This window comes from Paramisgurnus dabryanus, chromosome 24, assembly GCF_030506205.2.
Source record: "Paramisgurnus dabryanus chromosome 24, PD_genome_1.1, whole genome shotgun sequence".
NCBI lineage: Eukaryota > Metazoa > Chordata > Actinopteri > Cypriniformes > Cobitidae > Paramisgurnus > Paramisgurnus dabryanus.
This window is the reverse complement of record NC_133360.1, coordinates 27,142,534-27,274,308: the sequence shown is the minus strand read 5'-3', so window position 1 is coordinate 27,274,308 and position 131,775 is coordinate 27,142,534. Positions and strand designations below refer to the sequence as shown.

General features: G+C 38.3%; 2 protein-coding genes and 3 long non-coding RNA genes across 9 annotated transcripts; 3 read left to right on the top strand and 2 right to left on the bottom strand.

The window, feature by feature from the left end:
- Positions 1-30,282: 30,282 nt before the first annotated feature.
- On the bottom strand, positions 30,283-129,130 carry LOC135741088 (uncharacterized). 5 transcript variants are annotated; one of them, XM_073813495.1, is made up of 7 exons: positions 128,904-129,125; positions 127,907-127,984; positions 126,334-126,681; positions 126,045-126,260; positions 125,585-125,908; positions 125,191-125,400; positions 30,283-30,633 (listed from the first exon to the last, which is right to left on the bottom strand). In XM_073813495.1, exons 2-7 carry the CDS (start codon positions 127,950-127,952, stop codon positions 30,608-30,610), a joined length of 1,170 nt encoding a protein of 389 aa, XP_073669596.1. In that variant the 5' UTR covers positions 127,953-127,984; positions 128,904-129,125; the 3' UTR covers positions 30,283-30,607. The 5 variants fall into 5 exon arrangements, with proteins under 5 accessions (XP_073669596.1, XP_073669594.1, XP_065115817.1 ...); XM_073813493.1 differs by lacking the exon at positions 30,283-30,633 and adding an exon at positions 120,472-120,593 and having other exon boundaries at positions 128,904-129,130; XM_065259745.2 differs by lacking the exons at positions 30,283-30,633; positions 128,904-129,125 and adding exons at positions 120,472-120,593; positions 128,278-128,412.
- LOC141281623 (uncharacterized) lies at positions 44,894-45,213 on the top strand. Its single transcript, XR_012335991.1, has 2 exons — positions 44,894-44,937; positions 45,136-45,213. It is a non-coding gene; the product is annotated as an uncharacterized lncRNA (long non-coding RNA).
- LOC135741277 (uncharacterized) lies at positions 74,183-84,580 on the top strand. The gene is made up of 4 exons (XR_010529410.2): positions 74,183-74,239; positions 76,882-76,923; positions 77,005-77,048; positions 84,086-84,580. It is a non-coding gene; the product is annotated as an uncharacterized lncRNA (long non-coding RNA).
- On the top strand, positions 88,595-94,734 carry LOC135741266 (uncharacterized). Its single transcript, XM_065259914.2, has 13 exons — positions 88,595-88,818; positions 89,439-89,543; positions 89,863-89,937; positions 90,110-90,202; positions 91,810-92,014; positions 92,135-92,420; positions 92,615-92,848; positions 92,940-93,031; positions 93,147-93,251; positions 93,482-93,675; positions 93,825-93,989; positions 94,121-94,365; positions 94,613-94,734. The coding sequence occupies exons 1-13, from the start codon at positions 88,595-88,597 to the stop codon at positions 94,657-94,659; spliced, it is 2,070 nt and encodes a 689-aa protein (XP_065115986.2). The 3' UTR covers positions 94,660-94,734.
- LOC141281597 (uncharacterized) lies at positions 114,068-117,934 on the bottom strand. Its single transcript, XR_012335939.1, has 2 exons — positions 117,385-117,934; positions 114,068-114,309 (listed from the first exon to the last, which is right to left on the bottom strand). It is a non-coding gene; the product is annotated as an uncharacterized lncRNA (long non-coding RNA).
- Positions 129,131-131,775: the final 2,645 nt, after the last annotated feature.

Sequence of the window (131,775 nt, the reverse complement as noted above, 5' to 3'; positions counted from 1 at the left end):
ACTAAGCATCTGAGTGAATTTCCCTAAAAGAGTGATACAAGAGAGCTTTGTGCCTTGTTAAAGGCAGCCACTCTCTCGTATATCCGGACATCAGCGTCCTTTTCAGGATGGCTTTTCGTCCGTGCGATCTTGGGTGCGGCAAATACATGGGTCCGAAGGACGGTCACGAGCGTTGTCTTTCGTGTTTGGGCATCGAGCACGCAGAGGCAGCGTTCGCTGGGGGTAAGTGTTCTCACTGCGAGAACATGTCCCTTGTGGATTTGCGGAGACGGTTGTCTTTCCTCCGGGAAAAGCGCAACCCTCGTCATGCGAGTGCTGAACGCCGCCACGGTGCGGCTGTAAAGCTCTCAAAGGACGACCTCCGCATCACTGTGCTGAGCCGGTCGGGGGACTCGTCCTCATGCTCTCAGCCTCCTCATCCACAGCCGGTTGATGTGCCTATGGAGACTTCAGCGTCGTGTTCTACGATGTCTCTAGAATCCATTGTGCCTCCCTCCGGGTCCACCGACGCCGCAGCATCCGAGGGTGGGCCTCCTCCCCCTGACGTGGACCCCGACGCCCTTCCTCCCTCTGGTCCGGTTGGGACGCCGGAGTTCGATCCAGAGATGGTGGCCGTGCTCGCTCGAGCTGCGGAGACCGTAGGGTTAGAGTGGGTGCCCCCCCTCAGCCCGAGCCGTCCCGCCTGGATGATTGGTTCTTTGGAGCTGACCGGGTTTCACAACCCTCTCCACCGGTGTCTTTCTTCCCCGAGGTGCACGAGGAGCTGACTAGAACCTGGAAGTCGCCGTTTTCTACGAGATTACGGCCGTTTCAGCCCTCCCCCCTCACCTCCCTCACCAGCGGAGCCGCTAAGGGTTATACGGGGATCCCTCCTGTGGAGCGCGCGGTCGCGATGCAACTGTGTCTGGCTAACGCTCCCTCTTGGAAGGACCGCCCAACCCTCCCCTCTCGTGCCTGCAGACAGTCCTCCGGTTTAACGGGCGCTGCCCACCAGGCATGTGGAGAGGCGGCTTCAGCCCTGCATGCAATGACGTTGCTGCAGGTTCACCAAGCGAAGGCCTTGTGGGATCTGCACGAGGGAGGACACGACTCGCCCGTCCTTTCGGAGCTCCGGGCTGCCACTGATCTGGCTCTTCGCACTACGAAGGTGACAGGGCAGGCGATTGGTCGTGCCATGTCCACGATGGTGGTCCAGGAACGCCACTTATGGCTATGTCTGGCGGACATGTCGGACGCGGAGAAGAACAAGTTCTTAGACGCTCCCGTGTCCCAGGCTGGCCTCTTCGGTGAGTCGGTGGAGTCTTTTGCCCAGCAGTTCTCCGCCGCCCAGAAGCAGACGGAGGCGATCGCTCAGATCATGCCCCGGCGCAAGCGACCTGCATCTCGCCCTCCAGCGCCGGCGGCCCCGTCTGCTCCTCGCCGAGGGCGCCCTGCGGCGGCTGCCTCCACTTCCCCCACTAGAACATCTTCCAGGCTACGGAGGGGGAACAGGCGTCGGCAGCCCGCCCCGCCCGCACCGCCAGCCCCACCCGCTTCCCGTGGTAAACGGAAATCGAAGCGGCCCTGAGACGGGCGACCTGGATTTGGATGGGATCACTCTACGGGAGACGGTGATGGCATCGCTCCCTCCACCGGTAGAGGGCCGGGTGGAGAATCTTTGGTTTCGTTTTGTTTCTGTTCCGCCAGCACCCACAAAACCACAAAAAGAGTGCATTCCTATTCCTTCTCCAGGTCTCCAGAGGATCGAGAGAGATGTGAGCGGGCATTTACATGCTCTTCCTCCCTCTCCTCTATCGCCAGCGGGTGTCCTGAGGAGTCCCAGCTCTCCGCTGAGGAGACGGGACCACCAGCACCCTCCTCGGAGTCTGTGCTCTCCGCTGAGGAGACCAGACGACCGTCACCCTCAGCGGGCTCAGGTCAGTGTCACACACACACATACTGTAGATACTTATGCTGTCTCAACAGACGTACCGGCAGTACCACCTGTCCCGCTCAGCCGCCCCACCGCGGGTACCCCGGTAGTGCCGTTAATTCCCCTCGTACGGTCCCTGGGGGCTTGGCTTCAGCTTCCCAGCCCGTCTCGTTGGGTTTTACGCACTGTCCGCCTCGGTTACGAAATTCAATTCATCCGGCACACACCCAAATTCTCTGGCATTCGTTTCACCACGGTGAAAGCACACGTACTGCGTGCAGAGGTCGAAGTCCTGCTGGCGAAGGACGCGATCGAGCCGGTCCCTCCAACCGAGATGAGGTCGGGTTTCTACAGCCCGTATTTTATAGTACCCAAAAGGGGCGGTGGGTTGCGACCGATCTTGGATTTGCGCGTTCTGAACAAATCTCTGCAGAGGAGGTCTTTCAGGATGATAACACCGAAGCAAATATTCAATTCAATTCGCCCCCAAGATTGGTTTGCGGCAATAGACCTGAAAGACGCGTACTTTCATGTGTCCATTCTCCCTCGTCACAGACCGTTTCTCCGGTTTGCATTCGAGGGACGGGCATACCAGTACAAAGTTTTACCTTTCGGGCTGTCTCTCTCTCCCCGTGTGTTCACGAAAGTAGTGGAGGCGGCGTTAAAACCGAGAGCGGTGTTCGCATTTTGGCTTACCTCGACGATTGGCTTATAATAGCGCATTCTCGGCGGACGCTTTGCGAGCACAGAGATTTAACGCTTCGGCATCTCGCCCGTTTGGGTCTTCGGGTCAACTGGGAGAAGAGCAAACTCTGTCCCACGCAGAGGATCTCTTTTCTCGGGATGGAACTGGACTCGATCGATTTATCGGCGCGTTTGACAGAAGAGCGCGTCCAGTCAATTCTGACTTGCCTCGGTTCATTTCGAGGGAACAATGCGGTCCCGCTGAAACAATTTCAGAAGCTCCTGGGGCATATGGCAGCAGCAGCGGCTGTGACACCGCTCGGGCTGCTCCATATGAGACCGCTTCAGCATTGGCTTCACGATCGAGTCCCGAGGAGAGCGTGGCGCGCCGGCATCCATCGTGTAGCTATTACACCTGCGTGTCGCCTAACATTCCCCCCGTGGTCGGACCCCGCGTTTCTCAGGTCCGGTGTGTCCATGAGACAAATCGCTCAGCATGCTGTTGTACACACAGATGCGTCCGACACGGGCTGGGGTGCCACGTACGACGAGCTTACAGCTTCAGGGGTGTGGACAGCACCCCAGTTGCACTGGCACATCAATTGCCGAGAGTTGTGGGCAGTATATCTGGGACTTGTACGCTTCGAGCTGCGAGGGAAGGATGTACTAGTACGCACCGACAACACTGCGACCGTTGCGTATATCAACCGTCAAGGCGGTTTGCGCTCCCGTCACCTGTCGCATCTCGCTCGTCATCTCCTCCTTTGGAGTCAGAAGCATCTGAGGTCCCTTCGTGCCATTCACATTCCGGGCTCGCTCAATACAGCAGCGGACGCGCTTTCTCGAGCTGCGCGCCCCGGCGAATGGCGACTCCACCCCAGACGGTCCAGCTAATTTGGAAGAAGTTCGGTCGTGCGCAGATAGACCTGTTTGCGTCGCCGGACGATACCCACTGTCGCCTATTTTATTCACTAACCGAGGGCAGCCTCGGCGTGGACGCATTGGCACACAGCTGGCCTCGGGGGATGCGCAAATACGCATTTCCCCCAGTGAGCTTAATCGCACAGACTCTGTGCAAGGTCAGGCAGGACGAGGAGAGCCTTTTACTGATCGCCCCATATTGGACGACCAGGAATTGGTTTCCAGAACTAATGCTCCTCGCGACAGCCCCTCCCTGGCGGATTCCCCTGAGAAAGGACCTTCTTTCTCAAGGAGGGGGCACATTATGGCACCCGTGCCCCGACCTGTGGGATCTCCATGTGTGGTCGTTGAGCGCGCGCAAGGTTTAGGTGATTTACCACAAGCGGTATCTAACACAATCGACGCGGCACGAGCTCCGTCCACAAGACGGGCTTACGCGTTTAAATGGAACCTTTTCGTCACCTGGTGCTCTTCGCAACGCGAGGACCCCAGAGAATGCCCTATTAACATCGTGCTTTTATATCTTCAACATAGGTTAGACGGTAGGCTGTCACCCTCCACCATTAAAGTTGATATCGCTGCTATTTCTGCTCATCACTCGCTTATCAACGGCAGATCAGTTGGCCAGCATGATTTGGTTATTAGATTTTTAAGAGGCGCTCGTAGGCTAAACCCCTCGCGCCCTCCTTCTATTCCTCCTTGGGACCTGTCCATGGTGCTGAAAGCCCTTCAGGCCCCCCCGTTCGAGCCTTTGCAGTCTGCGAGTCTGAAGCTTTTATCAATGAAAGCTCTGACCCTGCTAGCTTTGGCCTCAGTGAAGAGAGTAGGGGATTTACATGCATTCTCTGTTAACGATTCGTGCCTTCAGTTTGGTCCTGCTGCCTCGAGCGTAACATTGAGGCCCAGACCAGGCTACGTGCCCAAAGTTCCCACCACTCCTTTCAGAGATCAGGTGGTGAGCTTGCAAGCGCTGCCCCCGGAGGAGGCAGACCCAACCATGGCTTTGTTGTGCCCCGTACGCGCACTGCGATTCTACGTGGACCGCACGCAAAGTCTCAGGACCTCAGACCAGCTCTTTGTTTGTTATGGTGGCCAGCAGAAAGGGAAAGCTGTCACCAAGCAGAGGATGTCTCATTGGATAGTTGATACTATCGCCCTGGCTTATAATCTTCAGGGTATTCCTTGCCCCTTTAATTTGAGAGCGCACTCCACTCGGAGTGTTGCCTCATCTTGGGCTCTCGCTCGTGGTTCCTCGCTAACAGACATCTGCAGAGCTGCTGGTTGGGCGACACCTAATACGTTCATTAGATTCTACAGTGTTCGTATCGAGCCTGTATCCTCTTGTGTTCTTTCCTCATCAGGGGGAGCACGGAGAGCAGTCTCGCAGGTCGGCTTGCAGCCTCCAACTGATGCTTCATAACTGTGTCAGTATGGAAGGCCTTCAGAACAAAAATGCGTAATGGTTTGAGTTGTTCTTCCTCCGCTGCCTTGGCAGCCTTTGTTGCGGAGCATTGGCTGTCAGCCTTTCACTAGCTGTATCCTCGCGAACCTACGTGTCTGGCTCGGGCTCCAAATTGTGTCCCACCGGGTTCCTTTGTGAGTATTTTTCCGTGGGGTTAATCCTACTAGCCCACGTTTCCCTCAGCAGAGCACTGCTTTGCTTACACAGCCACGGCTGTCTTTATTCCTCAACTACGGTTGACTTTCGCCCACCATTAGCCCTTAAGAGGGGCGGTGGCTTCCGCAGCGTTCCTATCCCGCTCAGGTAGGGTGCTTCCCAGTCGCTGGCACTTCTGTGGGGTTAAAGGAACATCTAGTGCCCGGCCTTCTGCCTTAAAACCTATCTCCTCCTCCTTAAGTGGAACCGGAGGGCTTTACGGAGACACCGGGAGAGGTCAGCCCCTAGTGGCGTTTTGGTAGGGATTCCCAATTCGTCGGTCACGTCCCGTCGCCACAGGTGCTGCCACCTGCTGTTACGGCCAGTCACACTTTCCGGCTTTCTCAGCGAAAAAGAAGCTAATTTCCATATTTGCACCTGCTGCTTATATAGGCACCTGGCGGGGCGGCGCCAGCATTATGCAAATATCTCAATGCCAAGTTCATTGGCGTTTTAGTAGTATTCGAAGCAGATTGGTCTCTCTAAGCGAGTTCCCAATTCGTCGGTCACGACGTGACGTCTCCGTTCCCTCCTTCAGGGAACGAGGGTTACATCCGTAACCGAGACGTTTTATCAGTGAAAAATGTATATTTGTGTGTTTTCTCACTGCTTGGCAAGGACAGATGTGGCCCTGTTAAAAATGTTTAAAATGTTGTTTGGTTTAAGGAACAGCACACTGATTTTGTTTTAAAATATTCCTGTTTGGTCAGTCTGTTAAAGTCATAAAGGAATACTTGATATATTTCATAAGTAAAATGTAAATGTAATATTAGTTTTTAATGTTGTGAATTTGGACTGAACAGCACACTTCTGTTTTATATCTAAACCTTTTGTAAAATAAATGATTGTTCAATAAACTCACTGTGTATTTTATCTTTTATGTTATTTTTTTTATACTAATGTTTAAAATGTACCTTTACTCTAAACGATTGGCTAAACCAACACAAATATATTGAGTCATATGCACTTATAATTTAAAGTTTAGTACAGTACTTAGATTGAGATATATGTATAAGTTTTAAAACCATAATCAATGAGTGTACCCTGTCAAAGCCAATTTTGTACCCTTTTTGAAGGGTCCATATTTGTACTGTTAAATAAAGGTACAAAATTGTCACCAGAGGTACAAAACTGGTCTCTTAAGGTACAAATCACAAGGGTACAAATTTGTACCCTCTGCCAAGGGTACAAAAACTGTACCCTTGAGGGTACAGCCCCAGTGACAAGCCATTGTACCCCTAAAGGTACAATTATGTACTTTCTTTTCTGAGAGTGTATGAACTTCAGGTAAAAATGAAAAATAAATAATAACTTATTTCTTTCAAAACATGAGCATATTTTTGAAAAAAGTGGAGTGTCCCTTTAAGTTAGCTGCTCTACTAAGAAAAAATTCCAACTCGTTGTGTGGCAATGAAAGCACTGTGACTTTGATCAACAATGCAAGCGTACATTCACAATGTATAACATTAGCACAACATTATCCTATAACCACTGAGTTTTGAGTTAATTAACATAAAAGGAAATCTCAAGTTTGACAAAACGTAGGATGCTTTTGAAGACGTGAATACAGTCCTTAACACTTTCTTTCTAACCTGCCACTGATTAAAATAGCAGTTTTTTTTTTTAATATTTCTCAATCTAACATTAGCCTACCGGAGGGAATATTCATCCGGCAGTTATGCTATAATGTTACCATAAACAGTTAAGTGTGTTTCAGTTGAGAGTTCTCTGTGAATTAAATAAAATCAGTGGTGTAACGTTAACGTTTATTAAACATGTGCGCCTTGCCATCACATTAGAAAGATAATTATCTGATATGGCTTATGATAACTCATGTTGAATCACATTGACATTGTGGCTTTACTTAATAACTATTATTTTAACGTACCTTGATGTGATTCTTCAGGTTGGACGGGGAGTTTTTAAATGACAAAATGTAAGTGATTTTCGGTAGGCATAAGAGGCACTTTTCCAATGTACAAAAACATTTCTTACAAATACAGCCACGGGTGTATAACGTTAGCTTTCTCACCCTGTTCAACGTCAAGGTGGTCGATTACGATAACGGGAGGTCCTCCAGTAGGTGCATTAATTGCAGTTACAGTTGTGCTTCCTCATCCTTTGGCAACACTACGCTAAAATAGAGTGTGCGTGAAATAGAAGCACTGATTCGCCAAAACCTCCCTTTTTGAGGTCGCACACATTTCTTCTGAGTTATTTTGTAGTAACGAGTAACGAATATGCTTAGTGGAAATGTATCGGAGTAAAAGTATACATTTTATCTAGAAAATGTAGTGGAGTAAAACTGAAAGTTGAAATAAATTTAAATAGCGAAGTAAAGTACAGATACGTGAAATTTCTACTTAAGTACAGTAACGAAGTATTTTTACTTCGTTACATTACAACACTGCTCTTGACTTGGTTTACAGTCTGGTTGCTATAACTGTGTCTTTATGATGCATGTTTGTTATGGCAAAGAAAACCAAGAGATGATAGACTCTCGTGAGGTTGGATGTCTGGTTTTTGTTCAGTAGTTTGTCTTACCAGCCTTGTTATACTGCATCATAACAATTAGTAGTATTTGGCAGGGAGCTACACTGCGACCAAAATGGTCGCATATGCGACCTTTTGAACTGCCGTTGCGACCCTAATTTTTAATGGGTCGCAAATGTGCTACCTAATGTTTTAGACAATATGCTATGATTTACTATAAGCATTTATTAAAACAGAAATGTGGATTTTAAGAATACGTTTTATAACGTGCTCTGAGCAAAATGTTGGCTTCATTTTGCGTGAAAGCACGTCGTGTCTCTCCCTATCAGTGTGCGTTTGCGTTGTCAGTTGTTTCTCAATGAATTAGGTGCGACGCGAAGCAAGCTCAGTGTCTTCCATGTTTCTGAACTTGAGCAGAGGTCTTTCTTCACTGAGGATGCGGGACCCGTATGGTTCCGGGTTTATTTTAAATGGTCAGTCGGGTCCGGTTAGGTCCTAGTTTAATTACTTTGGGTCCCAAGTCTGATTAATGTTGTGTTTATAACCCGAGTCGATCGGAAAACGGCCATGATCGCTCCGCGCTAAAGCTCGAGTGCAGTTTCAGCGTGCCTCCGGTTTCTATGGCGAGGGTTCTTGTTACGACCACGCGCAGCATTTTTCTTTCTCACATTTTTTAAATCATCTTATTATTAATAAACCATATCTTTTCTAAAACCATATCCATATTAAGTTTGGACAGAGATTGTAGCAAAAAGCAATGCTAATGTCAAGCCAATTGCACTGAACGAGCAAAGCAATGTAAAGTCTGTCACCGGGACAGCAAGTAGACTTTTAAATTTGAAATAATAAGTGGATTAAGCTTTTTAAATCGGCAAGAGAGAAATAGAAAGATAGAGCTGAAGCAGTAAAAGTGCCCATCTAATAGAAATTATTACCATTATAACATCAGTCATAACATCAGTCACATTTATAATCTATAGACCTGCACTGTCTATTAATATACTATACATAGTATTGTATTATATTGAGTTTGATAAAAGGGGTCTAATTCCTTCATATATCAGTGCAAAAACAGTAAGTGTTTTCGTGGTGCTTTGACAAACAGTGTCAGCTTTGTTAATGGCAAAGAAAGTTTGGGGTGGTTAGATTAATGAAATATAATGTGAAATTAATATTAATTTTCAATAAATCAGTATTGTATTGTGTTGTGTCACACATAATTAGTTCTTCGTCACATGTATAGTAAACCATTATTTGTCAGTGGGTAATAATTGCCATTTTCACCAGCTACCACCACCAAGTAAATTTCAGATCTGTGGGAAACACTGCAACGTTTAAGAAAACAAGAAGGCATGTGCACAAGATGGCAAGTAAAATAAAAAGCATATCTGTATGCAATACAGTTTCATTATTGTTCATTATTATCCAGAGCGCCTTAATATAACTTGAAAAAAATATGTGCGACCAAATCATATTTTGCGCCAGTAACTGAAAAAGTTGGTCGCGCAAGTGCCACCAGTGGAAAAGGTTAGTGTAGTTCCCTGTTTGGGGTGTTAATGACCAGTGGCGGCTGGTCACTAGGGGGTGCTGGGGCGCCGCCCCCTTAAAGCTGGCCAGAGAGGAAAGCTACTTTAACATGTTACCAAAAAGTTAAATATATAGTGCAAATTAATACAAAATAAAATCATTTAGTTGTACTATTTCACTGTTAGTCATGTTATAATTTATATAAAACAATTAAAAATCAAAACTGAGTTTGTTGTGTGTGTGTCATGTTTGTGTGTCTGGGGCGCACTCCTAATGAGTGTCTATGTAGGTCAGGAAAAAGGGTAAAAACATGTGACCTGAGGCTGAGCTCTAAGTGGCTGGTTTCGGATCCGCCCTGGGGCGCAGGACTGTGCGCCCCAAACACTCCCACTTATGTTGTAAGCGAATCAATATTGCTTTTAATGTTTTTTACCTCCTGTGATTGGATCGTTCGAAGATTCTCATAACCGCATTGGAGATTGCTGTGTTAACTGATAGCTGCAGTACAGATCAGTGAAAGCAAGTAAAATATCTTGAGATGAAGGAACATATGCTTTTATCCTTACAAAATCACCCTATACAAGGTATTTAATTGATGAATAAATAAAGGATTAAGAAGCTTGGACCAGATCGACCAACGGAGTCAAATGATGGCAGTCTGTGTGGTGCTCCACCACTTCTCATTGCAAACGGAGTTGGCTAGCTGGATATCATGTAAGTCTTGAGTTTTATTTTTTCCCTGTTTGCTGTTTTAAAGTCTGAATGCGTGATAGACGTGCAAGACATGAACTTTTGTGGCGTGTTTGAGCTTGTGTTGCGTGGATATAATGAGAGCGAGAGCTCAAATAATCCGGTATATTCCGTGGCTTGGTCAACTTTGTTGTTAGTTTTGTTGTTGTAGAGTTTAAAAAAGCACCCACGAGAAAACCACTGTTTTTAAGGAAACTTCACGAACCGTGCCTATTGAGCTGATGGACTGTAGCCTATGTACTTAGTCTGTTGTGAGGGAAAAATGTGCTTGTGCTATTGCTATAAAAGCAAAAAGAAACATACGAGCCCGTGATTAGGCAACTTTAGTGTCTCTTTTTGTGTGTGTTCGGTCGCGTTAAACGAAAAGTCTTTGACAGAGAAAATTTAAGCAAGATAAAGAAAAATCTGACCGCCATTTTGGCAGATTGCCCATACAACTCAACTTGAGAATGTAATTCCTAATCATGTCCAGTTGGTGGCAGTGTGTTGCTCAAATGACGCCCTGGTTTCTAAACATTCTCGTGATATTTTGATGTCATACACTGATTGGTCTGCGCATGGCTGCTGAAGTTAAACACTACAGGAGCGCTGCAACAATTTATTTAAGATTGTATACTTTAACACTGAGTTTCTGTCACATTATTAGACTACTATAAGGGGTTGCCACCCATCTAATCACTTATTAGTTTCTGTATAAAGTCAGCAAATTCCATTTAACTTATGAAACTAACACCATAATGGTTACTAGTCAGTGATTGCAACTTCTTTATACTTTTTTTTGCTATACCCAATGTCTTTAAAATCACATTGAAATAGCCAAAAAATGTAAGACCAAAGGGCCATGCCAAGGATCAAGAGTCCTACTAAAGCAACCGCTGATCACGAGAATGGCAACTATTATTTTCAACAAAAAAATCAACTGTCTGGGACGGTTTACCAGACAGGGAGAGTCCTAGACTAGAGCTGTCCAAACTCAAAACAACTTAGACTGACATATCCTAAAATACATCAGTGCCCTTTGTTTTGTTTTGTAATGTTTTTAGTTAGGCATGTTTGTTAAAACTAGTTATATTTCCTAATTAAACTAAGGCCTATTCCTGGTTTTAGATTATCCCTGTCCAGGAAAACATCCCTTAATGAATTACTTCTCAGTAAGAGCTAATGTACATATAAAATAAAATCTAACTGGTTGGTAATAAGTGAAGATGGTAATGCTGTTTGTGGAGTTGTTTGATGCTCTTCTTGTGAGATCTTAGGAAATCTGAGTAACATTTTAGTAAAATCTGAGGACATTTTAAACTGCTAGTTTATAGTTATAAGGCAGTAATATTGGGGGGACCAAATTCAGTTTACGCATTACTAAAACAGCATACTTCATACAGACAAGCAGAGGAGCCCGAAATGTGAACATTTAAGATTGAAAATATAAGAATTTATTTATCTGTTTTCCAGGAGAGAGAGAGAGAGAGAGAGAGAGAGAGAGAGAGAGAGAGAGAGAGAGAGAGAGAGAGAGAGAGAGAGAGAGAGAGAGAGAGAGAGAGAGAACCCAGATGCAGGCTTTGGATGTACACATACAAGGTTTATTGGGTACAAAAGAAAACCCAATTGGTACCTAAAAAAAAAACTAAAGGCACGAACAAAGACAGATGATAAACAGAATAAAACTACACAAAACTGTGACAGGAATGACAGCTATGTTTACATGCGCAAAATTGTGTCAATGATTTTAATATGATTGAAGGTTATGACGATACACACTGTTAAACCTTGCTGTAGATTTCTTGGTAAATAACTGTAAAATAGGCAGTATTTAGCTTTAACATCGTTGAAAGGTATTTTACTGTGATATGAGGTGCAGTTATGCTGCACTAATAATAAACTACAGTAAATTACTCTTGGCACCAATTAAGGAAAATAACTGTAATATTATCTGGTAAACTACTGTCCTCTACATTCCCCATGATGCACTAATTTATTGAAAACTGTATACATCTTCAGTCAGAAAACAATGATTAATGCATTAACACACACATACGAACACATACATGTGCATGCATACAGTACAAACAATTCATCCACAGGTGCAGGTGTCACCAATTTGCCTAGATAAACTTGTTTGTATGTTTGTTTGTTTGTTTACTCTGGAGCGTGCTGTGTTTAACAATATGATAGTGGATTTGTATGTTTAAAAGCTGAAAATGGATCACACAACTATGAGTAAGTAAACTGTTAAACTATTTGTGAGTGTCTTTAAAACACATAAAGGTAAGATTCCAAATAGCTTCCTGATTAGCAAGTTTTTAGCATGTTAACCCTTGTGCATTGTTTAAAATCACTGTCCTTTCGTGTTGTTTGTTATGGAAGGTATTTTTGTTAATCGCAAAATGAAAAAATGAAATGCTAAAATAAAAATTAAAACATTATATTAAATTATTTCATTTTCATTTTCAACGTGATGAAGCATCATTCCGGCCAAATTGAAAAATAAAATAAAATTGATGATTTAGAGTCAAGACTGACAATATTAAAATAAAAAGGCAAGCTTGAAAAGGAATCTGTAAATAAATTTTTTAAAAGGCTTTTTATTCATGCCCAAGCAATAATAGGGACAAAATTAAAATGTAAAGTTCAGTTTTAATTTTATGTTCTGTTTTCATTTTCGTTTTAATTTTCATGTTCATTTTTATTTTCAACTTGTATGCAAATTCAATGTTAATCAGTGGGTGGGGCTTGCTTAAAAATGGGGATTGGCTGAAGCCGTGTTGCCAACTCAGTGACTGTGACTGCGTTTACATGCAGCCAATAACCCGTTCAAATCCGGAATATTAGCAATAACCCGGTCGCGCACGTCCATGTAAACACCGGCAAAAACCCGAATATGCTCATATTCCTGTTTTTAAAATCCTGAATATTACCCCTGGGTTACCTCTTTTCTAACCCGAAATTTTGGTCATGTAAACGCGCATCGGGATATTCCCATCAAAAGGAACCTTGATTTGTGTACTGCGCATGTTCTATTCGCAAGGAATCTTGGTCTTTTGAGTAGAGGAACTTCAAAAACCCGCAGGGAGTAGAGGTAAGCATGGTGAGAGAGATGCGCCACACTTATAGAGCGAGGAGGAAACCAATTGCAACAACCTCGTTTTCACGTTAAATTAATATATAGCTATTCTTGTTTTTCAAATCATACATGTATAATAAAGGCCAAAATAGATTGTCAATAGTTATGAGAGTAACTTGTTTTTTGTGTGAATTTGAATTTAAAATGTAATACTATGCTATTCATATTTCGTTAAATACAGTGAATGTGTGAAAAAAGTTAAAGATGACAGAATAACTGTAGCTTCGTCTAAGATTAAAATTACTTTAATTTAACTGATCAACACAAATACAAAGCGGCATAATATAACTGATTGCTAACCAGCATTAAAACCACTTAAAATAAAAACCTAGGGTTTTTTCTTTGTATACAGCATCCGCTCCGTGGATAAGGATGTTGGAATAACGCCAGTGGCTTTATTATTAACTGACTGAATACTTATACCTGACATTTAGATATGAAAGTTTATCATCAACAGTACCTGCGTGTAACATTATAAACATTGATGATCATCTGCCGACTCGACTGTTTCTGCACGTTCTCAGTCCGCTTAATTAATGGCTTTTCGTTCTATCCGCGTGAGCAAAACATTTTTGTTCTGTACTTTTTTACTTGCATGTATTTCTACATATTTTCGGCCAAGTAACACTCAGGATATAATGTAAGTTATTATAGATAGCATATAAGCTTGTTCTGAAAGAATGACAATTATAAAAATGATCTATCCAGCTTAATTTAGCCAAAATAATGATTTATTCTTTTTCATACTTTATAGATGTTAATTTATCTACTAATATATTATTGAAAATGCCATAAATAAATATTCATTGCCTTCTGTAAGCTATTGCATGCGTTTTGTACATTTATATGTGCATAAATACTGTCTTATTTTTAATTTCTTTAAGACACGGTTGTGTTCTCTATTTACCGATGCTCTGTAAATATGCACTTAAAAAACCTTCTTGTTAGAAAATTGTTCTTCAATTAATTTTTTTTTCAAAAATATATTTAGCTGAAGGCTAATATAGCTTGTTAATCTTTTTCTCAAAAAAGGAAAGACGTGTAAGGGTGTTTTCACATATACACTGTTTAGGTCGGCCCAAATGACGTGTCGCTCCGAGTACGGTGCGTTTGGGTCAGTGTGAACACAACAGCCGCACTCGGGTGCGCACTAAACGACCGCTCCGAGACCGCTCTAAACAGGTGGTCTCGGAGCGGCTGTTGCCGAACTCTGGGGCGACCCACCTGTGGTGTGAACACTGCTGGACCTCGGGCCGAACCAAATACAGGAAGTTCTCCACATGTTTGAGCCACTGGGCTTTCGTTGTGACGTGAGCCGGGTGTTATATTTTGGGTTAACAACAAACAAGCCAATTCTGGTCCGTTGCATAGAGATTCGCTGTCTCCTTTACGTTTGAGCTGATGATTTTATAAATGCATAGCTGTCCTCCACACACAAATAGTGACATTACGGGCTTTCAGCAAACGGCTCCGTGAGAAAGGCTTTAATAGAACAGCTACGCAATTTCGCGTTAAAGCAAAGAAACTTCGCAAATACGTGCATCGTTTATCTCCACATCTTGATAGCTGCGCTCTCCCTGTCAAGCTGGTTGTCGTGGAAACGTGGGGGTGGTCATGAGACGGTAAGAGCTGTCAGAGACCAATGACAGCGCTGACCGTTGTCACATGGTGTACGGTGCGGCATTTCGAGTAAAGTAAAAAATATATATATGTGAACACGGACCGCACTAACTGAAAAATGATACAATGTATTTTGGTGCGCTCCGAGGCCGCACCACGGTGCGCACCAACATATGTGAAAACAACCTAACTTAGCCTACCCTGCTTCTACATCGGTGCAGCTTGTTCTGGATTTAAATAATACTTTTATTTTAGTAAATGAAGGCGGTGAAACCGCATAGCGCACTAGTGAGCCACGCAAAACCACCACATTTACCTTTTAATCACAGTTTACATCAGGATATTGCCAATTCCATGTATACAGGGGTAACTCTCTCTGCTCACGCATGTAAACGGGTTATTCCGAATGTTTCAGAAACCCGAAACCCGACCTTAACCTGACCATAACCCGAATATTTACAGCATGTAAACGTAGTCTGTGTTGCTTGCCAACTTAGCGACCTTATTGCTACATCTAGCGACTTTTAGACCCATTTAGCCAAACTTAGTGACTGTTTGGATGAATCTTAGCTTCACATCTGTACAGATAGGCTACTGTGTCGATTGTACTGGCCAACGAGTGCTGGGTGGCGCTGTCACGGTGAAATGTGTGTCTACCCTCTGTGCATAGTATGGGAAGCCGACCTCCTCAAAAGAAGGACGAAACTGCGCCACTCGATTATATGCGCGGCCCAATGGACAGAGCCGCGCGACTATCTGGATAGCGCAGAGATGAGTTGTTTACTTGCGCCACCCGATGGATAGCGCAGCGCTGACCAGTTTCATCAGAGCAGCGCGACCCACTGGGAAGCGCAGCGCGACTCTGATGGAATAGACTCGATTTACCCACAATTCTCTGCTAGTATACAATTTATTTCCAGTTTAAATAACCATTTTGTTTATTTTGCTACAAGACAACTTAATTTACTAATGCATAAGTTAAAACAGCATCTAAACACTTATCAGCTTGATTAGTATAATCGGGTAACCATAAATAACAATTTCTTCCTCTTTGCAGTTAATTTAATAGAGGTGACCACACGTCTGACGTAAATTATCTCTGTTTATTATTATTTTTTTATTTTGTGTTAAAGATATGCACGAATTCTACTATTCTGTTATTTGACATTAATAAAAATGATTACAATATGAAGGGCAATGATCAACGATTTTTTTATATTTATAATATCTTATATGGTGTTCTGAGTCACGTCCGTTTAAACACACTTCTGATGCTGCTTTGCTTCGTCATTTGTATACTTTATGCATTGCAGTTACATTTATTTTATTATTTAATTTTTGTAATAATTTTTAAAGATTTAATAATGACATTATAGCATTATGCAATAGTTTTGCATATATTTTTCTGGTAGTGCCAGCTGCATTTCTTGACATATCAGGAAATGTGGGTTTGCAAGTTACTTTGGTTTGTTAGTCCCGCACTGATAAAGTGACATAAGCTGTATTTGTTAATATCTCAGCTGTTCCCAATAACCAAGCACTGCTATATAGAACATTTTGCAAGTCGTAAACAATTGGTCGAAGCTCTTAGTGTTTCAGTTTTTTAACACGTTGGGATAAAATACAACAACCAACATATAGAATTGAATCAAAAAGTTAAACAAACATCTTTAAGATATATGTGAAATAAAGAAAACCGTTTTTGAAACAGGAAGTGTTTCTGGACCAGCGTTGTTTACATCTTGCAAAATGGTTTAAGTTGCTTCTATGAAAGAGGGAGTGGAATTCGCACAAGTTGCCTGCCAATAAATAAACAGTCGAATAATGATACTTTTATTTTTTTATCTTTAATATTTAATAATGTTTTGACAGCACTAACACTGTTTTGTCCCACTAGCAGAGAATTGTGGGTAAATCGAGTCTATTCCATCAGAGTCGCGCTGCGCTTCCCAGTGGGTCGCGCTGCTCTGATGAAACTGGTCAGCGCTGCGCTATCCATCGGGTGGCGCAAGTAAACAACTCATCTCTGCGCTATCCAGATAGTCGCGCGGCTCTGTCCATTGGGCCGCGCATATAATTGGTCCGCGCAGCGCGGATCACTCGAGTGGCGCAGTTTCGTCCTTCTTTTGAGGAGATCGGCTTCCCATAGCATGGAGCTGGGCAGCGAGCAACATTTATGGCGCTTTTCCATTGCATAGTACCCCTCGGTTTAGTTTAGTTTGGGTCGGGTCAGCTCACCTCACTTTGGCGTGGTTAGCTTTTCCATCGAGTTTAGTATCACTTCGGAGTGGGAGGGATTATAGGCGTGTCGTTATATTTACGCTGCCTACAGCTGGGAGATCATACACGTGAGAGTGTCGTTGTACATTCCCATACATTCATTTATTTCTCAGTCTGCCACAAAATTAAAATTGGCCACCACAAATAGATGTTTGCACATCGCGTTTATAACTACCTCTGTCTCACATGACAGTATCTGTTCAAACACCCGACCCGTGGCGTCAGTCGACGGCGCTCCGCTGAGCCTCATTCAAGTTGCATTTAAGCATATATAACGCGGACGTGCACGTCGCGAATGTGCCGCCACAAACTGCAAGTCTAGAAAAAAACTGTTATGGTGTCCCGGATTCTCAACCTGCGGATGTTTTTTACAGAACACAGATAACAACATGTTTGCTTGAGACAGCGCAAGCTAGCAGTAAGCTAAAGCTAATATTTACATTATAGCGATGACGTGACGATTCTCTCAGACCAATCAGTGATCTACAGTGTTTTCGCGTCACATTTGGTATCAGCTCGGGTCGCTTGGAACCCCAACCGAGGTGGTACGAAAAAAAGTATCGGGTACTACGTACTGCACCCAATGGAAAAGCTCCCAAAAGTAAGCTGACCCGACCCAAACTAAACTAAACCGTGGGGTACTATGCAATGGAAAAGCGCCATTAGACTGATAGACAGATACCTGGGTATCACGTAGACTACACCACTGTTTATACTTTACATTTTCTGCGTTTCTAATGTCATTTTCCTTTTGTAATTTCCGCTTCGCGCTCCCACTTAGCTTCTCCGTGTCTCGTTTTTTTCTATTGTACCAACGCCTTGCGTCACGTAATGCTCGGCGAACCTTTGACCCACCTCATGTGGACTGACCAATGAGGAGAGGGTCTTAACCTGAGGCCCTCTATTCATTGGTCAGTCCACATGAGACTCAACCGCTCTCAACTCACGTTAGGCAGCGCAGCGTCTCTCTTTGCAGCGCATTGAGCGCAAAGCCTGTGTTGACAGTTTGTTTAATATAAAGCGGCCAGCGGGAGATTACCAGATACAGTATTTTGCTGTTGCCCTTGCTGCTCTGGGCCCTTTGGAGGTCTTGGGCCCCTGGGCAATTGCCCAGTTGCCCGTATGGTTAATCCGGCCCTGCCTATTATTGCTTGGGCATTAATAAAAAGCCTTTTAAAAATTGTTTTTAAAGATTCCTTTTCAAGCTTGCCTTTTTATTTTAATATTGTCAGTCTTGACTCAAGATTATATTGAAAATGAAATGTCAAATCATCAATTTAATTAATTTTTTTTAATTTGGCCGGAATGATGCTTCATCACGTTAAAAATGAAAATGAAATAATTTAATATAATATTTTAATTTTTATTTTAGCATTTCATTTTCAAATTTGGGACATATTTTGCGATTTATTTTATAATTTAATTAATTATTTTATAATTTAATTAATTATTTTATAATTTAATTAATTAATTTTAAAAAGTCCAAAAATACCATACTCTTTACTTACAGTGTCAAAAAAATTATTTCCTAATACGAACTATTTACATAACTCAGATGTATCAATATACCTTTGAGATACTTATATGCACTGTTTATGTAGAAATAAAGTTTACTTTTGAAAGGGTATCGCCCGAGTCACAGCTTCTGTACATTTTCTTCTGCGAGTGTTAATAAGGTTTGTACTGACTCATCAGTACAATATATATTATTATATATTACAATATATAATATCACTGTTTTAATAAACCACACTGATGCTTTTTCCCAGTAAGGGTTTTAAAAATGTCTAACAACTACAAAACTGTTGTCTACTCAAAAGTGTTCATACCTTGAATGTGTAACAGCAGGATCAATGATGAGAGTCTGAAGTTCATGATGTAGTTTTGTAGAAAGTCACATAAGACCCAAAACTCTTTTCTTATTCCTGAGAGAAAACAAAACATCATTGTGACGCTCAATTCATCAGACAGTTATTACAGTAAAATAAAACACAACTAACATGCTTGTTTTTTTGTAACATTTCAAAGATTCAATACATATACATGTGTATACATACGTGCTTGTGGAGATCTCTGACTTTAACCGGTTTTTAAAGTTGTCTCAATATCTGAAGTTGTGGTAGATCATTTAATGATCTGATTATCGTACTCAAGCGGATGTTAAAGAAAGACTCTCCTTCACTTTTTGACGCAGCATAAGAAGAAGGAAAGCATTTCAGAACATGCTTGGATTTTACATAATCTGACTTTTTTTATAGAAAACTCGATTTACGATTCGATTCAAGTTTTTTCCCCGGCCCCATTTAAAACAAAATAATTGCAAACTGTAAATATTTTTAAAAAATATATATTTATTATATTTAATTAAAATGCATCAACAAAAAATTGGGGAGAAATGAAGATTTGGCGAATGCAAAATGTATGTCAGTGTTTCCCACAGATCTGAAATTTACTTGTGGTGGTAGCTGGTGAAAAGGGCAATCATTATAATCCACCGACAAAAAATGGTCTACTATACATGTGACACAGAACTAATAATGTGTGACACAACACAATACTTTGAATTATTGAACATTAATATTAATTTCACATTATAGTTCATTAATCTAACCACCCCAAACTTTCTTTGCCATGAACAAAACTGACACTGTTTGTCAAAGCACCACAAAAACACTTACTTATTTTGCACTGATATATGAAGCAATTAGACCCCTTTTATCAAACTCAATATAATACAATACTATGTACAGTATATTAATAGACAGTGCAGGTCTATAGATTATAAATGTGACTGATGTTATAATGGTAATAATTTCTAGAGATAGGCACTTTTACTGCTTCTGCTTTCTATTTCTCTTTTGCCGATTAAAAAAAGCTTAATCCACTAATTATTTCAGATTTAAAAGTCTACTTGCTGTCCCAATGACAGACTTTACATTACAGCTTAGCGTTTTTTATATCCTGAGTCAGCTTGAGCTTTGCTCGTTCAGTGCAATGGGCTTGACATTAGCACTGCTTTTTGCTACAATCTCTGTGCAAACTTTTTAGATTTTAGTAAAGACATGGTCTATTAATAGTAAGATTATTAAAAAATGGGATAAAGAAAATGCAGCGCGTGGTCGCAACAAGAGCCAGTTGTTATCACCATAGAAACCGGAAGCACGCTGAAACTTCACTCGAGCTTTAGGTAGCGCTCACGGACGTTCTCCGATCGACTCTGGTTTTACACACAATATTAATCATACTTGGGACCCAAAGTAATAAACTAGGACCGACCCGGACCAGACTGACCATTTCAAATATAAACCCGGAACCGTACTCTCAGGGAAGAAAGACCTCTAATGGTAAAACTTTGCTCAAGTTCAGAAACATGAAAGGATACATTTTGACACTGAGCTTGCTTCGCGTCGCACCCAATTCATTGAGAAACAAAGAGCACGTGAACACACACTCAACGGGAGAGACACAACGTGCTTGCACGCAAAATGAAGCCAACTTGGATGCTATAAACACATATGCACATAAGCATATGTGACTATTTTGGTCGCAGTGTAGTTCCCTGGCTGCTCAGTTATCTCAGTATGTGCTGCAGTTGATCCAGTTTGCCGCGCTGGATGATGAGTTTATGATGCGCTGGATGATGAGTTTATGACGCGTGCATCTTTACGGGCTCTCTCAACAAAACACGGGTCATCCAGTCAAGTTTAGAAAATACGGAAATTCGTAAAGTGATTTTTTTTCCTGGGCAGGTCGCAATTTACCTGGGCGGAATGCCCAGTAGAGCCTATGTTTGGGAAACACTATATGTACTGCACTATACTGCAGAGGGGGAGAAAAAAAAAAATATGAATCGATTTGACCTACCAACTCGATTTTAAAATCAAATCGATTTTTTTCCCAGCCCTAAATCTGACAACTATTCTTATCTTTATGTATAGCTGTTATTTGTTGGCGAGGCCTGTAAACAGCGGCGTGTTTACCATTTTGGGGGCCCTAAAGAAAGTCCAAGGAACTGGAGCCCCCACGCCCCTCTCAGATCTATCCTTTGCTTGCAAATTCCTTATAGGATGTATTTAAAACAATGTAATTTATACACTACTGCAACTTCAGTCTGTGATCTTACTAAAAAAAAACAACATAAGAAAAAAGGGTGAAGCATTAGATTACGATTCAGACTGAACTAACAAACTGAACTAACAAACACCAGCAATGGACGTTATAAGTTGGTTATTGCTGGATTTGTAATGGGAATCACATAGCTCTCATTTTTATATTGCAGAAACAAACTTACTGTGAGATACAACAAGCATATAGACGCTACTGCCTGTAAAAGATGTCTCTTATCTTTACTTCATCTTTTATGTTTTCAGCAGAAAAAAATCTAATCATTAATCTTCATCTTTTTACTGCTAGTGCTCTTATTCTTGAGCAACAGTCTCAACTTGATTCACAGGACAGATTATGTTTTATATTTTTATAAACCTGTTCCTTTCATTACTAATACACTGAGACAGAAATAATCTGCAAATTTGTATATTTACATTACACTTTTGGGGAAACTGTTTAAAAATGAATATAATTGTTTCTTTGAAATTGCAAAAACCTGTAAAAACTGTTAAATGTAGCTGATAGAAAATAAAATATGTAATGCACGTAGGAGTGAAGTATGCGCGGAACTTCCTTTCAGACTTTTCAGTGCAACTCATGTGGGTCTAAAAATAAGCAGAGTGCAAAGGAGCTTAAAGCACCTAACAACTAAAATCTCCAAAAAGGTTATTATGTCCATTTAAAGATTTAACTAAGAAATGTATTTAAAGGGAAAGTTCACAACATCTCTCGGGTCCTTAGAGAGTTTAAAATGAACAACATACAACTCCATCCTCTATATTGAACAACATACAACTCCATCTTCTATATTAACTTCTTGCTGTTGGATGTGTGTTTATTTGTAAATGATGTCAGAATCACATTTAGTCTAAAGTACTGCAGGTTAACATGTACAAGGAAATTGTCTTGTGCTGCATGCAAAACCGCCTACTTACATACTATTTAGTAGGTAAAACGCAGTAGGCAAGGCAAGTAGTATGTCTGAATACATAGGCCCTGTCCCAAATGGCGCACTGTATATGGAATTTCCCTATCGTGGCCTTAAATTGTGCGTGCTCGCTTAGTCAACGAGTCCGTAGGGTGTCCCATCTGTCATTTTTACGCTTCAAAGTGTCCTCATCAGCGCCCCCTTGATGCGGTCTTTGGCAAAGCCCACACTGCAGCAGGCTTCATGCACTTTACCAACCCAGAAGTCCTTGCGAAAGAGCAATCATGTCACGGAGTGACTTCAACGGAGCGGAACTAAAGTGAGTAGGAAGAGGTTCCGCCCGGACCCGGTTGCACAAACACCGGCACTTCCGGGTTTCCCGGGGATCCCTGCAATCACCTAAAACGAGACACAGCTGTACCATTGACGTGGCAAATAACGATTGGGTGAGTCACGCTGGCAGAGGTGTATATAAAGGAGAGTTAGAAGGAAACATGAAGTGTTCAGTTGCGCCAAAAATACCGCTGGGAATATCCGTGGGCTGAGTTGTTTGCATCAGGAGGCGGCATTGGGCGAGTGTTGGAGATCTGTAAATGAGAAACCACTGTTAAAGTCAACCAAAGGGTGAGCATTGGAGCAATACGAGTCGTTTGAACATTTGGATTACGGCTGTGTTTGTATAACAGCGAGTTGTACTTACCGAGTTGGGGGCATTGAAGGATGCCACGAAGAGGAGGGAAGATCGATTGGAGATAACACAGTCGTGAGTAACCCTAAATACTGCTGTACGAAAATTGCACATAGTTAAAGGAGTGTGTGTTTTGTTTATTAGCAGCCCCACCAGGTGCGAAGCGGGTGGGCGAGCCGGAAGTCGAGTGTTCTGCTGGCATTGGATAGCGAAGCCTCTAAGTCCGGTTGGGACATCGTTGGGTGGCAGACGAGATCTCTCTCCCTTAACCCAGAGCTGATTGTGCCAAGAGAAGAGGGCGAACCCTAAATATTCACTGGAGTGTGTGCTGTGCAGTGTGAGAGTGATCTTTTTGACGTGAGTACACTAAGCTTGTAGTGTGGTGTCGTGTCCTTGATGTTTGTGCTTCTCTCAGGGAAAACCAGTTTCTGTGGAGGCCATCAGGAGTCGCTGCACCGACGTCGGCCCCAGCCCAAATCCACCCGCTGCTTGGCTACGTCCTGTGTGAACCAGTTAAAGGTATTGAGGGGAAAACAGGAGGTTGATTGGGCATCCAGCGGCAGAGGAGCTGCCAAGGGGGAACAGAGGGTGCGGGCGCTGTGGACGTATTGTATGTGACAAGTGTATATTCAACCCTGCTGTCTCGTCTAGATCTTCGCCTGACCTAGGAGAACGGGAAGAGGACATGTGGACCCGGTTAACTTGGATCCACCAATAGCGAGGCGCCGTTGCGCCGGTCGCAGTCTAAGTGCCAGGAGGGACCCCTGCCCCGTGCTGTGCTGCGCTAGATGGTGTGGTGACGTATGGTCTAAGATTCCATGTTTTCCCCCGTGCCTAGTTAACATCCATATTACTCGAAAACCTAGAGAAACCTGTAAAGCAAGATACTCACCGAGTTACGAGCTAAAGCTAAACTTATCCAGCCCAACTCGAAAGCCCAGAGAAACCTGTAAAGCAAGATACTCACCGTGTTACGAGCTAAAGCTAAACTTACCCAGCACAACCCGAAAGCCCAGAGAAACCTGTAAAGCAAGATACTCACCGAGTTACGAGCTAAAGCTAAACTTATCCAGCCCAACTCGAAAGCCCAGAGAAACCTGTAAAGCAAGATACTCACCGTGTTACGAGCTAAAGCTAAACTTACCCAGCACAACCCGAAAGCCCAGAGAAACCTGTAAAGCAAGATACTCACCATGTTACGAGCTAAAGCTAAACTTACCCAGCACAACCCGAAAGCCCAGAGAAACCTGTAAAGCAAGATACTCACCATGTTACGAGCTAAAGCTAAACTTACCCAGCACAACCCGAAAGCCCAGAGAAACCTGTAAAGCAAGATACTCACCGTGTTATGAGCTAAAGCTCAACTTACCCAGCACAACTCGAAAGCCCAGAGAAACCTGTAAAGCAAGATACTCACCGTGTTACGAGCTAAAGTTAAACTACTCAGCACGACTCGAAAGCCCAGAGAAACCTGTAAAGCAAGATACTCACCGTGTTACGAGCTAAAGCTCAACTTATCCAGCACAACTCGAAAGCCCAGAGAAACATGTAAAGCAAGATAGTCACCGTGTTACGAGCTAAAGTTAAACTACTCAGCACGACTCAAACGCCCAGAGAAACCTGTAAGGCAAGATACTCACCGTGTTACGAGCTAAAGTTAAACTACTCAGCACGACTCGAAAGCCCAGAGCAACCTGTAAAACAAGATACTCACGTGTTACGAGCTAAAGCTAAACTTACCCAGCACAACTCGAAAGCCCAGAGAAACCTGTAAAGCAAGATACTCACCGTGTTACGAGCTGGAGCTAAACTACCTGGCACGATTCGAAGGTTCAGGTACACTTACAAAGGAAGACACTTACCACATTACAGCCCTATCTAACTTACCTTTCACGGCTTGTTGTTTCAGCAGCGGTAGCACGGAGGGCATCTCATTGGCCGCAAGGAGGGCCACTCTCACCCAGTTGTGATTCCTTGGCTGAGTGTCTGTGGAAGAAGAAGGAAGTCAGTGAAGATATACCGAGTTGACTAAAACCGACGCAATACTTACGTGTGTTTTGCTTTGCCCTCAGGAGGAACCTAGGAGCCTCGAGAAGTCGTTCCCCGCAGGAGGTGGGCCGAGGTCGAAGGAGCTCCGCCCGGCCCTTGCCCTGCTATTTCTAGATCACCAGGAACCAGGCTTCTCCCCCTCCAACGTCCCTTGGCCCGTAGTTCCCCCTGAGGGGAGAGAGAAGAGAAGTTTTTAGATTCCTTTCCCACTTCCTCGTTCCAATTTTAATTAAAGCAAATAAAGTTTCTATTCTATTTTACTTATCTCTTGTTTGTTTGGTCATTGGGGTGCTTTTGGGACCTCCTCGAGGTGGCACTTTGGGAGGAGCGTGACACACATAGCCTGTGGTCCTCTCCGGCCTGTAACAATCAGACCAATCAGACGACGGATGTGAGGAGTTCACACTGACGGGCAACTTCTCTTCCTATTTCCGGCATGACGCTCGAGTCTGTCCCAAAATACGACTCCGGTGCACCCACGTGGACTCGCATCAAGGGTCCCTAAAGTCTGCACTACATGATGTCATCAAAGTGTGGACTCTAAGGAGGACCACAAGTCCGGAGAGTGCCACATACTGGGAATGTGACATATATGTTATGCAAGTTTTAAGTTTTAGTTGATATTTTTACCTACCACATCCATACAGCTCCTATAAACACCAACAGAGGGACAAACACTGAACTGTCCACGGTTTCTGAAGACAAAACACAAACACAGTTATACTTAGAGAAGACAGAACATTAAAACATGACTTTTGTGAATAAACCAATCAGCATCAAGGACTGAAACTATCTTTTATATAATTTCATCAGCTGTATGATGAGATGTTGTGTTACCTCTTACAGTACAGGAATACTCTTGTAGCTCCTCACTGTTGATTGAGTCCAGGTACAGCTTGTTTAATAATCTCAATCCATCTGTTACCTGTTGTCCATTCTTATACCAGATGTAAGTATGTTTGATATCCAGAGTGCATTTGGTTGAACAGCTTAATATCACTTTTTCTCCATCTATCACAGGGTTTGGGCTGCTTCTTATACCTGTGTTTCTGAGATTTAATTAAACAGAATTCACATAAACTACTTTTCAAAGTTGTCAAAGCGTAAGCAACAGTAAAACACACATAGGATGCGTTTCAATTGACAGGCTCCCTACTCCCTGAACACAGGATATCTGTTGTACTTGCACCGACTCTTTTATCATAAACCCCTTCGAAGCGTCTGCAGCAGGCATTTATTTTGACATAACACATGATGCACATAAGTTTACATGACACGCCGAAAACATATTTTGAAATGACGAACCACTCAATAGTTTCTTCTAATTGATGACAGATTAACCGTCTCTACTTTCAGTGAAGTGATGTACTGATGTTCATTTAATCTCTATGCACACATTTAGATTTTAATCTCACTTAAGATGGTGGAATATCGTGTTAAATTTACATACTGTTAATTGTATACTGTGAACACACCTTAAATTACTTTAAAGGGATAGTTCACCCCAAAAAATTAAAATTCTGTCATAATTTACTCACTATCATGTTGTTACAAACCTGTAAATGAAGGAAGATAGTTTGAGTAATGTTTGAAATCAAGCGCATAAACATGACACAAATATATTTTTTTAATTCTGAAGACCCAGATTAAAGATTAGGAGAGGAAACACAGCTGCAAAAATCTGTGTCCTGTTCTTGAATCAGCATAAAAACTTGTTCGGCTTTGCCACAAACCACCCAGGATGAGACTGTGTGATAGACATCTCTGCCCAGAAAACCAGTTTATACCAGCTTCAGTTTAATACTAGATTAGACTGGTAAGCAAAACACATCATATCAGAGACAACCTCAAAAACAAGTGTAAAATTCACAGCATAAACATTAATTATTGTTTAACAAAAGATAAAGAAAACACAAATGGTAAAGGCTCTTATGATCAATAGCATCACTTTAGTCCTTATAAATGTGTTTAGTAAACACAGCATTATTATGAGCAGTTACCTGTGACAATAAGAATGACTCCAGGAGAAGCAGTTTGCTTGCTTGTGGAGATCTCTGACTTTAAAGGGATAGTTCACCCAAAAATGAAAATTCTGTCATCATTTACTCACTCTCATGTAGTTACAAACCCACATAAATTTCTTTGTTCTGATAAACATGAAGGAAGATATTTTGAGAAATGTTTGTAACCAAACCGTCTGTGGACCCCATTTACTTTCATAGTAGGAATAAAAGGATACTATGGAAGTAAATGGGGTCCACGCAGTGTCGGCGCCAGAGAATACAGAATGAGCGGGCCTCCTGTTTTACTGTGGGGGCACCAGGTTCATCTTATTATTATTTTATTATTATTATTACTACATGGCACTGTAAAATGCTTGGTACTGATTGGCCAGTCGCAACATTCAAAGGTATTTTATTCCTTGAACAACCGCCTGAAACACAGGCTAACCCGGGTACTGCGAGCGAGTCACGTTAACAGAGACAGTTACGAATTAATACAGAATAAATATGCATAATTAATCACGTATATGAGATTGTATTTACAATGATTAAACCGAATGTTCGTCTTTTGACTTTTAACTTGTTTTAACGCGTCTGGAAACGTTTTCCCAGAAGGTTTGTATTTCTTTAAAATAAGCTAATAAAAGACATCAAATCAAAATGTTATGTCTATATATATTTAATCATATAGCAACTAGCCGTGAAATTAGCGGGATTGTTACAGCCAGCCAAGTTGTTAAATAAATCCCTCACTATAGTAAAACCATAACTTATAAAGACGTTAAAGTGCAAGACTGGATAACTCACGCAAATCATAAAGACCAGTACATAACCAAATAACAGCAAAAGAAAACAATGTTACTGACATATCTAACACCAGAATGAACTATGCGTTTTACCTTCAGAAGAGCTGCAGGCGACGAGAGGACTTTTTTCAACTTTTTAAGAAGGTCCTTTTATTTGTCGCGAAATTTCTTCGTCTTGCTCAAATGCCAAGACTTACAAGTATACATTATTTAGACAGAAAATGAGTTCTCACGCATGGGGATTGAGCCCCCGAACGTGACAGTGGCTGCGTTTATGTAACTGGCTGACTATGTTAGCATTGCATTGTGGGTTAGTATTTTAATTATTATTTTTTATTAATTATACTCCAAATTTTAATCAGTATTCATTGTATAACCAAATGTATTTGCATCACATTTTTTTAATTATTAAAGCTACACTATGTAGTTTCCATGTAAAAATGACTTACAGCTCCCCCATGTGGTTGAAAAGCCCAACAGTGCCTAGTATCAGACACTCTTCTGTAGGCAGGGGGAGGGGTGGGGCTGTGTGCTTTACCCTCCACCGCCACTTTCAGAGTGTGCTTGTAGAAGCTAGGAGGCTGCTCAGGTTGCAGCAACAGTACAATTTGTCCAGTTAAAAGTTGTTCTATCACTGAAATAATTTTAGAGACATTATTTAAAGGTAAAAAAACTACATAGTGTTGCTTTAAGTTCATTGTTATTTTGAGAAGTAAGTGGGCACAGTGACTCAAGTGGCCGGGCCATGCCCCCTAGGGCCCGCTCGTGGCGCCGACACTGGGTCCACGAATGGTTTGGTTACAAACATTTCCCAAATATCTCCCTTTGTGTTTATCAGAACAAAGACATTTATAAAGGTTTGTAACTACATGAGAGTGAGTAAATGATGACAGCATTTTCATTTTTGGGTGAACTATCCCTTTAATCGGTTTGTAAAGTTGTGTCAATATCTGAAGTTGTAGTAGATCATTTAATGATCTTATCTCATTTTCTCATACTCAAGCCGATGTTAAAGAAACTCTTTTTGACACTTTTCATAGCATAAGAAGAAGGAAAGCATTTCATAACATGCTTGGACTTTACATATTTTGACAACTATTACATACTATTATATTAAAAGTTAATTTATAGCTGTTAATTATTGCTGAGTCCTGTAAAAGATGTCTCTTATCTTTACTTCATCTTTTATGTCTCCAGCAGAAATAAATCTAATCATAAATCTTCATCTTTTTACTGCTAGTGCTCTTATTCTTGAGCAACAGTCTCAACTCCATTCACAGGACAGATTATGTTCAATATTTTTATAAACCTGTTCCTTTCATTACTAATAAACTGAGCTAATAATCTGCATATGTTTTATACTCCACACGACCAGCAAACTGATGAACCTCACGCAGATCCTTTAGTTTCCAAGCATTAATGTTTGACAGATGCCAGTATGTTTTCTCTACTGTATATCCAGTGGGATGTGAGTATGAAGAGTGAATATCTACTGTTGATCCCACTAAAGTACAAACTCTTGTAGAGGTGTAAGTCACAGCCCAACAGCTACAAGACATAAAACTTAAACATTACTCCATTAAGGTCCTGTCCCAAATAAAGCACCTTATGTGGACTTTCGGTCTCGTGGCCTTAAACGCATGCTCGCTTAGTCTACGAGTCCGTATGGTGTCCTATCTGTCATTTTTATGCTCTGAAGTTCACACTGCTGCAGGCTTCACGCACTTTACCTACCCAGAAGTCATTGCGAAAGAGCAATCAGACCAATCAGACGACAGATGGGAGGAGTGATGGGCAACTTCTCTTCTTATTTTCGACGTGAGACTCGAGTATGTCCCAAAATACGACTCTGGTGCACCGTTGTGGACAAGGGTCCCTAAACTGCTAGTAACATCTGTAATGTGGTGTTAACATGCGCTGAAACCAAAATGGGTCATGAATTGAACGAAGAGAACCCTTTGACTGTGCTTTCATTTTATCATTGTGATTTGTCAACCCCTTCTGTGAAACCACTTCTATTAAATCCAAGATAGAAAGAAGATTAAACAAGTTTCAGGGAAATCTCTCAAATATATATAGAGTTACAAAAGAAGCAGAAGAGGCTGAGAGACGTCTCTTTTATAAGCTTTTATTTTAGATACTTTTTGTCATAATAATCTTCTGTATCGAAATCAGCAAATGGTTCTTTCTTTTAGTGTATGGAGGACAGGTTTAACAATGGGACAATCTAAACTTTGGGCAGATCATCTGGTACGACTCAAAATGTGTCACAGAATTAGCAAGCATTTTTTTCTGGCCAGGTTTGACTAAAGATATAGTTGAGTTTACAAGACATCGCCAGTACACTGCTCATCGATGCTCTACAAAAGCTCCACTAAAGCCTTTGCCAGTATTATGAGTGCCATTTTAATGATTGGGTATAAATATTGACCCACTATAGAGGAGTAAGGCTGCTAACAAACATATGTTGGACATTTCTGACACGTTTTCCTTTTAAAGAACATTAAAGCCCAATCTGAAGCTTTCTGTTTGTTTCAGTTATTTGTATGTAAAGCATTGTGGATGTTGATGAGAAGACTTATGGTTTATTTACTTCTTTAGGTCAAGTGACAATTATACAACGCAAATAAAATTTAAAATACATGATAACGTGTACTTATAATACAAGATAACAATGTGGAGTTCCTTATGTGTTATAAATCATCATACTCATAAATGGTACAACCACAAATAATGTATTGTAACTGTTGTAATGATTATTTATTAGACAATACAACATACAGTATAATAATGTTTATTATAAGGGAATATAACTGCAATAATGCATTATAAACACAGACTTCATAGAAAGTGTTACAACATACTGCAGTCAAAACAGAAAACAGAGAAATATTCAAAAGATAACATTTATCTGACGATTATGAATGTCTTAATACAAATATAATATGTGGATAAATATCTCAGAAAGGCAGGTACCAAAAAGCTTTATTAAAACATTTACAGCAGCAAACCTTCAGAAAGTCAAGCCTTGTTTTAATCAGTATCCTACAGTTTTATGTATTTAAGCATTTGTTTTGTCCATTGGATCTGAAAAAAAGACACAAACTCAGTTATATTCAGAAAAGGCAGAAGATTCAGAATTTGACTTTTCTGTGATTCTCAGATTTCAGTCTCACTGCAGCCGTTAACACAGCGCTACTCAGCAAATAACCATCATGACAGCTGGGTGCATATTTTCAAAATAACACAAAAGTTCTGAGTGATGCGCTATGCTGTTCAGTGCCACTGGCAGCGCTAAAACACTTTCACTTTTGGTTGTGTTGGTACATTTAAAGTACAGCTTGCGTTAGAAAATAATAATTGTGTTTCCTTATCTTCCCCAGTAATGATGGTACACAAAACAACGCAGCACACCGGCACCTGACTTTGAAACCTGCAGAAGCTGCGCCAGTGACTTATTGGACTTATTAGGCAATAACTTATCAAGATGTGTGCTTGTACTTGTAATTTTGCTCACTTGAGCATTTCTGTAATTTTGTAGCATCTCGCTGCATCTGTGGCCAGGGCTTTTTTTTCTGTTCTCTCCTCATCCATGCGTTTATGCTCCATTTTATTTGCACAATTGTTAGATATAGCCAAAGAGGCAGTGCATGGCTGACGTTTGGAAATGTAGCATTTAGACTCTGTCTGACTAAGCTTGTGCTATTTAACGTGCACATCCGGTGTGCAATACCTGCGAGTTTTCCTTCACAGGACGCGGTGCATAAGGACATGTTAAAGGTGTAGGGGTGGATTTTCTCGAATTTTAGAAAAGAACCGCCTTCTCCACTTTTTTTTAAAATGCAATTGCGCAACACTCCTGATTGACAACTAGGAGGACCAATAGTCTTGATGATCCACACGGAAAAAGAAAATCCTCCGCAATACCTTTAAATAATCATAACACAAGCGCACCGTATCTTTATTATAACATTTATTTAACCGCAACATTATGGTATAGCTGTTTATTGATGAATAGATCGCATTTACACACGTTGCATGTTAAACACATGAAAGTAAATGTCTTTTAAAGGTTTTATTACAAAAAATAACAATTTCAATACAAATAAAAACAATGCAATTTTTTTACATCAATGTTAAACTGGTGGTCTTCTTCTTCATCTTAGTTTTTCAGTTTATAATTCCGTTATCAAAATAGGAAATCGTCATGGCGCCAGCGCAACTGGCTTTTAAAGGGGATGAGAGCTAAAAACTCTCACTGGTTTATTGCACGTTACGCCTAAAACACACCCGTTACTCATTATGAGAATAGGAACAACCCTTTTTTTACTGTGCGCTTGGCGCAAAAACAAATTTTCCCATCGTTAAATTAGAACAATTGGATTTGGACACGCCTTATAGTCTATGCGCTTTAGGCAAGATCATTAATCATTAATCAGATCATTAAAATATTTTTAGATCATTAAAATGGGGCCCTGGATATTCGTCATGACTATTGCAATATTAAGCTCAGCAGTGCTCTCTAGGGGTGTGACGAGATCTCGTGCGAGGTGAAATGCCAGCGAGATTAAATATGTATCGCGAAATTAATTATGTCACGAGATTTCTCGTGGAGGTGAAATGCCTGCCGTTTCTCAAACAAAACGTTGCGTCCTTTTGAGGGCCCATTTGTAGATGTCATAAAGACTGTCTTATTAGAGAATATTTACAATTATAAAGTTTACTATTATATTTAGTTCATCGTGCAATGCTCAGTTAACTGAACTAAAGCAGGCTTAATGACATATGCAGCCTGCCTATACGACCTCTTGAGGCTGCAGCTTTCGGTTTGAGAAACGGCCACTGTTCTGATATAAGCATAAAGTTAAGTTTCCGACTAAACCTTTTAACGTTATAGAGCATGCATTATATTCTGTCTTTTACTGCGTGTGCTTTTTTGTTTGGGTTTCCAATAATGTTCATCGGAGACGCGTTGTGTTTGTCTTTTAATCAGTGTCAGATGTGAAGTCTCAGGAGATTAACCCCTCACTCGAAATTGACATGATTTTATGTCTGCATGTTCTTGCTCAAGAATAATTGTATCATTTCTATTGTAAAGAATTAGACAAATATGAAAGATTTAAATGTATTTAAACGTTGTTTTGCTAAAAAGTAACCTTCTGAAATAAAACTAACAGAAGCGGGTCCTTTAGCGCCCCCCTGCAGGCATTTGTTATAATACATAATGCTGGTGTATTACAAAGGGTACATAGTCATACTATATTACTGTAATGTGTTTACTTGTTTTGATGGTTTATTTGAACCAGTTATAGTTGCATCGTCATTATTATGTCATTTTAAAGGTTACTTCTCACTTGGGGCTATTTTTACTACCAAAAAATATCAAATTACTTCATTATCAATTAGCAAAATAATTGTTAGGGACAGTCCCAGATTAGTTAAAACATTTCAAAATAACGTGATTTCAGTTTCCTATTCATTTTTTTTATCAATGAGGATTTCTTAAAAAATGTAAAAATCTCGTCTTGTCTCGTTCTCCTGAACCCAATCTCCTGTCTCGTCTTGTGGATTAGGTGTCCCCTAGTGCTCTCACATCAAGTTTACACACTAAAACATATTTAACTTTAAGTGACATGCTTTAATTTAATTGTCATGGTCCTGTCTTCAGGTCATACCCTGAGTCACAATCTGTTCCCTAGCTCCTGAGGTTGTGAATCAGTATATCGTGTATTCAGGTTCGGACACTGGTAAGGGCTCTAGCTCACTTGACATTGGGACACTGTTCACTTATTATCCTGTGACGTAGCTTTTTTAAGTGCTTTGTGATCATTCACAGCAGTTACTCATCAACAACAGGCAAAACCAACATCTCTCGGACCAGGGCCGGCGTCAGGGGGGGGGGGGGGCATTCGCAGGCAGTGCCCCCCCAAACAGGTTGTTGTGCCCCCCCACAAGGTTTTTTATTAATTTTATATATATCAAGAATAATTAAAATAAATTAAACATTTAATGTTTCATGACTTTTAATGTAATCAAATGAGGAAAATATAGTTGATATATGTTTTCTTTTAATTAAAATTGACCAGTTTCTCTGATTGGATATATTTTTCACCCCGGGGAGGCAGCCTTTTTTGGGCTTTACCTAGCTTCCTCTTCTATACGTTGCTTTAGTACTACGTGCACTTATAATATTGAGTCATAGCCGCAGCAAATTTAACTGCTCATGCTATCATGTATTTTGTTGTGCTATCTGTCATTTTTCTGTGCTTTTCACTGCTTCTATTTATGTAAAGCTGCTTTGAAACAATTGACTTTTGTGAAAAGCGCTATATAAATAAAATTGAATTGAATTGAATTGAATATTGCCGCATCTCACCCGTCTTACGTCTTTAGCATATTTGTGACTTGATACTAGCAACGTGTTTTTTCGCGGCATTTTGTGGATCGTGTAAAATATGGATATTAGAACATTTAGAGCGAACCAGCACCGCCTGCCTTTCTGACTTCATGCAAACACAGACTGGCTCAAACTCAGAGATTAGAGGTCGAGGTGGAATTTACAAATCTACATGACTCTGTTTTAAGGACAACACAGTCTCACACCCTATTCGTCACATACTGCCGTTTGGTCATGACCCCCTCACGTTCATAGCCGACGTTGAGGGTACCCCCTATTCGTCGCTTGAAAACGTAGAGGGTCGTCCTATAGATTTGAATGCAAACCCCTCATCTTTGAATTTTGACGAAATGGGTTTATCGGTTTGCCTGCGCAATATGGTTTTAGACGATTGATTTTATGCTGCAAATGTGCATTTTGCACAAGCGTGCGGCGCATAAACGGTTACTATTGATGCGGTGACCAAACATTTTCGTGGAGCGGAAACCCTTGTCTGAATCGGTGTATCACGACTTTTCTCTCTCTCTTTTTTATATAGATATATTTGGTATACAATAAAATGACATATTTACAGGGCTGTATTTGCTGTGTGTTTAAAACATGCCTTAATTAACGTAGGATATTTTATTATTTTCGATCACGCACAGTTGGTCATTCCCCCTCACGTCCATAAGCTGACGTTGAGGGTACCCCCCAATTCGTCGCATGACAACGTAGAAGGGTCGTCCGCGATATTTGAATCCAAATCCCTCATCTTTGGATTTTGGCGAAATGGGGGTATTCATGCCTGCGCTGCAAAGTATGTTTTAGGCGATTGATTTTATGGTTCAAATGTGTGTTTTGCAGTAGCGTGCGGCTGTTACATTCATTGGTGCGGTGACTACATTTTCGTGGGGCAGAATCCCTTGTCTAAAGCGGTATCACGACTTTCTCTCTCTTTAAGTTATATGCTCTACATTAAAATGACTGTATATTTGCTGTATGTTTAATTAAGATAGGACCCAGTCTCAAGGCAGTTCGTTTAATTTAATCTATTGATTCGTGTCCATGGACACGATTTTCCCCTTTTTTCAAGTAGAGGTAGCTGCAGGCTGGAGCAATGGGCGTGGCAAGAGGTCGGAAAGAAATGGGGCGTGCCACGAGGAATGAGGCGTGCCGTAAGGTCTTTTCAATTGGACGCGAAAACCTTCCTGATCCGCATAAAAGCGAGCCATAAACTTAATCACTATATACTATGTTGCTTGCTGATGTATGTATATAAACAATTTTATCGTAACACATAGAGCAACACTCACACGCTGTTTGCTGATTCACTCACTTCTTTTACTGCTTTATTCAGTACAGAACTCACTCTAATATAGAACACTGTTGCCCCCTAATGACAACTCTTCATATAGCACAACATTTAGCTGCATATATAACACTATACAAAATACATTTCTTTCACTGTTAAAATAACAATATTGATATTGAGAATTCATTCAAAAGTACGTTACCTTCGACACCTTCTGTATGGCGCGGGTTACATGACGTCATCACCACCGCAACTTTTTCAGGATCAATCATTAAAAACATTTATAATGTTTGTGATAAATGCACTTTTTGTAAAACATCAATTAAAGATATTAAACATTTATTTTTGTATTGCCCTTTTTCTATTTCATTTTGGACTGACTTCAAAATAGATATTCCTAAAATAGAAATTCCCAGTATTAGAATTTAGAACCTCATGACATTTTACTTTGTTTCCAAAACCCATATTTTTCTGGAAAAAATTTATATAATTAAATTATTTTGTCAACGTTTTATATGCATTAATACACAAATAAAAGAAACCCTCATATATTACCTTTTATAAGACCTAGCAGTATACTTTGAAACCCTTTCAAACATGAGATAACAAAACAAAAAGTCTTTGAAAATATCTATAACTAATTTGACTCATAAACTTTTATTTTTGTATTCATTTGTATTTTTCATTTTATACTTGTTATTCTCCGATTTACACATTTTGAGCTGTATTTACATTGCTTTGTATTCATAATTTTTTATTGCATTATACTTGAAATGTCTGTATTTGAACTAAATAATACAATTAAAAAATCATTAAAAAACAAATTATTATTTTAAAGATAAAAATGTCTCTAAAAGTAATGTTATTTTTTATAAAAATGGTACAGCAAATGTTTTGGCTGTATAAAGGCATATACGTGTTTGATCAAAGCATATAATTATTAAATGAAGTAAAAACGGTTTAATACACTTCTTTTAAGTGACATTAATCAATTAAGCAAAACAAACAACATTTTATCCAAAAAACATTTATTCAGTCATTTTTACAATAATTTTTTTGAAACGTCAATTGAAGTTGTCATCAAAGGCTTGTGTTCTTGTGTTCAAAACTTATTCCTTCGAACAGAAGCCATCAAACTCTCTATCTAAATAGAACGCACAATGGCGAACCGCGCGAAGTCTGTGGCTTTGCAAATGGCTTTGTATCTTGCGATATTCTAACAACACTGAGAGCACAGAACGGACATCGACATAAATCGCCGACTCGGATGTCTTCGATGCAAATGCAGTCATTAATTTTTCTCACTGTAACATGTATCTGTCAACAACAATTAAATAATCCCCGAAGCTGAAAAGACATCAAGCAAAGAGACCATCAAATTATATCGCACATGTATTATATCCATCTTCTTCTTTCCATCAAAAGAAAATTACGATTTCTTTTTAGCTAAAGGAAATGACGTATAACTATGGTTACGGCTGATTGGCCAACGCAGTTGCCAGGAGGAAGCTCCTTTGACCAATGAGAAACCTCTTACCACGCCCCTACCTCCTGCCACGCCCCTACCTCTTGCCACGCCCATTGCTCCAAGCTGTAGCTACCCCCATAGATATGTATATAAAGGCTAGATGGCTCAAGGCGGAGTCAGCTGTGTCGTCACTTGGCGGCCATCTTAGGTCAGTGCTGCCATAGTGCTGCTCCCTGCTGCTGTGGACGGAAGGTGAGTGACATACGCCAACTAAAATGCTCGTAACTTGCTGAATTCTTGACGGATTTACAAACGGTTTGGTTTTTTACAAACGTTATTAACGTGGCTATAATTCTGGATGCTTTAACATGTTTCATGAATTTTTTATTTATTTTTAGTATACGTATTCAGTGTCATAGGTACATCTTTGACGTTTATAACAAACCAATCCGTTTGAAAATCGGTAAAAAATTAAGCAAGTTATGGTCATTTAAAAGTACCTGCATCATTAAAACTCAATGCTACGAGTGAGCGAGCGCCCTGTCCTAAGATGGCCGCCAAAATGCGGACGTTCCACTCAATTGGCCATCAGCGCGGACGAGCCATCTAGCCTTTATATACATATCTATGATTTCAGCGCGAAAACACCCGCGTGCCTCTTCTTCTTCTTTGGATAACTCCTCGTCCGGGGCATCATGGGATAGTGAAGCGTCCATCGTATGCACACTGTAAAATCTAACCGGAAGTAGTAGGTCATCCGGGTACTTTTCGCATACTGTTTTTCGAATACTATGTATTCGGACATACTACTCGCCTCGCCTACTGCTTTTCGCGTACTATATAGTATGTAGTAGGGGGTTTCGGACGCAGCAAGGGATTCTCTCATTACGCGAAAATCACTATCAGGTGACTCACGATGCTTTCGTTTAAAGTTCACTATTTGTTTAAATGTTATAATTCACGCCGTTCTTTTGGCATTAGGCTGACATTGCCATACCCGTACGAAAATTAACCATGTTTTCGTGGTAAAAGTGTAGTAACTACGGTTTGTGTATCGATTATTTGCAAAATGGTTTTAGTAAACCAAACATGGTTTAACTTTTTTTTTCAAATTCATGGTTCTTTCTTAACTGTAGTAAAACAATGGTTAATTTTTGCAAGGGAAGTCTAATTAAAGTCCCATTAATAAGCTAACGTTAACCTAGTTTAAGTTATCAACCTTTAGGTTTAACTTAACGTGGTCATTGCTTTATTGTGTGAGCTTAATATAGTCTAAAGTTTAAATATTTGTCTTATAATATTTGTAAGAAAATAGGAATCCCCACTATTGGGGTACACTATTTAAGCCTTATATTAGAGCTAATTTACACTACATAATAAACATTTTCTGTTCTCCCTGCAGATCCTGTCATTCGAATCACCTGTTACAACTTAGATTTAACGTTGCTTATTTTATAAACCCAAAGGTACTTTTAAGAGCTATCATTTACTTACTACACAAAGCCATAGTTCACTGACAAGCTGGGCCATATCGCAGGCGATAATTAATGCGAAATTGCCCTGGTTGTCAGTGAACTTTGGCTTTGTGTAGTAAATGCTGATCCATCTGAAAGCAGGTGATGTTGGTGTACTACTAATCAAAGAACCGGCTTTACTGACGAGATGCGCATGAAAATCACATGTGATTTATCGTGCAGCCCTAGTAAGTAGAATTTCTTACATATTCTTATATATCTCTTTTAATATATTGTTTTTTTTTTAGTGGCAATTCTCTTCAGTAACCACATTTTCACTTAAACACATCACAGTCCTAAATTATCTACCACAACAAAATATAAGTGACACTCGGGAATTCTGTGAATGACAATTAACAAATAGACTGCATTCATACTACTATTGTAGATTCTGTAGTTCATCCAAAGCAACCCATTTAAAGGCTCTCTAAGCGAATTCACGCGTTTTAGACCATAAAACATTTTTTGTTACATATAGCAAACATCTCCTCACTATCTGCTTGCTGCCTGTCCGCTGATCAAACTGTAAAAAAGCGATCTCTGTAGACAGCCCCTCTACAAACTTCAATGTAAGCACAGTGGCCAAACCTGCACCACAAAACAAAAAGTGTTCCAGCCAATAAACACCAAGAAGGATTTGGGGGTTGAGTTTGGGCGCGTTCATGAAAGCACAGAAGGGAGGGGAAGGGGGAGGAGTTAACTACGCTCAGTTTGTTTGAAAACACATTTCAAAAATCAACACAGCGATTCGCTTAGAGAGCCTTTAATGATTAACGTTTGGCCTTTATTTTGAATAAATCTATACAGTAGATTGTCACTGTCCAATTGCACAATAGTTACCATAGTACCAGCCAAACCTACTAATGTTACAGAAAGTTCTATTATAACCTTATGATGTCATTTATGTTTTTGCTGTTTTCTTTTAATGTATGACTCTTTCCTGTTTTCACATACTTGGTTATGCAAAAGCTAAACTCACCATGAAGTAAAAAATATCCTGAATGACATTAACCAATATTCCATTCAGTAAATACACATGTAAATGTTGTCATTGCAGCTTGAAAAACTCCATGCTACTGGATACAAGCCAGTTCTTCTTCGTAAAAAGGAGACCAAGAAGCAAAATATTAGGTGTGAGAGATTATCGCCTATGCCCAGGACTACCTTCAGAAGATTGGTTCTTTTTATGAATACCTTTGTGAAGGTGAGATGCATGCACTGTATTTTTAAAGTCACAGTTCACAGCTTGTGTTGAGTAGGCAAAAGATTTGATCAATATTAAAATCTTAAAGGGGACATATCATGAAAATCTGACTTTTTCCATGTATAAGTGCTATAATTGGGTCCCCCGTGCTTCTATCAACCTAGAAAATGTAAAAAACTTATTTTGAGTGAAATCTAAACAGACATTTACAACAAAGTAGTTTATTGATTTCACGCATTTAAGCTAAGCTTTTATAAAATCACACTGTGCACTACATTCTCCAGGCTAGCAGCACTACCATTGCAATGACTGAACGATCATCTGGGATGTCCACATAGAGAGAGAGGTTAGAATTGTGATTGTATATCAGTATTTTTGTTGTTTCCTCAGCATCTGATGAGCTTTTGGACCCGGAAGCGGTGCTATGTGATGTCAGACAAACAAGCGGATGGGATTTGGTACCCATAGTTAACTTGGTTCAAGCATATACCTGAATTCATACTATGTTAACTTTGGAATTATTATGTTGTGAATGTTTTATTTTTTGTAGAAGCCATATTTTATTTGTTTTCTGCCCACATACAACACTATTTTTAATGTTTAGGCACACTGACTTAAACACTTTTTTGTAGGGACAGGACACACATCAATTAGACCCATGAAATTTGTAAAGTCCTTTTTTAGGTCACTCAGTTACTGAATCAAATGAAAATGAATATCATTATACTCTTGTATATGAAATGTAGAGCTTACAATGCAGATGGACCATTAGCAGAAATAACACAAAAAAGGAAACCATCAAATGTTGGCTGGAGACATCATACACTTGCGCTGCTGCTAACTTGAAAGCGTAAAGTATACATTTTTCTTTAAACAAACATCACACTTGGTGTTATTCTTAGAATTGATAATATAAGCACTCTGTTTTTTCCTGATCAAAAGATATATTGTATTTGTTATAGTCCTATGGAATCAATCAAATATAGATTTGCACATATCTAATACATCCAGTAGTCTATCATTACCTCAGCTCTAATCTAAAGTGCCAATAAATCTGGTTTGGAAAAATTAGACTATATGATTCAAACACTTAAGAGTTACAGCCCAATCCCATGGTTAAAGGATTCTTTTTTTTCTAATGAACCCAAAGAAAATATTTTGTCAAAATATCTGTTTGTGTTTAACAGAAGAAATCAAATTCATACAGGTTTAGAACAACATGAGGATCAAAAATTATAACAGAATTTTAATTTTTTGGTCAACTATCCCTTTAAAGTCTTATGTTTTAAAACATCCATATGATTTAACCTGCACAGGTTGGACCCAGGATTCCAGTGGCATTATGATCAGCTGGTTACACTGCACCTCACACCCTGTGACCCACTGGAGAATGCAAACAACTGGAAGAGATGACAAACATGGTGGAGCAGGCGACCACTACAGAGGGACAGGTGGAGGCAGCGAACACTATGGAAGGGCAGCTGGAGCACTACAAAGGGCCAAGGTAATTAAGTAATTAAGATATTAAGAGTTGCCATTTATATCTGGGTTTCAAGTATTTAACCTATGGGTTACCTTAACGCTACCTGTTGTCCAGTGTTTTTCCCATAGAGCTTTATTCAGGTTAAGGCTGATATATTTTCAGCACCAACATTGCATTGTGTGCATGTGAAATGGTCACATTGCAGGACACATGAAATCAAGTTGCAAAAATGAACTCAAACATGTCATGTTATAGGGTTTTCTGACATTAAAATAGGTGTCTTTGTCATGTGTCATCAAGACATCAAAAAACACACAATGTGGTTTGTCATTTGTAAGTGCAAAAAATCTTAAGTGCACAATTACTATTCCTATGCGTTTTACGTTAAAAATAATTGATGACGGGCAGTTGAATATTAAAAAATAATGCACATTCAAGGTGGTAATGTGGCATGATGCAAAGTGAAGTATCACACCGCAGGTGTACATTATTTTCAAATAATTCAAAGACCGGACTCAATTATTACAATTATACTTGTAGCTGTAGGTGTTAAATATGGTCATAGTCTTCTTTTTCTTGTTTCATAAAGACACAATTGAATGATTAGATGTGCTTATTACAGGCCTGTGACTAGGCTACATTTTAAGATTTCAATATATTGGGATAATTTGAATATTAAAAATACTATGAAATGTACTTTGAATGGGATAACAGAGGAAGATTGACAGCACTAATCTGTATTTACAAGATGACATGTAACGTTGTATAAATCTGTTCAGCCGCACCAGAATATTTTGCCACTCAGATCAACCATAAAGTAGATTTGATTTTGGTCATGCTTCATTTTTTGTGCATGCAAAACACTATAGACATTTTTAAAAGTAAAGCAAACTCTTGGCACCAGCTGAAACACAGTTATATTGCTTATAGATCACCCATAACAAAAGGCTATTTTTTTTTAAATCCAGTAACAGAAGATATTAAGTATCATATATACAGTAGATCCTTAATGTCCTTGTTTATAAACACTTAACTTAAAACTTTAAATCACAATAACTATACATGTACTTCACACTTATACATGTACTGCTGCACAGTGATGTTGTGATTGTCCAGTATTTGAAATAAGAAGTTAAAGGTTTATTTGGTTAATGAGTAATTTTCTTTCTTCAAACCCACAGGTGTCTACACATGGTCAGCCACAGTCACAAATCTTGCACTCTGTCGCAAAAAGAAAAAGCCAGGTATGTAAATAATGTTTGTAGAGTTATTATTGTTGGTATTTAAATTGATCTGTTTTACAGATGGATTAACACACTACAGTTGTGTTAAATCTGACTTGACTTGATCTGTTTTGTCCACTTTCGACCACTTCATCCTAATTACTGTGAGAAACTGAGCGAGTCCCTCTGCTTTCGTTTAAAAGTGAGCGGGAGAATTGGCGGGTTTAAATTGACGCAAACTAATATTATGTCAAAGTCACTGCTTTTGGTGTTAGTAAACATGCTGCACAGTGTTTTGTACATGTTTATGTAAGAGCTTTCTCTGATATTTCAGAGCCATTGATGAAATAAGTTTGCACAACTTTTACATGCTCACAAAATGAAAGCCTACCTCTGAATGTGGTCGAAAGTGGATGAGCCCAAAACGTTTTGAACACTGTTTAAACCTGTGTTTAGTGTAGTCCACTTGTAATCCGATCGACCAGAATGCATCTTAAATCTTAAACTTAGTGCATATAGCTGCATTCAGACTAGCAGTGACTAGCGCAGAGCGACGCGATCTCATTCATTTCAATGCCAGCTCGATGACACGAGCAACAGTGACCTTTGGCGACCAGATTGGGCATGTCCAGCGGACGACAAATTTAAGAAAAGTTTAAAGCCTCATACATAGTACGTGTGACTTTGTTACTATGTGCCGCTTGTCTCTTTCAAATAGGTCGTTAGGGGAGTGTCTAAATCTAGTTGTCATTAACGTCCACTCCAGTAACTGACTACAGATGGATGACAGGAACTCAACTGCTTTGCTCTCATTGGTAGTCACTCCAGAAAGTAGCTCATCATTTGTATAAAGTTAAACTTTTCTCAACTTTGTCTCAACTTTGACACACCCATTCAGAAGCCAACAGTCATTGTTGGTCGTGTCGCCAGAAGTCAGCAAGCTTCCATTGAAATCAATGAAATCGCGTCGCACTGCTACTGCTAGTCTGAATGCAGCTTAACTTTGTGCAAATGATGAGCGATTTTCTGGAGCAACTACCAGTGAGAGCAAAGCAGTGGAGTTCATGTCATCCGTCTCTTATCAGTTACTGGAGTGGATGTTACTCATTTGTTTATGACAACCAGATTTAGAAACACCCCCAAACGACCTCTTGAAGAGACGAGCGACACACAGCGACAAAATAGCTTATGTGAATGTACCTTTAGTCTTTTCACTTGTCAGAGCACCGTCGATCAAGTCTATATCACTATATCAGTGTTCTTCAACCCTGGTCCTGGAGGACCCCCTTCCAGAAAGACCCTGTCCCAAATGGCGCACTGCATGTGGACCTTCGGTCTTGTGGCCTTAAATTGCGCGTGCTCGCTTAGTCTACGAGGCCGTAGTGTGTCCCATATGTCATTTTTACGCTTTGAAGTGTGCTCATCCTTTCCCCCCTTGATGCGGTCTTCATTGAAGCCCGCACTGCAGCAGGCTTTGTGCACTTTACCAACCCAGAAGTCCTAGCGAAAGAGTAATCAGACCAATCAGACGACGGAAGGGAGTTCACACTGACAAGCAACTTCTCTACCTATTTCCGGTGTGACGCTCGAGTCTGTCCCAAAATACAACTCCTGTGCACCCACGTGGACTCGCATCAAGGGTCCCTAAAGTCTGGACTACATGATGTCATCAAATTGTGGACTTTGAGGAGGACCACAAGTCCGGAGTGTGCCATTTGGGACAGGGCCTAAGTTTTTGATGTCTCCTTATTTAAAACACCTGAACCAACTCATCAGCCTCCTTCCAGAATGTCTCCCTAACAAGCTGATAAGTTAAAACAGGTGTGTTGATTATGATTCTCTAATAACGTAGACATCTAAAACATTCTGGAAGGAGGTCCTCCAGGACCAGGGTTGAAGAACACTGCACTAGAGTAATGCCTTAATAAATTCAACTGCGTTCCACGTTTTAGTTGCTGCTTCTTCAAATACGTTTCCCTTGTCTAATTTAGAGTCCCTATAAATTAAACTCCATTTTGTTTTTGTTTTTACTACTTTGCATGATGCACTTCCACAACACAACACGCTAAACAAAGCTTTTAGGTTATAAAAGGATTTTTTTTATTTTTATTAAAATGCACTAGAATACAAGAAAATGGTATCTACCCCAGTAAATATTTTAGACCCACCAACATTTTTGTTTCTGATGCCCATGTTTAGTACTAGGCACAAATTACAACTAAGCATTTTGTCATTTTTTATTAATGAGTTTTTAAATGGATATATGACTGGACTGTAATCTTCTATCCTACAGGTGGACCAAAGCTTATGCCTGATAAGAAAAAGCTTCAAAGGAGTAAGTGTACATAAACATTGATTGATGCTTTAATCAGTGTGTTGACATTGCTATTTTTTCCCCTGGTTATTTGTTATAGTTCTATTGTCTATTTCTCTAACTACTTACAACAGTCACAAAGGTTAGACAGTCATAAAAGAAATGTATAGTGTAGACCATTTGCAGAGTCTAATATAGTATTCAAATACTTCCTTGTGGGTAATAAATAACATTGATATCATAATTGTTAGATGGATACTTTCTGTGTTTAGTCTTTCTGAATTACAGGCTAAGAAGGAACAGAAAAATCCATGATCAGATGCTGTAAATATCAACAGTGACCCACTGTGTTAGTTAAACTTAATGCCTATAGCCAAACATAATCTAAACATCATGCTAAAAATGAAATTCATGTGTTTGCTTTTTTGTTTTGTTGTTTCCTTAATAGCAAAAAAAGCAGACATTTTGGTGGACTGGGATCCCTGTCCAGTTTGGTATGTAATCTTCTGTTTGCTTGCTTTATCAATTAATGCATGCATTATTTATTTATTTATTCACTTTAACTTTGTTTGTTTTTTTATTTGGCTACAATAATTTTCTTATCTGAACTGTTTCACAAATGACAAAAAAGAAACTTATATTTATAAAAGACATGTTATAATTTGTGCTCCACACTTTCTCTTCTGTTTTAGTGATGAGATTTGGACCCATCCCTGGCAGCCAAAGGATTCTCTCCAAATTAATTAAATAAAAATTGTATTACACTAAAATTCCATTTTGGTTTCTGACTATTTATTAAATTTTTCTGTGCTGCATTTGAAGTCGTATTTTCCTTCTGTAGTGGTAAAAAGGTGGAAATCTTCAAGAAATGTGACGCATGGAGTTTCTTTATTATTCTTTACGCCATTCCAGCATCTATGGCTATTTTCATGGTGAGAGGGACAATTTGACATTTCCAAATTGAATAACTAGCATGTTTTTGGCCTATGGGAGGAAACCGTAGTAAATTCATGCTGACACAGGGAGAACATGTAAACTCCACACAGGAAGGCCACCTGACCTAGTGTGGGCTCAAACCCGGGGACCTTCTTGCTGTGAGGCACCAGTGCTACCCACTACGAATGGAGTTTAATCTCAAAATGCTCAAAAGAAGATCTTCAGAAACATGTTTTATTTCATGATTATACATTGCACTATGCCAGGGCTATTCAAATCTTACCCTGGAGGGCCGGAGCACTGCATAGTTTAGCTCCAACCCTGATCAAACACACCTGAGTAGTGCTCCATCCCTCCAGCGTAAGATTTGAATGGCCCTGCACTATGCTATTCTACGTTGTTACTTCCTAAACCAATCATATCTTACTCTCATCTTATGTTACTCTCTGCTGTAGTCAGTTGTCATTTCAGGGTAAAGTGATGCAACTCTCTTTCACCCCATTTCCATCTGCAGACAGTCCTCATTGCTTTAAGCTCCTAGGTATCCTTCCAGTGCGTGTTCACCAGGAGCTTGAGCATTGCTATTCACCTCTTCATCACCACCACCACCAGTGTTTAGACTCCAATTGAGGATTCCTTTATATATCATGCATTTCTCTGCACCTACATGTGGTCAATTTGCCAAAGGCTGCATCATTTAAATTTGTTGTGCATCTCGATAATGCATTTGTTTGATCACTCTTTAAGCTTCTAGTGAATAATTAAGCAATAAATAAGCGTATGGTCTCTTTTACCTGTATCTTTGTGAAGAACCACAAATATTGCAAAAGATAATCCTTTTTGTTTTCACTATTCCATACATCATAATTCCAAACACAATATGACGGTGACATATGAAAAAGTAGACCAAAGAAATATCTTTGCCTTAGGTTGTTTTAAGTGGATGGTTTTGAAATGCCAATTATAATACTTAATTATAAATAGGCTATCTGGATCACTATTATATAGCCTACTAGCAAACCGTTTTTTGTCACTAGTTAACAACTATTGTGAACTGAAAGTCTTTGTCTGGAGAGTAGACATTGCACCTTTTGAAAGTATTTATTGTTGTGGTACTGTTTAATATAAGATCGCTATTTGAAATGTACAGTAACACCCGCCGACACTGACCTTGAATTCCTACAGTAGGCTACTAGCTAAACTACCCCGAATGAACTGACATACTGCCGTGTTTTTCAACCTGAACATGTAAATGCAAAATAATAATTTATGTTTCGGCTGTTTAAACTAAAATATGGTTGATATATAAATAGTAAATCTGTATACCATATTCACGCTCTGAAAACCGGAAGAACTACAACTATTATGGCTGATTTGTACGAAGCTCTATGGCGCGTTACTCTGGATGTTGTAGTTTATAAACATATTGGAGACGGCTGAACGCTCTACAATATCACCAATAAACTGACGTCCTCGCTATATAGTATAATGTATGTTTTAGCTGTAGTAGATTATTGAAACACATAGTATAAATACATTTTATAACCCTAACCCTAATTCAAGTCTGAAGAACTTCAAATATGGACACCGATTTGCATGCTTAGTAAAAAGTTCAGGGCGTATCTCTGCTGGGAATTGTAGTCTTTAAATACATTGGTATATTCACCATAATTAGAACTTGGTAATATAAAACTGATGGTACTCTAGGGGTTTTAAGGGGTGGGGAAAATATTAGTGTTGTCAGATTTTAAAAGTCTAATTGTTAAATGGGTGAAAATTGCTTATGGGCTATTTGTACTGCACTTTCAGATGGTGCCCAGTAGTGACTATACTCATGTGATAAGTGAGGTCCAGAGCTGTGTATAACTATTGGTCTCACATCTGTAGACATTCTTGTTACTGGATTATAAGCTTTCAAAAATGGTAAAATGTTAAGGTTCAATAGTCAGAATTTAGAAAGCATGAGCCATGTAGAATCTTTATACTCACATATGTTACTTCCCAGGTCAAGACCTTTCCAAGGATGCATTTGGTATAGCTCTATGATAAAATGTTTTTTTTCCCTCATTTCACTGATTCAAGCTGTCCCTGGCCTAGAGAGCACTTACACAAATAAACACAAAGCTTCATTTTTATTTTGATATTTTATGTAGAAATAGTGCCCAAATTAGTTTGAGTTCTTTAATATGTTTAGTCATGTGACAAAGTTTTAATTCTCATACTTTCTTGGACATGACTTTGCATCCATAGCTTCACAGAACCCTTTGAAAAGAAATTGTTTGACATGGCCTGAATTATTACCTTATTTGGATGATGACATCCAAGATCTGTTGTCTGCCTTAACAGTGGTTTTCAATCTTGTCCCAGGGGACCCACAGCTCTGCATAATTTCTAGGTCTACCTTAACTGACAAACCAATTTCTGTTTATGGATCTCCCTTAATGAGCTGATGATCTGAAACTGTTCCCAGGTGATCCACTGCTCTGCACATTTTGTATGTCTCCCTTATCTGATTTAGATCATCAGCTCATTAAGGGAGAGATCCATGAACAGATCTGGGTTCTGGGTGCATCAGTTAAGGAAAACATACAAAATATGCAGAGCTGTGGGTCCTACTGATCTAGTTTGAGCTCTGCCACTGCTAGAACACTCCAATGTCTAACCACTACCCACCACATCACTCATTTCCCTAAAAGTTAATGTATAAATACTAAAACAAAATCATTACATCATCAAATATAAGCAAAAACAAGCGGTTTGAAGTTAAGTAAAATATATGCATTAAAGGAAGGGTCACCAATCTTGCTCCTGGAGGGCTGGTGTCTCTGCAGAGTTTAGCTCCAGCCCTTCAGGTGAGTTTGATTAGGTTTGGGGCTAAACTCTGCAGAGACACCGACCCATCGGGAGCAGGATTGTTGACCCCTGCCTTAAAGCATGGGTCTCCAACCTTTTTGTGAGCAAGGGCTACCACAATGGATAAAACAATTCTGCAGGGCCACGTTTTTTAAATAGTCTACTAAAACTTTTTTGTTTTACTTGGTGATTTTTATTTTATTTTACTTGATGTTTTATAATTGTTTAAAATGTAAACATACATAAAAGAAGCCAAGCTAATATAAAAATACGTAATAAATAAATAGTCCAGAGTGTGCTTTGGCAGACAATTCACTGGGCAACCTTGTTGGAGACCAATGCTTTAAAGCAGGGGTGGGCATTCCTGGTTCTGGAGGGCTACTGTCCTGCAAAGTTTAGCGCCAACCTTAATCAAACACACCTGAAAACCCTAATCAAAGGCTGCAATCAAAGGTTTGATTAAGGTTGGCGCTAAACATTGCAGGACAGTAGCCCTCCAGGACCAGGAATGCCCACCCCTGCTTTAAAGTAATGCATTTATTATATAATGCAGTCTGTTGTCAAATTAACCAAGATCCCCCATATAAATATGCATAATCACATTTTGTTTTTAACTAAAAATGTATGAACAAGTAAAAACATAATATGCTCATGTTTAGAAACACTTTATTTTTTGTCTTTCACAATAAAAGCAGTGAAAATACATGAAATGCAAATTTGTCAATCAAGCCATAAGGCTGAATTTAATAACACTAGACTGTGAAGTTCACTTGAAAACCACCAGCAGAACAGGGAATAAAGTTATCTATCAAATGTAGTAATACACAATATAAGTATAATCATAAAATATAAATGTAGTGTATTTTTCTTTTGCATACTATAGTCTTTAATGTACAATGTGCTTATAAGAACAGAACTGATAGTGACAGACACATTGCCAACAAATTATCCATCTTTAAGAAAGAATTTATGATGTTTATCTTCAATGGTGCACAATCCTAGTATACACTCAATCAAGTAGAGTTTTCACATTTTGGCCAAAATGTGGTAATAAAGGTCACAAGGTCAGCAAAGTCATCCTGATGAATGTGCTTACAATATTTCATATCAACTTACCCATTATAAAACTTACTTTATTATCAATGATTATTCTGATTGGTTGAGCTCTGTTCAAAGCCATTGTAAAACACACCAATGACCTTACTGCATAACATCGATATTACTGCACCAATGCAAGTACATAAACACAATAAGGCACAATAAGCAGTGTTTTAACAGTGAGTTTGTGATGTGGCTAACAATGCCCATTAGCAACTTTAAATACACAAATTATGAATACACTAGCCAAATATAACATCAGTTCAATTATTACATCTGATAATATCATACAATGGTTGCACCTATATTGAGATGTTTGTGCATATTTAAGGAGCATCAACGTGCTAAATAACATGCTTGATAATCTAGACACAGGTTGAACATTTCAACAATATACTGTAGGATGCATACAGATAATAATGTAGTTAGCATACTAACACTACACAGATATATGCCAAGTCCATTTCCTTAAACGCAGTCCTTTGTGCAGTTTCTATCTGGGAAAGGAAGAGGTAGGAAAAGAAGGTTAAGTTCAGCTGTTTTAAGTGTGTAAAGCATTATTAATTACACAAAAATGTGATTTAATGTAACAGTAATGGGGATATTCCATCAATGCAGCTAAGGAAAGCTGTGCTCACTTGAAAACGCCTTGCTTAAATTAACATTGTCAGTGAAATGGCTTGAGCCTACAGTGAAAGTCAGTGTAATATAGCAATTACAAGTCCATGTTGACTTTAACCGAGCCAGAATAGGTATATAGTGTGCTCGTGCACAGTGCACATAAGGTGCCCTGAAGAGTTATGTACATTTTACGTTTTTAGGCAAACAGACACAGCTGTTCCTCAAACAAATAAACTAATTGTTCCCCACTTTCTTTCGTCCAAAACTTGAACCAGCCAATAGTTGACTTAGTTGAATAGTGACTTGACCAGTTGACTCTGTTACAAGCTGACTATGTGTTGAAACCTTCTAAAACCAGCAGCTGGCAAATTGAAAAGCTGTGTTGCAGCAACCCCGAAGGCTGGCTTGAGTAGAGCTGAGACGAGCCAGTTCATGTTGCTGCAACTTCCCCCTGTTAACTTTTAAAACAGCTTTGTCTTGTTGTGAATCTTTGATCTGAACTGGGCTTAATTCACAGTAATGGAACAGAACTCCCACTTAAATTAGTGAGACTTATCAAAAATCTTTTCCTTTATCCACTTTGATGGAACAGCATCTGGTCAATTTTTGAGAACAAACATACAAATAAATAAATAAATAAATAAATAAAATACCTAAATTATGTTTTCCTCTTCATCCTCACTGGTATCTGGACTGCTGAGGTCACTTTGATCTTCTTCTTCAACATGTAGAAGGACAGAGACCTCAAGACCTAATGGAGTCTTGTATTGTTGAAGGACGACTTGTAATCCTTCTGTCACCACTGACGATCTTCTTCTTAAGAGACAGCAAAGTCCTTCATTTCCCTAGTCTAAAATACAAAAGAGATTACATTAAAGACAAACTAACTTGATATTAATTTTGCTTTTTGAGGCCAAAGAACTTCAATAGAGTAACAAATTTCACCCATTCAAATCTACATACAAGAATGGCTGTCATTTTTCTGTGCATTGTTGCAATGGTACCCGGCTAGATGACTCTGTATAAACCGAGGCAACATGATGGCTCACTGAGGTAATTTAATGCAGAAAGACCAAAAGCAGAAAAAAGCATTTTGTGTTTCAGCCAATGTCTGATAGGTCCTTTTGGTTAACCGTTTTCTTCTTTAATATAGTTGTGCTTAAGTACACAGCAAAATTGGAAAGTAAAAATTTCAGTGTTAAACATTTCTGACTTGAATTGAACACCTAAAGAGTAAATTTAACATATTCAGAGTAAATTGTTGTTCAGAGTTGGAGTTCATTGACAAAGTAAATAATGCCAGTTTCCTTACTATGCGTTCACACCGCCACCGACGAGAGCGTTAATGTGGCCGGAAATCAGAGAAAACATTCGGCGGCAACCAATCACAAGGTGGAAAAGGATTCCAGAGAATGTATTCGAGTGTCTGCTACTCTTTTTCTATAGCGTCGTTTGCAGGGCAGCCAGAGCATTTTTTTAAGCAGTCTCCATCAGCGTTGTGAACATACAGTTAGAGATGCAATTACAGTCCACCCACACATTTCAGTCTTCCGTTTGGGCTGGTCGCCTGTCATTTAGTGAAACTAAATTATTTAAACTAATTTTTAATGCTCCGATTTTAACTGTAATGAACTTTTATAAACTTTTTGTGTTTGTTGTCCTTGAACTCTAGTTAAACGAACACTGGTGGGTTATATATATATATATAGAGTCCCAATCTTAAAAAGTAACACTGATGAAGATCTGCAATCTTTTACTTTATTCTCTCCATCACCATCTCTGTGCTATGTGTTTTTTTCTTAGCTCAGGTTTAGATGTTGGCTGTTTCCTTTAAAGCACACACTCCAAAACGGCACGTTTTTGCTCGCACTTACAAAGTGGCAATTTTAACATGCTATAATAAATTATCTGTGGGGTATTTTAAGCTAAAACTTCACATATGCATTCTGGGGACACCAAACATTTATTTCACACAATAAAACATGTCATAATATGACCCCTTTAACACTTTTGTGAGTTAAAGAAACTGGCATTGTGTTAAATATTTAACTCTGTCCTGTGTTAAACTAGTACTACCTAAATCACAGTCTAGCAAAGCTGCATTTGTTGTGAACAACTATAATGCCTATTTTATTATGTACAAGCCAAATGACCATGGTAAACAGAGCAATAACCGTTCTACTCCATCCAAGTTCGGAGACTGAGGGTGACTTCTTTATTCATACTTTGAATTGACAGGATTTTTATTTAACTTACCCTCCTCAGCCATCTTGTTCTTGAGAGCCACTGCCAGCCTCTGCAACCATGTGCAGTGTTGTGCCATCTCCAACACCACAATGCCCCTTTCCTCTTGCAGTCGCATTGTCAACATCACTTGGCCATGCAATCGTTTCTTGACTGAAATGTTTGCTAAGAATCAATAACAGTTAGATGTTACTTTGAGACAATATTGCATAATAGCATTATGCATACTTTTTACAAAATGATACATAATAAGCAAACACCAATAAATTAAATGAATATTTTAACACTGACTATGTAGCATGCTTTTGTTCAGAATACTCTATAAAACAAAACTGTAAATAAATTCTTGTGAAGTACCTGAATAGTGACATACCACTGCCATGAAGGTCCCGCGGCCATATCTGAGACACACTGCTCTCTCCAGTTAGGGAAGCTTGCTGCTGTCTAGAAAGACAAGTACAGGGGTTTGTGAACTGTTCACCAAGAAAAAAGTTTACAAGCAAAAGGGAAAGCAGCAATTGAATTTTATGTGAAAATTACAATTTAGATTGACAAAGAGGTAACTGAAAGATCCATTTAGGGGAGGAAGCTAAAATGTTACAGCTACATAAATCCTACAGACTAGACTTTTCAAGAACAGAGTTCAGAATTAAATGCTAATTCCATGTAATTGTTGTTGGAAAGTAGGATGCATACATTAGCTTGAATTTATCAAGCTATTAAATTATAATAGTTATACCATTCTGACGGTAGAGAGTTTGCTTGCAGAGCATCACACCAAGATAAAGCCCCTCAATTGACTGCTGAAGTTCTCTGTGTGTGGTGCCTTTACTGGCATGAGATGTTTCTGATGTCTCTGTAGAAGTGATAATGAAAGCAAATTCCCTGTTTAAACAACACACAAACATTTCAGAGGATACATTTGTATATAAAAGCCATTTTAATGGTTTAAACAACTTTACTTGATATGTATAGTTCCTGCAAAGAAACTATAATAAACATAAACACAACATAAATGTGCAATAACATCTGATGGTGAGATGAAGTTGGCTTGTTTTTGGTGGCAGGAGATGTCACCAACTGTTTAACCTCCTAAGACCCGAGCTTTGGTTTGGCTTGCATTTTAGATTTCTTCCAGCTATTTGGGGTCAGGAAAAATCTATAAATATATTAACCAAATATTTTTTTCTGAAAATGAAGCAGTGTAATTGTTCATGTTTGTGTACCAGGTTCCAGTTACACAGAATAAAGTATTATGATGCAAACAACAAAAAACGTGATGTCCATGTATATGGACACACCAGGTCTTAGGAGGTTAAGAAATAGATGATAAGCCTACCATCTTTGGCACTTGTTTAATATCAAACTAAAAAATTCACATAGTAGTGGGAAGAATATTGGTCTCACTTACCATGAGCTACCCATTCTTTCACATCAGAAAGCCATTGTGACGCCCCTTTATCTGTGCGATGTAGCTTTGTTTTTAGTTCTGCTAGCCTTGCAGTCTCGTGCTGGATGTCTGATGAACAGTGTTATTCAATAATCAGGATTGTTGTACATTGTACAATTAACAACAGGCAAAATGCACACAACAACTAAAAGACACACAAAACATTTATAAAAAAATAAAAAAATAAAAACTTACTTTCACATATATTGTGGAAAGTGCCTGATGTAGAGAGATACTTTTTATGGTTCCAGCCCATTGCATGCAATGTAAGCATGTAAGCATCCACCCCTGCCGTTGAAAGAAAATAATGAGGGTATGATGCTCAATATAAAAAAGTATGCAAAAATCTTACAAACACTCTGCTCACCTGCTGTGGACATACATTTGGTTGTACGGGCACAACGTGATAGGCAGCTGTTCACTTGTTCCACACACCGGTGGTTGTCCCTGTTCCTACCACTTCATTTAATCTGTGAATAAATGGTGGAAGACTAATTTAAGAATTCAAATAAATTTTATTTATATAGCCCAATATCACATTTGTCCTCAAAGGGCTTTTACAACCTGTACAAGAAATGGTTATGCCAAACAGAATCTAAATAATGTAGTCAAGCCATTAACTTCTATTTCTTATGAATGTATATTACACATGTACATATGAAGCAAAAATAGTATACATACCTCACACTTTGTAGCGTGGCTCAAGCATGCATAACATTAAGAAAAGGTTTCATTGAGGTCAGCTCCTGAAGATCAGGAAGGACACTAGCAACCTTCTTCAAGTATGGCCAATATTTGCAAGCCACAGTCTATGAAACACACAACAAACACAACAAATCAAATTAAAGTGATGGTGTCATACAATACAGTATATGGCATTTATTCCTAATTTGATTTAGGAGTATTTGGTAGGCAAAAGTAGAAATCAACTCCGAACAAGATTTTTTTGTGTAACAACTATTTTGTCAAGTTATGATTCAAATTGCATTTTCAGTGCTTTTTGTATGGTGTTGACAAATCTAGACACCGCACTGTCTTCAGCCACAAAAAGCCCCTCAAAAAAGAAAACAAAAAACAGGATCACCAGAGCTAAGAAAGAAAAATAGAATATCCATCAATTCAAGTAAATAAATAAACCAATAAAAATACTGGAATAAAGACCACCTTCTGTTTGGGCAAAAGTGATATAGCTTTCTGTACCGATCTGCTGATGCAGCCAACAATTCTAGCGTTCAGGCTGGGCAGGTGAAAGGAGCACCACACCAGAGCTGGTCTGCTTCAAATGAAGCGTATGAAAACTCCAAGAAGCTGCGTTGCAGTGCATCGCCGTTGATATATCCAGACTGGAAGATATATAGAATGAAATAGTAATTGTGATATTGTCTGCTTATTGAGTTTTGAATAAAATGATAACATTTACACTTACTCTTCCTCCACACTTCGTGCGATGCTCCAGCAGCTTTGCGAAGGCTTGTCTGGAGAATCTTGGAGAGATGACCTTGAGTTCTTGAAAGGAGATCAGGAGGTCCAGTGTGTAGAGTGTGGTGGTGTTTATTGAAGCTGGTCAATATCCACTCCTCAGAAGGTCTTTCAGGTCTGGGGTCCTTTGCTGTTTGCATGTTTAACAGACATACAGTGGCTGATGCAAGTCAAAACGCCCTTGGAAAAAAAAAACATTTATCACGTACTATATTTTATAACAGTTAGTTCATTCTGCACATTGTGAATGTTTAAGAGACATCTTATAAGTTTCTATAATCCCAGTATAGCACTCCTTCTGCCTAACTTCTCGAGTAGTACCATTTGCTAACTCACCAAATTGCTTTGCAACAGCTAATATTTTTTGTTTGTCTGCAGAGAACAAAAACATAAAGATATCTGTCTTTGTTTCGATTAATAACGATACCATGTGTGTAGCAAGGTTGAAGTCCAGGGAAGTGAGAACTGGTGAATGATGAACATATCTAAAATCACAAAATAAATAAATAATAACTAAACATAAATTGTGTGCAGTTGATCCCAGTTTAGACTCCCACAACAGGCCTTGCTCACAATGCCCTACTTGGATTGTAATGTGCTATACAATGCACTTTGACTCTACTGCACAATGCCACAGCATTGAAAACATCAAAACATAGTGTGAAAAACATCAAATCTAAAATGGAAATCTAAACTGTGAATTGGTTTTACCATTGATGGTAATTAAAATGATTGGTTTGCCTGAAAGCATTATTACGTTTGTGCGTTTACAACAGCAGTATGTCATCTTGCCGACTGCCAAAAAGAAAGAAAACCACTAGTTTAGATTACCTGTTACTGGCTGAAGACAAATAAAAACATCAAAATTAGGGCTTTTGTGAGAACATACCTTGTGTTGAGTGCAATATCCATCTTCCCCTTTAATGATGCATTTGGTTGGACGGATGGATTCAAAAAACCTATTAAATTACACATTCCCTATTGTGGAGTGGCTGTTTTTTGTGACGTAATACACCACGGTCCCCACAGAACCACTCTCTGCACCTAGGGAGAAAAATAAAATAACATTATTCTAGGTGAATAACTCATATAAAAATAATACACTAACCCAGACTATTCAAGATTTAGTTGGATTCTAGGTTTGATTTTTTTTTTTTGTATAGGATTGCATAGTGGCTCAATGTTTAGCACTATCACCTCACAGCAAGAAGGTCCTAGATTTACTTTTCTCTTAAATGTGTTTTTATCTGGTTATCCAAGTTTCTCAAATCCCCCCAAAAACATGCATCTTAAACCATATAGCAGGGCACTGTGCATTAATTCTTAGCAAGCATACTTTAAGTAATTAAAGTTTAATATTATTGACTAAATAATATTAAACTCAAATTAATCAATGCGATTTACCAAATTCCTCATGAGGATTTAGTTTTGCTGAGGGTACAGTTAAGTGGAAACTCCACACTGGATGACAGGAAGCACTCAACCTGTAAAACTGACTGTAACAGTACACAGAACAGGTTAGGCTATCACTACATACATGATCTTTTTCAACTTATATACAGAACTGTTTATGAAATCAGATGTATTTCTGTTAAGCATTTGGTAAAGACATTACCAAGTACTTGACATGATAGTATACTTAAGTGTTATACTCTATTTTTTTATGTGTTTTATCATATTGAAATGTTTTAAACTGTTAATACTCAAATACAATTACAATGTTATTCCGTAATTTGATTTGATCCACCATTTACATTTCAATTCCTACAATTTTGAAATAATTCAGATATAACCTGTAGCTGAGGCTTGGCGTCACCCCTCCTTGCCTCCCAAGGACTCGGCATGCCCCAGCCAACAAAGATCCTTTTAGAGGTCTGTGAAGGGTCTCTTCTAGGGCATAAACGTTTCGTCTCCACAGCTGCTCTCTGTGTGTTGAAGTGAATATTTCTTGTAAGACTAATAAAGGTACGGGACGTGAAAGACATGCAACAACTAAAAGGAAACACAGCATAGTGTAAGTATTGAAACACCTAAATGAGCCTTGGCATAGATTCTCCAAGTCTCTGAAACTCAGGGGATGAAACCTCTCTTTTCCAAAATATATTACCTTATTAAAACATGCCACAGAGCATTATAGGATGTTAGTTGCTAAATAAGTTGCTATTACAATATACCGTATGAAATCTTCAACACTCATCTCTTTTCCATATTTATCATTTTTATTTTCAGTTGTCCCACATCCATTATGTTTAAGTATAAACTAACAGGTAAATAAAAACTCTAACCTTGGCTTCAGCTAGAATGTGGTCATGGTTCAGCTCAAGAGCCATGAGCCTCCCCTCTTGGTAGCGGGGATCCTGTTTGTGAGGGGTAGATCTGGTGGCCATTGCAAAGCAGACAAAGACAGAAGGACAAACACACAGCTGGACAGACAGGTACAACAAATGCAGTATATAGAGATAGGTTGCAAGAAATAGACAGAAAATGATAAAGAAAGAGAGGATGGATGGCTCTTAAAAGTGCCTTTGGGTTTATAAAATAAGCAACGATAAATCTAAGTTGTAACAGGTGATTCGAATGACAGGATCTGTAGGGAGAACAGAAAATGTTTATTATGTAGTGTAAATTAGCTCTAATATAAGGCTTAAATAGTGTACCCCAATAGTGGGGATTCCTATTTTCTTTCAAATATTATAAGACAAATATTAAAACTTTAGACTATATTAAGCTCACACAATAAAGCAATGACCACGTTAAGTTAAACCTAAAGGTTGATAACTTAAACTAGGTTAACGTTAGCTTATTAATGGGACTTTAATTAGACTTCCCTTGCAAAAATTAACCATTGTTTTACTACAGTTAAGAAAGAACCATGAATTTGAAAAAAAAAAGTTAAACCATGTTTGGTTTACTAAAACCATTTTGCAAATAATCGATACACAAACCGTAGTTACTACACTTTTACCACGAAAACATGGTTAATTTTCGTACGGGTATGGCAATGTCAGCCTAATGCCAAAAGAACGGCGTGAATTATAACATTTAAACAAATAGTGAACTTTAAACGAAAGCATCGTGACTCACCTGATAGTGATTTTCGCGTAATGAGAGAATCCCTTGCTGCGTCCGAAACCCCCTACTACATACTATATAGTACGCGAAAAGCAGTAGGCGAGGCGAGTAGTATGTCCGAATACATAGTATTCGAAAAACAGTATGCGAAAAGTACCCGGATGACCTACTACTTCCGGTTAGATTTTACAGTGTGCATACGATGGACGCTTCACTATCCCATGATGCCCCGGACGAGGAGTTATCCAAAGAAGAAGAAGAGGCACGCGGGTGTTTTCGCGCTGAAATCATAGATATGTATATAAAGGCTAGATGGCTCGTCCGCGCTGATGGCCAATTGAGTGGAACGTCCGCATTTTGGCGGCCATCTTAGGACAGGGCGCTCGCTCACTCGTAGCATTGAGTTTTAATGATGCAGGTACTTTTAAATGACCATAACTTGCTTAATTTTTTACCGATTTTCAAACGGATTGGTTTGTTATAAACGTCAAAGATGTACCTATGACACTGAATACGTATACTAAAAATAAATAAAAAATTCATGAAACATGTTAAAGCATCCAGACTTATAGCCACGTTAATAACGTTTGTAAAAAACCAAACCGTTTGTAAATCCGTCAAGAATTCAGCAAGTTACGAGCATTTTAGTTGGCGTATGACACTCACCTTCCGTCCACAGCAGCAGGGAACAGCACTATGGCAGCACTGACCTAAGATGGCCGCCAAGTGACGACACAGCTGACTCCGCCTTGAGCCATCTAGCCTTTATATACATATCTATGGCTGAAATGACATGACGTGATGACGACGTATGTCACGTGATGTAGCAACATGGCGGATGTAGTACGTCCGAATCTCATTCATACTACCAGGATTCATACTATACAGTACCTACTGTTTTAACGCCAAGTAAGTAGGTACTTCATCTAATTTAGTACCTACTATACAGTATGCGGTTTCGGACGCAGCTCCTGTCACGAGTACCGAAGAAGAAATCACCCAATAGCAAAGAGGACTGGCTCAGATTCCATAGCAACGGAGGCAGAGAGGATTCTGGGAAATGCAGGCGTCCGAAACTGACTTATTTTTTTTACAATCAAAGTAGAAACAATCAAAATTGATGGCCATAACATCGTATTGTTGAATTATCAAGCACACGTTAGTGTTCATGTGTTGAGAAAATATTGTGATCTGCAGCGGGCCCACATGTAGTTTTAGCTGGTGCCTTCACCATAGTAGATGTCGATAAGGCTCATGGGTACTGTAGTATTTACTCTTGTATTTGACACACGAAACCGATCGAAAAATCAATATTTCTCAGAAAAAACGGCAACATTTGTAAACGATGGCAGTAGAAAAACTCTGCATTCTCGTAAATTAACAATTTTGTACCGCTGACGATGGTTTACAATGGTTTACAACAATCATGCAGAATATTAAACAAATAAAAAAGGATAAACATCTCCTGATTAAATGTTGAGTAAAGTAGCGCTTAAAGTGTAATCAATTAATGACAAATAAAGTAAAACAACACAGCTCCCTGGTATATACTATTGCAATACATTAGATTAAATTCGTGCTTATAAACACGAAAAAAATAATAGGAAAAAAAACGTGATGCAGGCACGAAAAATACTTCCTATTGAAATACATTAGATTGAAAGTCGTTCTGACTGGCACGAAAAAAGGGGAAAATCGTGTCCATGGACACGAATCAATAGATTAAATTACACGAACTGCCTTGAGACTGGGTCCTATCTTAATTAAACATACAGCAAATATACAGTCATTTTAATGTAGAGCATATAACTTAAAGAGAGAGAAAGTCGTGATACCGCTTTAGACAAGGGATTCTGCCCCACGAAAATGTAGTCACCGCACCAATGAATGTAACAGCCGCACGCTACTGCAAAACACACATTTGAACCATAAAATCAATCGCCTAAAACATACTTTGCAGCGCAGGCATGAATACCCCCATTTCGCCAAAATCCAAAGATGACGGATTTGGATTCAAATATCGCGGACGACCCTTCTACGTTGTCATGCGACGAATTGGGGGGTACCCTCAACGTCAGCTATGGACGTGAGGGGGAATGACCAACTGTGCGTGATCGAAAATAATAAAATATCCTACGTTAATTAAGGCATGTTTTAAACACACAGCAAATACAGCCCTGTAAATATGTCATTTTATTGTATACCAAATATATCTATATAAAAAAGAGAGAGAGAAAAGTCGTGATACACCGATTCAGACAAGGGTTTCCGCTCCACGAAAATGTTTGGTCACCGCATCAATAGTAACCGTTTATGCGCCGCACGCTTGTGCAAAATGCACATTTGCAGCATAAAATCAATCGTCTAAAACCATATTGCGCAGGCAAACCGATAAACCCATTTCGTCAAAATTCAAAGATGAGGGGTTTGCATTCAAATCTATAGGACGACCCTCTACGACGTTTTCAAGCGACGAATAGGGGGTACCCTCAACGTCGGCTATGAACGTGAGGGGGTCATGACCAAACGGCAGTATGTGACGAATAGGGTGTGAGACTGTGTTGCTGTCAACTGTGTGGTTAAATCATTAATAAAGCCTCATGTGTTCAACAGAAAGAAACTCATACAGGTTTAGATCAACATGATGGTGAAGAAATGATGACAGCACTTTTATGATTAAATAAACTCTCCTGTTAAAACAGTAAATGACCAATCAAAATCAACTTTTTATATGTACTTTAATTTCATCTTTATTTAACTAAGTCTCCAAACTCTTTTTGAGTGAAACCTTGCAGAGAAGACACATTATTACATGAAGATGAAATTAAAAACAATACAAATAGAGAACAAAGTTAAAATTCACTACTATAAAGGACTTTTAATATTATTTGTAAACACTAAAATGTTATGTAAATGTATTTATACAAAATCCAGCCTGAGAATAGCAATAACACACTCTTATAACAGATAAACTTTATAAGCTTCAAACTTTCCTTAAGTGCTTTAAACTTCCCATGGTAATAAAATGATCAAGCTGTTGTTATATTCAGAAAATTAATTATGACCAGAGTCCTGAATGAAACCTAAGTACACTGAAGAGTCGACATCTAGAAGAGACAAAATCATAGCAACTATTTCTAAGTGAAAGAAGATTACACAAAAAAGCCTTAATAACCTATTAATACTACTAATATTAAAAACAAATGTTTTCCTAACTGCAAGATTAAGGCACAGCTAAAATCCTAACCTATAACTAAAAACAGCATTGAGCTCAATAACAGCCTGACTTATAGTGAAGATGAAAGTAGATCATCTACATAAAGATGCACTATAGCAAAGTTTTTACAGGATTTATGCATTGTGATGTTACAGTTGATCTGACACTGACACAAGACTGTTGAATGATAAACTCAATACTTCAATGAATAATTCATGTATTTGAGCATTAGATTATTTACACTGAACTGTCATTAATATGTCACTGTATATGACATCACTACATCACTGATGTCACTGCTGAGAGACTGTTGCTAGGTGATGATGTCATGAAGAGAGTTGTGACATCACTCCAGTAGTTCTGATGGACAGACAGCTGATCTACTCACAGACCTGCAACATCTAACAATGACAAACACACAGAAAGAGATAATGTTATAACATCTGACCATTAGTTTATTTAACATACAGATATACAGATTTTCTCACCTCTATTTCTTTGTCATCAGTTTTGTTTTTAGATGAGTTCAATTTATTCATACGGATGAAAAACCTGTAGGGTCAAAATTCACACTCTTACAATCTGAATTCATATCAGAATATTCACTGTATGTTATGCAGTTTTGAGTTTTACTTGATATTTTTACTTACCAGATCCATACAGCTCCTATAATGAGAAACTGAGGCAGAAACACAAACAGAGAGACAAACACTGAAGTTTCCACTACTGCTGCAGTGGCTTTGTCCATTTCTTCATTGTTTCTGTCAGTTGTTTCATTGGTTTTGTCAATTGCATCTGAAGACAAACCCCAGGAAATTCAGAACATAACTTTGCTCTTAATCTTAAATAACAAAGACTCATGATGTTAAAATCAATACAGTAAATCTATCAGATAGATCACCTAAATGCAGGTATGAGAGGCGGTGCTACATTATGAATATCATCACAACTGAAGAGCAATGACCTTTAACCCCTGACTTACAGAGTAACACAGAGACAAATGCATGAAATCTTTTTTATAATATGAAACTAATAATGACACAAATGTTTCTTTCATTATGAGATATACTGAAGTGTTTAACATATAAACTATAACTGACACAATATTAATGATCAGCTATGAGTGCTTGCATAGTGAAAGTAGCTCAGTGATGATGTCATAGCTGTGAATAAACCAATCAGCATCAATGACTGAAACTATCTCTTATAAAATTGAGTCAGATGTATGATGAGATGTTGTGTTACCTCTTACACTACAGGAATACTCTTTTAGCTCCTCGCTGTTGATTGAGTCCAGGTACAGCTTGTTTAATAATCTCAATCCATCTGTTACCTGTTGTCCATTCTTATACCAGATGTAAGTATGTTTGTTATCCAGAGTGCAATAAGTTGAACAGCTTAATATCACTTTTTCTCCATTTATCACAGGGTTTGGGCTGCTTTTCACATGTGTACCTGAGATTTCATTTAAGAGAGTTCACGTCAACTACTTTTCAAAGTTAGGCCTGAAATGTTTGATTCAGCTCAATTCAGTATGATGTGAACAATGGCAAGGTCATGCAGTCAAACACACACATACAGATAAAATATATAATGTGAATGCAGCTTAAATTGCTTTAAATAAAAACATCTGTCAAACACACGAGTGCAACATAAATATACAGTCAACATTTGAAGTGGATCAAAACCTTTCATGAAAGTTATTTTTGTGTTTTGAACAATACAATAGTTTTTGTCTAAGAGCAACTTTGATGACAGTTTTTCTCGGTTGCATAACCCTGTAAGACCTAAATATAGAGGAAAACTTTGAAAAAAATATTTAACCTTTTATATGTTGTTGTAGGAGTCCTCTAATGCAAAAATCAATGTTTATTTTACATTTTTGACATTTTGGTAAGTTTTTAAAATGTTGTAATATTACAGCATTGGGTCTTTGGTGTAGCAGAATTGCTGTGATTTCACTCACTGTCTTAACAAATGTTAATAACATCTAAGAGTTACTCTGCAGGGTGTACTGCTTATGTAGCCCAATAATAGTATCCTATTTCTCCATAAACAAAATTATACAATACATAATAACCAGACAAAACCATATTTTTATGAAAAATCATTTATTATAAAAATATGCTCATTTTGTATTTACAAAACCAGAAAACTGAAAGAAAAGACATGTTTCAATCATAGTACTACCATTTTGTTGTTTATGAAAACTCCTCTCTTTTGGAAACTGTACTCATTGGTGTTATCTGTCAGAGCCGTGATCATGTCTTCTGACGCAAACCTTTGGAGGTTCTCCAGTGATATATGAAAGGAGATGGCATCATTTGTGATGCCAATAACAGAAATATCAGTCTTGAGACTGATAAAATCCTTTTTTAGACATTAATACCTGTCATGGGGCAAGGTTTGTGTTCATGAATGGCTTGGATTTGTTGGCGTCATGTCCACATTATCATCATATGGGCAGACAAAGTTTTTAATTTCTCTTTTATAGTTGAGAGCAATCACCACATTCCTCCTCATCAGTTATATCATCTCAAAGTCACTTTTTTAAAATTTAGATGATATAAGATTACATCATACTCATTGTAGATAAGACAGTACTGTCTGGTAGAATTCTGAAATAAAAAAAACACTGTTTATTTCCATGCTCATTAATCTTGATGCAAATCAATTCCAATCACATTTATACATTTCAAAGGATTCACCCATTTCACAGAATTCACACAATACTGTCTGGCAAGCTTATTGTCCTCTGTTAATAATGCTAATATTAGAGGTCGGCCGATATGACTTTTTCTCTGGCCAATATTTAGAAATCAGGGCAGCTGATGGCCGATATGTTTGGCCGATTTTCTATATGTACATAATAATCAAAATGTTCTCATCATTAGCAGATATTTTGAATTTAAAAAATGTCACTATTTAAGTCAAAGTATTTAAAAAAAATTATGACTGGTCTTTCTGAAGAGTTTTACAACCTCCTCTGCACCATGCATTTATCAGACACCGATATTACCTGACACTCTGCTGTCATCATCTTTGATCAGTTTTTTACCATGGCTTTTATTGCTTTGTAGGATAAAATCCTTATTTGGTAGACCTGATAAATTATTTATTCATCATAAAGTTAACATAGTAAATGTCTATGTTTTTTAGTTGAGACTGTTATTTAGGGCAAATCTTTCTAAACACATTTACATTCTCATTTCTGAGGCGCTATAAGTGACTGGTTGTGCTGACAGTGACGTCTTGTGAGTTTAGTGTTGGGACAGATCTGTTGTTTCAACCGTTCATTCAAACGAATCCGTACAAAGGAGTCAGTTCGCGAATCGGACGCGCTGTGTTCTAATCCAGGCTGAGCAGCGCAAAACTGTAAACAAAGTGTTACTGTAACAACATGAAAAACATTTCCTCGGTGGATAGGATTTGGTCTTCCGATCTTTCGTCATCGAGTCAGTTTTGTTTTGAGTAATAAAAGCAGGGAGACAGTTTAAAGACAGAAAGCCTGTCGCGCAGTTGTACTGGCTGCTTTATTCGCGCGATCCCGCCATCGTTTACTAAAGCTGTTTGTGAACAAGGCACGGCTGCACACACACAGGACGGGAGCGATCTGCTGGCAGCAAGAGGCAGCGTCACAAGTTCTACAACAACGCTTAGGTGCCCGCAGATGCGCCTGTCTATTAATCGGCCTAATTTTGCAGCAAAATCGTCCAAAGCCGATTTTTTTAAAATATGCCAAAAATCGGCCAATTAATCGGTCGGCCGATAAATCAGTCGACCTCTAGCTAATATCACCCATACCCCCACCACACAATCCAGACAATATCACCTGACCCTCATGAAGCAAACAGATATTTGAGCAAACAAAGCCCAGACAAGTAAACCGGACCAGCTAAGAATATTTTATAAACAATAAGATACAGATAGTTTCAAATATTGCCACATAAATACTTTCAAAGTATCAAATAAATTATTCATTTCCTATAAACGTACCTAATAATCTTAAAACTTAGATTAAAACTCAAAATAGTATCAAAGACATTTAACATCAATATTATATTTTGTTGCTACAAAAAAAATTAAAAGGGTAAATTTTTAACAGTTTAGAAGTACAGCAAATTCATGTAATGTGCAAGGTGCATAGGTAAACTTTGTTACCCTTAAGACCCAATGTTGTAAAATTACAACATTGACATAACAAGCTCAAAATCTAATATAATCAAAACATTCAGCTGTATCTTAAAATCTGCATGATAACTAATCACAGGAAAAAATATTTTAGGCATTTTACTTACGTGATTGTTGATTTATTTAGTCCAGTAAAAAAAGTATGTTCTTCAAGGTGGGTTTGCATGTTTTTGTAAGTTCATGGCCAGGAAAACAAACCTATTTACAAAGTCTACCATTCAAAATCATTGCAGGGTTAAACATTAGGACTTTTTCAGTTGTGTGGTTTTAAAAAGAAAAAAAAAACATGTACAGGTATACGTAATTAGATTTTAAACTGATGTTGTAATATTACAACTGAGGGTTTAAACACATTTCTTGAAACTATGCCTCATATTCTCAAAATAGTAAACACAATTGCATAACATCTCACCCAATACTCCAAACATCATATTTTCAGGACAAAATGAAGCTCTACACTTAAAACCATTCACTCTTACTGAAAAACAAAACTTTTCCATCAGACATCATCACACAAGCTTTCAAAATCACTCACACTACAACATAGTATTACACACTGGTGCAATAAATAGAAAACAATATATTCAAAACTGGTAAGTTGCTTGTGGTTCTCCTGCTCAAAAACCTTTTCACATGACCAGAAAAGACACAATCAATGTATGCTTTTTGTTATGACTTCGGTCTGTCGGCCGTTCTGTTTCTTTTTTTTTGTTCTGTGTGTGTGTTTTGTGTTTTGACAGTTCTCACGTGCGCGTCTGCCACCGGGGCGATTCATCATCTCTGATTTCCTTCAACTGCGACACTCACCTGTTTCTCATTTGCCTCCCCATTCGTTTGATATTTAAGCTCTCTGTGTTTGTTGCTCCTTGCGAGTTCGTCATAGTTTTGTTTCTTCAGTCCTGTCATGTCGTGTTCGCCGGTTTTGTTGGATTAATACATTTTTTGCCTTTTTGTTATTTTTTGCTCTGCCTGCTTTCTCTCATCTCCTCTCATTAGGACTACAGCACCTCCGCTCCTCACCGCATCAGTGGATTATTTCTCCCCTCTCCGCCCTGCCGGTCATCTGCCTTGCTGTATCTCGTGTGTGGCCGTTGCCCTGTGGTACTGGGTGAGCTCTCCGTCGCTCTGCTGTTTCTATCGGACTTCATGCTGTTCGCTGTCCAGCTTACTGGTAATCCCTGTTGTCCAGCAGCACTGTGACGGATCGTTTGGTGTCCAGCCTGCAGCTGGCTATACTGCCGGGCTGTCATCTCATCTCTCCCCGATTCGTATCGGTGGTTCCCCACACCGCGCAGGGCGCGCGATCTCCAGTGCACGACTGAGACTTCTTTCTTCTATTTCATCGCAGCAGCTGAGATCTTTGGACAGTTTTCTTGGACTATCTATTACCGGCAGAGCGGTGGTTAGATTCCCCGTGTGTTACTCCAGTTTATCTCCCTGGCTAGCCCAGTGGTTTTCTCTGTCTATTATTTGATCTTTATTAAACGTTTTGTTATCTGCAATTGGATCCTTGCCTCTGTGTGTTTTCTCTACTTGTCTTGACACATTTGCACATTTTTATTCATTGATGTGCTACACAGCACAACTGTAAACCATTTTTTTTTTTTACAATTCCTCCTCCTCAACATCCCGTCTTTGTTCTGGGTCAGGCCAGCGAATGTCATCCACATCACAGCCTATATTGGTCCTAGCCAAACAGCGAGGGTAAAATCCTCTTGCATGATCCACCCCTGGCATTCATCTACTGATATGTCGATCTGTATGGAAGGCAATTTGATGCATTTCTTTATTCCAGTGGCATAGTCCAACAGTGCATGCACACTAAAGTTACTGTAGAGAGCAGTCTTACTGTAAGTTCATCTCTCTGTTTTCCCTCCCTGAAGGCTCTGAAGATCGAGGCGACAGTGACGCGACTCAAATTAGGATTTACTCGTTGCTCAGCCTCCGTCATAGTCATAGTCATGGACAAGGACATAGTCAGCTATAGTGGCTCAAATTTCATCTGAGATTGCTTGTCACCTTGCCCTTCGTCTCCCTCCTCCTCTTTCACCACATCCTCCTCCTCTTCCTCCTCCTTCACCATGTCCTCTTCCTCTTCTTTCACCACGTCCTCCTACTCTTCCTCCTCCTTTACCATGTCCTCTTCTTTCACCATGTTTTCCTACTCTTCCTCCTCCTTCACCACGTCCTCTTCCTCCTCTTTCACCACGTCCTCTTCCTCCTCCTTTCCCACCTCTTCTGCTTCCTCCTCATTCTGCTCGACCTATTCCTTCATTTCATTTTTGTGGATCCATTGTTTCAAAACTCAGTGAACTGATTCAGGCCCTTTTATTTATCTATTGAAGGATCTGATTGATGTGTGTTCAATTTTGACTCTTAGTGTTTCCACCTTGGTAATTGTTTGCTAATTGAGCCTAAGCTGTGCTGACTTGAGTGAACAGTATGAATGCTAGTGCTTTCCATATGACCAGATGGTGTAAGCACTGAGAAATGTAGGGATTTGTGTGTAGAGTTTTAAAGTAAAAGTTTACCAAATCTGACTAATGTGTTAAAGCAGGGGAGTAGTGTTATCAGCAAAATGATTGTGCTTCTTGAAAAATGGCATTATGGTTTTGAAATTTTAGTTCAAAAGCCTGGTTAAAGTGTTTTAGCAATTGAGAAAAACTGTATTTTCAGCATGGACAACCTCAAAAACAAGTGTAAAATTCACAACATAAACATCATACAGTGTTCAGACGAGATTAAATTTCAGATGATTAACTGAAATGATTGATAGCATTGCCATTTTAATATTTAAAATGTAATCTACTCATCGTTTAACAAAAGATTACAAAAAAAATTGTAAGTACCCTAAATCTGTAGCATAAATATATTCATCAAATCTGATCAGTGAAAGCAACTTTACAGAGAGTTTATTATGAGCAGTTACCTGTAACAATAAGATAGACTCCAGGAGAACCAGAAACTTCATCTGATGTGTTAGTGATGAACCTGAACAGATAATATCCAGTGTCACTCATGCTGACGTCTTTGATTCTTAGTGTGTTTCCCAGATACTCCACACGACCAGCAAACTGATGATCCTCACGCAGATCTCTGTTATCCCCACTATAATAGTAATACCAGTATGTTTCCTTTACTGTATATCCAGTGGGATGTGAGTATGAAGAGTGAATATCTACTGTTGATCCCACTAAAGCACAAACTCTTCTAGATGTGTAAGTCACACCCCAACAGCCACTGTTAGAAACACCTGAAAGAGTCACAAAATACTGCTGTAACATTCACAATCAATTACAAACACACTCATACTGTATATGAATCAACAAGAAAACTGCAAAGTTTGTTCTTCCATTTTAATTTAAAGTGACACCATGTAATTTTTCAACCTTCATAATAAATTTTCAAGACCCTTGTGATAGTACATCAACTTTAAATAGGTTGAATGACATGTCTACCATAGCCTGACGGGGTCTGTATCACTTTTACTCGTATTTTAAAACTTAGGGTTTCTGGTAGTAACCAGAGCACATAAAAAAACTACAAAATTCGACTGCTTTACGGCATACGTCACTTCCTCCACACAATTTGTTTTTAACGTGAATTTTGCTGGAGGCTACTTAAGAAGTGTAGAGAGCAATTTCTACTGTGTGACGCTGTGGCACTGTGTATGTCTCGTGGACCTATGACACGGGCGACCCGGGTTCGATTCCCCTTTAAGGCAATTTTTTTATATAAACTCTTGATTCAAACTAAATGCGATCTTCTTTATAAATGACGGCGATTATTTTGCATATAGTTCCCTGTATTCAGATGCTGTGTTCACGTATTTACCTTTCTTTTACTGTGTATATGGTATTTACATTACAATCCAGGATGCTACAGCAGTCAAACTTGCTCACAGTGTAAAACCAAACCCTACTCATTCACCAATCAGATCCGAGCGTTTCTCTCTTCTCTCTTCCTCATTTGCTGCGTTCCGCTGTCACTCGCGTGACGTATTACAAAGCGGCAGACTTTAGGTCTGCTTGGACCACATCGGTTTACTTGGATTTGGAGCGACAATTTTCACACAAAAGAGAGGAAAAACGAGCGCCATTGCGGAAAATCCTGGTGGCGAGGGAGAGAGAGACGATGCAACAATATTTGTTTGGAAAAAGGCAAGGAAATACTTCTGGTCGTTTCTCAATTGGAAGGCTGCAGCCTCCGGAGGTCAAATATGGAGGCTGAATACTTCATCAAGCCTGGTTTATTAAGGTAAACTGAGCATTACATTCGCAAGTCATAAGCATACTGCAACAATTTACGATTAACTAAGTATAATAGTCAACTTTATAATTGTTAATATTGTGAAATAAGAGTGTCTTGATGACGTATGCAGCTTAGAAATACGACATCCGGAGGCTGCAACCTTCAGATTGAGACATGGCTTCTGCCACGACGAGTTCCTCATCAGAAAGTTGTAACATGACTGCGTTGTCTCAAAATGTTGATCGTTTAGCGTTTTAAATGTTTAGTTTTTAGTTTAGTTTTAAGGTTGGCCAGTTCCTTTCCTTTGCGACAGTGCTGCGGCGCTTGTGGCCTCTAGGAGCGCTAGAAGTGAAAAATACATGTCTAGCACCCCCTAGTGGCCAAAAAGTTCCATGGTGTGCCTTTAAATATTGTGAAAATGTCAGACTCACACACAGATGAAGAGGTAGAGCAGAAATAACTGTCATTGTTTCCTCTGGATGACACAAATATGCTTTGGTTATATGTTAAATGTTGTCCATTCTTGAACCAGTCGTATTTATTTTCAGATGTTTTTGGGCAGGAGGAATCACAGCTCAGTTTTACTTGCTGTCCTGTAGATTCAGGATATATCTTCACCTGTAAAACTAAATAATCAAAACCTTACATTAGATGAGAAATGAAAAGAGTTTAACTGGACTGATGAGAATGTAAATGTACCTGTGACTGTTAGATTGACTGTGACTGAGCTGAGATGTTTAACTCCATCCTTCATAATGAACATGACCTGATATTCTCCACTGTCGCTCTCTGTCAGATCATCTATTGTGAGTAGTGAGTTATCTTTAGTGATCCACGGCTTCACTCGTCCTGAGTAATCTGAATCTAAAGTCAAATCTTCAGGTTCATCTTTGTTTCTCCAGTTTGTTCTCTGTTTCTGACTGAACCAGAACCCAGTTTTGATGTTGATGTTTGAGTAATAGCACTTCACTATCACACGTGTCCCCCTCACAGCACAAATATTCAGTTTATCACAGGTTACATTAAAGTTATTCAATGTTAGGGACCCTGAAAATAAAAATGAAATATAATTGACATTCACAACTGGGTATAATGTAAATGTAAGCATATTTTTGAGATCCAAATGTAAAATCCTGCACTAGAGAACAATGAGGTAAATTAATTTGAATAAATCTGAGTTTATTTATGAGTTCCATTTCGAGGGAACTCGCGCTGCGTCGCCATAGAGACGCTTTGGGAACGCCTTCAGGTGTGAGTGCGTCTGAATGTGTATATCAAATCCAACCAATGGTGGGGCGTGACGTCACCGGCGGGGTGACGCAGGAGCCGGAAAGCAGGGCCGGTTTTTGCTATGGGCAATGTGGGCGAAAACGCCCAGGGCGCAATCTACATGAGGGCGCACGAGCGCATAAAAAAAAAACAACAAAATCAAAGCGGTTTTTTAGACTAACGCTCATTTCCATGTCAAGTTAGTTCTGAGAGTCATACACAGGTTGTGTGCGTGTCAGAAGAGGCACGGGAGAAAGGAGCGGGCCAACTTGCAACTCCAAATCGCTCGCTCGCCTTATAGGGGGCAAGCGAGGGATAGACTGATCCCAGGCCAGAGGCCACACAACACAAACTGCTGCGTCTGCTTCCACATAAATTGTATTTTTCATTCCTAAAATTAACATAGACCCATATACCTACGAACATGTTATCAATTGGATTTTGTGAAAAAAAAATCTGTAGAGTCATCTACGTGACTCACGTCACGTGACACCGGTTGATTGACGGGCGAACGGATGTTGTTGGCAAAATGTAATGCAAAGTTAATGATGTCGAGTCTTCATCATCATCATGCCATGGATCGAATTAAAAGACCAAAGAAGCCACAAGTTGCCCAGATCAGAAAAAGAAGAAAAGAAGATGAGGAAAAATTATAAAGATAAAGGTATGCCGATTTATGAGTGACGACGTGAGTGACAGTAGGAAATAGGCTAACGTTATTTATATTAGCCTCGCCCTCTTGCTAATATGTTGCTATTAGCCACAGAACACGACTGTTTTTTTTGGTTTTAGTTTTGCTGAACTAGCAACTATTAGAATTGAGGCACCATGTCATGCAACTAAATTCACCCATAGGCAACACACAGTCTAGTTTGTGTTTGCAACACAACAAGTGCAAACTCACACAAACCTCCCCCACTGCGCAAAGTGACGTCGGAATTACGTCTTTTTCATGTAATTTTTGGACGCCCGAATCCGGTCCATAAAAGGGGTTGTTTTGTAACGCCAGGTGACGTCTTTTTTTCGACGTGTTCTGCACGTCTAAAAATGTTGACAACCGTAGGACCGCCGTGTAAGGAAAAGAGACATGAAAAAAGCGAAAAGACATGATTGCCTCTGCACTTCACCCATCCACTGCACCAAAACCCTTCAGACATTTCCTGCTGGCTGTGGGATTCAAACTCTCGATCTCCAGGTTACAAACAAGTCTCTCTAACCACTCGGCCACATGGCCATTCTTTCAGATCGTAAGGCATTCTTATTGCATTCATATCATGAACAATTTAATATGACAATATTTTCATGTTAAATTGTTAGTATGGTCATATACTTTTAATATAACGAACTACACATTTAATTATTTTTAATGGTACATTTAGATGAATTTTGTACGTAATTCAAGAAAGCAGAAAAAAACAGTACTGTAATAATAATATAGACTATTCATATGTATTAATCATGTTGGTACAATAATGCTGATATTTGTAAATAAACACATTTTTATAGGCCTAATCATGTAATATAGACATAGACCTGTCATAGACGTCCTAATGACGTCCAAAAATTACCCAGTTTAAACGTCAAATGTTGCCCGTAAATATGACGTCCAAATGACGTCCAAAAAATAACCCAGTTTAAACGTCAAATGTTGCCGGTCAATATGACGTCCAAATAGGGTCATGGTGGGACGTCCAAATAGTGGACCTAGTTTGGACGTCGAATACATGTCCAGAATTGGTCATGGACCGACGGACCCAATATAGACATGATCTGCACGTCTATCCGACGTCCTGTGTTTAGTGGGCCTGACTGTGTCCTTTTTTATTGCTATATACGCTATATGTGAACTTAAATAACTTCTAATATAAATTGACATGCCATTTTGTAAGCTACACAGTGATAGCGTTTTAAATACATATCTATACATATATTTAACTTATCTGAGAACACAATATATGCCTGCAACATATATGTACATTTATATGTCCAAACATGTGAAAAAAATATTTGGTGTCATCAATATATGATACCATATATCTGCATATATTACACTATAGTATTGGTTTTTCGCATATATGGACAACATTAATTATAAATATGTGACATACATATTTGTTTTCCACATATTTATACATATATAGTTGACTTATCTGAGAACACAATATGCCTGCAACATATGAACATTTATATGTCCAAACATGTGAAAAAAATATTTGGTGTCATCAATATATGATACCATATATTACAGTATAGTATTGGTTTCTCGCATATATGGACAACACATATTTAATAAATGTATGTAAACATACATGCATGTGATACTGATGCTTTTTTAAAACTGTGGCATATGGTTATGGTACTTTGTGGATGTATTTGTCAAAAATGACAAAGAAAACACTGCATTATTGTATTAAAAATACTATATTATGAAGTCCTGTTAGTTTTGTGACCTAAAGACCCCCCCCAGGATCACCATCAGACAGGTTTTTGCTTTTATACAGCAAGTAAAAATTATCTGGTCAGATCATCTTTAAATATGTAAGTGAGTGTTCAAGAAGATTTGAAATGTATGATCATTATAGGGAATCAACAGCTATTTTAATTACTTTTAACAAAAATGACTTCTTTAGTCAGAAAACTGCTCTGTGTACTGTATATTAACAAACAGTGATAAGTTGATACTGATTATTATTAATAATCACAAATCAATTACATTATTATTTTATTTTATTATTTTATTTTATTTTAGTTTTTTATTTTATTTGTGCGGGGATTGGTAAAGTTAATAAATAAATAAATAAATAACCTAATGTTATTTTTTTGATTGCTTTTATATCTTTTAGTATAGTGTTTGTTTAGCGAATTTACTTATTATTATTATCATTAAATCGTGTTAAATGTATTGCTTAATCAATAATAAATAGTCAAAAGAACATAGCATATAATAAAAATTTCCTCCACTGCCTATTGAATGCGCCACACCCAGTCCAGTAGGAGGCGCTAATTACCCTTCAGTTGCCAACCGCCACTCAGGCCAAAAGCGCAGAAGAACAAAAATGACCGGGAAAATCTGACAGGACTGAGAAGATGACAACAGCACAGCGGGGTTTTAGAAGTAAGTTTAAAATATTTAATATATTTTGCATAAGTTTCTTGCTGTCTAGTTTGTTATACCCTAATTAGTAGTGATGGCGAAGTGAAGCTTTCTTGAAGCAGTGAAGCTTTCAACCCAATTGTATCGGAAAAAGGTTCATTACTCGAAGCTTTTCAAATCAGAGCTCAATGAGGACCTCTGCTGGTGAAAGTGCTGTTTCACAACATGTTCCACAACCAAACAACGTATTCATTTAATTATAAAAGGAAAACTTAATGGATTGACAAATTAAGGATAGATTCATAAATAAATGTTACAATATATTAAATACATGACCAAAGCATGTTCCATTTCATGCGAATGGTACTCCAAACAAAAATAACAAATTAAGGATAGAACTTGTCTCAAAAGTATAAAGTGTGAACCAATTAAAAATTATATCATGGTTTTAAGTGGTGCAGAAAAGTCTTTTTACTACTATATATATATATATATATCTCAAAAACTCACTAGTAATCGATTCTGTGTAATTAGGTATGATGACAAAATTTTCAAAAACCCCAAAACTCTAAATTTATCATATGAGTAGACAGAGCAGACATTCCCATTTGCAAAGAAACAAGGATTGTAAAAATCTATTGAGTATTGAGAAAGTTATGATATTTTTAATATTAGAAATCAGGGGAAAAAGTTATATATGGATGTCTATGGAATGTGTGTGACCGAAATGCTGCTTATTCACAAGTTTTTGCTTGTAACTTTCTTATTTTATCAGATATTTGCATGAAATTTTAACAGAAGGTAGAATTTTGTTAGTACTTTCAAAATAAATTATAAACATTTACTGTTTTAGTTGGAATGGGCATCAAACTTTAGTTGGAATGTGCATCAGACCCATGGTAACTATGGTTTTTAGAACGATTCCTGCAGTGGACGTTCTGACAGAGCGTTCACTGTAGTCTATTAATAGATACGCGACTACGAAATTTCCGCGGTATATTTAAATACCTTCTCCACCATAGACTCAGAGTAAAATGTTTCAGGACCAAGATAAAAGATATTTATTTGGGTCCATCTACCTTTCATTAGAGACCAGAGCTTAGTGGAAGCACACCGCCCGGTTGAAACTGACACAAATGTTTAAACAGTTGCTGTAAATTAAAAACACCTCCGAGTTGAAAGTTAAAAATATCAAACGCTTCCGGTGGTCGGACTTGACCTATTAATTGTCGTATTTAGTAAAAACATACTACAACCTTGCGGCGAGAAGTGGATATTGCATGACACACATTTAAAAGTACTGCGTGGGCTGAAACAGATTCTTCGACCCAGAAATTCGACGCGCGTGCCCGCGATGTCAGCATTGCTAGTGTAATGCAATACTCCAATACAACCCATGAGGGCGCGCCGCGCATTGCACAATTCTAAACCTTTGAATCAGATAACGAAGCAGTCACGTGGGTGTGTGTGAAATGAAGCTTCGGACGTCATTGGTCACGTGATTTTGCCAGAACGAATCAAGCTTCGATACAAAGCTTCAATGAAAATCGGTTCGTTTTTTTGACACACGCTTTGGAGCTTCAGTGTCACTGGTAACATCACTACTAATTAGTCATTACTGTTAGGGGAGGTTTGCAAGTTTTTGTCGTAGTAATCGTTTAGCTTGCGGTTTACTATGGTTTGATGCTTAATTTTTCTTGGGTGTTTTTGTAAGTAAGTTAACGTTATGTCTTAATTTAATGTTATTGCACAATGCACAAAACTGTTCAGAATCTTTCAGTTTATATTATTCTGGTTAAAGGCGCTCTAAGCGAATAATGTGCGACGTCACTTCCTGTTGATGTTTGAACTGTTTTCAAACAGACAGAGCGTAGCTAACTCCTCCCCCTCCCCCTCCCTTCCGTGCTTTCAAGAACGCGCCCAACCCCCACCCCCAAATCCTTCTTGTCGTTTATTGGCTGGAATACTTTGTTTCGTTTTGTGCTGCTAGGTTTGGCCATTTGTTGATATTGCCGTTTGTGAAGCCTGGGTTGTCTACAGAGATCGCGTTTTTTTACAGTTTGATCAGCGGACAGGCAGCAAGCAGATAGTGAGGAGATGTTTCCGGTATGTAACAAAAAATGTTTTATGGTCTAAAACGCTTCAATTCGCTTAGAGCACCTTTAACCTTATGAAGCATGTACTTAAAGGAACGGTGATTAATAAGGCACTTATTTATGCAGTTAATTCATAATTTACAAAATACGATTTGTTTAAAAAAGGCAATACATTTATGTTGCCTAACAGTCACTTGAGAAATAATTCTAGAAAAATAACGTGTGCAGACATTTTCACAGACATTGTAATGTAACTGTTACATCTGCATGTAAATTATATATATAGAAGCAGCTTTCTGGCAACAGGTGGTGTGCTTTATTAATATATTTAAAATGTTCATATCTAATGCATTTTGACATCCCTTATATTTATCTTTATTACAGAGTTATACTTTAATTTTAGTGAGAGGGTTATGTTTGTGTTAAAGCAGACATTGCAAGCAGGCCAAGCACTTATAGCTTGACATGGCTGGAGTCAATACTACCTCACCAAAATTACAACTAATGTTTGGCTTAAACCTTGCCTAATCGCAGTGTTTTTCCCTTTTATTATTTCTCTTTTTGTAGGCCCATCAGAGTGATTTTCTGAGTTCTTTCACATGCTGTATGGTAAGAGTGAATTTCTGCCAGTTGATACCGGTGAGTGACAGGTGTTAATTATTAAGTTTATCTTTGTATTTTTTATTAAAGGTCAGCGAATGGATGGATTATCCAGTCATGGTACATAATGAAAGGTAAATGGCAAGTAATTAAGTAATGTACTAAATGTATAAACTGTAGTGTATTTAGTAGCTACTAATCTTATTACCTCTATCACTCTCTCTAAAAGACTTGACTGAGTTAGAAGAAACTGAGCAACTCTTCAGAGTGAAGATGTTATGGTAATGTAAATCTTACGTTTTTATATTGTAGTTATATATAATATATCAGAGACAGCACGTCATTTTAACCCTGTTTTATGGTTAAAGGGGTTTTGCACCCTAAAGGCGCTTTTCCATTGCATAGTACCCTACAGGTTTACATCAGGGCTTTGAACCTGAATTTTTTTCCCCAATTGGTTCGTTCCGAACAGAAACAGTATTTTAACGTTTCCGGTTTTTGGTTCAACCCTAAAGTTGACGTTCCTGAACCGGTTAGAACAAAAAAATAAAGTTCCCGGACCGGTTAATAACGTTCCATGTCAGCTGTGGGACATAAAAATAAGTAGGCTGATCATTAGGACATTAAACATAAGAAAAATTATGTAGACTAATAAGTAAAGTCTCTATCTTGTCATCGAACATTAAAAAGGCTAAATTATGTAAGCGACATAACTGACATGCCTACATTTGTTGAGTGCACTTAAACACATGCGCACACACACAGACGGAGGACGAATTCCAAACGGCGCTTCGGGAAGAAGATGCTGCATAAACAGTCGCTCCACATAAAGTGAAAATTATGATGTTTTTCAGTGCTTTATTCGCCAAATGTATTTTATACATCAAGAGTTCTGATCTTTGAAGGGCATAGGGATAATCATGTTTGATTGGAGTTAGGGCTGTCACTTTTGAGAGAAATCAAATTCGAACGGATATCGAATATCATGCAATGTATCCGAATATATTCGAATATTTAGGTGCCCCCCGCGCGCATCAAAAAAAACCCCACTATAATGGAGATTCAATCACAAATTTATTAAAAGTGACAGTCATAAACAGGACTGTCTGAATTATTTATTTTACTTTTGAAACAGCAGGTTATAAACTTATGAATAACAACTTATATGAAAAAAAACCTATTCAGTACAGGTACAGACAATAACTTAAACTGCAGCAGGAAGCCCAAACGGAATTTGCGCTGCAGATTTTGAAGGAAAACTCTGCGGATTTAATGCGCGTCATTGACAAGCAAACATATCCCGCGCTTGAGCGTGTTTGTGAGAAGTAATATCTTTGACAACAAGCACACATACATAGCCTATCCCACGCGTTTGTGAGCCGTCATTGACAAGTACATTAACCCTGCGGGTGCTGTTTGCTTGACCCGTTTTAATGATAGAGTGCACAAACCCTTTGATATTTGAGAAAAAAATTTACTTACCGCTAAGTTAAGCAGATCTCACTTGACTCTGTTGTCTATGTGACGCGCGACAGTCAGCACATGATCATTTCAAATCCGTTTACAAGAGAAATGCTGTTGTTGTTTAATATAAAGTTTACATTGCGTTGTAAAAATTATGAAATTATCTTCATACATGCTAATTTCATAATGTGAACGTATTAGCACAAGCTTTTTATTCTGCTATAATATTTAATATAAACAATATGATGTCATTTTATATACAAACTATAATTCTATCTTGACATGTACATTAGGTTCATGTTGGTCCAATTTGATTCCCTCTCTTGCGCACAGTTGCCGTCGTCGGTCTCACTCTCAGCCTCCTTCCTATTACGAGGTGTTACTTAAAAAAATGCGCTACACATGGTATTTTAAAAACCGGATGGTTTATTTATAGTTCGAATACGGATATTTCACGTCATGTTCGAATGCATATTCGAATATCGAATAAAAAGTGACAGCCCCTAATTGGAGTTGGGCCGGACACATTCAAATACATGTGCGTCTGTGTGTACAGAATTTTTTTTATTTTAGCGCCTTTTTGTGGTTAAATTGTTTAAAATCACTTAAGTGTTAACATTTGCAAGCCGTTAAAACACGTGCAAATGATCAACTTTCACCCTATTTAAATTTGCATATTATTCCGCAAATCGCATCCAAGCCGAACTGTGGGTCGTGATCTGTACAGATTACTGACCAACTGCGATCCGTTACACCACTAATTAGTATAAAAAAAAAAAACATCTTGAGATACTTGGTAGCCTACAATATTTACTAGGGCTGGGTGTTGTTTAAAATCTTTCGATCAGGTGCCAGTTTCGATACCTCCGTTTCGATACCATTTCCTAACGGTACTTTTTCCGGATACCATATGATTAAAAATCCATTGAAACCTTAACAAAAATGCATTAAACACACAACTTTTATTAATTATTATTAATAAAACTGGTTGTGCGTTTTGGATATGGGGTGCGCCAGCATACACACTTATCAGTTTTTTTATGAAAATAAGGACAAAAATAAAGAGTTTAAGAATATAATTAACACTGTTTTATTTTATGAAATGTAAAATGGTCTTAAGCTTGGACTAACAGTATTTAAATAAGTGGGTTCATTATATCTGCAACTTTGACAAAAAGTTACAATATTTAAATGGGTGACTTGAGTTTTACTGGGAAGATTTGTATGCATGTGTGTTTTTTGTAAACAATACTCAACTTCATATATCAAAATATTAAATACATTTGGGATTTAATGATTTAAAATGATTAGAAAATGCGTGCAATGTCATTTCATTCAAGTGAAATTAGCAAACCAGTTAAATTTAGTTTGTTTTAAACAACGAGCCAGGCTTTGTAAGCAGTGTTGGGCTGCGCGTGTGCATTAAGTTTAAACCATAGACTGTAAAAAATAGGTTTAAACGCATCATCCATTTTGGGAGATGAGGGCATGAAGGCTTTGCGATGCGGAGAGACAGGCGCGAGTATTTCATAAGGATTGAGAGACAGAAGCTGCCCTTGTGGGTCAAGTTTAAACACCTTGTCGAGAGACTGTTGTGCTTTAAATTGAAACCCCTCTTCACTTTAGGAGAAGCGCCGTTTTGGTTGACGTGCCTTTCACGGAGACAACACAGCCATACTTGCGCTAACTCTTAAGACAAATGTCACAAAGACTTTCTGTATATTTCTCATATTGCATCCTTTCTTCACTTGCGTTGTTGAGTGACTGCGAGTATTTTCAGAAATCCTCCCCGTCACGCGGTGATGGACAGCCAATCACCAGCGCTTTAGGTCCTTACATGCAATTACAGGCTCACACAGACACAGCCGCTTGGCTTTTTGGAAGCGACATTTGGCACAGAAAGATAAATAATTTTTCGATACTTCAAGTATCTGAGTTTTTCGTTCGATACCATAAAAGTATTGACGTTCGTTACCCAGCCCTAATATTTACCTCTTATGATTGAGCATTAGAGACTTGGGCTTGAGTAGGCTACCTGCTGGTGGCAAGCTTCTCATTTCTCTGAGTCAACAATGACCGGAAGTGAACTTTACAGAGTCAAATTGCACAGAAATCTTGTCAAAGAACTGAAAAAATAATGTTATTAACCGGTTACCATTATTTTCAATTAACGGTTCTGTTCTGGAACATATATTTTTGGTTTCGTTTCTGGTCCTTGCAAAACATCAAAAGTTTCTGGTTTTCGTTTTCGTTCCTTGAACCGGTTCAAAGCCTTGGTTTACATTGCGTTGTAAAAAAGATGATGACATTCTTCATACATGCTAATTTCACAACGAAAATGTATTAAAGGGACATTCCACTTTTTTGAAATTATTCTCATTTTCCAGCTTCCCTAGAGTTAAATATTTGATTCAATCCAATCCATTGAATCTGATCAGACCATTAGCATTGTGCTAAAAAATAACCAAAGATTTTCCTATTTAAAACTTGACTGTTCTGTAATTAAATTGTGTACTAAGACCGACGGAAATTAAAAGTTGTTATTTTCTAGGCAGATATGGTTAGAACTATACTCTCATTCTGGCGTAATAATCAGTGACTTTGCTGATGTAACATGGCTGCAGCAGGCGTAGTGATATTACGCACTGCCCGAAAATAGTCCCATGCCATTGAAAGTAACCAAGGGGACTATTTTCGGGCAGTGTGTAATATCACTACACCTGCTGCAGCCATGTTACATCAGCAAAGTCACAGATTATTACGCCAGTTTGAGAGTATATTTTCTCGGTAAGAATCAAATGTTTAACTCAGGGGAGCTGAAAAATTTGCATATTTTCAAAAAAAGTGGAATGTCCCTTAAACACAAGCTTTTTATTCTGCTATAACACTATAAACAATAATATATGTAATTTTATATACAAACTATAATTCTATCTATCTGGTTCGTGTTGGTCCAATTTAATTCAGAGCACTTGTTTGGTTTGGTGTTTTCATTTTCATTGTAAGCCTTTAAAAAGTAATTATTTTAGATGCAATTTTGTAATATTTATGGCTTAAATTCTCTTATATATTTTTTTAAATATTTAAAATCATTCCGCAGAATTATCCAAAACATTTCCACAGAAAAAGCAAAAAAGTCTGCAGAAGCCGGAGCCACGTCTTCCCTCTCTTGCGCACAGTTGCTGTCGGTCTCCCTATTACGAGGTGTTAGACTGTAAAAAATGCGCTACACATGGCATTTTAAAAACAGGATGGTTTATTTATAGTGGATATTTCACGTCATGTTTGAATGCATATTCGAATATCGAATAAAAAGTGACAGCCCTACTTCTTATTATACTGTTTGTACTAGGGATGTTAACAATTAATCGATCTTCGATTAATTGTCGATAAGAATTTACTCGATAAAACTTAACGATTGTTGAAAAACAAGATGCACGTGTGTGCGGCGCCTGCGCAAAACACATACAGTCGGAGAAAAAAAAATTAAGCGAGTGCGCAAAAGTTAAACTACTAGCTATGATCACAACGATGCTCTATGCCAAGCACACGCATGTGCTTTTTAATGTCATGCGAGCCGAGGCTGGCTGGCTGCCAACGCAACGAAATTACATCCGCAAAATGCAAATACGTTTAGGATACTGAAAGCAAAGACCCTCTTCAGGGAAGCCTGCAAAATTAGCATAGCAATGCTGCTATATACAGAGAAGGAAACCAGAAGCCGTTTTTAATGAACAGATTAAAATGTAATCTTAAATTATGGCAAGAAACTGTCAAATGTAAACTGTAACTGACTGTCGTTACACCCTGAATGCCCGCAACATATATCACTGATCATCATTATTGACTGGCTGAGGCGCTGCGTGTTTTCTAATGGAAGGTTGCCATTTCCGTAATATAAGCATCTTTGCTGAAAGTACGTCTAAGCTGAGGTGACGACGAGAAAAGTGCCCTTCGTGTGCTTCTTGGATATAATTACAAACAGTGTATCAACGACTCGGAAAGCGAGGTAAACAACTTGATAAATAACACTTGATGATAATAAAACTGTTATTTTGACATGGACTTTCATGCGTCTGTTGCAGAGTGCCCATGTGAGGCGGAGTTATACACTGTGTCTATTAGTCATTATATTTCATTACGAGATAAGTTTAAATTGATGATTTTATCAAAACAACAACTACATTGACTCACTTTACAGTCCCACTAGCATGTTATTTAGACAAAATATAATCTTTTAATTTGCGTGAGGAAGCTGTCGTTTTTATGCACACTTTTATGTCATTGGCTATATGCCACTGCAGTGAAGGCTTGCACTATTACTGTTAACGATTATTCGATTGATTGATCGTTAATTTAAATGATCATCGAATATGGGAAATTGCATAAATTGACATCCCTAGTTTGTACACTTACAAAGTTCCACTTGGGGTTAAGTGCCTTGCTCAAGGGCACAACGGTGGTGACCAGGATTCAAATCACAAATTCTAGGCTAGCATACTAGCCAGGTTCCTTAACTGCTGTGCTATCACCACCCCTTTCGGCTTAGTGCCTGCTTTCGAACCACACCCATGGAGATATCTGCCAACAAATGGACAATCATTCATGGGGCTACAGATGCATTCAAGAATTTTCGATGAGAGGTGGTGGAGGGTGGTGTTTGGCACTATGACCCTATCTCGCCTGCAAATTAAATTGGTGCAAAACTGGCCGTCATGCTTGCACTAAGTGTGGCCTTACTTGCCTATTTATGTACTTTGTCACTTAATTTTACTGACTTGCACTAGAAGAAACTGCAATAAAGTTTTTTTATCTTTGTGATAAGTTTACCCACCAGTGTTTTGTCTGCTTTATAGACCAATTTCGTGTTTGCAAACAGAGATGACGTTTTTTGTGGGCGGAGCCAAACTGGTTGCAGAAAGTGACTGCTCCGCAGTAGGGTTGTGAAGTGTTTTAGCATTAAACCGTGATTTTTATGGATCCGGTGTTCTGTCGAAGTCTGATTCCTTTATGTTTCCCTTTAGTGCAATGTTTCTTATAGCGTTTTAATCACATTACGTTTATTTTTTTTTAGATAGATCAAAAGTTTAAATGGCTTGGCTACTGATATGCATGTATGTAATGTATATGTATTGTTCTTTTTTGCTAAATCAAATATTTTTACAGTCTGAATCGCTAAAGTACATGTAAAAGCAATACTATCATGTATTATATATAATAGCGTTTATTAAATATTTCATAATTTTACAGTTTTTTATTATTTCTTCCTTAATAAATTATAATTGTAACGTGATAAAAACGCTATAAGAAACACATGGAGGGAACAGACTTCGACAGAACACCGGACATCTTCTCTACTTATTTTCTATTCTAATTATTAAAAGATTTCCAGATGATTTCCTCGCTCCATTCTGTCCGTTTAGGGCTTATTGTAATCATAAACACCTACGTTTATCTTCAAATGATGTATTTGACGATGGTATTCTATAAAAATGAAAGCCATCTTTTTTGGCATTCTTATTCTGACACTTAACAGCACAACCGGAGATTTTCCAGAGAGTTATCTTGCTCTTTTCACTCGTGTCTAATTCATTTCCACTGTTTTTCTGCAACCGCATTGCGCGCGCAGCTTGCAGTGACGTAACTGTGACGTCTACTCTAAATTGGTCTATACCTAAAACTTTTTCTTTAAAATGTACCTTCTCAGATGCAGTTATGTCAAAGCACTCGTTTCGGCTGGACAGATTGGAACAGACCTGAATGGGAAGATGGCAGAGCTAAGACCGGCAATGTCCAGGAAAAATGTTAACTAAAAATGAGTGTGTTTTTCCCCAGCGAGTGAGTTTGGGAATGTTTTAAATGTGCCTAGAAGTTTGAAAATGTAATACTGAGGAAAAAAGTGAGCGCTTTGAAAAGGCTTTAAAAAGAAAAAAAAGTCTGATGTTGATGTTAAATGAAGTTAAAGTTTTTACTTGAAAAGTTTGTACTTGTTTGTACTTGTCAAGTCTGTGCTGAAAAAAATGCAGTAAAGTTTGTATTTGAAAAGACTTGGAATTGTGTGTTCTGTAGAATGAGTACAAATATATGTGCAGGCTGTATAAAAAACATAGTTGTGCCACTAATATAAGTGAAAGTACATGGTGTCATCATATTAGAATCATATTTGTATCCCTAATATAAGTGAAAGTACATGGTGGCATCATATAAGAAGCATATTTGTATCCCTAATATAAGTGAAAGTACATGGTGTCATCATATTAGAATCATATTTGTATCCCTAATATAAGTGAAAGTACATGGTGGCATCATATAAGAAGCATATTTGTATCCCTAATATAAGTGAAAGTACATGGTGGCATCATATAAGAAGCATATTTGTATCCCTAATGTAAGTGAAAGTATGTACTATGGAAATAAGTACATATATGCATGTATACATATATGTGTCTTACATATATTTCACATGTATGTCCATATATGGGAAAATATATGACACTTCCATGAAAACGGCCATTTTTGCTATATTTTGAAATATATTTTTCATATATGTCTATGTATTTTACATATATGAATTTTGCATATACTTTCATATATGCAGCAGACATACATGGGCACTGATATTATATATATAATTTACATATATTGACATATATTACATTTCTGTATGGGAGGGCGTAAATCTAGCCAGGACCGCCACTGCCGGAAAGCATAAAAGGCGACGTACAACCACGCCCACACTATCTCTTTTGCCTCAGACGGCTATCTGTGTGTGTGTGTGGCAAAGAATGTCTGAATAGCTTAAAAACTGTGTGACTGAATAGTTTAACTGTGTGGCTGATAATGAAGGAAAATAAGAAATCAGAAAGTTTAGGAGCTGAGCACGCTCACGCCGCTCTTGAGGGAGCGGTGTGACGTGTGTTCATTATGATAACTTACCTTTCAAAATTCTCCGTTGTTCCTCCTCTGGGTGTGGAAGCCTGCACTGCAGTTACTTCCCCTCATTGAGAGGGACGTGATCTCGTGTAATCTTCCCCCGAGGGGGTTGATGTATTTGAGTACAGGGTGGTGAGGACTCATAGCTGTCCTCCCTCCGCAATGTAATTATTTAATCAAGCTCAGTATACGAGCTGCATGTGTCGAAGTTTAATCCGAATTAGTGATGGGCAGTCCGGCTCTTTCCATTGATTCGGCTCTTTCGGCTCAAGCTCCAGCTCTACATTTTAGTGATGGCAGTCCGGCTCTTTTCATAGATTCGGCTCTTCTGGCTCGGCTCCCTTAGAAGAGCCGGCTCCTCTGCCTGCCTCTGAAGATTCGGCTCTGCTCGTTCGCTACAAAGAATCAGCTCTTACGCGAACGACCCATCACTAATCCGAATGGCCGGAAGAGCGTCCGCACGTTAAGCTGCCAGAGCCCTTCCAAAATGCTTAAACTCAGCCACACACCACTCGGGCTGTGTGTCGTTGTTTTGATGAGTCAAGACAATGATCGCATTTCTCGCGGCTTAAGTCCTGCGTCCACTGAGGTGGTGTAACGTTAGTGTACTTTGACCGTGAAAGCTCTGCCTCGGGAGGGTTTGGAAGCACGCATTGCGGTCACTTCCAACCCGAACGGGAGCTCTATGCAATGTTTTACCTCTGAGGAGATATATGTTGTAAACACAGCCCTTCTCTTCACCGACTGGTTCAGATACGCGTCCGCTAAGGCGGTGTGCACTTATCATCGCTATCGGGAGGGATTCGGGAGCCCGCATGTCGGTTTCTCCCGCCCCGATCGGTAGCCCGTGCTTTACTGTTTGACTGTGTCAGACGATGTTCGCGTGTCTTGCGGTCTACTAAATGAGAAGTTTATCGAGGTTGTTTCTCGTAACTGCTAGTTTTAATCAGTGTTAATTTCGTTGACGAAGACGATGACGAAAAATATTCGTCAACGAACCTTTTTCACGGACGAAAACTAAATAAAAACTAAATAAAATCATATATGATGACGAAGACTGTAACGAAATATAACTTACACTAGACCTGTTCGAGTCGCGACTCACTCGGATCTTTAACCCGGATCTTTAAATTAACTCATGAATCGCGAGTCTCTAGTGTCATTAACCCGGATCAGTTGAGTCCTACTACAATTCAATGTAAAACCATAAACAGCGCCACCACACACACAAACCTCTTTCAACATTATTGATGAGACTTCGCTCGCACTACAGATCCACTCGTAACCGGCTGATCTGCACGAGAACTGACCCGAGATTCTCACTCAGAGCCGTCAGCCGGAAACATTGCAAACTCAAGAGACCTGCGGATCCGTGCGAGCCGCGAATTGACCCGAGATTCTCACTCAGCGCCGGAAACATTGCAAACTCGAGAGACCTGTGGATCCGCGCGAGCCGCGAACTGACCCGAGATTCTCACTCAGAGCCGGAAACAATGCGGACTCGAGAGACATGCGAATCTGCTCTGACTCGAGAGTCTCTCAACTCGTAACCGGCTGATCCGTAACCGACTGATCCGTAACCAGCTGATCCGCCGGCTGATCCGTAACCGGCTGATCTGCGCGAACTGTCTCTCCGACTCTGGGGGCTACATAAGCAGGACAGTTCTTTTCTATATTTTCTCTATATTATTATGCTGTTGTTATTAGGCTTCTTTTTTAAATGGTCGACCATACACACCAAACCTAAAACCTATAAGCATGTTATTTCAGAAGTGAAAGGCTTTTGTTATGGATTTGCTTTTGAGGAGACTTCAGTCGCTCTATAGATCCACTAACCGGCTCCGGCTGATCCACGCGAATCAGCCGGTTAGTGGGATCTGTAGAGCGAGTCTCATGTCCATGGTCTGCGAGTCTGCAATGTTTCCGTCTCTGAGAATCTCGAGTCGCGTGGATCAGCCGGTTACAAGTGGGTCTGTACTGAGTTTCCTTGGCAATTTAGCAATACTGACTCAAATGACTCAAGTGAATCACACAACCCGGATCACTTTAGTGAGTGACTCACAATAACCCGGATCCTTAAAAGGAATCGAGTTTGCCAGGCCTAACTTACACTTTAGTCAACGAATAAAAATAAGACGAAAATGTTAGGGAGGGACGAATGGAGAAGAGATCCAATCAGAGCTACTCATTTTGTGGGACAGTTGGGAAGAAATCCAATCAGAGCGAATCTTTGAGGGTAGGTTGATCTACACAGGCAGCAGTCGGCAGAGTCATTTTGAAAACCCGCGGCAAAGTTTGTTTTCACAACAGGTTGTTTACATTATATTTAGTTGTACAGTCTTAGTTCCCAGCTTTGGCTGATTTCAGTTGACTTCGCTCGTTAGCAACACGCTAACGTTTTGCGGTGCACCCGGTCCGAAGACATGTCTCATTAACAACAAAAATGTCAGAGCTAGCGTCTAATCTGGTCACACTACAAATATGACAAGACGACAGCCTGTAAAGACGACTCATCCAGAAATACGTGCGAAGGTAAGCATACACGCTAAGGTTATTTTATCAGATAAACCACAGTGTTTTCGCTAAACTTGGTATAACATAGAAACGAAAGGAATACACATCTGAACTGTATTGATTGTATTGGGTTGTCTGAATTAATACTGAGTATAAATATTCAGTGTCCTCAAATTGAATGAAATGTGTAACGTTACTATTATAGTAGATGTTGTGGTTTTACATGACTGGACAAAGTGCGTGCGTAAGTGCGTGTGTGTGTCTCTGTCTGTGTGTCTGCGTGCGTCTGTGTGTGCATGTCATTTAGGGACAATGCATATCTTTTTCAGGGACCATGTATATTTTTAGGTAGAGCGGGCCTTATGCTTATTTTATGTGATATTTTCTTTGGTGAAAAAGCCACGGTCAGTTTTTTTGACATTAAAGATACAATTTGTAAAATATTTGCATTAAAATATCCAAAAATCATTAGTCCAGTCTTATATATTTTTTTCAGCTGATTACTTACAATATCTCCACTGTTTTCAACTACTTGTGAATCCTGAGAAAATTTCCATTTGTAAACAGTGACACGGGGCAAAGCAGTAGCATGTTGATGACGTTAATATCCACGTGACCGTTTGTCACCGCCTTTGCTGACGCTGAAACAACAGTGTCGTGTACAAATGCGGAAGTAGTGTTTAGCGTCCGTTCAGCAAACCACTAGCTTGCTTCAAGTAGTGCCTTATTTTCTGTTTGTACATTTTATGGTGGATTGTGTTACTTATTGATGGAACATAATTACGCTTTACTGTCTGCTGCTGGTTCTGTCGGCAAAGACAGCCCCCGTAAGCGTAAGCGTACGGGCCAACCAAACGACCCAAGAAGAGTTTGGGATAAGAGGAAAGAACGAGCAAGGATCAATATCGGTGTGGCATTTTCTAGATGGAAAGAGCTGCGCGATAAACTTCAACTAGAAAGAGATGCCGATCTTGCTTGTGTTTTACTCGACAGGTGAGTTGTTTTGATTCTGATCCTTACAGAAAACGTATGCTATTATATCGATTAACAAAATCAGTCTTATTGGACATGCACACCAAACGTGATGCATCGCGGTAGCGTTACTCGCGCTAGAGTTATTTACTCGCAGGATTTACCCGTGCGAGTACGCGTCTGATCCATTGATTGATAGCGTGTAATCTACTCGCGCATCACGACTTTGTATATTATCTACTCGCGCAAAACTTTGAACTCAAGTTTGCTGTGTATGCCCCATTACTGTGTTTGAATGTGCACAAGTGTATATATTTGTTGAACTAGTGGTAGTGGTAATCGTATTTATATCATCTGACTAAACAGTAATCAATGAATCTGACGAATTACTGTCACATTATATTTGCTGTATTGTCGAAATTGTCTTTTTCAGACACTTACTAATCCCAGTATTGTATAGAGTATGTAGTAGCGTCTACAGTGTAGCTATCATAATTTTACATCATAACCTCACAATAAGAATAGTACTGTAAATATATGATCACTATATGATGTGAGAAATCATTGTAGATTATACTTGTGTTGTTATGCTTTAGCTTTTTGTGAAAATCAAATGTTTCAATGCCACTTTTTTTTTAAAGTTACCAAAAAAGTGGACCATCAACGTCAACGCCTTACAAAGGACCTGGAATGCCTCTTCAAACCCTCTCAAGCATTGCTTCATCCATTGACTCACTATCAGACAGGTAGGCATTACCAAAATGTAATTGCAATAGAAATGTTGCATAGAATTACATTGGATAAATTGCGAAAATATGTTTTACAGAGATCAATGTTTTCTGGAGCCTGGAATAGAACACCTTTCTATGGCAGAAAGTGACGAACAGCTGTTACACGATAGGTGAATCTTAGATGTTTTACTATGTAAAGATGTGTATCATAATAATTTTATCATAAAAGCGAGCATCACAAGCAACAAATTAAAGTGTTGCATAACCAAGCCAGTGTTATGCATCTTGCCATTGGTTTATAATGTTGTTGTTTTTTTTGTGGGGTGTTGTGTAGTTTTTCCAAGATGAGCTTCAATGATGAGTCCACCATTACTGTGAATGAAGATGCCAATGATCTTCATAACACTGTGTAAGTTTGTATTGCAGTTTTACAAAACCTATTTGCTTACTCAAACAATAATAAAATATTGTGTACAGTGAATTACACATACAGTTTATTTATTAATTTTGTTAGTATCACTAATAATTTCTCACATGTATTGTTATTAGTATTACTACTATTACTACTATTACATTTGCAGGATTGATTTTAGAGACCCAAATGGTTCCACATCAGGAAAAGAAAGTGATGACAGCACTTCTGATGAGGACTATGTTCCCTCTCTCTGTCTTAGGTTTGTCTGCCATAATCATGTTTTTTTTTGGCTTTATATTTTCATACATATGTAAAACAAATTAATCCTAGGTATCTGTTTTACACAAAAATTATAAACTGTCAGAATAATTGCAACATCAGTTGATTGACTGACTGTGACTGATGTTGTTTTTTACTCCTATGCCCAGTCCTTGTCATTACATCTATTTTAAATCAAATTAATGTTATATTAATGATTCTTTAAACTGCACATGGTAAAATAAATTGTTATTAAAGTTTTGTAAGAAATGTTCTTTATATATACAGAACAGGTGAAGGAACTAAGGATTTTCGGAAAATTGAGGAGCTTCACGTAATGGACTCTATGCACGGCGGTGCTTGACGTATTTCCGGTGAAATCTCAGGATGCTGGACTACTTCCGCCAGTCATAGAGCTCAATGATATTCAGGAACGTTGGTTGCCAAAATAGCCAAAATAACACTGCAAATTTTGTTGATGGTTGTTTAATTTACATAGAAATAACTTATACTTCACATTTAATACCATAATGACATTTAAACGTATGAAAGTATATTTTTATAGACGGGAGAACCGAACTTCTAGCCACCACTGGTGTGTGTCATAGTGTTTACAGCATTAGACTCAAGCATGACAACTTCTACACTGCTACCCTGTATCTGCATTAACACTAGTTTTAGAAAGAAATTGCACTGATAACAGTGCTATTCATCTGTTGTTGATATACTTATGAATTTTGTATAATTGTTATCATCAGTACTAGCGAAGATAACATCTGTGGTTATACAAGCAAAATGTTAGAACAGTAAAAAACGTGTATTTTGCGCATTTATGCTTTATTAATAACAAATGCAAAAGACAAATAGAAAATTCATATCAATGACAACAAGAATAACTTCAGAGAAAAATAAAACACACACACAACAAACTAAATACACGGGGTATTAAAATAAACAAACAGCACAAGAAATAAACAAATAATGGAATAGATTTCTTAAATGGACTTTACCATAGTCAATAGTTCTTTTTGCGTTGTTATTTATATCCTATAAAGTTCGAAGATATGACTAAAAAATATCCAAATAAAAATTTTTTGACAATCGACGTGAATATACAACAAAAAAAAAGGTATTAAACGTCACATTTAATATAAGTCCTGCTGCAGTTCGTGTTGCTTTTTCCTCATATAGCAGTGAGATTTCATTTACGTCTTTTAATTTACCTGACACTTTAAGATAACCTTACAAAGACATTAATCCTGAATCATAAAAACAGCACAATGTAAGCTCTGCTAGTATGATGAACATATCATAATGATTACAGAGATAAGACGACTTGCAACCTTTCTCGAGTTTGCACATCTGGACAATTCTTCACACATCACAGGTTGTAAATTTGGGTAAATCCAGCAAACAACGAGTAAATTTAGCGATTCTGCCGTCACTCCGCTTTAAATCTCCCGTACCGGAAACTGAAGAGCAGCCTTGAGTCAAACGCGGAAGTTAAGCGTGCATAGAGTCCATTGGTCTGGAAGAGACAGTACATCTTACACCAGAGGATGAAGTGCCATTCCTATGTGAGCAGCATGTCCCTACATCTTCTGCTAGCCACAAAGTCATGTGTGAGGACGACATAATTGGACAACGAGCATCTATTGTATATGAAGCCAAGTTGAAACAACTTGTCACACATCTACAGCTACCTGTACTGAAGTGCAATTTCATAAACAAAATTACAAAAGAAACCTGTCAGGCGTCACCACCATTTGAAGTACATCTGACTTCAAGGGGAACAGCAAGTGTTTTACAATGGGTACGTTTTTTGAATATTAATGTATATACAGTTGAAAAAGTAATCGCAAGTAGTTTATATAAATTGTGAAATTCACAGTTTGTATGCACATGATTAACTTTCTATGTCTTTTATTTCAAGATATGTTCAAATGGGCACAAAGTGTGGACTTGGAATTCACAGCCCATGCTAAAATTTGGAATGCAGGCAGGAGACTTCATGATGGCCACTAACATTCTACTCTCAGGAAATAACTATTACAAAGTGTCACACCTGTTCAATTACATGAACATGGGCTTTGTAGGGAAGTCTACTTTCTTTAACATTCAGGACACCTACTGCTTAGGAGCAATAAAGGACATGTGGGAGAGCAAGAGTTCAGCCGCCATTCAACGTCTGAAGAGTAAAGATGGCGTAGTTGTATTGGGTATGATTACCTATTATTTTGTAAAAATTAAATAATCTATGCAATAACCTCATCACATTTTTATGGTAAAACTGTGTAAAAAAACATTCAATTACAAATTTTTTTGGGCCTGTTGACATTACTTTGATATATTTTCTTCCTTGTTTTAAATATTAATTCAATTCTCATTTGTTGATTGATTGTGCCATGTACAGGTGATGGACGAATGGATAGCCCTGGCTACTGTGCCCAGTATTGCTCTTACACAACAATGGAGAATGATTCAAAGGAAATCATCTCTGTTGTGACTATAGATAAAAGGCAGACTGGGCGGAATTCAGTAGTCATGGAGAAAGAGGCGTTTGTTACAACAATGGACAAGCTTCTCAGCGAACTGAAGATTTCAGGAATATGCACTGATGCTCATGCACAAATTGCATCTACTATGAGTAAGTTGATTATCCAACATGTACAATGAAAACGTGGTATATATTTATCAAGTGTTTATGAATCGTATGTTGTTTTGACTTTCATTACAAGATCAAATGACTGGACGATACAAGGGCACAGGAGTTGTACACTCATGGGACGTATGGCATGGAGCCAAGAATTTAGCCAAGAAGATTTCTGCAGTATGTTTTTTAAATACTTGAATGTTTTTCTTTTGTAGATTTGTGCTTATTTGTAAAGTCTAATGCTGTTTTATTATGAGCTGCAATGAAACGCTTCTGTTTTATGTTTCCTTAGGCGGCTCAGCAATCTGGACAAAAGATCCTGCTACACTGGGTGAAAGACATTGTAAACCATTTCTGGTTTTGCTGTAAAAATGCAGACACGGTACAGCAGTTCCTTGTAAGTAATACTCATTGTCACATTTCTGGACACCTCTTACTGCATCTAAATACATCGTTAAAATGTAGCTTACTTTTCATGCAAGTCTAATGTTTCTGTGTGCAATGAGACATACTGTTTTAAGAATACAATCTCTTTGTGTACAGCATGCTCATAACAACACACTACAATTTATACAATATTAATATTTGTATTCTTTGACTTTATGGTCTAATGTCAAATTGCTTTAGAAACTGTGGAGCAGTGTGCTTCACCATGTGACAAACGAGCACGAATGGTACCTTGGACACTGCCTTAATGGCAGCCTGCCAGAGAACCAAGACAAGCAATGGCTGGAGAGTGGTTCTAAAGCTCACAAAGCACTGGAAGCTGTAGTTCTCAATAAGAGTTTGCTCAGAAATGTTCACCGATATTTACCTTTCAGGTAAGTTCTCAGAGCAATCATGTCTGTTTCTAAATGGAATGTGTTTCATCACATTTTCAGTAGTCTACACTTTTCAAAATAGTAAGTTGGTTTGAGAATTGTTTGGTACTCTACTTGAAATATAAACATAGGCTAACATGTTTTTCCAGATCAACCTGTCAGCTTGAATCATTTCACAACCACTTGCTGATGTACGCCAGCAAACGCTTCAGCTTCTCACCTCTGGTCTATGAGGCAAGAACTCTCCTGGCAGCCCTGGATTATAACCACCATAAAGACCGACCACCACTGCTCAACAAAAATGGCCAAAAGATGTAAGATTACTAAAAAAAATCGATGACAATCACTTACAATTGAATGTTGAACTTGGTGTATGGTTATTCATATTTGTTTTAACCATGTATTGCTGGAGAAGCTTTTGTGTAAAGGAAATTTTTTATTACAGCTTTCGCAGACTGTTCCAGAAGAAAACTGGTAGATGGACAGTATATGCCTTGAAGGTGGCAAAAGACTATAGTTACATTCCTGATCTGCAAGCGGCAATTGTGCGTGCAAGACTCCAGGCTGATATGGGGATGCCAAGACGAAGGTCTCCAAGGCCGGAGGATCCCCGGACACTGGGCCTCCTTCCAAGGGTCGAACCTCCATCAATTGGCTGCATTCTTGAGTCACATGTCAGTAGGGGCATAGGTATGAATTGCAAATAATGTCCCACACTTAGTAGTACACATTTACAGCTGTCATGTGATTATTTTAAAAAAATTTAATAAATAAATATGTCATGTGTATATAATGATATTTCATAGAAGTTGCTATGATAAATCTAGGTTTATGTTACTAGTGTTACTGATGAGGACAAATTAATCTTTATTTAAACATGGCATTTATTCATTTTCATCTGACTGCAATGTTTTGACTTCTTTTTTTTCCCAAAAAGGAGCAAGCTCTACACAACCAGAGTCAAGAGATGAACACCTCTTATAAGTGCTCTAAGTTATGTACATAACTTGTAAGTAATGTAAAATGTGTCATAAAAGAAAAAAATATATATTCTTGCTGTTATTATTAATAAATACTTCAATTAGTTTTTTTTATTGTCCTTTTTTTGTAAACAGATTCGAATAAAGAAGGCAACATAAAATATTAAATCCTTAAAATTGTTTAATGCAAAAATTAACAACTAGATAGTGGAAACAAGTAACAATGGAACATAAATTAGAATCTTACATTAAAAAATTAACAAATATAGCTATAGGACAACATAAGTTTAGCAGAATACTTTTTAAATTACAGCACAGCAGCAATGAATCCAGTGTACTGCCCATTTGGGTCTGGGAATTTTTCACGTATTCTGCGCACACAGCAGCTGGAGATGACCACACGATTGCCTGCCCCAAGTGAACCACACTGCCACAAGACAAAATTTCTATAAGCAGCATAGCGGTATTCACGGTTGTCATCCCCAGGCTCCTGGGTGTCGCGGAGGGCATATATGTCATTTCTTAAACGGCGTGACAGGCGCAATACATGCTCATCCAATATGTATAATGACATGTGGGGCAACATGCTTACACATGTGCTCTGTGTCATGCCACAACATTTCTTTTCAATATCAGATGGCATGTCAACGCATCTTGTACAGGAACACCATGGAGGTACATGCTGTAATTGTTGTTCCTCGCGATAACTAGGTGATTGAAGAACATCGAAGATAAGGCCTGGTTCTCTATTCAAAACTCGTTCTAAGAGTCCCTGAGCTTCATCCAGGTTCATGTTCCCTATAACCTCCTGAAAAAAAACAAATAAGAAATTTTAATGCCAAACAATTTTTTTTTAATAAATATAAAGTATGCCCATACGCACTTGTGTCATCAACCTCCTTTCCTCTGGCAGCCTAGATACCCTTAATCTGTCCTCTTCACCCAGTCCAGATGATGCCGTATTTCCTCTCCCTCTAGCTGCCTGTCGTCCACTTGTAGACCTTCTCCGTCTACTTGCTGATCTTCTTCCTACAGCACAGCTGGGTTCAGCAGCTCCAGCTGTTTCTCCCACTCTGGAAGCTCTTCCCGTTCCTTTGGCTCTTCCTGTCCCTTTCCTTTTACTAGTGTCTGCACCTTTACCTCTTCCACCAGATGCTTCATGCCAGCTGCTCTGAGGAGGACTCCAGGTCTCATCAGCCTTTGACATGGAAAAGTCCAGTACAGAGCTATCTGTGTCTCCCTGCACACAGTCAAATGTTATCAAAACAAATATAAACAATTGTTTATACAGATATCACATTATAGCTGACAATACATAGTTGCATATACTTTAAAAAGTATAAAATGTTTTTAATATTTTACATAACTATGTGCAGTGCATAATCTTAGGTCATAATGAAGTTGAAATTCATCATGCTTTATTTTATACATTAAAAAATTAGTTTTCTTGAAGACTAATGTTTATGTAGTTGCAGTTTTATTACATGTGGTTATTTACTGATTTATGTACTCTGCCTGATGACACGTTATACATGTAAATAATGTTACCTGACACGTTATACAATGTAAATAAAAGCAGTGTTATACAGAGATATGAATCAATTGTTATTGTAATTGATATTGGTAAGTTTTAAACAACTTTCACTATGATTGATTTAAAAATTTAAAACTCTGCTGTGCTATCACACAATTGAATTGGACTAATATTCTAACATCTATCACTAACAATTTGGTTGTAAACCTTACATTACTCGGGTCTAATTCAATTTAATGAAATAAAACGATGACATCAAACACATCATAAAACTTTACCTCATCCATTAAATCCATGATTTATCGTTCCCGTCTGATTGATGACCGTCAGCGGTGGTGTTGAAGACAACAAATCCCATCATTCCAAGCGCCTTCATAACGTCATCACACCACGCGATTGTTTTTGTTTAGATAGTGCGCCATCTAGTGGCGGATCTTACATATTGTATCTTTAAGAATAAAATAAAATACGTGTTTTCTATAACAACCATTAAATCTGTGTCTGTATTGCATATTCAAACCTTAATACCATTCCATAACAGACTAAAAAACTTAAGACTAGACTAAAACTCTTATGATATTTCGTCGACTAAAACTAGACTAAAACTAAAAGATTTCAGATGACTAAAATAAGACTAAAACTAAATGGTGTGTTATTCAAAAGACTAAGACTAAATCAGAATTTGCTGCTAAAATTAACACTGGTTTTAATATGTATGAACCAGCATATATATATATATATATATATATATATAAAATATATAAATAAATATATGTAAAAAAAAAAGAAACTATATCATCCAGCAAATTAGATGAGAGTTTTCTTACAAAATGAGTGCAATCTCAACACCAGAGGCTTTCTTTCTTTCCTGATCTCCATTATTATGCAAGTCATGGAAAAGACCATCTGACCATGTTTACACAAGCACTTCAGCTAGCTTTTAAACATAATAGGCTATATTTAGAGGATGTTTTTATGTTGCCATGAGTGGCTTCATCCCTAAAGCCTCCAACATTGTCAAATATATACAGTATATAAAGCCCTATCAGGGTATGCCCTCCTGGGGAGTGTGGGTTGTATCCGCCTTTTACGGGTCCCCACACTTCTCAGTACCCTCCTGTATTAACTGTGAACACTTTGCCTCTTGTAGTACAGAGCACAGTAAATCAGGTTACCTTGGTAAAAAATATAATAGCATGGAAAAACATTCCAAACATATCTCAATGGGTGTTATGCACAGAAAATTAGGCTATGCCTAATTTTAGAGCAGGAATTGGAGTTCCTTTTATTCAAAGGCTACACGAAACTGTCACAAAATTATGGTTCATGATGTTGACAGTCACTCACATTTATCTCAAATCAGATCCGAGGACTGGTTTTTGTTAATGGATTTTTCCTGCTCACAGAATCTTAGGTTTGCCTTTGGGGCATTGCATACCAATATCAGCCTTCCCTTCGGCCTAGATCTATCCCTTCACACATTTACAAAATGTGTAAATGCTGCCCTGGCGTCATTGCATCTTTAGGGCATTTGCATACTATTTATATTGATGATTGGCTAATATTAGCACAGTCAGCACAGATGGCAGCACAGCATTGAGATGTTGTGTTTGCACATCTAGATACCTAGCGTTGAGACTGAACACCAAGAAAAGTATGTTAGTCCCAACACAGGTGATCACATTTTGGGGATATTATGGAACTCTACGATGATGCAGGCACAGATGTCTCCTGCTCGTGTCATGTCCATTTTTCACATAAGTGAATGAGTTGAAGCTAGGTCAATCGCACACCAAGTGATGGTTTTAAAATCAGGGTTTTTCCTCGAGGGGCAACCCTTTTTGCCTGTTCAGGGTTACGCGCACATGTCTTCGTACTCTAGAATATGTAAAGATTTCGGGTTTCTGTCTCAAAGCCCGAGGTGAGGTGTGGTCTGTCGCTGCATGACATTAATGACAGCGGCATCTCTCTTAAGCTGCGGATCAGCTATGGAAGGCCAATAGGACAAAAATGTCCAATCAGCTAAAACGCCAGGAAAAGTGTGCTTCTCCAGTACAGAGGACCTCTTTTCTGGGTGTAGTATGGATTTCTACAATAGCAGGCACTGTTGTCCCCTGCTCGTATAGAATCCATCCTTTAACCATGGGGTTCCTTGAGGGGCAACCCATTTCTCATGATCAAGGTCACACACAGATGCTTTTGCCTTAGTATTATGGAAGAAACAATGGTTATTTCGGCCAGTGTTGGCCGTTTTACCATGTTCAGGGTTACGCGCGCATGTCTTCGTGCCCTAAGAATATGGAAAAATGCTGGGTTTCTGTCTAAGGCCCGGAGTGAGGTGCAGACTGTTGTCGCATGACATTAATGACAGATGCATTTCTGTTAAGCTGAGGATCGGCTATAGAAAGCCAAAAGGACAAAAATATCCAATCAGTTAAACGCCAGGAAAATTGTGCTTCTCCAGTACAGAGGACCTCTTTTCTGGGTGTTGTATGGATTTCAACGACTGCAGGCACGGTTGTCTCCTGCTCGTATAGAATCCATCCTTTAACCATGGGGTTCCCTGAGGGGCAACCCGTTTTTGCATAATCAAGGTCACACGCGAATGCTTTGTGCCTTAGTATTATGGCAGAAACTATGGTTCCTTTCTCAAAAAAGGCCAGTGTTGGCTTTTTCACATGTTCAGGGTTACGCGCATATGTCTTCGTGCCCTAAGAATATGGAAAAATGTTTTGGGTATTTGTTTACAGGCCCCAAGTTAGGTGCGGTCTGTCGCCGCAAAACATTAATGACAGACGCATCCCTTTCTAGCTGTGATCAGTTATGGAAAGCCAAAAGGGACAAAAATGTCCCATCAAATAAACGCCAGGAAAAGTATGTTTCTCCAACACAGAGGACCTTTTTCTGGGCGTGGTATGGATTTCAATGACTGCAGGCACGGTTGTCTCCTGCTCGTATAGAGTCCATCCTTTTAACCATGGGGTTCCCTGAGGGGCAACCCGTTTCTCATGATCAAGGTCACACGCAGATGCTTTGTGCCTTAGTATTATGGAAGAAACCATGGTTCCTTTCCCATGAAGGCCAATATCAGGGGCTCAAGGTCGTCACATCAGGCTTACGACGGATGCATCCCTCTAAGGCCGGGAAGTGGCTATGGAAGACCATAAGGTCAAAATCTATGTAAGTCCACATGGAGCAGACGTTCTGCTGCGGCAGGCGTTGAGCTTGGGGAATGAAGACTCCACCCACATGTGGGGGAGCAAATTTGGCTCAGGTTCGGCCAAGCGAAAGCTGACCTGTTTGCAATTCAGGAGAATTCACATTGTACTTTTTGGTTTTCTCTTTTTCACCCAGTCCCACTCGGACTGGTTGCCATGACACAGGAAGGGTCTGAGGGCCTCCTGTGTGTTTTTCCCCAATTGCTCAGCTCCCGGGAGTTCTGGAGAGGGTCCGGCAGCACAGGCGCAGCTGTTGCTCGTAGCCCCGTGTTGGCTGACCCGAGTGTGGTTTTCGAACCTGGTCTCCCTCCTAGAATGCTCCCCATTTCAGGGGCCGATCTGGAGGGATCGGTAGTCTCAGGCAAGGGGCACTGTGTTTTACCCCTGCCTAGAGTTTTTGGGTCTGGCCTCTGAGGAGGACAGACTCATAGAAATGGGTCTCTCAACTGAGGTTGTGCAGACTATTTTATTTCCAGAGCTCCCTCCACCAGGAAATTATACGCATTTGAAGAAAGACATTAATTACGTGGTGCCAAGAGCACTTATATGACCCAGTTAACTGCCCCTTGGTACAGTTCTGGAGTTTTTATAAGAGCAGTTTGCAGCAGGGCTGCCTCCTTTGACCATTAAGGCTTATGTGGCAGTTATATCTGTCTTTCATACCTTAGTGGTCGGTCCCTCATTAAGTAGAGACCATCTATTCATGCGTTTCCTGTGTGGCACTCGGAGGCTGAGGCCTGCGAGTCATTTTAGGATCCCTGCGTGGGATCTGTCTGTGGTCCTGGAGGACTTATCAGGGGCACCATTTGAGCCATTGATATAATTTCAGAAAGTTTCTTACTCTGGAAACTATATTTCTCTTAGCTATTACCTCCCTTAAGAGGGTAGGAGATTTAGAGGCTCTCTCAGTTTCGCCAACCTGTCTCGAGTTCGCTCCAGGCATGGTAAAGGTTTTTCTATACCCTAGATCAGGCTACGTTCCGAAGGTTTTGAGCAACATACCATGCCCCATAGTCTTGCAGGCGTTCTGCCCTCCACCTTTTAAGGACGCGAGCCAAAGAAAGCTTAATTTACTCTGTCCAGTACGAGCACTGGACATGTATGTGCTCAGAACAGCGGAGTTCAGGAAAGCAGATCAGTTATTTTTGTGCTTTGGTTCGGCCCGGAAAGGTTTCCTGGCCACAAAGCAAACTTTGAGTAAATGGATAGTCGAGGCTATCTCTTTTGCTTATGAAGCCTCTGTACGGCCCTCTCCTTTAACCGTCAGAGCGCATTCAACTAGAGGTATGGCAGCATCTAAAGCCCTGTGGGCAGGTGCCTCTGTCCAGGATGTCTGTGATGCGGCAGGCTGGTCCTCACCGCTCACTTTTGTACAGTTTTATGAGTTGGATCTCACTCCTACTCCTGGATCTTTGGTGCTTAGGTCTTAGTTGTGCTTTTTACACACAGACAGGCACTCGTAGTCTGGCGGATTGGGTATAGTGTTCCCAAAGCGTCTCTATGGCGACGCAGCGCGAGTTCCCTCGAAAGGGAACGTCTCGGGTTACGTATGTAACCCTTGTTCCCTGAGAAGGGAACGAGACGCTGCGTCTCCTTTGCCATACTTCCTGCGTACCTGTAAGCCGTCTTCGGCAATATTTCAGATAGTGTGGGCGTGGTTGTACGTCGCCTTTTATGCTTTCCGGCTCCTGCGTCACCCCGCCCGTGACGTCACGCCCCACCATTGGTTGGATTTGATATACACATTCAGACGCACTCACACCTGAATGCGTTCCCAAAGCGTCTCTATGGCGACGCAGCGTGTCGTTCCCTTCTCAGGGAACAAGGGTTACATACGTAACCCGAGACGTTTTTCTCTTTTAAATCTGACCTACTTGATCTCAAGTTAGCTGATGTATTTAATAATGTTAACAAATTAAACTTTATTGTAACATGTTACCCATCTAAACTTATTGTTGCCAATGTTTTATCTCAAGATGCACACCAGTATTTTTTGTGTAAGGTATGCTTGTAAAAGTTACTTTAATGTCTTAATATAACTAAGGCCTAGTCCTGGATTAATCTAAACCCTGTACTGACCCAACAGCGTTACCCAAGTTATTTAATTATTCTCCAAATGAGTTGCTGATATAAAATAGAATAGAAGATATAGGAATGTATTACTCTGTTCACCAGTGGAGAGAGAGAGAGAGAGGGAGAATTTTGAATTTTAACAAAGCTTTATTTTAACATCATTAGAAAAACTACACAAAACAACACACTAAAAGCCCCTACACGTTAAACACACATATATGTATGTATATATACAAATATGCATAAAAAAGAAAAACAAAAAATGTCCTTCAACAATGGAACAAATTATCCCATCATAGCTCCAAATTTCCTCAAAGTCTTCTATATAATTCAAGCTCCAGCAACTATAATATCCATGTTCAAAGGAAATTCTATCTCTAACAAGACTTTTAAAAAAACATACAAACTTCAATATTGTTATCTTTTTTCAATTTTCCTCATTCGACGTAAATTGCCATTTTAGCCTGTCCGATTCAAAATTCAAAATTTTGCTTACATTTTTCTTATTTTTCCCAAAATTAACTCCAAAAATAAAACACACATCTGAAAATTCCTCATCAAAAGCAGCAAACAATTCTTTAAGAATAATTAACAGAGCAGCTAACCATACACTTTTAAGAAAGCAATGAAAAATGGTTTATCTACAATCACAAAAAGGGCATTTATCTGTAACATCTGAATTTAAAACAGATACAAAAGCATTGACAGCGATGATAACATGTAATACTCTCCACTGAATGTCTCCAACCCCTTTAGTCAATGGTGGTTTATAAAGTGCTTCCCAAACGGGCCTCTTTTCATCCCCTACTTTTAAAAAAGATCTCCATGGCGTATCCACTCTATTTCTCAACTTTTCTTTATTTGAAACTTTAACACAAAAAATATAAAGACTTTTCCCCCCAACAGAGTTAAAAAAAGTAAAACGAAAATCATTTTTAAAACACCAAAAGTCCTCTTCATCAAACTTTGGCCTCACACCTATACTCGGAAAGGGTCAGTAATGTCTGGAACTTCACACCCATTTAACCAGTTCTTTTAATGCAGTTTTTCCTCTTCTGTTAAAGAGTCCCGGAAAAACTGTACAATTTGTCCAACCTTCTGTAGTGAATGAACACCAAGTCTATTAGCTACGGCATCAACATTATTCAAAAGTGGGCCAACTAGGCTTGTCAAATTCTTCACTGTGATACCTCTGACTTTAATGAATATTTCCGTCATTCCAGAAAAGCCAGCTTTTTTAAAGTCCAGTCTTGATCCATAGACAACAGGTTCTTCAAGTAACCAAAATAAAGAGGATTTCACTGTTAATAATTTATGTTTTTCTAAAATGTCCCAGACTTTAAAAACACTACAATAAACAGAGGGAGCTCCTCTTACACTTACATTATTACAATTCAGCAGAAAAAAGTGCGCATCAATCATAAATTATCTATCTTTTTTAAATTAAGCCCAGCTAACATACGCCATTGTGATTCTAAATTCCCATATAACAACTTCTGTACAAACTGAATTCTAAAAGCAGCTTTTCTGCTTGCCAGATGAACCAGACCTTGACCGCCAAACTCCCTTGGTAAAAATAAAACACTCTGTGGAATCCAATGTAAATTATCCCAATAAAAATCAACAATCATTATTTGAACCTTTATTAAGCTACGAGCAGGAGGCTCTAAAACTATTAACTTATGCCATAGGGAAGACACAACCAAATTATTAATAATTAGAGTTCAACCCCTATAAGACATTCGTGTAAGAAGCCATTTCCATTTTTTGAATTTTCCTTCCACCATTTCCAAAACACCTTCCCAATTTTTCATTTCCGTGAAGTCATCACCTAAATTAACCCCTAAATATTTAAAGCCTCCTTTACTCCCACTTAAACCTCCTGGTAGTTGAGGTTCTTCATGCCCCCAGTCACCTACTAATAAACCAGAACTTTTTTCCAATTTACTCTTGCAGAAGAAACTCTACCAAAATCATGTACTATTGACGTTGCTTTGTTTACATCATCTTGATCATTAACAATGACAACAACATCATCAGCATACGCTAGAACACAAACAGGTATATAATTATCAGTTATTTTAAAACCTATCAGATCTTTCCTTATTTTATTTAAAAAAAAAAAGGTTCAATAGCAAGGGAGTTTTACCTGACAAGGAACAACCTTGTCTAATTCCTCTGTTTACATTAAAAGGTGCACTTAAACCACCAGTGACTTTCAAAACACTCTCAATATCTCCATAAAGAACTTGAATCATTTTTAAAAAATTAGCAGAAAAATTAAAAGCTTCCATTGTATTCCATAAATATTTATGCTCCACAAAATCAAAAGCCTTCTCTTGATCTAAGGAAACTAAACCACATTTAAAACCAAACACATTTGAAGTTTTAAGCAAATCTCGTATAAAATGTATGTTATCAAAAATAGACCTGCCAGGAACGCAGTAGGACTGGTCGTTATGTATCACATATTCCATCGCTTTTCTTAACCTATTTGCAAGAACCTTAGAAAGAGCCTTGTAATCGGCACAGAGTAAAGCGACCGGTCTCCAATTGCCTATATCTCTTAGATCCCCTTTTTTATGAAGCAAGGTCAGCACTGCTCTTCTGCAGCTTAACGTGAGTTGCCCTCCAGCAAGACTCTCATTAAGAACCGCTAGCAGATCTTGACCAATTATATGCCAAAACTTTTTATAAAATTCAACAGGGATCCCGTCAATTCCTGGAGCCTTACCATTTGCCATACTCATCACAGCTGAGTACACATCAGCCAGTGTTAACGGTTGCTCCAGTTCGGCATTAATCTAATCAGGCACTCGTGGAATACCATCATAAAATTCTTGTGCCAATGCACTGTTTTCCTGATACTCACAAGTATATAGAGCAGAGTAAAAATCTACAGGTCTCTTGCGAATATCTGCAGGCTCTTTCAAGTCCTTCCCATCAGCACTCCACAATGAATGAATTAATTTACCCTGTCCATTTTTTTTCAAGGCCAAAAAAGAAACTAGTTGGTGCATCCATTTCATGTATATTCTGGAAACGTGATCTTACCGACGCTCCATGTCCTCTGATTCCTAACAGATCAGCTAAAATATCTTTTTTTCTTTTAATAGTTTGAGAATGACTTTGATCTTGTGTGGAATCATATAAAATCTAAAGTTCAGTTATTTCAGATTCAAGATTTTTTACCAACTTAACTACATTCCTGGAGTTATTAAGAGTGTATTGTTTACAAAATTGTTGAATCTGAATTTTTGATATATCCCACCATGGTTTACATGAATTGTACTGATACAATGTGGATCTCCATTGTTCCCAAAAAAACATAAAACCTTTTTTAAAACTCTCATCATTGAACGGCGAAACATTAAAGTGCCAATATGCACTTTTAACTTTAAGAGAGTTAATAAAAACTACTGTACAAACTAAAAAGTGATCTGAAAAACTAACAGGGGATATAGCACATGATTTAAAGATTTGTGAATGATGTTTAAAACCATATAATCTATCAATTCTCGCCATTGAAACATAATTTTCTCGAGAATGTGTCCAAGAGTATTGCCTAAAATATCCATGTTTTACATCCATAAATCAAAGTTTTCTATAATACATGCTAATTTATTTTTTGGAGACATATGTGGTTCAATATGATTGCGATCTAAATTACTCACAGTACAATTAAAATCACCAGCTAAAAAAAGAAATTCTACAGAGTCACATTCTGAAAGTGTATTAGACAATTTTTCTAAAAAAAGCATTCTTTCTCTTGCACTAACAGGAGCATATACATTGATTAAAATCATTGTTGTTTTTTCATACTTTACAATGACTTTAATTAGCCTCCCTGCTACCACTTCTTCCACTTTGTAAGACACTGGCAAAAAGGATTTTGAAAATAAAATGCCCACTCCAGCACTATTAGTGCTACCATGACTCAATATTACTGTGCCATCCCATTCCCTTTGCCAATCCACTTCATTATCAATAAATGAGTGTGTTTCTTTTAAAAAGAAATATCAACATTTTTCAACTTAATTAAATCAAACAGGCAAGCTCTTTTCTTGGCATCTCTCGCTCCATTTAGATTTAGTGAGGAAATCTTAAAATCACCCATAAAAAAAATTATGGTTAACAAGAGAAACCCCACTTCAGAAGATGTCCATGGCTTATTCTTGTGAGCCTTCCACATCATCTTGTGTATTTTTTTCTCTTACTTTCTGCACTAATTTTTTGAGACGAAACACTTCTGTCTCACTGAGCCCAACCACTTTTCATCAAAACTTTTGCAGTTTCAATAAACCTGGCTCTGTCTGGGAAATATTCATACACAACCACATTTCTTTTCCCTTTTGTTACTTGCAGAAAGCTCTGAAACTTTCCTAGATCATACTTATCTTCTCTTGTGTCTGTTGTCTACAGAATCCAAAACAATTACTACAGCGCTGTTCATCCTTGACGCTGACTTTATACTATCAAACCTGACTAATTCCCCTATACCGCCACACCACACTCCTCCACTGAACACTCCACAAGGACCGGCACTTTAATCCCGTGCCTTCGGGTGAGCTGTTCAAACTAACACTACTTTCCTTAAGTACTATAAACAACACTTATGATTATAAAATAAGAAAAAAAGAAATCACCCTTGTGAAAAGAAAGTATAAAAGTGTTAGAAAAAGCACCACTGAAAAGCTCTCAAACAACCGCTCTTACAGCCACGCTCAACTCGCTCCGCCACACCCGCGCATACATGAGAGAGAGAGAGAGAGAACCTAGAAGCAGGCTTTGGATGTACACATACAAGGTTTATTGGGTACAAAAGAAAACCCAATTGGTGCCTAAAACACCTAAAGGCACCAACAAAGACAGATGATAAACAGAATAAACTATGACAGGAGCTACATGAATGCTTAACAGTAAACTTGAATGATAAACTTGACAATAACTTACTAGCAGAGTACACATGGGTAAGAACACCACCTCCCTTCAATACGATACAAATTTGCATCCGATCGTCCTCAATCATATTGATTTAGGTGTTTACATGAAGGCTTTTATTTTTTTGTTATATTTTTTGGCCAGTTTTTGCCTTTATTCAATAGTGAGGATAGGGGAGGAATGAAAAGTACAGGGAGGAGAGAGGGGTATGAGATCGGCAAATAACCACGAGTGGTGAATCGATCTCGGGTTGCCGAAAGCGCAAAAGCACCACATGTTGGAGCGCTGCCCACCACACCATCGGCTCCGACTTCATGAAGGCTTTTCAATACGATTACAAACGGACGTATCTAGTGGTGTCTCTTTCTTTCTTACTCTGTTCTCTATAGTATCAGGTAATATCTCATACACATTGGAAACAGTTCATTGTATTATTTAACATTTCACGCATTTATAGTGTAACCAATACAAGTTTTATTTCAGTTTTGTTATTAAAGCATTTAATTTACAAATCTGTTGTTTAGTTTTGATTTAATGCTAATACTTACACTCTACACATTGCAATACAATATATATATATATACTCTAGCAATGCTCTCCCACATATTTTGCTATCATAACTGCGCTTATTTCCGTCGCTGGTATAAATTACAGAAGGGTGATAATTGACAAGAAATACTTGCTGTCAACATTTCTCAGTCATTTCAGTGTTCCTACAGACTGAACCACTGTAGTGAATCCACCCTTACAAACACAAAGCAGTAAATTACAGAAGTGAGAAGATAACTTTGTGGTTACATTCTGGGCTCTCCAGCTTGTCTTTAACTACACTGTCAGAAAAACTGTTTCCTAATATGAACTATTTACATACCTCAGATGTATTAATGTGTACCTTTGAGATACTTATATGCACTGTTTATGTAGAAATAAAGTTTACTTTTGAAAGGGCACTGCCCCGGTGACAGCTTCTAGATTTTCTTGTTTGAATAATTAAGGTTTGTATGACTCTTGTCTTATATCACTGTCTTAATGCAGTAAACAACACTGATGCTTTTCCCAAATTTCCAACAAGCACAAAACTGATGTTTACTCAAAAGTGTTCATACCTTGAATGTGTAACAGCAGGATCAATGATGAGAGTCTGGAGTTCATGATGTAGTTTTGTAGAAAGTCACATAAGACCCAAAACTCTTTTCTTATTCCTGAGAGAAAACAAAACATCATTGTGACGCTCAATTCAACAGACAGTTATTACAGTAAAATAAAACACAACTAACATGCTTGTTTTTTGTAACATTTCAAAGATTCAATACATATACATGTGTATACATACGTACTCGTGGAGATCTCTGACTTCAACCGGTTTGTAAAGTTGTGTCAATATCTGAAGTTGTGGTAGATCATTTAATGATCTGATTATCGTTCTCAAGCGGATGTTAAAGAAAGACTCTCCTTCACTTATTGACACTTCATAGCATAAGAAGAAGAAAAGCATTTCAGAACATGCCTGAATTTTACATAATCGGTCAACTATTCTTATCTTTACGTGTAGCTGGTATTTGTTGGAGAGTCCTGTAAACAGTGGCATGTTTACCATTTTAGGGGCCCTAAAGAAAGTCCAAGGAACTGGAGCCCCACATGCCCCAACATTGCCTGAAGGGTTTTCAAGTGAATTGCACAACAGTAATATTGAGTATATAGAATTAAGTTAGACATATAAGAACAGATTCATTTTATTTTGAACTGCTTAACATAACACAATTCTTGGTTTAAAAAATAGAAATAGTGCCCATTGTCCTTTTCAAAATGATACAGAATTATTATCTTAAAAAAAATAAAGGTCTTGGTTTAACCTTAAGCTAGTGGTTCTCAAACTTTTTCCACCCTTTGTACAGAAAAATATTTTCAAGCCCCTCTCAGATCTATCCTTTGCTTGCAAATTCCTTATAGGATGCATTTAAAACAATGTAATTTATACACTACTGCAACTTCAGTCTGTGATCTTACTAAAAAAACTAAATAAGAAAAAAAGGTGAAGCATTAGATTACGATTCAGACTGAAGAACTAACAAACTGAACTAACAAACACCAGCAATGGACGTTGTAAGTTGGTTATTGCCTGGATTTGTAATGGGAATCACATAGCTCTCATTTTCATATTGCAGAAACAAATTTACTGTGAGATACAACAAGCATATAGACGCCACTGCTTGTAAAAGATGTCTCTTATCTTTACTTCATCTTTTATGTCTCCAGCAGAAAAAAATCTAATCATTAATCTTCATCTTTTTACTGCTAGTGCTCTTATTCTTGTGCAACAGTCTCAACTCCATTCACAGGACAGATTATGTTTTATATTTTTATAAACCTGTTCCTTTCATTACTAATAAATTGAGACAGAAATAATCTGCACATTTTTATATTTACATTACACTTTTGGGGAAACTGAATGTAATTGTTTCTTTAAAATTGTAAAACCTGTAAAAAGTGTTAAATGGAGCTGATAGTAACATATTTAGTAAACTGTGCATGCTCGCTTAGTCTACGAGTCTGTAGGGTGTCACATCTGTCATTTTTACGCTTTGAAGTGTGCTCATCAGCGCCCCCTTTGCCCCCTTGATCAGGGCCGGCGCCACGAGGGGGCGTCGCCCCCTCACTGGCACTATCCCGCCCCCTCAGATCACCATTAATGTTGAATGGGATTTTAATGATAAAATGCGCTATTTAAAAATCACGTTTGCCTTGTGTATTGTCTTCCTAAAGTGAATTTTAAAGTCTAATTATTTAACAAAACAAAAAAACAAGTGTGCATGTATTCTACCGTGTCACACGCCCACTCATGTGTAGCCTATAGGCTTGTTCGAATTCATCAGGCGAAGACGTCAAAATGCCACGAGAGCGAGACGAAACGACACTTAGTATGATTTCTCGAATCGTTCTCGCGGTACTTTGACGTCATGTGGTTGTTGGTTCTTGCAGCTGCGCCTGAAGTTGAACAAGTTTGTGTTGACGGCTTGAGGCACGCCAACAATGAGCCCGCGTTCTGAGTCTCAGAGGGAAATCAAGATGTCGAAGTGGGAAATTATATAAAAATTTACAGACAGGAGTGTGAGAGTGACCTGGGCCTGCCCTGTATCAATGGATATACGGAAAATAGCATTGGAAGTTCTACAAACCGGACTCCGGATTGTCACACATCAATTAATGCCGTGGCGTGGATGAATTATCGGAGCATTTCAGGTGCAAAGATCCAAATGTTCGGCTGTCATTAAGTCAATTCGGGCACCATGAACTTCAGTCAGACTGTACATAGTTTTGAAAAGTTCAGATGTTCATGTTCTTCAGCATCCTTGCAAGTCAACGTACAACCAACAGCCTATTATTGTTCTGCATTTAACGTTAAAGGTAAGCCTGTACGATCTCTCTCTCACACACACCTGTTTATCAGGAGTAAATAGATAAAAAACAGACATTGTTAAATGTATAATTAACGAATTTGAATTAGCCTATCCTACAGCATAGCTGTATATGTAAACAAGTTATTGTCATTTTGCTATTGTGGTTCTCTAGCTGCTTAATCGCTAGCTTATGGTGCATTACTTGTGGCAGTTAAAATAATTGCGTTATATGATCAAATTGAACCAAAATGTTGATAAATGTTGCGTTTGGACAGTTTTTGGGCTGAAAACCATCAACTCTATTTGCCAACACTGCCCCCCACCATTACGTAAAATGTATTTCTACCTCTGGGTCTGAACTTCTAATGAGTAGTGTTGTGCTAATATGTAACGTTAGGTATGCGTTTTTTTGTTGTTGTTGTATTGTTCAGAGCTCTGTATGTTGCTCACTATAGCTGTAGTTTTTGTGGTTGTATTACAGAGATGTTTGTTTATAACACTTTAAAACTTAATGTACCAAACCTATGTATTTTCTAGCTGGGGGAATTATATGCATTCATGTGATCGCCCCCTCTGGTATTTTAGACGCCCCCTCATCAGCGCTCGGCTGGCGCCGGCACTGCCCTTGATGCTGTCTGCAGCAGACTTTGCACACTTTACCAACCCAGAAGCCCTTGCAAAAGAGCAGTCAGACCAATCAGACAACTGATAACAAATATATATTTTTAAATTCTAAAGACAGATTAAAAATGAGCGTCGTGTTCTTGAATCAGCATAAAAACTTGATCGGCTTTGCCACAAACCACCCACTTAAACAGGATGAGACTGTGTGATAGACATCTCTGCCCAGAAAACCAGTTTATACCAGCTTCAGTTTAATACTAGATTAGACTGGTAAGTAAAACACATCATATCAGAGACAACCTCAAAAACAAGTGTAAAATTCACAACATCAGTTCATGACATTGCTTTTTCATTTCAAAATGTTATTCAATTATTGTTTAACAAAAGATAAAGAAAACAAAAATGGAAAAGGCTCTTATGATCAATAGCATCACTGAATGTAATGTCAGTCTGTTTTCTCTACATGTTAATAAATTCAACCTCACTGAAACTCAACCTGTGCAGAGCAGCTGACCTTATTGTCCTTACACTCCGAAGTGCCATTTTTTAGGTATTTTATTTAAATTTATTTATTTTCTTCAATTTTATTTCAGTGAGATTTGTTTATTTTAAGTTTGCTCAGATTACATATGAATGTGTAAACTTTACTGTTTGTTTCTTTAAGAGACATGAACTTGGACAAATACAGCCATGGGCAAATCATCTCTACATCTTCAGATTCTGCCGTCATGTCTTGCTCCATCACAGGCATTATAATAGGATAGATGTGTCGACTTTTCCCCAGACGATCTCCACAAAGACGAGTGACAGAACAATCACAGTAATGATCAAATTAAATTTGTGATTTAAAAAGAAGAGAAGAAGATGCTGCGCTGCTTAAAGGGCCGGTCACACTACACTTTTCATTCCATTGACTTCCATTCATACACAAGTGAATGCGTCAGACCGGAAACGCAAACTTGTGTGATTATATTTCACAGGTCGCTGCATAGCAAAGTTCAAGTCAAAGCTCTGTGAATTCATATCACGTGGAGCATTGTGATCAGTACAAAACTGGTACATCACTGTGTGACCTTTCTCTCTACTGAAAAGTAGGAATGGATTTAGCAAAAGATCAAACTGATGAGCTGCTCCCCACAGCAACGTCCGACCAAAGTGTGACCGCGGCTTAAATCAGCCTGCAATGCTATTATTCACATTTCCCCCCAAAATTACTGTATTACTAACAAATACTTTGATAATAGATAGACTTATCTCGCTATGCATTTATTACACATCCCATAATGCACAATTGATGAAACTTTTAAGAAGTCGTGAACCACAGAATCATAAAACCCCCTCGACTAATTCTAGTCAGAAGATACCCAAAAAGATTGGTCGCAGTCTGGAGCTCTTGGTGTCCCCCTATTGCCCAATTCATCTATGGATAATCTGGCACTAAGTAAGAAGCTCGTAAACAGATTCAGGGCGTTGTTGTTAGCAGTAAATTGCATGTAAAGCGTCTGTGGGAAGACAACTTTGTGGTTACGGGCTCTCCAGCTTGTCTTTAACTACACTGTCAGAAAAATTGTGTCCTAATATGAACTATTTACATACCTCAGATGTATTAATATGTACCTTTGAGATACTTAATATCACATACTTAAAAACTTAAAACTTGTTTTCCTTAAGTAACATTTCAAATAAAATATTAAATACATAGACATGTGTATACATGCGTGCTTGTGGAGATCTCTGACTTTAAGCGGTTTGTAAAGTTGTGTCTGAAGTTGTAGTAGATCATTTAATGATCTTATCTCATTTTCTCGTACTCAAGCCGATGTTAAAGGAACTCTTTTTGACACTTTTTATAGCATAAGAAGAAGGAAACCTTTTCATAACATGCTTAGACTTTACATATTTTGACAACTATTACATACTATTATATTAAAAGTTAATTTATAGCTGTTAATTATTGCTGAGTCCTGTAAAAGATGTCTCATATCTTTACTTCATCTTTTATGTCTCCAGCAGAAAAAAATCTAATCATTAATCTTCATCTTTTTACTGCTAGTGCTCTTATTCTTGAGCAACAGTCTCAACTCCATTCACAGGACAGATTATGTTTTATATTTTTATAAACCTGTTCCTTTCATTACTAATAATCTGCATATGTTTTATACTCCACACGACCAGCAAACTGATGAACCTCACGCAGATCCTTTAATTTCCAAGCATTAATGTTTGACAGATGTCAGGATGTTTTCTCTACTGTATCTCCAGTGGGATGTGAGTATGAAGAGTGAATATCTACTGTTGATCCCACTAAAGCACAAACTCTTGTAGAGGTTTAATTCACACCCCAACAGCTACAAGAAATAAAACTTCAACATTACTCCAGTAAGGTCCTGTCCCAAATAGCGCACTTCATGTGGACTTTCGGTCTCGTGGCCTTAAATTGTGCTTAGTCTTTGACTCCGTTGGGTGTCCCATCTGTCATTTTATGCTCCAAAGTCCACACTGCTGCAGGCTTCATGCACTTTACCTACCCAGAAGTCCTTGCGAAAGAGCAATCAGACCAATCAGACGACAGATGGGAGGAGTGATGGGCAACTTCTCTTTTTATTTTCAACGTGATGCTCGAGTCTGTCACGAAATACGACTGTAATGCACCGTTGTGGACAAGGGTCCCTAAAGTCTGCACTACATGATGTCATCAAAGTGTGGACTCTGAGGAAGTCCACAAATCCAGGGTGTGCCATTTGGGACAGGGCCGCAGTGGAGCCGTCATCCTCCATTGTGAAGAAATAAATGTGCAAATTCACATGCTGTTGTACTTTAGTCATATTTACAGAAAGTCTCGTTCCAAGACTGATAACACATCATTTAACTTAAGTGATTTCAGTGTACACTTTATACAAGATAAAACAGATTAACATGAAAATTAAACTGAAATGTCAAGAACAAATAGGCCTACATGGCAAATATGATTATCAAAAAACATTTAACACACAAATAAGAGCTCTGTCAGGTAAGAAAAAAAACACAGTGCTGAAATAAATGTAAGTTTGCTACATAAAGTACTGTATATATAATATGATGGTTATTTTCATAACATTATGTCATGGAAGCGTTAACACGTGTTTGACCAGCAGATGTCAGCAAATAGCAAATATCCTATTTTTAAAAAACATCTTAACAAACTATATATTGTTGGTAAGCTCAGTTATCATATTTCAAGGCCATCTGATTGTAGAAATGATGTAGTGACAGTAATTTAGTCACTGAACCCATAATAATGCATATTAATAATTATATATTCATAACAATAATATCCTATTATAAATCCACAAAAATCATGACAACCTATAAACCATTAGATATCTATGGCTTTAAGAAATTGTGTCCATATTTCAAAACCTTTTAGTATTAATGTAATGAAAATAATTTATTATTATTTGTGATATATGTGGCTTTGTTGGTAAAATACTATTGTGCAGATATGCAGCAGTGCTTTGTTAATGTCTGTCAGTTTTAACTCTTGATAGATGATCCCATAATCTCAGTTGCTTCATTTTTCTAAATGCAAATGGCACTTGCTAGCAGCCTCTTCAGTATAATGTATTTATATAGAGTCTGAAACTCTTTTAAAGAATGAAGTCTTTTATTTTTTAGTAAGCAGTGGCTGACAGGAGGAGCAAAAGATTCAGAAAATAACCATTGAAGGTTGAACATTTCCTTAAAAAGGGAAATGAAAGGCAAAATCACAAAAAGCATGTAAAATGGCTAATAACAGAAAACCTAACATTTAAATAAATTTTTTGTTATGCTTGGGCAGCTGTGCAAAACTCTTGAGCAGGATGGCGGCAGAGGTTTCCTGAGGTGTCCTGGAAAATATTTATCACCCAACAAGTATTAGTATTAAGTTGCCAGTATGCACTCATTGGCTTAATGGAGTTTAAAAATACAACACACTGTACCATGCTGTGATCCAAAAAACTTAATGGAGTAATTATACACTTTTTTATAATACTACAGTGATATTTAAAAACATAAAACCGTTTGACATGATTTCTACCCAAATCTGACATTGTGCAGTCAAATCACCACCCAATATTAAGTTTGGGTAAAAATTCTTTCCAAAAGTTGCTCTTACATTTAAAAGCCTACCCATGATTATCTCATCAATCTGATATGAGTGTGGAGTAAAACTCTTAGTAAAAAGAATAGCTCCTCCTCCACTAAGTGTGGGGCATGTTCAATCTCACACCGGTGCGCAACGTTTTGCTACGGTTTCCGGGTTGAACGACATGTTTCCTAGAAACGGTGTGCAACAGGTTTTAGAAGCGTTTTCTCTTGTTTGGTGGGTGTGTCAGAAATGTCGGCCTAATCAGCGGCAAGATTTATAAAACCACGCGGTAGTAAAGAGACAGCTCGCAAAATGGGTTCAAGTTGGAATGTTGTCTTTCATTCTGGACAGCAAGGTCAGTGACTGTAACATCGAGGGTATTTTACAGTATTAAACACACATTTATAATGATTTCATCAGGCTTTAGAAACATTTAAAAAAGAATGGCCTCTCAGCTACCGTAGTTGCAACTCTTGCGTCATCACAACAGGGTGTTCAATGCATCACCGTTTCAGTTTAATAAACGTTGTGCAACGTTTTGTCGGGGCTGAACGCAGCCCCGGTGTTGTGACTTAACACAGACACCCCCTCCCACTCTCCTGTCCAATCAGCAGCATTCCTTGAATCACTGTGTGTCTCTTGCAACATGGCAATTTTTCTTTGCTTAATCACTTGAAACAGTTCTGCCCTCTTTTCCATTTCCATTGCTCCATTAACATTTACTGTTGCAATATTTACTTCCCCCATAGTTAAAGAAAAAGAAAAAAACAAGAAAAAAACAACACTCTGTCAACAAACATCACATCTAAAAATGCACTATTAGGCTTTATCACTACCTCCATTAACATTGTCAGAAGTGAGCTTCGTCACTATTTTATTGAGTCTATAAATCTCTCTGTTTGTAAACAACCTTTCTGACATAAAGTGTCTTATCCACAACTGCTTTAAGTCAGGAAAAACTGCGTTACACAAACCCCACTCTTGTTTTTGGTAGCCCTAAGAAAGAGTTTGATCTCATCAACTTCATAAGTATAGTTAGAAAAATCAATCTGAGACAAACTGATGATAGAATCAGAAGATTCATTGCCACTTTCCATTTCATCTTCATCAAACACATCCTCTACATCTGCTTTTTTAGCTCTGACATTTTGTGAATCACCAGATTTTTTCCTTTTAGAAGGAACTTTAAACATATAGTTTGTTCCGTCTCTGTCACCATTTCAGAGTTATTCCAATGCAAATTAACAGAAACAGTAAAGTCACTATCATTATCACTGTATCTGTATTAACACCAGTTAATAGTTTTAAAGGCTTCGGTATTCGAGCAACTTTCATTAGTTACGCTCTCACTTATCCGAATCGCCACACTTTCATTCACGGGCAGGTTTTTTACTGCTCTTTCCTCCACTACACTATCATCCGCCATAGGTGGATCAACGTTTGAGGGTCCAGCCTGCACTACTTAGCCAACATTAACAACAGCCAGCGAGTTGTTGTTCTCTTTGTCTTTACCCGGACAAGCGCGAAATAAATGTCCTATTTCCCCACAATTGAAACATTTAAAAACATAGACTTGAAGAAATGTCTATACATATATTTTGGGCAGTTTTTGCCTCTTTTCAATAGTGATGTTAGGGGAGGACAGGAAAGTACAGGGAGGAGAGAGGGGTATGGGATCGGCAAATAACCACGAGCAGGGAATCGGACTCGGGTCGCCGAAAGTGTGAAAGCATCACATGTTGGAGCGCTGCCCACTACACCATCGGCTCTGACTACATGAAGGCTTTTAGTGTAACCAATTAAATTGTAACTTTAAGTCAGTGCTTTTGTTAAAGCATTTTATTTACAAATCTGTTATTTAGTTTTGATTTAATGCTAATACTTAAACTCTACATATCAATACAATATATTTATATTCTAGCAATCCTCTCCCTCATATTTTGCTATCATAACTGAGCTTATTTCTGTCACCGATATAAATTACAGAAGGGTGATAATTGACAAGAAATACTTGCTGTTAACATTTCTCAGTCATTTCAGTGTTCCTTCAGACTGAACCACTGTAGTGAATCCACCCTTACAAACACAAAGCAGTCAATTGCATGTAAAGCATCTGTGGGAAGACAACTTTGTGGTTACATTTTGGGCTCTCCAGCTTGTCTTTACTTACACTGTCAGAAAAGTGTTTTACGAGTTCGCCTCACTGACAATAAAGTGGGACTGCTAATATGCGTGTGTGGTGTGCTGTCCCGGGGCGAAGGTTCCGAGCTCGGGAAATACCCCCCGAGTTCGGAACGTTCATCCCTTGACCGGGGAAGGAGCCCCGGACCTGGGGTGTGCCCTGACCCGTGTTATCCCCAGTGCTTAGCTAAATGTACGTAGTGAGGTGAAGGGGTGGAGGTGGGTTTGTGATAATTCTGGAGAATGAGGGTAAGGAGTCTTGATTATTATAGAGCTGGTACTAAGTTGTTGTGTTGATTAGTGATTTATAACCAGCCGTGTTCATTGTTTAATGATCGAGAGCCAGCTGTATTCATTGACTGATCAGCTCCTCCCAAACCTTGTTTATAAAACATCATGTCCTAATATGAACTATTTATATACCTCAGATGTATCAATATGTACCTTTGAGATACGCACTGTTTATGTAGAGATAAAGTTTACTTTTGAAAGGGTATCACCCAAGTGACAGCTTCTACATTTTCTTGTTTGAATAATTAAGGTTTGTATGACTCTTGTCTTATATCACTGTCTTAATGCAGTAAACAACACTGATGCTTTTCCAAAATGTCCAACAAGCACAAAACTAATGTTTACTCAAAAGTGTTCATACCTTGAATGTGTAACAGCAGGATCAATGATGAGAGTCTAAAGTTCATGATGTAGTTTTGTAGAAAGTCACATAAGACCCAAAACTCTTTTCTTATTCCTGAGAAAAAATAAAACATCATTGTGACGCTCAATTCATCAGACAGTTATTACAGTAAAATAAAACAAAACTAACATGCTTGTTTTTGTAACATTTCAAAGATTCAATACATATACATGTGTATACATACGTACTTGTGGAGATCTCTGACTTTAACTGGTTTGTAAAGTTGTGTCAATATCTGAAGTTGTGGTAAATCATTAAATGATCTGATTATCGTACTCAAGCGGATGTTAAAGAAAGACTCTCCTTCACTTTTTGAGACTTTTCATAGCATAAGAAGGAAAGCATTTTATAACATGCTTGAATTTGACATAATCGGTCAACTATTCTTATCTTTACGTGTAGCTGTTATTTGTTGGAGAGTCCTGTAAACAGTGGCGTGTTTACCATTTTGGGGGCTCTAAAGAAAGTCCAAGGAACTGGAGCCCCACATGCCCCAACATTGCCTGAAGGGTTTTCATTTGAATTGCACAACAGTAATATTGAGTATATAGAATTAAGTTGGACATAAAAACTGAATATTTTATTTTGAACTGCTTAACATAACATGCTATAGGACAAAAAAACTTGTTCCACCGGCCTCCCTTTGTACAGAAAAATATTTTCAAGCCCCTCTCAGATCTATCCTTTGCTTGCAAATTCCTTATAGGATGTGTGAGGATTTGACAATGAACAAGAGAACCCAAGCGCAGACGATGTCGGGGAAAGTGAACTTTATTAACATGAAACACAGAAAACAAAAACCCACAAGGGGGCAACTCATTACTAAACATGTTATACAAAATACTAACATGACATACTAGACTTTGATATAAAACAAGACTGAAATCAAACATGAACTCAACAAAGTACAACACATCTGTACACAATGAACCAGCACAAGATAAGAGACAAGAGGAGATTAAATAGGGGAAAACTAAACAAACTAACGAGAGCAACACAGGTGAATGGGATGAACTGATAATGAATAATTAACAAGGAGAACAAGGGGGCGGGGACTAGGACAAGACACCAGAGGAACATGACCCAATATACAAGGCCATGAGCCTCCACATGGAACAAGAGACTGTCAGAACCAGTGGCGGCTGGTGACTTCTTTTTCTGAGGGCGCACAATGCGAAGTTCGTCACAACATGTATGTAGCCCGTCATGTGTGTGGTACAGTACGTAATTTCAAAATATGTGTTCTGCACTTTGAGAGATCGTATGTGCATCACGTGTCCTGCCAAAATAAGTGTCTGCTGCAGACACGTCAAAGGGTTTATGATAAAAGAGACGCTCGCGTTTGCCAGATACTCGCATAATCTCATGCGTAAACAGAGTTTAATGTTAAGGGAGTGTCTTTTGGAACATGAGCGTCTCTTTTATCATAAACGGTTTTGATGCGTGTGCAGCAGGCATTTATTTTGACAAAACACGTGATGCACACACGATCTCTCAACACGCAGGACACATATTTTGGAAAAGGGAACCACACACATGATACTCCGAACACTTATTTTGAATTTGCGCCCCTCGGATGAGGAGTCACGAGCCGCCACTGGTCAGAACCCTGCCATCACGATAAAACATAAATATAAAACAAGACTCTTATGGCAGAGTCCTGACAGGATGGATTTAAAACAATGTAATTTATACACTACTGCAACTTAAGTCTGTGATCTTACTAAAAAAACTAAATAAGAAAAAAAGGTTAGATTACGATTCAGACAAACACCAGCATTGAACGTTGTAAGTTGGTTATTGCCTGGATTTGTAATGGGAATCACATAAATCTCATTTTCATACTGCAGAAACAAACTTACTGTGAGATACAACAAGCATATAGACGCCACTGCCTGTAAAAGATGTCTCTTATCTTTACTTCATCTTTTATGTCTCCAGCAGAAATAAATCTGATCATTAATCTTCATCTTTTTACTGCTAGTGCTCTTATTCTTGAGCAACAGTCTCAACTCCATTCACAGGACAGATTATGTTCAATATTTTTATAAACCTGTTCCTTTCTTTCCTAATAAACTGAGCCAATAATCTGCATATGTTTTATACTCCACACGACCAGCAAACTGATGAACCTCACGCAGATCCTTTAGTTTCCAAGCATAAATGTTTAACAAATCCCAGTATGTTTTCTCTACTGTATATCCAGTGGGATGTGAGTATGAAGAGTGAATATCTACTGTTGATCCCACTAAAGCACAAACTTCTGTAGGTGTAAGTCACAGCCCAACAGCTACAACACATAAAACTTCAACATTACTCCACTAAGGTCCTGTCCCTAATAGCGCACCTTATGTGGGCTTTTGTCTCGTGGCCTTAAATTGTGCACGCTCGCTCAGTCTATGAGTCCGTAGAGTGTCCCATCTGTCATTTTTACGCTCCGAAGTCCACACTGCTGCAGCCAAAACATTTAAAATAAACTGAACAAATGCTTTCCTAACTGCAAGATTAAAGCACAGCCCTGTAATAAAATCTTAACCTAACTAAAAACAGCATTGAGTTCAATAACAGCCTGACTAAGATGAAAGTAGATCACAGTATCATCTACATAAAGATGCACTATAGCAAAGTTTTTACAGGATTTATGCATTGTGATGTTACAGTTGATCTGACACTGACACAAGACTGTTGAATGATAAACTCAATACTTCAATGAATAATTCATCTATTTGAACATTAGATTATTTACACTGAACTGTCATTAATATGTCACTGTATATGACATCACTGCATCACTGATGTCACAGCTGAGAGACTGTTGCTAGGTGATGATGTCATAAAGAGAGTTGTGACATCACTCCAGCAATTTTGCTGATCTGCACACAGACATTTGCAGCACTAGAGTCTAACAGTGACAAACACATAGAAAGAGATAAAATATCAAATCTGACCATTAGTGTATTGTATTATAGTCTATAATTTATAAAATTTATAAAATTTTATATAATTTATAGAAGAGTATACATTATTTCTCACCTCTATTTGTTTTACTTGATAATTTATTTACCACATCCACAAATCACCTACAAAGAGAAACTGAGGCAGAAACATTGAACTGTCCATTTCTTTATTGTTTCTGTCAGTTGTTACATTGGTTTTATTCATTGTATCTGAAGAAAGACAAAGCCCAGAAAATTCATTTTGTTTAAGTTGCATATAATTAAAAGATTAAACATGAATACATTACACACTGCAGTTGTTATGCAGTTATCTATCCACATACTGATGTGCATCTTGAGACAAAATAATGGCACTTATATGTTTTAAGATTTGTCAGTGCAGCTGTTTTCTGTTACGACAACTCAAACAGGCATCTTAATGTTGGAATAAACTTCAGCTCTGTCTGGTCATCTGGTACGACTCAAAATGTGTCACAGAATTAGTAAGCATTTTTTTCTGGCCAGGTTTGACTAAAGATATAGTTGAGTTTACAAGACATTGCCAGTACACTGCTCATCAATGCTCTACAAAAGATCCACTAAAGCCTTTGCCAGTATTATGAGTGCCATTTTAATGATTGGGTATAAATATTGACCCACTATAGAGGAGTAAGACTGGTAACAAACATATGTTGGACATTTCTGACACGTTTTCCTTTTAAAGAACATTAAAGCCCTATCTGTAGCTTTCTGTTTGTTTCAGTTATTTGTGTGTAACGCATTGTGGATGTTTATGAGAAGACTTATAGTTTATTTACTGCTTTAGGTCAAGTGACAATTATACAATGCAAATATATGAAATTTAAAAAACATGACATCGTGTACTTATAATACAAGATAACAATATGGAGTTTGTCATGTGTTACAAATCATCTGGTACAACCACAAATAATGTATTGTAACTGTTGTAATGATTATTTATTTGACAATACAACATACAGTATAATAATGTTTATTATAAGGGAATATAACTGCAATAATGCATTATAAACACAGACTTCATAGAAAGTGTTACAACATACTGCAGTCAAAACAGAAAACAGAGAAATATATTCAAAAGATAACATTTATCTGACGATTATGAATGTCTTAATACAAATATAATATGTGGATAAATATCTCAGAAAGGCAGGTACCAAAAAGCTTTATTAAAACATTTACAGTAGCAAACCTTCAGAAAGCCAAGCCTTGTTTTAATCAGTATCCTACAGTTTTATGTATTTAAGCTTTTGTTTTGTCCATTGGATCTGAAAAAAAAGACACAAACTCAGTTATATTCAGAAAAGGCAGAAGATTCAGAATTTGACTTTTCTGTGATTCTCAGATTTCAGTCTCACTGCAGCCGTTATCACAGCGCTACTCAGCAAATAACCATCATGACAGCTGTGTGCATATTTTCAAAATAACACAAAAGTTCTGAGTGATGCGCTATGCCGTTCAGTGCCACTGGTAGCGCTAAAACACTTTCACTTTTGGTTGTGTTAATACATGTAAAGTACAACTTGCGTCAGAAAATAGTAATTCCACCTCATCTTCTTTTTTAGGGGTTTTCCCAGTAATGATGGTACACAAAACAACGCAGCACACCGGCAGCTGAATTTGAAACCTGCAGAAGCTGCGCCAGTGACTTATTTGATTTATTAGGCAATATTTAACTAAGATTTCTTGTACTTGTACTTGAACATTTCTGTAATTTTGTAGCATCTCACTTCAATATTAATGATCAGCTATGAGTGCTGCACAGTGAGACTGAAAGTAGCTCAGCGATGACGTCATGGTGGTGCTGCTTGAAGTCGAACAAGCCTAATATCACATGCATCCACCTTGGATTGAACGCAGCGTGATGGCGGAGAGAACATTCACTAACAAACTTCCGATTCCTTGGCTAACAACCAGAGCTAGGAAAACAACAAATGAAAAGAAAACAACCAAGGAAAAGAAGGAAACGAAGATAAAAGCGACCGTGCCTGTAATAAAACTAGGATCAATATCGGACCAGCATTTGAAAGGTGGAGGGATCTATGAGCTTTAAAAGGGTTCAAGCTGGATGCAGAGCTTGCCACATTTCTTCTTGACAGGTAATTGTGCTTTATAAACCATTTATTGTATTTCTGAGTGTTATGTAAGTAATCAAGGATGCTTAAACACGCACTGCTGAGGACGAGCTCGATATGAGGTTGCTCGGTGGTAGTGTGGGAGGGGCATAAAAATTGAAAACATTCGAAATCATCTCAATCCTCCAGAGTTGCCAACTGTAGCTTTAAAGAGTTACTTCAGTTGGTAACTAAAACTAGTTTTGTTCAACTTAAAGAGCACCTATTATGAGATACACATTTTTAAACATCCTTTTGTGTGTAAGTGTGTATTAGTACATGCTAACGATATTCAAAAAGTACATACCTCAAAGAAAACGATGACGCGAGTTATCGTCTCTAACGTTCGAGGACTACAAATTAACGTTTTAATGAATAGTCTAATGAGTTATAGTCGTTGTACTCTATTGTTATAATATGTCTTTTTGACTGAATACATGTTTGTTTTATTTGTCTATATCCTAGATTCGCAGCTGGACGCATCCTTCTACACTGTATGCAAACATGCAACATCATTACACACAGTACAATGAGTCAGACTGGCATATGAGGAGCAAAGGTGTGTAACACATATGATGTATTTAGCTAGTGAAACCACTACCAGTCTTAGATGTATAACTGATGATGACAAAGTTTTTTTTCTCTGCATAATCATAGGAATCCAGGCAGTAGCATCGTTTCACAATGTTTCCATCACCATCATCAGTGGATGCCTTTGCCGTCCGTAGCCTGAGATTTCAGATTTGCAGCAAAAAATTAGATTTTCCCATTTATTGGAATGCTGTGCAGGTATTTAAGTATTTTAGTAACTGTGTTAAATAAAGTAGTATTTACTTTTACAATAAATGTATTGCTTGATGTAGCAATAAATCCATTACAATGTCACCAAGCCTTAACAAAAGCAGGAGAGGGAAAGTACAAGGCTATGTTCCCAAAACACACAAGTGACATACTGTAAGCAGTAATGTTTTTATTTCAAATATATTCATAAATAAAAACTTAATGTATGAAGCAGGGAAATAAATGATCAAAACAAAATATTTATTGACTGCAATATTTGTACAGTTATGTGGATGATGTGATCAGGCTTGTGTTTGATGAGGTATTTGAAGATAAGCTGAAGGAAACCCTGATTCCAATGGACCTGGCATCACAGTTTGAGAGACCTTCAAAGGAGGACGTGATTGCATGCCATCTTCAGTGCAGGGGTCGTCGAAAGCCAACATTCTGACGAGTCTGATCAGGAAGCTCCAAGCATATCTGGAGAACAACACACGACAGGATGATAACCTTATAGTGTAGTGTCGTCTTAAATAGCACCAGCTTACAAAGCTTTGATATGCCATTTATCTGAATAGATAGCTGTAAGAAATGAATTGAACAATTTTTGAAACAAGAGCACAATATGGTTACTAAAGTATGTTTATTTGTATATTGTTTAACATTTAAATATATATTTGTAATAAATAAAAAACTTTTGACTGACTACTATATTTTCTTTAAAGTTACATCTTTTGATCTTTTGGGTACTTTGTTACTATAATGATACTTTAGTGTTATTGGTTTAAAAATGTAATAAAACTTACTCTAGTCCTGCGCCTCAAAGGCTTATAGTCGGTACAATAAATGTTCTGTGTGTAGGGATTTAGACAATTTGTGCAAAACCTGGATGATGAATCACGCAGGTAAGAGGCCCTGGAACCTGTTGCATTCTCCTTAAAACCTAATAAGTAAAAACATAGCACTTATAAGTAAGCAGTCTTTCATAATAAAGTTTACCATAGTGAAATAATGTAGAACATTCATTTCAATTAATACTTTCTTTGTGCTACATTTGGTGTTTCCATATAGTTTGCACAGTAAAATAGTATGTAAGCAGTCTTTTATAATAAAGTTTACTATAGTAAAATAATGTTAACAAGTGAAATTGTTTTATAATCATTTCAACAAATACTTTCTATGTGCTACATTTGGTGTTTCCATATAGTTTGCAAAGTAATGTAGTACGTTATAATTACCTTTTGGATGTCTTTGCAACACATTTTCTTCTTCGTTTAGCATTCTGGCAGAGCTAAGGACACCTAAAAAAGTTAAATCCAATTGCGTTCATTGACGGAGATCGTTTATATCGTAACGGCCTTCTGAACTCTCTGGATCGAGCTCGAAGTGGTAAGGCAGTACAGACACCATCGTTTATAGAGAAATATAGCGCTTGTTTACGTTGCCTGTGACTCTCAGTCAGAACCGGAAAACCCACGCGTAGTCAGGGGCGTAACCTTTCAAACACACGCCGGACCCAGTTGACCAATAACAGTTGAGTAGTCATCTGACCAATCCGAGTACACTAGACATTTTGGGAGGCGGAGACAGGAACTAAATCCGAGAGTTTTCCAGACAGGGAGAATTCGGTGAGGTATGTAAGCAATTTATAAGACTCACAATGCATTAGTTCAAGTTTTAATAACATGTATGTACTATGGGATATTACAATAACGTGCTAACGTGCTAATTTATTAGCATAATAGGTGCTCTTTAAACTTTCACTTGAATTTCACAATAAGAAACAACTAAATTTTTTAGGTATTACCAACTGAAGTTATTTTTTAAGTTGATCCAACTGTTTATTTTTTACAGTTTAACAGTAAAGTCAGATGTATGATGACATGTTGTGTTACCTCTTACAGTACAGGAATACTCTTGTAGCTCCTCACTGTTGATTGAGTCCAGGTACAGCTTGTTTAATAATCTCAATCCATCTGTTACCTGTTGTCCATTCTTATACCAGATGTAAGTATGTTTGTTATCCAGAGTGCATTTGGTTGAACAGCTTAATATCACTTTTTCTCCATCTATCACAGGGTCTGGACTGCTTCTCACCTGTGTACCTGAGATTTCATATAACAGAGTTCACATAAACTAATTTTCCAAGTTGGGCCTCATATTTTTGATTTAGCTTGATTGATAAAGCAACCTCTAATCACAGTTGTGTTGATATCAGACTTCTACTCGAGCTATAATGCTTCAGTATAATGAGTGCTGCACTACAGAGAGTTTATTATGAGCAGTTACCTGTAACAGTAAGAGAGACTGCAGGATAACTAGAAATTTGATCTGATGTGGTAGTGAAGATGTTGAAGTGATATCGTCCAGTGTCACTCATGCTGGCATTTTTTATTCTCAGTGTGTTTCCCACAAACTCCACATGACCAGCAAACTGATGATCCTCACGCAGATTACTAAGTTTCCCACTATGAATGTAATACCAAGATGTTTTCTCTGCTGTATCTCCAGTGGGATGTGAGTATGAAGAGTGAATATCTACTGTTGATCCCACTAAAGCACAAACTCTTGTAGAGGTGTAAGTCACACGCCAACAGCTACTGTTAGAAACACCTGAAAGAGTCACAAAATACTGCTGTAACATTCACAATCAATTACAAACACACTCATACTGTATATGAATCAACAAGAAAACTGCAAAGTTTGTTCTTCCATTTTAATTTAAATATTTTATAAATGTCAGACTCACACACAGGTGAAGAGTACTCTGAACGAGACTTAGAGCAGGAATAACTGTCAGTGTTTCCACTGGATGGCACAAATATGCTTTGGCCATGTCTATTTTGGCCATATTTTCCATTCTTGTACCAGTCGTAATAATATTCAGATGTCAAAGGGCAGGAGGAATCACAGCTCAGTTTTACTCGTAGTCCTCTAGGTCCAGGATTCATCTTCACCTGTAAAACTAAATAATGAAAACCTTACATTAGATGAGAAATGAAAAGAGTTTAACTGGACTGATGAGAATGTAAATGTACCTGTGACTGTTAGATTGACTGTGACTGAGCTGAGATGTTTAACTCCATCCTTCATAATGACCATGAGCTGATATTCTCCACTGTCTCTCTCTCTCAGATCTGTTATTGTGAGCTCTGATTTATCTTCAGTGGTCCCCTGATACGCTCGTCCTGAGTAATCTGAATCTACAGTCAAATCTTCAGGTTCATCTTTGTTTCTCCAGTTTGTTCTCTGTTTCTGACTGAACCAAAACCCAGTTGTGATGTTGATGTTTGAGTAAAAGCACTTCACTGTCACGTCTCCCCCCCTCAGAGCACAAATATTCTGTTTATTACAGGTTACATTAAAGTTATCCAATGTTAGGAACCCTGAAGAAGAAACGGCAACATTATTAATATTTGTAGTTTACTGTATGCAGGGGCGTCAGTTTGTGTTGAAAAGTGGTGGGGACAAAAGATCAGATGAAAAAACATTACAGCAGGACGGGAAAAATATTGAATAACGGCGCATCAAAAATGGGTATAGTGTAGGCCGGTCAACAACACAAAAATATTTGTAAGAGATATACATGTAAGAGAAAACACACTATAAGCACACAACGCAACATATGTGACCCTGGACCACAAAACCAGTCGTAGCCTACACTGCAAAAATTATTTTCAAGAAAAAATGTTCTTTGTATTTTTGTCTTGTTTTCAGTAAAAATATCTAAAAATTCTTAAATTAAGATGCTTTTTGTTGATGAGCAAAATGACCTAAGAAAATAGGTCTAGTTTTTAGACCAAAAATATCAAATGTAAGTGATTTTGTGCATAAAACAAGCAAAAAATCTTGAACATTTTTCTTCAAAAATTATACAATTTAAGTGAATTTGTGCCTAAAACAAGCAAAAATATCTGCCAATGGGGTGAGAAAATTTTGCTTAAATTAAGTGTTTAAGAAAAAAGAAATCTTATTTTTAGATTTTTGTCTCACCCCATTGGAAGATATTTTTGCTTGTTTTAATCACAAATTCACTTAAATTGTATAGTTTTGTCTAAAAACTAGATTTATTTTCTCAGGTCATTTTGCTCATCAAGAAAAAGCATCTTGATTTTAGAATTTTTAGATATTTCTACTGAAAACAAGACAAAAATAGTAAGTAAGAAAGTCATTTTTGCAGTGTAAGTCGCACAGGTATTGTATGATTTTTCAGAACATTTTAACCAAATGCTTTTAAAAAGTGGTGGGGACAAAATCAGCCATTTCAAAAAGTGGTGGGGACATGTCCCCAGCGTCCCCAGTGTAAATGACACCTATGACTGTATGTAACTTCATTAAAATTACAGAGCGAGATAAGAGATTCAGACAGTCCTGTAAGGATATGAACCCTGATTCATCAATTTTGTTCTCAAACACAAATCTCTAAGTTCGGTTTTAAATACACAAACTCACATTAAACATTTTAGAGACTGATCCAAAAGGAGAATCCAGCCTTTGGAGTACAGCGATGTAAAATAAATTAGACTAAACTAGTTTAAAATCTGACATACTTTAAACAAATCTATAATGAATTGAAGTATTTCAGTATAACAACAAAACTGTGTTTCATACCTTGAATGTGTAACAGCAGGATCAGTGATGAGAGTCTGAAGTTCATGATTTCTCTTTGTAGAAACTCACATATACCAGCTACAAAACATTAAACAAGAACTTTTCTTATTGCTGATAAAAAACACAATGTTAGTTTGACCGTTACTTTCTCAATCGGATGCAAAAATACGTTGTGCACATGCGCAGAACATTTGCGCTCCAAGTTCACGTATTATATTTATGAATCTCGTCACAGAAACACGCAACAACAACACATTAATGGGGTCACGCGCTGTACTAAATTCTGCAGCGTTTGTGTATACTTTTAAAACATTAGGCTACTTAAAGCAATAAAATAGAGTTGTGACTTTTGAAAAGTTTGTTTTCATTACCTATATCTGAAAACTTCTTAAGAACAACTCAGTTTTGACTTTTATACAGAGTAAAGCGTGAACTCCAACGAGAGATGCTGTCGCGAGCGTAGCGTTGACAAGTCCTCTGCTTTTTTTCGAGTTTAGTTTTGGGATACTGTTTAAACTATTTCCACCAGTTGTTTTTTTTCAGCGGGTTAAAGATTAAATGATTTCGTTGAAAAGTTATTGGTATTTGGTCTGTGAATAGTCATTGTGATGCTTTTCGGCTATTTTTGAACGTCCAGTCGGATGGTTTTGAAACGTGAGTCTGGCAACCCTGGCTTTGCTTGCGCAGACGTTCAGTTCGGATTCTATAATGTACATGTAAACGAACATTTAAATCAGATTGCAATGTTTAGGGTGCATGTAAACTGTATCGTGGTAACCTTCAATCATATTAAATTTAATCGGATTGACAAATTTTGTGCATGTTAACATAGCCATTTGGAAAAAATATCTAGAACTAGCTAGCAACCTCCCCAGAAAAGTGTATATATATCTAGTTATCAGTAAATGGTCAGTGAGCTAAACCTTTAGGAAAATTTTAATTGTCAACGTCAGCTTAATTGTAAAAATAAACATTATAAAAGCTGTTTTAATTTTACCTTAGTAACTCTTAACAAAAGTCTAGATGGTGGATGATCACGAGATGGTGCCTGCAGGGTCAGGGGAAAATCTGCCCCGACAAAACGTTGCACAACGTTTATTTAACAGAAACAGTGATGCGTTGAACACTCTGTTGTGATGACGCAAGAGTTGCAACTACGGTAGCTGAGAGGTCATTCTTTGTGTTCTTTTTAAAATGTTTCTGAAGCCTGATGAAATCATCATAAATGTGTGTTTAATAATGTAAAATGCCCTCAATGTTACAGTCACTGACCTTACTGTCCAGAATGAAAGACAACTTTCCAACTTGAACCCATTGAGCGAGCTGTCTCTTTACTACCGCGTGGTTTTATACATCTTTCCGCTGATTGGGCCGACATTTCTGACACACCCACCAAACAAGAGAAAATGCATCTAAAACCTGTTGCACACCGTTTCTAGGAAACATGTCGTTCAACCCGGAAACCGTAGCAAAACGTTGCACCTGTGTGAGCTTGAACGTGCCCCTGGGTATCTTCCGTCCATTCCATATCCGTTTTAAAATCAAAAACGGAAAACGATCAACCAGTTGTATTTTCATTTATCGTTTCCATTTATGAAATGAAAAAAGAAAACTAGGAATTGATAGGCTTCAGTTTTCTATTTTGTTTCTCAGTTCTTACTGAGAAAAATCTTTAGGCACGTTCACAATATAACTATATAGGCTACATTTATATCACACACGCAACATACTATAACTTTATGCTAATTCTTTCACGCGGTAATTTTATGTAATGGAACTCAGCTTCTCCATAGTGTCATCTGTCATTCAAATGCGCGTGCACTTGAAGTAATAGATTTGATTGGCTGTCAATGGTTTATCGTTAATCAGTTGGAAAAAATTTGCTCAGAAAGTGATCTCAACGATATCGTTCATTGTAACTTTATCTTTAGTTGTGGTGTGAACTCTTCTCTTTAATATAAAACGATTTTTTTTTACTTTTTTTTTAAACTATATAGTTATATTTCATGTGAACGGCAAAGACTTCCAATCATTAGCATGATTAATTATCCTATGACTGATGTAAATATCTGAAAAGGGACAACAAGGCCCTTTTATGGTGCTGGAGGAAGGAGTGGTGTGCTGCTTTGTCCTGCGGCCAGTCCAGCATTTATTTGAAGAGAGAGTGATGTTAGGTGACTGGGTCCAGTCTTAGTCCTTAAACCCTGCACACAGTGCACCGGCTCACATCCTCCAGGTATTGGGGAAACTCTGGGAGGCTCTGACACGAGGACCAGGGAGAAAAACTAAATGATTTAACTTCACTTTTATTTTACTTTACACAAATACCAAGAGTGCAGAGCACTGCCTTTCCCTGGTGGTTCATCAAACATTAAACCCCAAAAAGCACTAAAAGATCTGAAAGTCCCAGAGCTAGAGATCATTTTTGACTGAGTAAGGCTAGGTTTCACACACAGGTCTACATAACTAATGAGAACTACAAGCTGCATAAAAATATTTCATCTACTTTACTAACATAATAAGTATATTACACTGGAGAAAAATGCAAAGGAAAATAAAAAGTATACAACTTTATAGATTTGTTTTGGAAGAGTTTTGTTTTGACACAGAAGGGGTAACAGTAGATGGTGGATGCTGAGAGTTTTTAGCAGCTATAGTGCCATAGAAAGAGGAGCTGGAAGGCAGGTGAAGTTCTGCACACCCTTCAAACAGAACGGTGTAGAGTGACCTCTGCTGGTTGAGCTTCCACATAGCAAGAAGAGCTATAAATATGTTACAAAACTAAAATGAGAATTAAATAATATAAACTTATAAATAATTAGGCTACCTGCTATCCTAAGCTACATATAAAATGAGTTCACTTGTCTAAATTTAAAGTTAAAGATCACCAATGCTTTTACCAATGTTTAATTCTCCCTAACAGCCAGAGTTGTTATTTTTTTGTATGTTTTTTCACACCCAGTGCTACTTTAGTTGTACTAAAAAAAACGTTATATTAGTTCAGTTTTAGTCTACAATCACCTCGCGAACTATAGTGACTTTTATTTTGAAAGTGTAACTGGTTTTACTTTCGCTTCCAAAAAAGGAATAGACCACGTGACTTCTGTTTTTGGTTTATAAACGAAAAACGAATTGACTGAAGTTCAAAGACTCTTCATTCTTTGTTTAAAAAGGAATAACGATAAAATGATCGCCAAAAACTAAAAACGTGCTTTTTCTAATTGGTTTTTCGTTTTTTTTAATCTGACACAAAAAGCGGTTATTTCCTTTCTACAGAAAAACGGTATTTTCGTTTTATAATTACAAACGAATTACGGATTATCCCCTGACCGAAAATGAAAATGAAAACCAATAAAAGAGAACATAAAATTAAAACTGAACTTTACATTTTAATTTTGTCCCTATTATAGCTTGGGCATGAATAAAATCCTTATAAGAAATGTATTTACAGATTCCTTTTCAAGCTTGCCTTTTTATTTTAATATTGTCAGTCTTGCCTCAAGATTATATAGAAAATGAAATCGAAATTGTCCGATGCTTTATCACGTTAAAAATGAAAATGAAGTAATTTAATATAATGTTTTAATAATATTTAAGTCCAAAAATACCTTCCATACAATATGAATAGGCATTTGATTAAAAAAAAATATCTGCAAAATCTGAAATTTATAAGAAAGAACCGCGGATGTTTGTATATAGCAACCAAAGCACATAAGCGCTTAAGCGCCCTCAAGCGGCCATTTTAAGAACAACGCCTGGCGCGTGCAGCCTTCTGTGGAGTTAATTTTACCTCAAGAGATTTAATAAATTAATGATTTAATATACTAATCACTGCATATCTATTTCTGTTTCGTTTTTACTTGTGTTAT

Excerpts from the sequence above, each read along its gene's own strand:
- LOC135741088 (XM_073813493.1), bottom strand. The coding sequence starts at position 127,952 with ATGAACTTCAGACTCTCATCACTGATCCTGCTGTTACACATTCAAG. Across the intron at positions 125,401-125,584 it reads AGTCTCTCTTACTGTTACAG|GTACACAGGTGAGAAGCAGT; the intron begins GTAACTGCTCAT and ends ATGAAATCTCAG. Across the intron at positions 120,594-125,190 it reads GTATTCCTGTACTGTAAGAG|ATACAATGAATAAAACCAAT; the intron begins GTAACACAACAT and ends GTCTTTCTTCAG.
- LOC135741266 (XM_065259914.2), top strand. The coding sequence starts at position 88,595 with ATGGAACATAATTACGCTTTACTGTCTGCTGCTGGTTCTGTCGGCAAA. Across the intron at positions 90,203-91,809 it reads GTTCCCTCTCTCTGTCTTAG|CCACAAAGTCATGTGTGAGG; the intron begins GTTTGTCTGCCA and ends ATCTTCTGCTAG. Across the intron at positions 92,421-92,614 it reads AGATGGCGTAGTTGTATTGG|GTGATGGACGAATGGATAGC; the intron begins GTATGATTACCT and ends TGCCATGTACAG.